The 121,896-nt window shown below is 42.9% G+C and overlaps 1 protein-coding gene across 1 annotated transcript; it reads right to left on the bottom strand.

The window, feature by feature from the left end:
- Window positions 1-3,612: 3,612 nt before the first annotated feature.
- CYSTM1 (cysteine rich transmembrane module containing 1) lies at window positions 3,613-99,848 on the bottom strand. Its single transcript, XM_010591107.3, has 4 exons — window positions 99,698-99,848; window positions 86,325-86,472; window positions 41,292-41,512; window positions 3,613-3,813 (listed from the first exon to the last, which is right to left on the bottom strand). The coding sequence occupies exons 1-4, from the start codon at window positions 99,846-99,848 to the stop codon at window positions 3,704-3,706; spliced, it is 630 nt and encodes a 209-aa protein (XP_010589409.2). The 3' UTR covers window positions 3,613-3,703.
- Between the last annotated feature and the right edge of the window lie 22,048 nt (window positions 99,849-121,896).

Here is a 121,896-nt window from a genome sequence, read left to right as displayed (position 1 = left end):
GACAAAGATTATACTGGACTATAAGACATAAAATGATACTGGTGAGGAGTATGCTTCTCAGCTCAAGTAGACACATGAGACTATGTGGGCAGCTCCCATTTGGAGGTGAGATGAGAAGGCAGAGCGGGACAGGAGTTGGTTGAACGGACACAGGAAATACAGGGTCGAGAGAAGGAGTATGCTGTCACATTGTAAGGAGAGCAACTAGGGACACATAACAATGCGTGAATAAGTTTTTATATGAGAAACTGACTAGAACTGTAAACTTTCAGTTAGAGCACAACTGAAAAAAAAAAAAAAAGGTGGGCAAAAGCCTTGAACAGACATACAGATGTAAGGAGGGCAAACAAGCACAGGAAAAGATCTTCAACATCATTAGCCACTAATACAAATTAAAACCACAATAAGATGCCACTACATACCTATCAGAGCGGCTAAAATAAAAAATCTCGACAATATCAAGCACTAGTGAGGATGCAGAGCAACTGGAACTCTCATACCTTGCTGATGGGAACGCAAACTGGTACGGCCACTCTGCAGTTTATTAAAGATACAATCATTACCCGTTCCTGGGCATTTACCTTACAGAAATAAAAACTTATGTTCCCATAAAAACCTGTACATAAATGTTTGTAACAGCTACATTCATAATTACCAAAAAGTGGAAACAACCTGAGGGTCCTTCAGCAGGTGAAAGAATAAACTACAGTACCTCCGTACAATGGAATACTGCTCAACAATAAAGTACCCACCAGAGCCTTACAGAATACGCCAGCAGCTACACACCAAGAATTTTGCCTACAAGGCAGTATCCCAGGATGACATTCCAGTGCAAAACCCATCCTGCCCAAATCTCCCTTGGTCAAAAGTGCTGGAAGATCCTGAAAGATCAAAGGCTTTCAAATGTCCTCCTCAGGTTCCTGGGGTTCCATAAAAGGTAGGGGGTGGCCTCTCCTTCTCTCAACCACAGCAGTTCCATAACTCCTATTTTCTGTACTGGAACTGCATATAAAGTTTCTTTTGAAAAGATTTATATTAGAAAAATCTGAAAACCATCAGAAATTCTGAAATGGTGATCATGAAGGATCTATACTATTGCTCTGATTCAGAAGAGCCAACCTAGAGCATGGATGGTCACCTGCTTGGCGATCCATGTGCCGGACTCTCCAACAGCCACCCCAGGGAACACGGTCTGCTTGAGGAGCAATACCTCCTCTGTCCAGGCTCAAAGATGCACAGCTAAGTGACATTAGCTTGCCTCCCTTACTTGGTGTCTGACTTTCTGGGACTCAGTGTTTTGTTGCAGGGATTTCTAGTCTTCATGCCTGATCTGGTTCTTTGCATCTCTGAGCTCATCTCTTCCATGTCTGCACAAATGTTTGCCTTCCTCCAGGCTTGAAAGACTCTGTCTTCTTATCCTAGCAAGAACTGGAGTGAGGTCCATCCCTCACTGACAGTGGTCTGCTGGTTAATGCCAACAGATGCTTTTGATTTCTCACCTCATCTGACCTCTCAACATTAGATGCTATTGACCACTCTCCTCTTCTTAATACAACATCTTTCAGTTTTCAGGACACCCTATTCTCCTGGTTTTCCATCTCTGACTCCTTTGCAATTTCATCATCTACAGGTCCATGGTAAAATTCCTTAAAGCTCAGCCCTATGCTGTCACCTGCTCTTTTCCTCCATATTTCCACCAACTTGATTTCATTCATTGCCATAGCTTCAGTTACCACCAGCACACCAATGCTTCCCATATTTGTATCTACTGTCCAGCCTTTCCTCCAAGATTCAGGCATATATATACAACAGCTTACCTGACATCTCCACTTAAATGTCTCAAGGATACCTCAAGACCTCAAACTAACCCAACACATTCGGAGCCCAACATGATGCTCTTCCTTCCAACTAAACATGGCTCCTTTTCCTTGTTCCCAACCTCCGTGAACACCATCACCACGCACCCAGTTCCAGAAGAAGCCTGGGAGTCATCCTGGCGTCTTCCTTTCTTCTTCAATTCCCATATCCAATCCATCTGGTTTTACTTCCAAATATCTCAAATGAATTCCTTTTTCTCCATCATCACCACATGTGCTTGTGCCCACCTCCAACTCATCCTCCACATAGAAGCCAAAGCATCTCTACAAATGCCATTTTGATCATGTCATCCCTTTCCTTAAAATACTTCAATGGCCTCCTCTTGCTCACAAGACAAAGACCAAAATCCCTCATTTGGGCTATGAGGCCCCATCATGCTCGTATGTTTTCATGGAATTACGTATCTTTTTTTCACAGGAAAGTATAAAGTCAATTATTACCTGTGGGATGGGGGTCTGTGTTCTTTGTGTTCTAACACCTAACACACTAGAGCTATTGAGTGCTGAGTAAATGAGTGTCCCTGTAGAACACCGGTGCTCCCCTGGGAAAAGCCCCTCCCCCTCTCTGCACTGGGCATCAGGCAGATTGAAAAACTAACCCCCACAGTTCAAAAAGCCTCAAGGCAATGTTGTGATAAAGACTGGGCTAAATTTCTAATCTGTGACCTCACTGGAGTGAAGAATTTATCTCCATGAGGTAGAAAATACAACATTTTAAAAAGAATCCATTCAGAAGAGTATTAAAACTGTATCTGTGAAGAAACCAAAATTTAAAAACCAACAAAGGACATAATGAGACCTAAGTGAAGAAAGTTATAAGACTTTATTTAAGCATTTTATGACAAAAATAAATGGAGAGATAACCATGCTCATGCTAGGAGGACAATATTGTAGCATACGTCAATCTTTCTCCAGTTACTTTACAAATTACATGACACTCCAGTCAAAACTAAACATGGTTTTCCATAGAAACTGACACACTCACACTAAAATCCAGATTAAATAGTAAAAGACCAAGAAAACGCTAAAGAAGAATAAGGGGTGTGTGTGTACGCATGTGCTGGGTTAGGGGTACTTATCACACTGGATTCCTGATTCTAGCCCATGTTTATATGGGAACTTAGTATATGACAAAAGTCATCACAAATCAGTGAGGAAAGGGTAACCTAACTAACGAATGGTGCTAGAACTATCAAAATGGAAAAACAAACCAGAACCCTATCCCATACTATGATCAAAAATAAATTCCAGGTGGCCTAAAGACCTTATGTGAAAAGCAAACTTTTAGAAAAAAATATAGACTTATCTTTATGACTTTGGAATAGAACATTGTTTTTTAAAGACTAAATGATGCAAAGCATGAGGAAAAGATTGACGGATACATTTACAAACCTCCATACCTACAAAATACACTACAAAAAAACATTAAGAGAAGGTCAGATAGGGAGAGGTTATTTGCAAGCTTATAAAACTGACAAATATTAGTGTGCAGAATATATAAAGATCTTCTGTATATCAGTAAGAGGAAGACAGCCCCAAAGAAAAAAAAAAAGAACTAAAAATATGTACAAGCAATTCACAGAAGAAACCACATCACCGAAACTTTTATATTTTTATGTTCAAGGTCTTTAGTAGTCGGGAAAGGCAAATTAAAATAGTGAGATATCACTTCACACCTATCATAGTTGCTAAAATATAAAAGTCTGCAGATTAGAAAGAAAGAAAAGAAAAGAAATTGTGCAACAGTAATTGTTTATTCCAGTAACAGCAGGTAGAGAGCCTGTAGGGAGCACTTGGAGGCCACGGAGAACCTGGGTCTTGGCTGCTCAATCCAAGCTGTCCAGGAGGCAGCAGCAGCAGAGGGCAGCCCAGCATGCAGCCAAGGCTGCCTCACACCCGGTGTCTTGCGTCTTCCTTTCCCGTTCCATCACGTACACTGGGGTGGAGGGGAGAGGGGGAGTGGGGTGAGGGAGAAAGAGACCCAGTCAGAGGGGACCATTAGCAGAAGCATCCTGGTAGCACTTACCACGATCTATGGAGACTGCTGTCATTGTCTTCCTCCATCTCTAGACTGTTAGCTCCACCAGGGCAGCCACCAAGCCTATCTTGTTCACTGCTATATACCCCTCCAGTGTCTGGCACACATCAGGCACTCACTAAATGTTTCTTGAGCGAGTGAAGACATCTGCCTTGCAGCTGCCAGATAACTGTTTCCTGCCAGCTCTCTATCCCCAAGCTGACTATGAAGCCCAACCCAGCACCTCGTTTGAGGCCCCTCAAAGTGATGCAGTTTGCAGTGGAACCCTTGCCCTGAGCCCCACCCCTGCAGCCTGATGTGGCAGACAGTGGCTGAACGCTCTACACATCTTACTTAATCCTCACACCACCTCTGGGCTATGATCTTCATTTCATAATGCTCATACATTGTTGGCAGGAGTGTAATTGGTAACACCACTTTGAAAGGGAATTTGGCAATAAAAAAAAATGTTGGGGGGGCTCAGAAAATCTCAATGTCCTTCAACTGGAGACCAATTAGCTAAATTAAGGTATATTCATACAATAGAATACTAAACATCCATTAAAAATAACAAGGTAGTTCTTCCATGTTGCTAAGATATTAAGTGAAGAATAAAAGCAAGCATGTAACAGTGTTTCTTTTTATTTTAGTTCTATAATAAAAAAGAACATACACATACACACAAGTCTCTGAAAGAATACAAGAAACTTAAGGGTTAGGGTTTGGGGAGGTTTTCTCTTAACATTTCAAACCCAGGCTTGCCTGATTCCAAAGCCGCACTCAAAGCTGGTGCTCTACAGTCCTTGCCAGAGTCCTGCTGGTAGGAGAGAGGCCTGGCTAGTTTTGGCATACCTTGTCAAGTACTAGCTCAGGTACTGAGGGGAGCAGGCATTGGGCCAACCTGAGCTCCTAGACCCAGTGGCACTGGCCTCTATCCTGAACTGCTCCCCTCAAGTCACTGCTATCTAGACACCCGATCGGCCCAACCCCACCCCAACCCTGTGCTGCCACTGTCATTCTTGTTTCTCCATAGCCTGACCTGGCCTCTTCTGACCGGAGTCCTATCTATCACACATGCTGACTCCCCTCAGACTTTGCCTGTTGGGCAAACCTGGCAAACAGGAGATGTTATCAAATCAAAGAGCTCCAAGACTAGAGAGTGCCCCTACATGGGGACAATTCCCGACGCTGAGCCCTTACGAGTAAAAAACACATAACTCTGCCATGCCAGGTCCCGAACCGCTCATGGCCAAGATTCCTGCTGCACCCTCCTCGCTCTTGAGAAACACTCGCTGCAACACTTCGGATCTTACTACACCAACCCCAGCCTCCTCTTCCACTCCCTTTTGGGTTCTAGGGTGGGTGGTCAAGAGCCCACCTGAACTAAGCCCCTGAGGAAAAGCTTGGTTCTTGGTCGGGACACAAAGGGAGCATAGTCAGCCTCTGCCTATGGATTCCCACCATGCTTCAGGGGCCACACCTCTGTGGCCTTCCAGGCATTAAGTATCTCTCTGACCAGGCCCCTGGCTCCCCGCTCCCTGATCACTCCCAATTAGGGTGAACGTGGCACTCTTCTTTCTCTGCTCACTTCCTTAGCCGAGCCCCTCCACGCTGCTGCTCTCTACCCCTGCCAGCCTATTACCCTATTACCTCAACAGTACCCTCGTAGGGACCTTTAGTGCCTACTCATCTGGCCCTTAAAACGGTCCTACTCCAGCCCTTGGCATTCTCTCCAAGCTAGCAGCACTGTCATGGGGCTCATCCTTGCCTTTGTCCTGGAAATATCCCCTCCACATTTCTGCTCTTCCTCTTGGGCCCTCCAACACCCAATATCACCCTGGATTGCCTCCCCAGCCACGGCACCTGCTCGCTGCTCCCAGACCCAGCCCTCATCATGATTTTCTTCAACGTTATCACACTAAAGCCTGGACAGCCCTGTACACTCACAGGTAGAAAACACATCATGGTCCCATTTTATAGATGAGGAAATTGCTTCAGAGATGATAAACTACACAGTTTGTCCAAAATCAATTGAAAAATAGCATTCAGAGGTCAGTCAGCCAACCCCTCATCCAGCATCCTTCCACTGCTCTACACTCAGCTGCCCATCATATCACTCCACTGCTTTAAAACATCCAGGCTCCCATTTCCTATGGCACCTTCTCCTTGGCCACTTAGACTGTTCAGATTCCACAGATCCCAGGGGTTTGTATCTGGCAATCCCCATGTCCAGCCCTACCGCCAGAGCCTCAGATAACTCAGCGCTTAATCCCCTTGCTTTGCGAGAACTGGATCAGGCCCTCCGAGCCCTATAAGGGAGGCTGTTCCTCTGGACAGCACAGCCCTGACCCAGTCTGCTTCATAGAGCACAACTCCTTCAGGAGACCTTCCAGCACTCTATGGGCAGGCAGGACCAATGCCTCCTCTTCATATGAATCAGGGAGCCCAATCCTAGGCACGTGCATGGTGCAAAGGCAAGTATTTGGCTAACTAATAATCCTAAATGCTAATTCCATGTGGTGAAATTCCTCTGTGCTCTAAGCACCAAAATCTGTATTTGGTGGCTGCAAAATTCTTGCTCTCTGTGGAAAACTGGGTGAGGATACCTTTGCAGTGAGGAGGCAGGAGCCTACTTAGGGCTACGTTCACAGACTAGAGAGACAGGGTTGCCCTGAATTCCCAACAATGCTAAGGGGGGCCACAGTGGGCAAAGTGTGCATCAACAATTCCTTCAGTGAGCAGAGACTGCCTAGCACCGACCAGCCCATGCACACAAAGGAGGTCAGAATTGTAGGAGACAACATACCTATGCCCCAGTCTCCAACACACAAAAACACAACCTACAGTGGGCTGTGTTCTCAGAAAATCTGTTTCTATCTCCCCAGCCTTAGCAAAGTTGGGCCCCAGCTGTTCCAAACATCTCTTCCCAGAAGCCCAAGTTTCAGCAGGAAGCAGTGGGTGAGGTGTGGGTAGGGTAGGTATTGGATTCTCATCACTTTCTGGTGATGGGAAGTTCAGAGAGAATCAGGGAAGGAACCCTCCCTACCTGAAACTATGTGTAAGGGGAGGTCCCCCATCCAGGTCACAATTCCCAAGGGTACCTTGGCCCAATTTAGTGGAAGGCACCACAATTAAGATTTCAGAACAGGGATTTTAATGAGAGATATCACAATGGATTTAAATATAGGCTCATCTATTCATACAGGGTTGCTATGAGTCAGAACCGACTCGACGGCAATGGGTTTGGTTTAGTTTTTGGTATTCACTGGCCATGTAACTTTGGGCAGGTGACGACCACTCATATCTTCAGTTTCTTCTTCTCTAAAAAAGAGGTAATAGCCTGAGCCTCTGCTGTCTCATGTGTAAAGTGGAGATGAGCACTGCCCACCTTGCAGGATTAAAACTGTACAGGGGGGCACGCTGCATGTGAGAGCACCCTGCACGTGAGAGCTGACACTAACAAGGGCATGCAGGACTCTAAAACACCTGCACATCCGGGGGCTCTTCTGGAGGCCTCCTTCCATGGGTCAGCGGCAGCTCCTGGCAGCCTCCCTGCTCAGAGGCCAGGAGACACAGATGAGGACTGCATGGTGCCCTTCGCCACGTGATCTGACCAAGCCCTCCCCTCTACAAGATAGGTAAGCAGGAGCTGTTCCTCTCATTAATTAGATGGGAAGAGCGAGCCTCAGAGACGCCATGCAGTCCACATCAGCACTCTTTCATTGCCAAAGGGCTCTGCTTGTAGAAAAAAAGAGGGAGGGTCTCACACCACCATCCTACAATGTGCACCCCGCCCGGCACCAGGGGTGATGCAGAAAATTATCTTCCTGATAAAGGAGGGAAGGAGTGAGTGGATGGGTGAATGGATGATGGATGGACAGACAGACAGACGGGTGGTGGGTGGGTGGTGGATATGTGTGTGCTGTGACAATATCCCTGTGTACAGACTCACTTGGGCATTCGCTGGGAGAGAGGTCTCGGCTCAAAGCACAGAGATGCTGAGAAAGTTAAACACAGAATCACCGAGTGACCCAGCAATTCCACTCCTGAGTGAGACAGGGAGCAAAGGCCCTGAGATTGGAGGGTGCCTGTTTGAGGAATAGCAAACAGACTGGTGTGGTTAGAGGAGAAGCAAGTGAAAGACAGAGAGGCTATACTATCAGGGAATAGGGGGTTAGGTGCGGAACCTAGGGACTTGCTAAGACAAGGAACAGAGGGGCCCCTAAATCTGCAAACAAAGTAACAAGAAATGGGCCAGGGCACAGAAACAAAGCCATTCCCTAGAACAATGGGGCAGGGTATCTAAAAATAGCCCACAAACTTCTTTAAAGTTGCCTTTCAGAAGCAGTGGAGAAAACTAGCCCCAGGGACATGCACAGAACATCCACCTGTTACTGCTATGTGACCTTCCACCAGCAGCAGTGAGGAGCTTTGCAGCCCCAGCTGGGAAATTGAACCCAGAGAGCAAGAGACTGCACAGGCGCGACACCCCATAATAAATCCTGCTTCGAATCCCAGAGGCCTCCGGGACAGGAGCCATCTTGGAAAGCTGCTGTGCGCACACCTTAGTTAACTTATCCCCGCCTATGTCTATGAATAAACATGAAGCTTTTCCCACCCAAGAACTTCTAAAAACCCAGGCCTGTCTTTTATTCTGTGAGACGAGGGTAAGCATTGCTCTAGGCCCTCCTCGTCTCCCCTTGCAAGCCTCTTCAATAAAGCTTTGCTCGTGTGGAAAACTGTACGTGCCTTACCTGCTCATTCTTGACCAGTGAGAGGCAAGAACCTTATTCTGGTAACATGAGTACGTACCAAAAAACTTAATTTTAAGAGCAGGGACTCAGACAGACACAACTGCACCAATGTTTACAGCAGCACTATCCACAATAGCCAAAATGTGGACATAACTTAAGTGTTCATCAACAGACAATGGTCCATCCACACATGGAATATTCTAAAACCAAAAACCCGTTGCCACTGAGTACATTCCAACTCATTGCCATAAAGAGAAATGAAGTCCTGACACGTGGCAACATGAATGAACCTTGAAAACATTTTGCAGAGTGAAATAAGCCAGACACAAAAGGACAAATATTGTATGATTCCACTTACATGAAATATCTGGAACAGGCAAATGTAAATAGACAAAAGTGCATCTGAGATTACCAGGGTTGGACCAATAAGCAACATCATGAGAAAGGGAGAAAAGACTGAAGTTGTCAAGGATTTCATTTTACTTGGATCCACAATCATCGCCCATGGAAGCAGCAGTCAAGAAATCAAAAGACGCGTTGCATTGGGCAAATCTGCTGCAAAAGACCTCTTTAAAGTGCTGAAAGGCAAAGATGTCACCTTGAAGACTAAGGTGCACCTGACCCAAGCCACAGTGTTTTCAACTGCCTCATATCCATGTAAAGGCTGAAAGGTGAATAAGGGAGACCGAAGAAGAACTGACACCTTTGAATTGTGGTGTTGGAGAAGAATGTTGAATATACAATGGACTGCCAAAAGATCAAACAAATCTGTCTTGGAAGAAGTACAACCAGAATGCTCCTTAGAAGCAAAGATGGCGAGACTATGTCTCGCATATTTTGGATTTATCATCAGGAGGGATGAGTCCCTGGAGAAGGACATCATGCTTGGTAAAATAGAGGATCAGCAAAAAAGAGGAAGACCCTCAATGAGATGGCCTGACACAGTGGCTGCAACAACGAGCTCAAACATAATTGTGAGGATAGTCCAGGACATAGGGTTGTACACAGGGTTGCTGTGAGTCGGATCCAACTTGACCATACCTAATAACAACAACAACGGGTTGGGTGAGCGGAGGTGAGAAGGGGCACAGAGTTTTTTGTTTTGGGGCATGTAAAGCATTTGGTAATGGACAGTGGTGATAGTTGCACATGGTGAATGTAATCAATGCCACCGAATGCTATACTTAAAAGTAGTTAAGACGGCAAATTTCTGTTACATAAATATTTTACCAAAATAAAATTCACAAAAAAAAAGTTCAGTTTTGATCAAAGATTCCATAGAAGAATCCTGATCAAAAGGGGGAAAATGCATAACAGAATTTAAAATCCTCATGGAATCTAGACTTTCTAAAGCCATGGAGGCTGGATGAGCTCCTGAAACAACTGCCCTTAGATAATCTTTAAACCCAAAATATTCCCTGAAGTCTTCTTAAAACCAAATAATTTAGCTTAACAAGTAAAGAAAGTCAGCCTTGAGCATTACAATCTTTTAAGAACCATCTACGTGGGATCAAACTGACAACAGCTACTCAAAACAATTAGATAGGAACCTTGGGGCACAAGAACAATGCAGAAAAGGGGTGAGAATGGTTGCACAACTCAATAATCAATGTCACTGAACTGTACATGTAGAATCTGTTGAATTGGTATACGTTTTGCTATATATATTTTCAGCAACAACAAGACAATAAACAACATTCAGAGAGAGGAAAAAAAAAGGGGGTAATATTAGTCATCTCCACTCCGCAGCATTGCTGGGAAAATTAAGAGACAACGCATGTAAAATGCTTAGCACAGTGCTCAAAACCAAACCAAACCAAACCTACTGCCGTCAAGTCGATTCTGACTCATAGCGACCCCATAGGACAGAGTAGAACTGCCCTGCAGAGTTTCCAAGGAGCACCTGGCGGATTCGAACTGCCGACCTTTTGGTTAGCAGCCATAGCACTTAACCACTATGCTAGCAGGGTTTCCAGCACAGTGCTCAGCACATTATAAAGCATTCAATAAATGTTCACTAACATTATTACTATTATTCAAATGATTATGACCCTTCAGGCAGACCTTTCCCCTGACCAAGTAAAGAGTAAGCCTCTTGTAGACACATGTAGGCCGGTAGAAAGAAGGGGAGCTCACCAGAACACTGCGGAAAAACTTCAGAAATAAAAAAGAGGCCAAGAGGCAGAGTCATCGGCTATTCTAGGAGAAAGGACCTGCAAGTCAGCCAGGCCTTTGCTGCACGAAACAGGTAACAGAGGCCCAGCACAAGGAGGGATGTGCCCAAAGCCACTATGAGAAGAGGGGGAAATGAACAGAGTCAGGCCTCTGTCTCCAGCAGATGCAAGCCCTATGGAGGGAGAACTATCAGAAAAGCTGCTGGAGGGGTGGACTGCCAGGAGCTCAAGGCCCAGCCTACTGACAATCCCCCTCACCCCAACTCATACACACACAAACGCACACACAGTCTCTGTCACTCCTCCTTTGGCCTCAACCAGTCACACGGCATCAGAGCCCAGGTTCAGGGTCAAGGAGATGTGGCCACATCTTTGGGAAGTAGGACTCGGGAAAGTTCAGGCAGGGCCCAGGGCAGAGCAGCTTCCAGGAGTAGGAGAGGGGGGCTCGTATACTGAGCCTGGGCATAGTGTGGGAACAAATGGGACAGGAGCACAGGGGCTGTAGTCCAAGGGCCACAGACAGGCCTGTATCCTGACTGCCAGGCCCATGCCTAGTCGCAGCCCAGCCACTGAAGGCCTGGGCACCCTGGGCCCCGTGGCCACCCCACCAGGGAAATCCCATAGTGGGTTTCACTTGTACCTGCCTAGACAACCTGCCAAGTCCTCGGCCTTCCCCTCATCCTGTACAGGCATCTGTGAGCACAGACGCCAGACCTCCTCCAGGAGCCAATCTGGCTACGTTGTCTCTGAACAACCTCTCCCTTCTTCTCTCCCTGACAAAGGAATGGCTCGCCTGCCCCAGGGCAGAAGGGTGCCCATCATTTCCAAAAATAGCTGCTTGATTCATTAGAGGCCCCTCCTAGGGCTTAGGCCAGAGATCCAGCTCATGGTTGGGTTGCAACATGAGAGGCTCCCCTTCCATGCCCGACACAGGCCTTCTGATCCTCTGAGATGCATCTGATCTGCTGTTTGGCATGCTCTTCCCTTCATCCTCCAGCATCCAGAACAAACCCAAATAAGGCAACCATCCGGGGAATAAAGGAGCAGCTGTGGTACTAAGCATGCACTGGTCTCTCCTCTCTCCTTCCCTCCTTCCTGGCTCAAGTCCCAGGCCAGCTCTGCCCTGACCTGGGCAGTCCCTTTCACCTCTCTGAACCACAGCATCTTCACCTATAAAAAGTGGGAATGATGATGGTGTCTGTAGTGAGGCCCCAAAGAGATGAAAATGCATTGACAACAAAAATATCACTTGACCCTTCCCTCCCTGCTGAGCAGCCACTGCGCACCAGGGCAGTAGGAGAAGGTGACCATCAGCCCTGAGGACAGTTGAGCAGAAAAGCAACAGAAATGCCCTCCTCCTCCTCTGCACTGCCAAGCTGAAGCTACCTACCACTTGGGGGCTCCATGAATCCCCTTCAAGAGGCCTTCATGACCTACTCCAGTCCATCAAGGATCTTTCTGACTCTGAATTCCGGTTACCACACTATAATTACAATCATCCGAAAACAGCCTTAGAAATAGCAAGCAGTCCTTAAGAAGAATATATAGCAGTGAGGTGGAGGTCCAAGGTAAACATTTAGAAAGAAAAGAAAGGTTACAGAACTCAAAACCAAACCTGCTGCCAACGAGTCAATTCTGACTCATAGTGACCCTATAGGACAGGGTAGAATTGCCCATAGGGCTTCCAAGGCTGTAAATCTTTACACAAGCAGACTGCCACATCGTTCTCCCACAGAATGGCTGGTGGGTTTGAACTGCTGACCTTATGGTTAGCAGCCAAGCGCTTAACCACTGCGACACCAGGCCTCCTTTAGGCTACAAAACAGTACATGTTATTTCACAACCAGAAGACAGAGCTTGGGGGGTTAAGAAGAGGAGACCTTCACTCTGTATGCCAGTAATGCTTTCATTTTTACTTTTGTCATCAGAATAGAACAAAGATGACAGGACTGTCTCAGAAATGGCTGGTTTAGTTTCAGTGTTTCTGTATGTCCTAACTAAACTGTTAGTTCCTCAAGTGTGGGTACAATCTTCTCCATGTGCTGCCTCCAACAGGGCCTGAGACACAGAGGAGGGTGGCATGGGGTGGGTGGGAACTCTGAGCAAGTACAGGGTCGGTCAACACACATAGCACCAAAAAGTCTTCTGGCCAAGGAGTCCCAGCCAGGGACCAGTGGCTACAGTGCTCCACTCACAAAGGCCACACGGCCCACAGTCTAGGTCCTCATCATGTCATGGGGCTCACAGTCTTCTGGGATACTGGCGACTGTTCTTAGTGTCCCTGGCTATGCACAAGAAGCTTGATTTGGCTCATGTGTGGACATGGAGAATTCCAAATAAGAAATTAACACAGAGAATAACCACAGTGGCCATCTAGACAAGAGTTTCACCATCAGCCATCTCCACTTCCTAACTGGTCTAGCAAATACAGAGGGACATCAGCTCAATAAGCCTCATGGAGAGGTAGGGAGACCCCATGACAGGACAGCTGAGTCCATCAAAAACCCAGTAACCCCCAGGTGTGTAAACATCCCCAATTACAGATGGCCGAGTACTGGTTCTTAGCTGGTGCAGATAAAACCAATTCCAAATGCCAAAACATTTCAAAAATGATATATTTTACTTTCCTCAGAAAAAATTTACATATAATTATATTAATTCTAAATGCTGTGTATGAATTGGATAAAAGAAAGCAGATTATAAGAGGCAGCAGACAGGAGGGATAAAGCTACCCTGAGTGGAAGACAAGTGGCCCCAATAGCCTCAGTCATCAGCAGGCTCAGGATTTCATGCACCAACATGCAGCCAGATGTGGAGACAAGGCCAAAAGACCAGCCCACTTTGGGTCAGGAAGCAGAAGCCTACACCATTAGGGCAAGCTAGCAGCTGTATTAAGGTGTACGGCCTAGTGCCAATGCCCACCACTGAGTGCGAAGGGTCCCCAAAATCAGAAGGAAGTGGCCAACTGAAGTGCAGCCAATAAAAGGTGATATGTAAAGCTGGAATTATACCATGTTGTGTAAGCCTATCAAATATCAAAAGGAAGTACGATATTACGAGTGACCAGTGGTGGTTATGTTGGAGTCTAAAATTAGATGCTGAGTAGTCTGACTTTTGTTCTGCAAATCCAGCCCTCAGTGGAGAAGGGTGATTCATCAGAAACTGATCCCTCAAAGACTTCTTACTCCTTCTGTTTGAAAACCCCACATTCTTCAATCATCTGCTTATTCATGAGGATTCCAGGCACCTCAACAACCTGGGAAGGAAGACATCAGAGCTTCCCTTCTCAGCAGGCAAAACTCTATACACGGGTGGCTCGGGGGTGTTGTTTCAGCAGCTTCAGTTCTCTTTAGTTTGGTAGCGTGAATCAATCCTGCAGTTGCCTGGGGCCGGCCTGGACTCCAGTCAGCTAGAAGTACGTCATGGTCATCCAAAAAGTAAGTCCACTCTGCCTGCTCGAGTGCCTACCTACCCACCTGCCCTTCTGCCTGAAGACTCTTCCAGACTGCTCGAACTCTATCTCACAGCCAGAAAATGTGCTGAAGGAGAAGGAAGCTGCTGTTGCCGACACTTTGCTCACTCTCCCTCTCACCTCATATGCTCACTTCTCATTTCTCTAACAGCAAACCCTGCAGGGGAATCCAGAAATAAAAGACACCATCCCTGACTCAGGCATCTCACAGACAGTTTGGAAAGAAGAGACAAAAACATCTCTGAGGTGGCACACAATAAAATGCCAAACTGGTGGGACCAATAATAAACACAAGTGGAATTCAGAATCAGGACAGATTCTTTCAAGGAGTTAATGTACGAGGAATGTCAATCTCTACTGCCAGTCTGAACTGCCCCGTCCTCCTTTCTCTTCCCTTACACTGCTACAAGAAAATCTAAGGAAACAACAGCTAATGAGTGGCTCATTAAGAAATGCATGTCATCTTAGATGGGCCCTGGCTACAACAGCCAGCCTTTAGAGCCTTGGCTTCTCCTGACTGGTAGGATCACCATGGGCTGGTGGTGCTGGTGGTTAATGTATAACCTATCATTTCATACCCTGCCAAGCAGCAGGAAAGTTCCTTGGGATCAGGGAATCAAGGAAACAAAGCAAGGAGAGAAAAGGTAGAGAAGGGAATAGAAACAGAAAGTGGCTCGGAGACCACAAACTCCCAATACCAGTGGGCCCCTGAATATAAGACAACTACGGCCATGATTTGGGGAGGTTAAATAGAAATCAGGAAAACAATTACTTTCAGTTCTGGGTTACACAAAAAAGGGATAGGTTACTTTGAGGGGAACTGGTTCTTTACAACTTGCCCAAGGGGGCAGAGATCACTAAGGAGGTAGCTGCTAGGTTTTACCCATTAGTGCCCAGGCACAGGCTGCTCTGTTATCGGCAGTGTTAGCCTGACTCACATCGAGTGCCAGCCCCAGGAGTCTCATTCAAACAGTACTTGTCACATTTTCTAAGAAGGCAAACACTGCCATATCATTTTTTACTGAACACAAAGCGTGTTTTTATCTTAGGTATACAGACCACAACTGGCTTCTACACGTACCAGACTCCTGTGTTACTCATTAACAGCTCCAGCAGATATATTTATGGAAAACATCCCAGGTTGTTTTCTTCCTCCACTGTCAGGCTGGATTTTGCAACAATAAAAATAGTTGTGTTTTCACGTGAGTGCACCTTAGGTAAGAGCCCTGGTATGGGCTGAGTTCTGAGGTCAGGGATAGAACAGGATGACCACTCTCAATGAACATGGTGAGAAGGTGATTCGAGGCAGACTCACTTGTAAGGAGTCTGCCTATCCCTACCGCCTACTCCCTGCAGCATACTGCCCACCATTTCAGAGAAATAAAGGTCATCCTTGTAGATTTGGAAAGAACTGTGTGGGGTGCCTGGGCTCCACCAAGTTATCCGCAGCAATTCCTGACGTTTCATAACACCGACACAAGCCAACATCCATCCAAAAACCAGTGACAAAGGGTCCTGAAAATCACCGTCTTACCCATGAAGACATGCTGTTTGGCAAATATAAGGCCAGAAACTTCTCCAGTGGAGAAAAGGAGACAGAGGGAGTGGCCTGGCCTATAAGACTGTGGCTAAAACTCTGCCAACCTGGGAGACAGGGCCAGAGTTTACGGAAACAACTTCAGCTTCACAAGTTCTGGCCAGCTTGTCACTGATGTCAGGTCAAAAAGTCTCCAATATCAAGACCAACCACCTTTCCACTGAAACACCAGACTCTGCCTGCCTGAAGAAAAGAGACAGACTAGTCCTTGCCATGAAAAACCTAAGGTGGAGGATTAAGTGGAGTTAGCTTTGTAGGTAGAGTGGGTATGTAGGGAGCCTCCGATATGCTAAGAAGGCCTCAAGGCATCTGATTTCTCTCCATCCACTTAGTGGGTTCAGGTGCCCAAAGCAGTGGGTTTATGTTCAGTAACCCAGTTTGGAGAGCCAGGAGACAGAAAGAACAGAAGGAAACTCAGTAAACTCTGAATGCCCAGTACACAGCACACTCAACTTAGGGTATACTTTTGGACACTGTTTGCTGTCATCACTGGCATAGAAGCCCTTCCCCGAATCATAGCACAAGCAGACAATCTCTGGGCCTAGCAGCATGTCCAGAAACACAGTGTGGAGGTAAAGATAGCTGGCGCTGAAGTTGGACACCCTGGGGTCCAGCCTCAGTGCCACCTTTAGGGTGTGACCAGCTTCAGTTTCCTCATCTGTAAAATGGGAATAATAATAGGACCAAAAGATCAGCAGTTTGAACCCACCAGATGCTCCTTGGAAAACCTATAATGCAGTCCTACTCCGTCCTATAGGGTCGCTAAGAGTCAGAATTGACTCGATGGCAAAGAGTTTGGTTTTTTTTTATTCCCTCATTAGGTTCTTCAGGGACTTAATGAGCTAATCCACACAGGCCAGTGCCTAGTATACAGTGCCTAGCAGGTATTCTATATCGGTTAGCTACTATTACTCTCCCAAGACAGAAACTTGATGGACAAAAGGCGGGGCTCCCCAATAGCTGAGATACGTGGAGGCAACATGGGCACTGTATAAACCTAGCAGGGGATCCTATAGGCAATCCCATTTTATACAATGATTTCGAATCTCTGAAGAACGAGAGATAGAGATATAGGGTGAAAGAGGCATCTATTTCCCAAAGGTATTGTCTGAGCCCAGCTCCTTGTGGATGCCAAGCTGCTGGGCAATAACTCTGGAATGCCAGGGCACTGCCTCCTAACGATGCTAACTACCACACAGCCATCCTATTACTGACCCCCACCATATCAGCAGGCCGGAGGTGACTACCACTAAGAGCCCTTCTACCAAATGTCCACCCTCATCTCCCTTCTTCTCTGCCTGAACAGGGAACGGTCCTATTAAGGAAGTCTTTTTGGTCTCTAAGATGACCCCTGGTGACACCCAGCTCCTGATTCTACCTGGACAAAAATGCTAAGGACTCCAATGTCACCCCTGTATTCCCTAACAGAGTGCACTCAACAGACCTGGAACACAGGAGGTACAGAATGAATGAATGATTTGCCTTGTACCCCTTGGCTCGCTTGGAAAAGCTGTTCCTAGCCTGCCTTGTAATCCAGCTACAGAAAAGGACTTATCTGGCTACTGTCTGCAGCAACTATAAAGGACTACTAAGAAAAAACATGAAGACCCTATTAGCCTCAAGTTCTTAGGGAAGGCAGTCACTTCTACTTCTGTCAGGTCAAGCCCTTCTAAAGAGATCTTGGCATAGCCTAAACTTTCCAGAAAGGGGCTGAGGGCAATCCCTGGTCTTGGGGCCATCGCATTATACTGTAAGGATTCAATCTCACTAGGTGATCTTGGAAGTGGGCCATGCAGCAAAGGTCCCAGCTTGGACCAGGGGAGGGTGGGCTCTGCAGTCACAGAATATACCTTCTCCTAAAGGGTCTCTTCAAATCTGAAGCCACAGGGCAACTGGAGGAGCCAGGCTCTCACCCACAGCCCTGAGGAGCGCATGGTTATCCATAGGCTGCCCAAAGGTACTTGGAAAGGGCTTTCTGGGGGGAGGATGGGGAGAAAGAGAGAGGAATATTGATCCTTCATAAACTACGCATGATGCTTATGCCCCCAGAAGCAAAAATCCATTTTTACCCATGAAGAACAACTCAAATACAATCTTGTACTCCCTCTCTAAAATCCCTCAGGCCAACAAGGTCTCCCAGGCTACCAAATGGACTCATTTCAAGGGTAAACAGAAAAGCTCAGAGAGAACCAACACACTGCTAAAAATTCAAACATAATGGAGATTTTTTCCCTAAGGTAAATAAAATTTAAAAGCATCAAAATCATTCCTAAGCCTGTTCCTAATTATGATCTTTAAGCAGAAGTGTACTGGGGAAAGGGTCTGGTGCCTGGGAGCCTAAGAAGCTCTCTACATCAGCACATACACTCCAGGTACAAGCCCCAGAATAAGTGTGTGTGAGGGGGAGGGGGCTCCATTCTCTTCCCAGCTTCGGAAAGCCCCTAAAATCTGAGAGGCTAAGGATGGGTCATGGAATTCCTAAGGAGTGTGCCACTGCTCCAATCAGGATCCCAGCCTGGGCATGTAAGACAGCCTGTGATCAAAGGAGGAAAGGGCCACTAAGCCAAGGAGGAAGAGAAAAGGAGGGGAAGCAGCAATGGTGTCTCAAAACCAAAAGGGCTGTAGCCCTGCTGGCACACAGCAGCAAGCTTCCTGGCTGCAAGCTGATAAGACTTTCCGCAAGAGTTGACAGGAAAGTAAATATTTCCTGGAGGAGGGACCCACTCTCTCTGGGAGCCAAGGCAAGTCTGGAGCAGCAGACTACTCAAACGTTGCCATGATCCACCCACGTGTCAGATGTGTCTCCATCAACCCCTCAGACCCCTTATCTAACCCCTGCCCCCGTCAGGCTCTCAGCTCAGCCTCACAGAGCAGAAGCTGGGTCTTCTTCATCTTTGTAACCCCAAGGTCACAGATACAGGTTCACTAGATTTGAGGGTTATGCTTAATATACCCAGCATAGTCCACCTAAGTAAAATCCAAGTCCCTTAACTTCTCTATGGCTCAGTTTCCTCACTTGAAAAATGGAGACAACACAGCACTAACTTCCCAGGATTGTTACAAAGGTTATATGAGGTAATCTCTGTAAAGCAGTTAGCACGGAGCCTGGCACAAAGTAAACAGATAATAAATATAGCTATCATGTTGCTGTTATCCTATAAACTAAATTAATAAAGGGCTAAAAGGGAAAGCAATCCATATTGCAGGGCTTTACACTGTACTGAGATTTTTAAAAACAAGAATAATTTAGACTGGGGGGAAAATACAACTTGAAGTCAGCAGCGTGAGTTTGACATCTGCAATGGAGACCTCAGTGAAAACTGATCCCCACTCTTGAAATTTGCATATTCTGAAATAAGCAAATACACACAAACCAAAGGTCATTAATGCTTACCAGGGGTGGCAGAGAGGAGGAAAGAGAGAGGCTCTTAGCTTATGTTAATGGAAGTGTCATGTTTTGGATGAGGATAGCGATAATGGGGGACAACGGGAAAAATACAATCAATGGCACTGAGCGGTAAATGTGGAAGCCGTGCTGACGGATGTTTTGGTGTATATTTTTCCACCACAATAAAAGAGAGAGAGAGAGAGAGAAAAGACTTGTATATTCCAAGAGGCCAAGCCAAGTTGCCACTGAGGATATATGGACTCGATGAATTAAAAAAACAACAAAAAACACCAAACAACACTTTTATGTAGCATTATATTAGTTGCAAATACATTCCCTGGACAGAGTCTAATACACTAGTTGAATTTCAAAAAGGGCTGCATCATAAAAAATTAATGTAGACCAAAAGATTTACATCAAAATGTTAATAACTGCTATTCCTGGATGGTAAAATTATGGGTATTATTTACTTTCTATAAGGAAGAGGTATTTCTGTATTTTAAAGTTTTTTTTAAAAAAGAGGCCATGTTTCTCTGTGTAAGGATCTGGGTATAACCCAGGAGCAGAAGCTCTGAAATATTAGCAGAGCTGAACTGAGTAAGGGCTTGGAAGAAACAAGCTCTTCTGGCCCACTGATGATTCTAGACGTGGTCATCACATTTCTGTTATTCTTTGCTGGGCTGAGTCCTTTCATCCAGCGAAAACAGACATCATCCTTGCCATCTTCACTTTCAGCATTTTAGTTAGAATCATTCTGTGCTGTGTCCTACTTTTTATAGCTTCTTAACTCTGGGGAGCCCGTGTAAGCAGAATATAGATTAAAAAAGAGGCACCAAATGCCACCAATGTAGTCAGTGACTTCCATGAAAACCCAAAGGAGGCTTCAGAGAATAAAAAAGCTGTCAGTTTTCAAGAGGTTTCTCCCTAAGTCTCCCCTGTGGCTAACCACACTGACCACTGGGTAGAGAGTTATAGATGCCTATGGGCACCATGCCACACCAGCTGCAGGTCTGGTTAGAGCTGTGCTGCCTTGTGCCCAGGCCCTGGAGGCTGCACCCCTCTGGTGCAGCTGACCCTCCTTATTATTTTGCAGGATATATCCTAGAGAAAGACCCCTGCTACCCTAGGTGTTCCCCCATACTCACAGCCTGCAGCACTGGGCTTGCTCTGCAGAGTGGAGCTGGGCATGGAGAGGCCCCAACACCACTGTCTTGGCACCAATCCTTCTGAGACTGACCCATTCTATTCCACCTACACCTTCCAATTTCCCTAGCTACATTTTACCCAAAGCGGTCTTCTTTTTCTTGCTCACCAAACCAATGTGTGTACCATGTTTTCAAGACTGGTTAAAAGCAGTATTAGAACAGATAAACCAGGCTGCACCTGGGTGGAAGGGGGCTAAGAGGAAGAATGAAGCAAACCAGTCTTGGTAAGCAGAGTAAGACTTTAAAACACCTCCTGTTTCCCCAGGCCAGCCAGGTTTGGCCAACTCAGCCTGCTCCCAGCCAGAAGGCACTGAACGCAGCTCACCATCCAGCTGAGTAAACTGGATCTGCAAAGAGCAGTTGTCTTTTCATACTCCATTACCCTTGAGTGCTGGGTAGGCCTGGTGACCAAGGCTTTTGAAAATGTACTGTTCTGCATAACCAAAACAGAGTGTGCTTCTATCCCTGGGAAGCTGGAAAAACCCAAGGCCATCTTTAGGAGCCTACAGGCCCCCAGCGTCCTCATGGTCAGGCTGTCTTCACATGACTGGCACAGGTCCATGACACCTCGTAGTCACTAGAGGACTGTCATCAAAGTGCTCAGGCTAGCTGAGCAGATCTGTCATGTTAAGGCCTGAAGTCACAAGTATATGGAATGGTAGTTAAAAGTTGTTAAGTTCCCAGTACACTCACTAAAAGCCATTCTCATCTACTTTTGTGGAAAGAAAAGGAAGAAAGTTGCACCAGAGAACACGTCTTACCCACAGATCCCTCCTTCTTTACCACTGCTGACAATAAATGTTATTGCTAATTTTGAAGTATTTTAAGGATATTGCCTAATGGAATGTAAAAGAGCATAGTAGTTAAGAAGACAACTGGAAATCAGACAGACGTGAGTTCAGTGTATGGCTCAGTTAGTTACTATTTGACCTTGGGCAAGTTCTTTCATCTCTCTGAATCTCAGTCTCTTCATCTGTGAAATGGGATAATAATACCACCAGGACTGCTGTATCTGTTAATAAGACAATGTAAAGAGCAGGCAAATTCTAGGTTGTGTATGGTTTTACAACAACAGCAATAATCCAAAAAAAGTGGGGGGAGGTGGCGAAATATAGATGTTGATACTAATTAGACATAACCAATCACCTTATGGGATTAGTTCTCTTGGCTTGGGGGCTTAGGGCCATGGTCTCATGGTACAACCCAGTAAACAGACATAATTCTTAAAGTTTATGTCTTACCTCCCAGTGTGGTGAGTAGTGTCTGGGGGTCTTAAAAGCTTATAAGCAGCCATCTAAGCCACAACTATTGGTCTTTATTTGTCTGAAACAAAAGAGAAAGAAGGAAACCCAAGGATCAGAGACAGGACTAACTGTCTCCATGAACCACTGCCTCCTCTACCTTGAGACCAGAAGAACTAGATGGTACCCTCCTACTACTACTGAGCATTCTGATCAGGATACAATAGATGAATCTTAATAAAATGGGAGAAAAATGTAGAACAGAACTTCAAATTCTTAAAGAACCCAGACTTACCGGACCTGTTGAAGCTGGAGGAGTCCCTGAGACTATTGCCCTGAGTTGCTTTTCAAACCTTGAATTGATGCTACCCCTGAAGTCACTTTAAACTAAGTAACAGTTTAGACCAATGAGTAAAGATTGTCACCCTTGAGTATTACATTAAAAAAAAAAAAAAAATTACTAAGACCAAAAGATCAACAGCCATTTTAAAGCATATATGAGAAGGTTGTGGGCCAGGAAGTTTATGTAAATGGAAGTGAAACAACTAGCACAGAAATAATGAGAATGCTGACACAATGTGAAGAATGTAACCAATATTGCATGATGTCTACACACTGTAGAATGTGAGCAGGGTTTTGCTGTATATATTTTTACCAAAAATAAAATTAAATATTAAAAAAAAAAAAGACAACATAAGCAAAGCACTCTGGTAAGCATCTAACAAACGGTAGCTAAAAGAAAAGCTGGGTTCCTTTGCATGCCAGGAAGTACATCACTCTTACAGGTATCATATCTGCTTGCCAAGCCAGAGATACATGATGATTTATAACTAAAAATCATAGATTATATTTTTGTTGGAAAAAAAACTCAGAGTTCATGCTGAGTTTTAGAATAAACTAACAATTAGAAATACCAACATTTAATTCCTATACACCCATAAAGAAAACGACGAAAAGAAAATCAGGAAAACAATACCATTTATAATAGTCCCTAAAAAAATAAAATACTTAGGAATAAATCTAACGAGGGACGTAAAAGACCTATACAAAGAAAACTACAAAACACTACTGCAAGAAACCAAAAGAGATCTACATAAATGGAAAAACTTACCATGCTCATGGATAGGTAGACTCAACTTTGTGAAAATGTCAGTTCTACCCAGAGCAATCTACAAATACAATGTAATCCCAATCCAAATACCAAAAAACTAATCATTAACTTTATATGGAAAGGGAAGAGGCCCTGGATGAGTAAAGCACTACTGAAGAAGAAGAATAAAGTTGAAGGACTCACACTACCTGACCTCAGAACCTACCATATAGCTACAGTAGTCAAAACAGCCTGGCATTGGTACAATGACAGATACATTGACCAATGCAACAGAACTGAGAACCCAGATGTAAATCCATCTACCTATGGTCACTTGATCTTCAACAAGGGCCCAAAGTCCATCAAATGGGGAAAACTCAGTCTTTTTAACAAATAGTGCTGGCAAAACTGGATGTTCATCTGCAAACAAAAATGAAACAGGACCCATAATTCACACCATACATAAAAGCTAATTCAAAATGTATCAAAGACCTAAATATAAAACCAAAAGCTATGAAGATCAGAGAAGAAAAAATAGAATCAATGCTAGAGACCCTAATACACGGCATTAACAGGCTACAAACCATAACTAACAACATATGAACTCCAGATAAGCTAGATAACTGGGATCTTCTAAAAATTAAACACTTATGCCCATCAAAAGACTTCACCAAAAGAGTAAAAACAGAATCTACAGATTGGGAAAAATTTTTTGGATGTAACAAATCCGACAAAGATCTAATCTCTAAAATCTACAGGAAAATCTAATACCTCTACAACAGAAAGACAATAATCCAATTAAAAAATGGGCAAAAGAAATGACTCCTGTCTGGAGGTGAGAGGAGAAGGCAAGAGGGAGACAGGAGCTGGTTGAGTGGACATGGAAAACACAGGGTAGAGAGGAGGAGTGTGCTGTAGCATTAAAGGGAGAGCAACTACGGCCACATAACAATGTGTGTATGAGTTTTTGTATCAGAAACTGACTTGAATTAGAAACTTCCACTTAAAGCACAATTAAAAAAAAAAGAAATGAGCAAAGTAAAGGAACACTTCACCAAAGATGACGTTCAAGCAACTAATAGACACATGAGGAAATGCTCTGTGATCACCAGCCGTTACAGAAATGCAAGTTAAAACCACAATTAGATACTATCTCCACCCCCTACTCCCACCCCCACCCCCCCACCCTAGCATTACTGGCACAAATCAAAGAAACAGAAAATAACAAATGTTGGAGCGGCTGCAGGGAGACTGGAACTCTTATGCACTGCTGGTGGGAATGCAAAATGGTGTAACCATTCTGGAAAACGATACGGTCCTTCCTCAGAAAGCTATAAATAGAAATAACACATGATCCAGCAATCGCACTCCTAGGAATATATCCTAGAGAAATAAGAGCTGTCACACGAATAGGTATATGCACACTCATGTTCACTGCAGCATTGTTCACAATAGCAAAAAGGTGGAAACAACCTAGATGCCCATCAACAGATGAATGGATAAACTACGGTACATACACACATTGGAGTACTACGCAATGATAAAGAACAATGATGAATCTGCGAAGCATCTCACAACGTGGATGAATCTGGAGGGTATTGTGCTGAGTGAAATAAATCAATCACAAAAGCACAAATATTATATGAGACCACTGTTATAAAAACTCATGAAAAGGTTTACACCCCCAAAAAAGCAATCTTTGATGGTTATCAGGGAAGTGAGGGGTGGAGATGGAAAAAAAAAAAAAAAAGAAATGCCAACATTCATTTGGCTGCCTAGCACTAAGTTACAAAAGGCATTTAACTGGTCATTTGTTGAATAAGTGAGTGGTAGTTCCAAGGGAAAAAGGAAAATGAGGTTATAAAAAATTTTCACTCATGTATAAGAGGGGCTCCATGACACAGTTGAAGCATGTCATGCTCTCTTCTGGTCCTTTACAACTACAGAATTTGGAATAATATCACTTACCCTGAGGGCTATTGTAAGAATGAGAAGCCATGTCCATAAAGCTCCCAGCCCAGAGTCAGGTACCTCAGTCGGTGCCCATACATGGTAGTTACTGACAAGAGCGGGCTCTGGAGTCAGGTTGCTGAGTTTGAATCTCAGCTCCACCACTTCCTAGCACATGTGACCAAGGAATAATAACAAGACTTAACTCAGAGGGTTGTTCTGAGGACTAAATGAGCTAATATATAAAAGTGCCTGGCACACAATACCAAAAACGAAACCCAGTGCTGTCGAGTTGATTCCAACTCATAGCAATCCTATAGGACAGAGTAGAACTGCCCCACAGGATTTCCAAGGAGCGCCTGGCGGATTCGAACTGCCGACCCTTTGGTTAGCAGCCAGAGCACTTAATCACTATGCCACGAGGGTTTCCGGCACACAATAAGTGCTCGATAAATATTAGCTCTATTATTTAGAGCTGGTAATTATTATTTAAGGAGCCCTGGTGGTACAGTGGTTAAAGCATTTGGTTGCTAACCATAAGGTTGGCGGTTTGAACCCACCAGCCGCTCCGCGGGAGAAAGATGTGGCAATCTGCTTCCATAAAGATTTACAGGCTTGGACACCCTATAGGGTCACTATGAGTCAGAAATGACTCGACGGCACTGAGTTTGGTTTTGGATTTATTATTCGTTAACGACAATTACATATTGATTTTTGTTGTATGCCGTTGAGTCGATTCTGACTCATAGCGATCATATATGACAGGAGAACTGCCCCATGGGGTTTCCTAGGATGTAATCTTTATAGCAGCAGATTGCCAGGTCTGTCTCTTGCAGAGCAGCTGGTAGGTTTGAATCACCGACCTTTCCAGTTAGCAGTCAATCACTTAACCATTGTGCCATCAGAGCTCCTTACATATTGATTATTATTTAATAATTAATATTAAAAGACTTGGAACATTTGCCTCAAACTCTTACTGTTTTGGTGGTTTTAATCTACGAATTAGTTTCAAACCACCCATATTCTCCAGCTTCAGACTAGACAGAGGATCAGAAACAAAATCTGTCCAGTCAGGAAAGAAAAAGTTCTTTATAGTTTCAAATTCCCAGAGCCTTCTCCCTGGGCAGGCGACCAAAAAGTCATCTATTTTCCAGCCGATAAAGCTGATTAAGGAAGGCCTTTTTCTCCACTGGGCTCAAAAGCAATGGCCAACTTAAATTTTTAATTATGACACTCCATAGCAGCAGTTCTCAAAGAAGGGCGATTTTGGCCCTCAGGGGACATTTGATAACATCTGGAGACTTATTTGGTTTGTTGTAACTAGGAGATGCTACTGGCATCTAATGGACAGAGCTTAGGGATGTGGCTAAACATTCTGCAATACACAGGACAGTCCCCCACGACAAAGAATTATCCAGCCCCAAATGTCAATGTGCTGAGGCTGAGAAACTTTTTATAGGAAAGTAGCTTATGAAAAGGAAGTGGGGGGAAGAAACAGAATACACAGTGGTATCTATACTACAATGGCAGCCAGGAACAAATGGCACTTTGCATGTAAGTAAAAATTTCATAAGAAATAAGAACATGAAAATTATTTGAGATGATGAGGCAACTGGATTATGAGTAGAAAATTTTTTTAAGTTATTTTTATGAGAGTTGTTACTATGAGGACCAGAAAAGAGTGAGGGGAGGCATTCAGTGGAGGTAAGAATGCCCCAAAGCTATATTGCTTGGTTCTGATTTTTCACAAAGCTGTGACTGCCCGTATTATAGCGTGCTCCAACCCCTGTTACATAATAAATACTCTGTCTTACACCCCTCACAAAAAAATGAATAGGTGAGGGAGGCAAAAGTAGTACAAACAATCCTTTCTGCAAAATCAAGCTCAGAGTTTAATAACTTGAAAAAGCCTTCTTCAGAGTCTCATCCTGTCCTCTTTTCTATACATCTCTAAATTCTTCCTCTTTAATCACTCGGCAAGTAGTTACTGGGGAATCTAGTAGCCAATCAATGCTAGACAAGGTCTCTGCTATCATGGAGCTTTCAGATAGTATAACCGCCCCACAGGGTTTCCAAGGAGCAGATGGTGGATTCAAACTGCCGACCTTTTGGTTAGCAGCTGAATGTTTGACCACTGCACCACCAGGGCTCGTCAGATAGTTGGGGAGACCTTAATTCTATTACCAGAGTCATGACTGTAAGATTGTAAACCAAGATGAAGGACAGAAATCTGACACAGAATGGAGGTGGGGAGCCTACTCAATGGCACTAAAGTGACACATGGGTGAGATGTATAGGATTAATAGGTGTTATTTATACTGAGCCATAAGGAGCCCCCATGGTGCAACCATTAAACACTTGGTTGCTAACCGAAAGGTTGGCAGTTTGAACCTATGCAGCGGCTTCAAGGGAGAAAGACCTGGTGATCTGCTTCTGTAAAGATCAGAGCCAAGGAAACCCAAAGGGGCAGTTCTACTCTGTCTCATGGGGTCGCTATGAGTCAAAAATTGACTCGACGGCACCTAACAACAACAACGTACTGAGCCAAGAGAAGTAAAGAATTTCCCAAGCCATACAGAGGAAATGGGGGCAGTGGTAGCTCAGGGGTACAATTCTTGCCTTCCATGTAGGAGACCTGCGTTTGATTCCCAGCCAGCGCACCTCAAGCTCAGCTACCACCCACCTGTCAGCAGAGATCTGTGTGTTGCTGTGATGTTGACTAGCTTTCAGTGGAGTTTCTAGACTAATATAGATTAGGAAGAAAGGGCTGGTGATCTATTTCTGAAAAATCAGCCAATGAAAACTCTATAGATCACACTGGTCCTGATGCTGCTGTGCATGGGGTCACCCTGAGTTAGCTCGATGGCAGCTAACAACACCACAGAGGAAATTGTATTTGTAAAAACATGTTGGAGGAAGGAGCACAGTAAGACCTTTCCCTCCTTGTGGGCACCTGCACTCTGTCTCCTCCCTTTTCATAGCATGTCCACTTTAAGGTGTATGTGCCCAAGCCCACTTGCCAGGTCAGAAACCACAAGCCTCTCAAGCTTTTGACAGACCAGCTAAAGCCTTAAAGATGCTGGCCCAGGCCCACGTGAGACCTGAGGGCACTTTTCCAAGGTATTCCATGAAAACAATATTTGGACATTAAAAAACAAACCAAACCCGTTGCCATCGAGTCGATTCTGACTCATAGCAACCCTACAGGACAGAGTAGAGCTGCCCCATAGGGTTTCCAAGGAGCATCTGGTAAATTTGAACTGCCAACCTTTTGGTTAGCAGCTGCAGCTCTTGACCACTATGCCACCAGGGTTTCCCCATAGTATATGCTACAAGATGTGGGAGGAAGGAGAAAAAAGGATTGGACAAAGATAAACTGAGGAAAAGATATAGAGGAGTATTTTGCAAGATTCTTGTCATCAAAAAGGCAGAGACCAGGATAAACTAGGAGGTCAAGAAGGAAGGAGTACCAAAGAGCCACGAAGTATACCATGCCATCAAGCATGGACAAAGCTCTGTCTTGGCCAGGTGTGAAGTGAGAAGGCAGCAAGGGAGCAGAGCTCACAGGAGGTGGTGACTTAGCCTGGAGATGGAGCCGTTGAGGCAGTATCATTATGGCATAGTGATTAAGAGCCACGGCTGCTAATCAAGGAGGTCGGCAGTTTGAATCCAACAGGTGCTCCTCGGAAACTGTATGGGGCAGTTCTACTCTGTCCTATAAGGTCTCTATGAGAATCGACTTGATGGCAACGGGTTTGGCTTGGTTTTAATCCTTAGCTTCTTCTTTAATAAAACAAACGTCATAGGGTTGTCATGCCGATTAAATGTTAAGAGATTTACAGTGCTCAGCACCAGCTCTGTCACAGGGCAGTAACACAATATCAGCTCTTGAGGTCCACTCCTAAAGTTCTGTAACGACAAGATAAGGAGGAAAAGAAGCCAAAGGTAAGGCTTGAAGGAGAAATGCCTCACAAGATACCTCATGCAGCCAGAAATACGGGGGGAGTGGGGCACTCAACCATTCAACAAATATTTGAAATAGAGTAGTGAACATAACATACAAAAGTCCCTGACTTCAAGGAGTTTATATTCTAGTGTGAGGAGTAAGGCAGCCAATGAACAAATAAGCATAACATATTAGGTAGAGAAGAGAGGTGGGAAGACTAGAAACAGAGAATGCCAGTGGGAGTGCTCTATTAAATGGGGTGGGTGGGAAATTGGAAGAACTCTGACTAAGAGATGGCTGGGCAAAATTCAAAAGGAAGTGAGAATATAAGTTGTGTACCTTTCTGAGGGAAGGGAAAGGAAGTTGTTGTTGTTGTTGTTAGGTGCCATTTGAGCTGGGTTCTGGGTTTGACTCATAGTGACCCTATGCACAACAGAATGCACCATCCTCACAATTGGTGCTACACTTGAGCCCATTGTTGCAGCCACTGTGTCAACCCATCTCGTTGAAGGTCTTCCTCTTTTTCACTGATTCTCTACTTTACCAAGCATGATGCCCTTCTCCAGGGGCTGATCCCTCCTGATAACATGTCCAAAGTATGCAAGATATTCTCTCACCATCCTTGATTCTAAGGAGTATTCTGGTTGTACTTCTTCCAAGAAAGACTTGTTCGGTCTTTTGGTAGTCCATAGTATATTCAATATTCTTCATCAATACCACAATTCAAAAGTGTCAATTCTTCTTTGGTCTTCCTTATTCATTGTCCAGCTTTTGCATGTATATGAGGCAATTGAAAATACCATGGCTTGGGTCAGGTGCACCATAGTCCTCAAGGTCACATCTTTGCTTTTTAACACTTTAAAGATATCTCTTGCAGCCGATTTGCCCAATGCAATACAAATGATTTCTTGACTGCTGCTTCCATGGGTGTTGATTGTGGATCCAAATAAAATGAAATTCTTGACAACCTTAATCTTTTCTCCGTTTATCATGATGTTGCTTACTGGTCCAGTCGTGAGGGATTTTGTTTTCTTTATGCTGAGGTGTAACCATACTGAAGGCTGTGGTCTTTCATCTTCATCAGAAAGTGCTTCAAGTCCTCTTCATTTTCAGCAAGCAAGGTTGTGTTATCCACATAATGCAGCTTGGTAATGAGTCTTCCTCCAATCCTGATGCCCCGTTCTTCATATAGTCCAGCTTCTCAGATTATTTGCTCAGCATATAGATTGAATAGGTATGGTGAAAGGATACAACCCTGATGCACACCTTTCCTGACTTTAAACCATGCAGTATTCCCCTTGTTCTGTTTGAACAACTGCCTCTTGATCTGTATACAGATTCCTCATGAGCACAATTAAGTATTCCATAATTCCCATTCTTCACAATGTTATCTATAATTTGTTATGATCCACATAGTCAAATGCCTTAGCATAGTCAATAAAACACAGGTAAACATCTTTCTGGTATTCTCTACTTTCAGCCAGGATCCATCTGACATCAGCAATGATATCCCTGGTTCCATGTCCTCTTCTAAATCCGGTTTGAATTTCTGGCAGTTTCCTGTCAATATACTGCTGCAGCTGCTTTTGAATGATCATCAGCAAAATTTTGCTTACATGTGATATTAACGATATTGTTTGATAGTTTCCACATTCAGTTGTATCACCTTTCTTGGGAATGGGCATAAATACAGATCTCTTCCAGTTGGGTGGCCAGATAGCTGTCTTCCAAATTTCTTGGCATAGTTGAGTGAGCACTTCCAGTGCTGCATCCATTTGTTGAAACATCTCAATTCCTGGTGCCTTGGTTTTTGTCAATGCCTTCAGTGCAGCTTGGACTCCTTCTTTCAGTTCCATTGGTTCATGATCATACGTTACCTCCTGAAATGGTAAGGCAGAGGGAATGGCAAATACAATGGCCCTGGAGTGGTGTGCCTGAACAGAGTGATAGTGGATGTTAGGGAGGCAGCAGGTGCCAGCTCATATAGAGCCTTGCTGGCCACTGTAAGGACTCTGGCTTTTACTCTGAGTAACATGGAATGCTATTAGGGTGACAGAGAGAAAACGGACAGCAAGGGGCAGGAGTAGGGAGATAGGTTACGTGGTTATGACTGCAGATGAGAGAAGACTTTGGAGCTGTCCCACAGTAGTCTCAGGCCAGTGGAGATTCTCAGGGTGGATTGGGAGTGACTCTCAGCAACTGGCTTCTGCTCCTCACCTGAGAGCTCCTCATTACCATCCATCCAAAAGCAAAAACTCAGCACATCTGTACAGGCCAAAGCAGTATACTAATTTTTCCTCATTGCCCATCGAGGTGCCATAAACTGTAGATGTATTATTTATTCTTCACCACGGTCCTGCAATCCCCATTTTACAGATAAGGAAATACAGCCCAGAGAACTGAAGAAACTCTACCTAGATTCCTAAGCCAATACGGCTCCTGGCATACCACCATGCGGTATCCTTGTTGGGACATTCTGTCATCTGACACCTGGCAAACAAAGAAGGCACTGAGCTGGACTTCATCTATTTGGAAAGGCTTCCCAGGGCAATGAAAATGTCTGATCTAAGTTTCTGATAAAATAGGGACAAAGGGCTCAAAAAAGCCATGCTGTAATTCCATATTCCAAGCCAATTAGCCAGAGAGGCCAGACTGTTAAATTTCCTTCCTCTTCCATTCTCACATTGACTAATGATAGCAGGGTCAGACACCAACAACAGCATGCAGAAGGAGAAAGATGTCACTCTATCACCTTCCCCAGAATCTCTGACTGTGAAATAAAACCTGGACATCTCATAACTTCTTGCTGGTTGGCCAATGATGGGCCCAGCAAGGCACTCCTGAACACTCTCCTTTACCTTCTTCAAATTATAAAGAAGTACAATGAGGTCACCAGGTAGTTTCCTACTTACAGGTTTAGAAACCCAATTCAAATGCCAACTGGGTTTGTGAACTCCATGGGGCATCCCAAGGACTCTGCTGAAGCAGAATTTATTTTGTTTTACATCAATACGTTGCCAGATATCACATTCCTATCCTGGAAGAACATGTGCAAAACCCTAACACGTGGACTCACAGAAGTTAAATAGCAAGGGCAGGGTCTCAAATGGAAAGGAGAAAGAGGCCCAGACACCTAACATGGATTCACATCACTCTCTAAAATGCTAATATCTCCCATTCATCCAACACATATTTACGGAGCAAAAAAAAAATTTTTTTTTATACCTTGTGCCGAACACTGTGTTCTAGGTACTGTGGAACCAAAACCAAATCCAGTGCCGTTGAGTTGATTCCAACTCATAGCGATCCATAGGAACCAGAGATGAAGAAAAACAAATAAAAACCACAAAACTCTGCCTTCTTGAAGCTTACAACAGGAAGTAGGGCACACTCAAAGATCAAGGAAGTTACATAACCTGCCCAGTCACAGTGTTAATAAGAGGGTTTGAACTCACCTTTATCACCTTACACTTTATCTCTGTCTGCCAGGAAACTGGTGCCCTGCTATAACTACCAGGGTTCCTGGAGAAGGCAGGGAGTGGGGGTGGAGGTGAGGGTGGAGAGTTGGGTACAACAGGCATTGAAAAGGAGTTTTCCTTTGGTAGGTGTGTTGAGAATTTCTGTGGAATTTGAGCTGGGTGGCAGCAGCACGGCAAAATGAGGAAAAGCACTAAGCTTGGAATCGGGAGAGTTCCATCCTAGTCAAAACTTACCAACTGTGGGCAAGTCACTAAACCTTTTTGGGCTTCGGCTTGAATGTCTCTAAAAAGAAAGGATTAGCAGAGAATGTGGAAGGAGGGTATGTATCATTGCTAATGTCAAGTGGATATTGGCTGAGAGTAGAGAATAACAGAAAGAACTTTACCTGTGTTTTACTGACTACGCAAAGGCATTCGACTACATGAATCATAACAAATTATAGGTAACACTGCAAAGAACAGGAATTCCAGAACACTTAATTGTGCTCATGAGGAACCTGTACATGGACCTAGAGGCAATCATTCTAACAGAACAAGGGGATACTGTGTGGTTTAAAATCAGAAAAGGTATGTGTCAGGATTGTATCCTTTCACCATACTTATTCAATAGGTATGCTAAACAAATAATACAAGAAACTGAACTATGTGAAGAACCCAGCATCGGGATTGGAGGAAGACCCATTAAGAACCTGCGATACGCAGATGATACAACCTTCCTTGCTGAAAGTGAAGAGGACTTCACGTACTTACTGATGAATATCAAAGGCTACAGACTTCAGTATGGATTATACCTCAACATAAGAAAAACAAAAATCCTCAGCTGAACCAATAAGCAACATCATGATAAATGGGAAAAAGATTGATGTTGTCAAGGATTTCATTTTACTTAGATCTACAATCAATGCCCATGGAAGCAACAGTCAAAAAATCAAATGATATATTGCATTGTGCAAATCTGCTGCAAAAGACCTCTTTAGAGTGTTAAAAAGCAAAATATGTCACTTTAAGGACTAAGATGTACCTGACCCAAGCCATGCCTGGGTCATATTGCCTCATATGCACGCGAAAGCTGGACAATGAATAAGGAAGACCAGAGAAGAATTGATGCACTTGAAATATGGTGTTGGCAAAGAATACTGAATAGACCATGGACTGTCAAAAGAACAAACACATCTGTCTTTGAAGAAGTACTGCCAGAATGCTCCTTAGAAACAAGGAAAGTAAGACTTTGTCTCACATACTTTGGGCATGTTATCAGCAGGGACCAGTCCCTGGAGAAAGACATCACGCCTGGTAAAGCAGATGATCAGCGAAAAAAAGGAAGACCCTCAACAAGATGGACTGACACAGTGGCTGCAACAAATGGGCTCGAGCATAGCAACAATTGTGAGGATGGCACAGGACTGAGCAGAGTTTTGTTCTGTTGTGCGTAGTCGCTGTGAGTCGGAACCGAATCGGCAGCACCTAACAACAACAAGCCTAACGAAGGCTGGTAAATTGGTTTCAAATCTATTCATAGTGGCTGCCTAAGATTGCTTCAGTAAGAAGTTTCTGAAGCCACATTCACAGGCTTAGCAGGAAAGTGCCATAACTAAGATTAGTTGTGTCTGCCATGAGCTTGGTAGGGTGGTTAACCTGGATGGCCATCTGAGAAGACTCTTGTACCTCTGATGATCTGAGGTATATAAGTGGGAGTCATTTTGAAATTTTGGTGATAGAATTAAAAATTACCTTCTTTCGTGACCTAACCAATTCACAAAAACATTTTTAAAAAGAAAGGTTTCTTATTTTCTGATCTATGAATAGAGATACTGTTTTGCTTGATTTTTTTACTTTAAATGGTCTTGATACTATGGCATATTCGTAAGAACCTAAAAATAAATTTTGTTATTTAGGATGCATCACTGAAACAAGAGTTCACCTGTTGCCACTGGAACTTGTAGTAGTGTTTCCAAAGGTGCTGCTATGACTCCCAGCCCATGTACTGTTTCGCACTGTGACCTTGCCACTCTCCCACAAGGAATGAAGTCTATTTCCCCTTCCTCTGAATTTAGGCTAGCTGGACCTGTGGTGGCTTTGACCAAAAGCATGTGATGGAATTGACATCCTGAGAATTCTGAGCTCAGGCATTAAGAAAGCTGGGCAGACAATTGTATTGTGATTATGTGAGGTCTGGGGAAACCTGGGTGAAAAGTATATGGAATAACTTGCACTATTTTGCAATGTTTTTTAAGTAGGAAATTTTTCAGTTATTAAAAGTTAAATAAAAAGGTTTTGGTTTATTTTTTAAAGGTAGCCTCTACCTTTGTACCCTAACATGGATGAAACCCAGCTACCCTAAGACTGCCATGCTGTGAGGATGCTCAAACTAGTCACATTGAGAGACCGGTGGCAAAGAGAAACCCCATTCACCCAGTCCCCACCTGCCTCAGCCATCCAACTGGGATGCCAGATGTGATTTTTTCTTTTTTTAATTTGAGAGATTTCTTGTTAAAATAAGCCAGGAATACAAGATTCCATTGAAACTGAAATAGCTGAAAGAATATGATTAATTAAATCTTCAAGCAAAATATGAAGGTGGTCAAACAAAGTCAGTATGAGTGGAGACGCCCAAGACTGGTTTGGAATACAGAGAAGGATAATAGTATTTCAGCCTGGGTAACTTTTGGCCCTTTCCAGCAGTTAGTGTGCCATCATGCTCCCATCCTTCTCTCCTTCCTGAAGCATCTACTAAACCAACTGGCTTTTCCTCTATGTTGTAGGTATAAGTGAACCCAGTTGGACATGTACCCCTTTGGACATGACATGAAGCCAAGAGGAAAGTTTATAAATCTCATCTGAGGGTAGAAAATGCACAAACCCAATGCAGGACACTGATTATCATCTATGTTCCAGCCCCAGGGGAAGCCACGTGGAGCAGAGATGAATCTTTCCTGTCCTGCCAAACCCTGACCAAATCACAGAATCATTAGCCATTAAGACCTGGGGTGCTTCAGCCAAAGATTAGACAGGCCCATAAAACAAACAATAATATACATAGCTCAACCATATATATGAGACTAAATGGGCACACCAGCCCAGGGGCAAGGATGAGAAGGTGGAGGGAACAAGAAGGCTGGGTGAATGGAAACGGGAAACCCGATGTCGAGAAAGGGAGTGTTGACACATCACAGGGTTGGCAACCAATGTTACAAAAGAATATGTGTTTTAATTATTTAATGAGAAACTAATTTGTTCTGTAAACCTTCACCTAAAGCACAGTAAAAAAAAATTTTGGTGTGATTTCTTATTTAGCAATAGGTAACAAAACTCAAACCATACATCATACATACATATGTAACCATACGTCAAACTTCCACCAGTGGCAAAAAGCCTTAAATTCTAGTTTGGCAAGATCTGGCTACTCAAACGTGCGTTTTGGATCTAATTCTCAGGCTGAAGTCAGTTTCACACTCTTCCTAAGTGCTTTTGTTTCCCTAGGTTCCTTTTTATACAGTATCCTACTCAAAGAATATTAGAGGGTCTTTTTTTTGGTAGGAGGGTTTCTGCTACCTGTATTGTCTCTTCCCTCAGAGTCCCTTCTGTCTGCCTGTTTTGATCATCATCTTTCACGTTGGAGGCTTTCCTCAGATGTCTGATGTTTCTTTGTTGTTGATTAATATTCAAGGCTGAGGTTCTGACACTTGCGGTCTTATGTCTTGACTAATAGAAATGGTGAAAGCCCCAACAGTTTAACGGTTAGGTGACATTTCCTTGCATGCAAACCTTACATTGATTATTCAAAGGATGATTGCATCATTTCCAATTTATAATTAATACTGCAATAAAAATATTTATTCACAAATCTCTACCTTCGATTCCAAATACTGCCGTAGGATAGCACCCTAGAAGGGTGACTTGAGGATGAAAGAATCATGGATTTTAAGGGTTCCCCCCTTCACATTTTAACATCTGATAGCTTCTTTGGTTTAATAAAAATATAATATTTCCCAATTGTAAAGCAGGATACACAGACCTGCCAGTTTGAACGTGAAAACATTTAGACCCCATTACAAAACATTATAAAGCTCCATCTAGGTTAGTTTCCCATCTCTGGATCTCAGTTTCTCTCTTGTCTACATGTGCTAATTCATCTCTCTTTGGTACTCTGTATCATGTAATTTCTGCTAAGACTTTTTTTAGACGATACAAAAGAAACTAGAAGTGGTCATCTTTGAGGAGATGATCAGAGGGCTGGAAAATCAGAATTTTACTTTTATTTCATATCTTTCTACACCATTTGAATTTTCCAGCTAAGTGAATGTATTACATTTTCAAAATGTCAAAAGCGATGATCTTCATGGTGTGACTACAGGTTTCTTTTTGTTTCTTTCCTTATGCTTTTTCATATTTAAACAAAAGATAACTTGTGATGAAATAAAAGTAATGGTGAAAGCCTAAATTAAGACACTAAGAGCAAGACTGACTGATTTCAGACATTAAGGAAGTAAACTGAACAGAAAATGGGAACTAACTGAATTTGGAAAGAGAAGAGGTGCCTTAAAAGAGGTTTGTACAGAGTGCAGTTAAACCACACGGAATTGGCAAATTCTACTGGAGGTGTGGGGTCGGTAAAGAAAACCTTCCTGGAGGAAGTGATGTTTTGTTTGAGGCTGAGACAGAAGTCAGAATGAGGGGTGGGGACTAAAGGGAGCAGTGTGAACAAAGGTAGGCTAGGCCCCTCATCTATATGTGGACTACTTAGATGATGACACCCTGCACTGCAAGCTGATGCAGTTATTGAATGAAACATCTGGTGGTCTTGGAAGGGGATGGGTGCTTTTGAACACAGAAGAGACATGAATTGTTGAGGCCAAAGTAGGACTGTAGTTGTCTGCAAGGATGGTCACCAGTTCCTCTCAACCTGCATTTATGTGCCCTTCCTCCTATCAAGAGATGGAGTCTATTGTACATGAATGTTCATACCAGCATTATTCATTATAGCCAAAAAGTGGAACAACTCAAATGTCCATAAACTCATGAATGAATGGTGGTATATCCATACAACGAAATCCTGTTCAACAATAAAAAAAGAATGGAGTACTGGTACATGCTACAACACAGGTGAACATACTATGCCAAGTGAAAGAAGCCAGTCACAAAAGACCACGTATTGAATTATTCCATTTATACGAAATGTCCAGAATAGGCAAATCCATAGAGACGGAAAGTAGACTAGTGGTTGTCTAGAGCTGGGGGGGAGGGCACGGGGGGAGGAGAGAGGGAAACTGGAGGAAAATGGTGAGGGGTGATTGCTAAAGGGTATAAGGTTTCTTTTTGTGGTGATGAAAATATTATGGAATTAGTGCTATGGTTATACAACTCTGTGACTACACTGAAAACCACTGACTTGTACACTTCAAAATAGGTGAATCGTATGGTACTTTAACTATATCTCAATAAAGCTGTTACCAAAAAATAAAGGGGGAGGGGAGATGGAGTCTATTTCACCTTCTGTTGAATCTGGCCTGGCCTTATGACTTGTTTTGGACAAGAGAATATGGTGGAAAGTAATGTTGTGCCAATTTTGGGCCTGTCCATTAAAAGCCCGGCAGCTACCACTTTTACCTTTTTGGAAGCCAAGTGCCATGTAAAGAAGCTTCGATTGGACTACCCGATGATGAGAGACTACGTGTAGAGAGAGGCCACACAGATGCAAACCAAGATGCTACTCATGTGAATGAGGCCATCTTAGACATTCCAGCCCCAGCCAAGATGACAGCTGAATTAAGCCACCAAGTGATGAGATCACATAAAGCAGTAGAACCTCTTAATCAAATCTCATAATTGTGAGACATAAATCACTGTTGTTTTAGTACTGAGTTTTGGGGTGATGTGTTATATATAACTGAAAAACAACATCTCTGAACCTCAGAGTCCACACTGTAACATGGGACTGATGCCACCCACCTAGCAGGGTTGTTGTGAGGATTATGTGAGCCTAATGCCAGGCACCATGCTCAAGAAACACTAGTTCTTATTATTATTACTAACCCCCCAGGAGATCCTTGACATAACCTGCCAGGTGCGTTCTCAGGGAAACCTCATTCCCACAAGCATCTGCTGCTTCCAATCACATAGTTTCCAAAAGGCTGTTCTTCTGAGAAAAAAATTAAGTTTTTTTTGTTGTTGTTGTTTTGCTATAATTTCTGAAAAATAAATTCTGAACCATAAACAGGTGACTGAAGAAGTTTCTGCTAAAGGGTTCCTTTTTGAGGTGACTGAAAATGTCATGGAATTAGATAGTGGTATGGTTACACAACGCTGTGACTACCCATCTACCCACCTATCCATTTATTCATCACATCTTTATTCCTTACTAATTACCAAACACCAGTTTAGAACAGCTAAAGAAGATCCTCCCTCCTTTGAAAAAGAAAATTCCCACCCATGGACTACACACTTGAACTTCAGCAGTGAAATGGTATCTGCAGTAGTAGGTAAATCTAAAATCATTCAGCTGGAGAGAGAAGGCTGATTTCTGTAGAGAGCTCACAGTAGCAGGAGAACAGAGGCCCCAAGAATGATTCTGATTGGGGATCTCAGGAGCAATGCAAAGAGCAAGAAATGGGACAGGTCTCTAATGGGGCACATCTCTTAGTGAGCCCACACCCTCAAAGCATCCGAGCCACAGTACCTGGGCCCCAGTAAGTGAACAACTCGACCATCTGACATCACTTGAGTCTTTCAAAATGGGTCTGGGCAGTTAACAATTACAAGCTTATAACAGAGAAAGAAATCCCTGGGCATATCTTTAGGAAAGAATATTAAACGGCTTTCAATTGCATTTGTGAAATCATGGTAAATTGTTAACATTGAACTAAAAGACAGAGCCTTTTGATCCTAAGAAGAATTAAGAAAATCTTTTTCTCAAAAAGGCTGACATCAATACTTAAATTACACCAAAGGTAAGAAAGAGAACCAAATCTGCAGGTATCGTCTGCATGAGGGACAAGGTCTGCCAAGCCTTCTTCCAGTTGCCATCAAGTCAATTCTGACTCGTGGAGATTCCATGTATGTCAGAGTAGAACCATGCTCCATGAGGTTTTCAATGGCTGATTTTTCAGTAGTAGACCACCAGGCCTTTTTTTCAAGGCACCTCTGGGTGGACTCAAACCTCCTTTCAGTTAACAACCGAGCATGTTAACCATTTGCACCACCCAGGGACTCCCTGCCAAGCATAAAGAAGCACTTATTCTAGACAAGCTCAATAAAGTTCCAAACTTATCAAATGCCAGTTACGGAGTCAGTGTAAACAATGTTGTTGTTGTTGTTAGGTGCTGTTGAGTCAGCTCCGACTCATAATGATCTTAAATATAATGTAACATGGCCTGGAAATGGACAGATAGACCATGAGGGCTGTGGGTGGAAGACATACCACCAGGCAGGCATTGGGCTGCATCTATTAGATAACCCAAAAGCTGGGCTGGGTTTTTTTCTTTCTTTTCTTTCTATTACCCAGGAGGCTCCCTTGTGCCCTTCCCAATCAGTAACACTCCTCCCCCAGTCCACCCCCTACTCCATGGCCAGAAGTAACCACTATTCTGATCTCTATCACTATTGTGCCAGTTCTCCAATTTCACATAAATGGGATTATACGGAATGTAGTCTTCTGTGTCTGCCTTCGTTCATTCACCACAGGGCTACCACGTTTTGAAGCAGAAAACTCAGAAGCTGAGATTTTTAGGAAATCCCCCTCTGATGTCACAGACCTGAATTCCATCTACTCTGATTACACTGTTATTCTTCCTGAGCTACTCTGAGCATGTGTTATAAGAATTGTTACAAGAAAACAGAACCTGGGATTGCAAATGTTTTCCTTCAAGATAAATTAAACTTTAAAGGTACTCAAATATTCTATTTCAATCCTAACAGGGCCTCTGACTGGATCCTACAAAAGTATTATCTTTCCCATACTGAGTGCAAAATTCCTCTTAAATGTATTTCTTTAATGGTATCCATCCGTTCTAAAGAATCCTCAAATCCTGAAAGAAAATTAGTCATCAACTCTGTTATTACTTTTGATAAATAAGGAGTTAAACTATAGGAAAATCTCTCAGCAGTGGTCTAAGGCCCTAAATTCAGGTGAATGTGGGCCAGCTCAGTAGAAGAAGGGGGAAATTTACCTGGGTGGTCTTGAGCAAGTCATTACTCTACTCTGAGCCTCCACTGCCTCACCCTAAAATGGGATTAACCCCATAGGTTGTTGCAAGGATTAAACGCTAATGCATATAAAGCCATTAGGAGACCACTTGGCACATAGTAAGCATTCAGTAAGAATTAGCTGTTTTACAAAGATGAAAGCACTGTAAGGGAGCAACTATTCTGCAAACCAAAGGGTTATAAAACAGTCACCAGGACATCTAGCACAGTGCTTCTCAAGCTATTCTATTTCCAATCCTTTACAGGCTGATACTTTTGTAAAACGCAAGATTATTTGCTTGGATGTCACAGCAACATCACATTGCTTCAAAGTTTCTAAATGCTTGCTTTCACCTTCTATACTTATCATAGTCGGATAACAAACAGTTCACAGACTGGCATCTGTCTGCAGACTGAACTTTGAGTAGCACTATTCTAGCACACAGGAGGGACTCAGGAGCCTGCTGAAAACTCAACTCACGAGTTAAATAGAATCATGAAAACATGTTAATAAAGAAAAGCAACTCCATTAGCAGGCGCAGGAAGATGACTTGAGGGTCAACAAGCTGAGAGATAAAATAACCCTAAAAGGCTAAGCCCGAAAAACAAAACTGGCTGCTAGGCCAAAACCCAACGGGTACTTTCCCCTACCAGTGCTCTAGGGGTGGCCCTCAAAAAACATGTTGGCCAGGAAGTCATCAGCCCGAGAGGGGATGAGGGACATGAAGGAAGTAGGCAGAACTGACTTGGATCTGAAGAAGCCACTCTAAGCCATAACCAAGCTTTGGGGACATCAACCACCACATGCAAAGTCCACAGTGTGTTCTCTGCCAAAGAAAACATGCAAATATTTCCTATGGTGATGTGAGACCGCACACATGGGCACCCACATATACACACATACCCAACATTCAGAGTACCTGTGGTTTTAGGAGGCTCCTGAGGTCCACCCTGCCAGCCGTACTGTGGGTATCCTTGGTAGGGGTATCCCTGAGGAGGTGGGTAGGGTCCACCCATAGGTCCTGGAGGGTAGACCTCAGGCCCCATTGGTTGTTGTGGATAAGGTGGGTATGGGGCCGACGGACCAGGGCCCGGATATGGTGGAGGATTCCCTTGGTTCATCAGGGACTGCAAACTGTACCTAAGGGACAAACAGACAAAAATTATTTGCATTTAACCTGTTGAAATCATTAGGAAAAAAACGTCAACCCATGAGATCACTTACAAAATACCTTAAAAGGTGGCTCACATCTCTTGCAAACCTCTAGCTCTGCCCATTTTGTTTCTACCTCACATCGCAGTTGACAATTACGTATCTGCTTATTTTCCTTTTGTCTGCTTTCCCCACTGGACAGTAGGCTGTGACAGCTGGGATGATAACAATTGTGGATCACCACGGTGTCCCTAGAGCCCAGCACAGTGTCTGGCACAAGGCAAGTCCTTCAATCAATGTATTGAAAGAATAACAGGATATTGTTTTTGTAGTACAGTGAATTGCTTTTATATGGCCCTTCTAGCCATGGTCAGCACTGAAGGCACTGGAGAAAAACAAGGCTCCAGGAATTGATGGAATATCAATTAAGATGTTTCAACAAACAGATGCAGCGCTGGAGGTGCTCACTAATTTATGCCAAGAGATCTGGAAGACTGCTACCTGGCCAACTGACTGGAAGAGATCCACATTTATGCCTATTCCCAAGAAAGGTGATCCAACTGAATGCAGAAATTATTAAACAATATCGTTAATATCATAAGCAAGTAAAATTTTGCTGAAGATCATTCAAAAGTGGCTCAGCAGTATACTGACAGGGAACTGCCAGAAATTCAGGTTGATTCAGAAGAGGATGTGGAACCAGGGATATCATTGCTGATGTCAGATGGATCCTGGCTGAAAGCAGAGAATATCAGAAAGATGTTTACCTGTGTTTTATTGTCTATGCAAAGGCACACAACTGTGTGGATCATAACAAATTCTGGATAGCACTGAGAAGAATGGGAATTCCAGAACAACTGTGCTCATGAGGAACCTTTATATAGATGAAGAGGCAGTTGTTTGGACAGAACAAGGGGATACTGTGTGGTCTAAAGTCAGGAAAGGTGTGCATCAGGGTTATCCTTTCACCATATCAAATCATTCTGTATGCTGAGCAAATAATCTGAGAAGCTGGACTGTTTCAAGAAGAACGGGGCATCAGGATTGGAGGAAGGCTTATAAACAACCTGCGTTATGCAGATGACACAACCTTGCTCGCTGAAAGTGAAGAGGACTTGAAGCACTTACTGATTAAGATCCAAGACCACAGCCTTCAGTATGGATTACACCTTAACATAAAGAAAACAAAAATTTTCACAACCAGACCAATGAGCAACATCATGATAAATGGAGAAAAGATTGAAGTTGTCAGGATTTCATTTTACTTGGATCCACAATCAACACCCACGGAAGCAGCAGTCAAGAAATCAAGAGATGCATTGCGTTGGAGAAATCTGCCGCAAAAGATCTCCTTAAAGTATTGAAAAATAAAGATGTTACCTTGAGGACTAAGGTGCGCTGACCCAAGTCATGGTATTTTCATTCGTATCATATGCATGTGAAAGCTGGACAATGAATAAGGAAGACCGAAGAATTGATGCCTTTGAATTGTGGCATTGGAGAAGAGTATTGAATATACCACGGACTGCCAAAAGAATGAACAAATCTGTCTTGGAAGAAGTACAACCAGAATGTTCCTTAAAAACAAGGATGGTGAGACTGCATCTTACATACTTTGGACATGTTATCAGGAGGTAAAAATCCCAGGAGAAGGACATCATGCTTGGTAAAGTAGAGGGTCAGTGAAAAAGAGGAAGACCCTCAAGAAGATAGGTTGACACAGTAGCTGCAACAACAGGCTCAAGCATAATGATTGTGAGCACAGCGCAGAACCGGGCAGTGTTTCATTCTGTAGTACACGGGGTCATTATGAGTTGGAACCAACTCAACAGCACCCAACACCACCACCCATGGTCTTATAGCTCCCACGAAAATGATTGGGTGGGACTATGCAAATAAGATGCATGGAATCCTTGCCAGGGTAGAACTACGCAAATAAGGTATCTGTGGCCCACCAAGGGGACTGGTCAGTTTTGCCATCCTGCTAGGCTTATAAACAGCCCATCTCAGAGGTTGTGGGGGACCTCAATACCATCAAGAAGAAGAGCCAGGAGCTGAGTGTGCCTGTTGGACCCAGGGTCTCTGTGCTGAGAACCCCTAGACCCAGGAGACAGAGAAAGCTGTAACACTGGAGATGGTGAGAGACAAGAAGCTGAGGCAAGCATGGCAGAGTCCAGCAACACAGAAACGGCAGCAGCAGAGCCAGAAGACCAGCACAAGACAGTGCAGTGGGCTTCCTGGTCCATGGAGTGAGGCAGCTACAGTGGGTGCGCCAGCTCATGAGAGAGAAAGAGCTGAGCACTTTTGGGGAAGAAGCTTGCTGGCAGAGTGGGCTGCCTCCAGGCACTTGGCAGCAGAGCTAAAGGGGCTCGCCAACCCACACAGCGAGAGCGTTGAGGTCCTTCAGGCAGGAGACTTCCTGGCAGAGTAGGGTGCCTCTGGCAGTTATCGGTGGGCTATAAAGAGCTATAACACCTGCCCGAGCAGGGCAGAGGCATGCCTGCAGGCACAGCCAAAGAAGAAGCTGTCCTGATTGAAAAGTTGTATCCTGAGTTGTTCCAGTTACTTCCACTTTGATCCTGATCCTGAACGGTAACTTGTTACTTCCCTAATAAAATGCCATAATAGTGACTATGGTCTGTGAGTTCAGTGTGGCCGTTGCAACGAATTACTGAACCAGCAGAGAAGTAGACAGTGCCATGGGGAGGATGGCTGGTGTCAAAATTGGTAAAAAAGTTTGAAGAGCAGAGGTACGTCTGATCTTCACTTCATAGGAATCAGCTTTGGGCTGATGGTAACAGTGATTCTCATTCTGATGCTACTCTTACCATTTTACAGTTTTATTTTTAAAATTCTCTGAAATGCCCGTAAATGTGATTGGATAGCTCCAAAAAGAAGGCAGAATTCTAACAGCACTATGAGTCAGACCAGTGGAAGCTGTCATAGTACTAGAAACCGTCCAAAATATATTGGGGTCTCCGAACAAGCAAGACTGCTAGCAGTGGCCAATCAGTTTGTAACCACTGCTGTACCCTGGACATGGGAGTGATCTGGTTGTTCTCCCCAAACCCCCCCCCACAACAAGTAGTGTGCTCAGTTATCACCGGACAGAGGGCAGAGCTGTCGACAGAGGACACTGAGCATCTCCTCTGATCCTTCAGACTCTGGAGGGCTCACCCAGTAACCACTCTCTTGACTGGGCTTGAAGCTCCTGGAGGGCCAGAAGCATCTTTATTCCTGTTGCCATCATCTCTGTAACCCTCATTAGTGCCTGGCACAATGACTTCCAGATTAAAAGCAAACAAACCATTATTGGGGAACACAGAGTATATACTCTCTGGATGATTCATTTAGACAGTATTATAATACCTGTAAACAGCCCTGGTGGCACAACAGTTAAGCGCTCAGTTGCGAACTGAAAGGTTGGCAGTTCAAATCTACCAAGTGGCTCTGGAAAAAGACCTGAAAATCTGCTCCCATAAAGATTACAGCCTAGGAAACCCTATGGCAAAGTTCTACTCTGTCCATGGGGCCAGTATGAGTCAAAATTGACTCAACAGCACCCAACAACAAAAACCACATGACATCTGTCATGCTGTTGTCTTGTACTGTTACCATCTTATGTATTGATATTTAACTTCTTACCAATTTGAGTGTCTTCCATTTCCAACTAAATAGTAATTTCATAGACAAAGAGTCTATGATCTCAAAATTCAGTAATTTCACTATTCCTTTCATAACATGAAACAATGAATTTATAAGTGACTCTGTATGAAGAACAGAATAACCACAATGTAAGATTCCCTAAAAAAATCTGGATTAAAATAACAATAGTGGACTTTGCCAGCTGTCCACACAACATCCATATCCTCCTTTTCTAATGGTTGTCAGGTTTCCAGTCAGGTATCCAAACATTCTTCCTGCAGTTCCAAGTGCTTCAGGGGAAGAAGCTCATCCTATCCCAGCTCCACAGTGAGCCCAGTGTGATCTAAACCAATCTAAGTCACCGTCTCTTCTTTCCCACCAAGACTGGTTCAAGGAGTCCAGGATGCCAATCACAGATGGCATCTCTTAGCCACTGGGAATGGTTCCAAAAAGTGGCTCCATCAGCTCAAAGCTCAGGTATCTCCTGTCATACTTCCAATCTGTTCTCCATGACCGCCTCCCCCCAACACACACACACAGAGTCTAGGAAGAACATGGCCCATAGAATTCCTGGCAGCCAATCTGCAGCCTTGAGAGGGCACCAACCTTAAAATGAAGTGGACACTGCAAAAAGGCAGAGCAGAAAGAATTCCAGGTTTAACTTTATAACAGTCCATAAATCAAAGACTGAAACCCAACTTAACCTAAACTACCGGTACAGACTTTCCAGTCATTGGAATGAACAGTAATGCAAGCTAATAAACTCTTCTGAGTGACATTCAACCAGACATACATTTATGCAGTGCTGACTTTGTGCCTGGCACTGTGCTAAGCAATAAGGTATAGAAATGAATATGTCTCAAACCCTTACCTTGGGCAATTGACTGAAGAGATAAAATGATAATGATCTTTAGAAAAGGTACTAAACAAACTGCTGGGTAGGAGTAGGGGCTTAAATGCAGTAGGAGGAGGTAGGGGTGGGAAGCGTTCCTTGAAGGAGGTGATTATAAATTGAAACTTTATAATAAGCAATCAGAATGGCTTGATTGCCTTAATTTTGACATCTGCCCTCTGTCCCCCATTTTAGAGACTGTCTTCCTTTTCCAGGGGCCTGCCAGGGTCTCAGAGAAGGCCTAGAATTCTTTCCCTTCTCAGCCATCTGGTGTGTGCCAATGTGTCATCACATCTGACCTGGGAATGGCCTTACCCTTTAGCCTAATGCAATGGCTCACAATGACTAACTGTTATGGATTGAATAATGTCCTAGTCATCTAGTGCTGCTGTAACAGAAATACCACAAGTGGATGGCTTTAACAAAGAGAAATTTATTTCCTCACAGTAAAGTAGGCTAAAGTCTAAATTCAGGGCATCGGCTCCAGGGGAAGACTTTCTTTCTCTGTCAGCTCTGGAGGAAGGTCCTTGTCCTTAATCTTCCCTGGTTGAGGAGTTGCTCAGGCACAGGGACCCTTGGTCCAAAGGACGGGCTCTGCTCCCAGTACTGCTTTCTTGGTGGTATGAGGTCCCTAACTCTCTGCTTGCTTCCCTTTCCTGTTTACCTCTTGAGGGATAAAAGGTGGTGCAGGCCACAATCCAGGGAAATTCCTTTTACATTGGATCAGGAATGTGACCTGGGTATTGGTGTTACAATCCCACCCTAATCTTCCTTAACATAAAATTACAATCTCAAAATGGAAGACAACGACACGATACTGGAAATCATGGCCCAACCAAATTGATACACATTTTTGGGGAGACATAATTCAATCCATGACAAGTAATGTCCACAAAAATACGCATTGTAAATTCTAACCTCTATTTGGGAATGGGTCGTCTGTTATGTTAATGACGCAGGACTAATGTAGAGTATATCTTGAGTCAATCTCTTCTGAGATTTAAAAAAAAGCCTTCCCCGAAAGCCGGTACCCTGAATTGGAACTTCTAGCCTTCGAAATTGTAAGAAAATAAATTTCCATTTGTTGAAGCCACCCATTTGTGGTATTTCTATTATAGCAGCACTAGATAATTAAGAATTTGGTATCCGAAAAGTGGAGTGTTACTCTAACAGATACCTAAAATGTGGAAATGGTTTTAGAATTGGATAAGGAAAGAGGCCAAAAATAGTTTTAAGGTACCTAACAGTAAAAGCCTAGATTGCTTGAAGAGGCTTTTGGCAGAATTATGGATGTCAAAGGCAATTCTAGCAAGAGTTCAGAAGGAAATGAGGAGCCGTAGCGAAAGTCTCTATTTAGTCTTAGAGAACGCACCCCGCGTCAGCAGCAGTGTGCTGCTAGAAATGTGGACATCAAATGTGCTTCCTGTGAGGCTTTAAAGGAAAATGATGAACATATGACTGGACAATGGAGGAAGGGCGATGCTTTTTATGCAGTGGCAAAGAGCTTGTCTAAATTATATTCAGATGTTTGGTGGAAGGTAGAACTTGTAAGTGATAAACTTAGGTATCTGGCTGAGGAGATTTCTAAGCAAGATCTTAAAGGGGCCACGCAGTTTCTCCTTGCTACTTACAGTAAAACGTGAGAGGAAAGAGATGGACTTAAAAATGAATTGTGCAAAATGAAAACAGGAACTTAAAGATGTGGAAAATTCTGTTGTACAAACTAAGCACACGTGTCCTAGAATGTTCACCAAGAATGTTGGTATACAATCTTTTGTTAAAAAAATTAAGTCTGTGACTGATGGATCTAAGCAACTACCATAGCAGAAAACCCATCAGCTTAGACTGAAGGGGACAGAGAAAGAACGAAAGGAAAGAATGCTGTCTACCTCTTGGAATTCTACAGGCAAAAACGGCAAAGGGAGCTACATCTGCTGTCCTCCGAGAAAAGAAAAGAAACATCCCTGGAGCACCTCACAGATCAGCAGAACTGTTGGAAAAAGCATCGGAAGCAGGGCCTTCTTGGTTTCAAAGGGTGAGGGCGCGATCTCATGGATCTCAAAGGGTGGGGTCATAGTCTTCTAGGTTTCAAACAGTCGGATCTTTGCCAACAGAGTTCTGGAGTATGGGGCTGTCATTAAGGTGTGCCAAGAGGATGGGGCTGCCACCCAAAGCTGAAGGGGTAGGTCTGCCACGCCCAAGGGGCAAAAGAATGGGACCTTTTGGGGCTGAGGGGGTGGGTTTGCCACTCAGATAGATTAGGAGAATGCGGCTGCCCAAAGCCTAAGGAGGAGAGTTGCCACCCCAGTGGGCCTGAAAGGCGAAGCTGAAACCCAGGGTCCAGGAGGATCCACTTAAAATCCAGAGGGCATGGCCAACACCCAGAGCCTAGAGGGCAAGGCCATTGCCCAGATGTTCTCAGAGAACAGAGGATTATTTTCAAACCTGGAGAGCTAATGTAATTTGTTCTGCTGGGTTTTGGACTTGCTTGGTGCCTGTTATTCCTTCTTTCCCTCCAATTTCTCCCATTTGTAATGGAAATGTCTACGTTGTACCTGTTCAACCATTGTACTTTATAAGCACATAACTTATGTTTTAGATTTCACAGGTTCACAGATGAAGAGGAATTTTGCACCATGATGGAATGTTTAAAAAAAAAAAAAATGCCTAAAGTCGTACCCCTATTTGATTTAGATGCTTCAGAAGATGAGATTTTGGACTTGGGGTTAATTTAAGACTTGCAATGATGTGATGGGGTGAATGTGTTTTGCATGTGGCAAGGGTGTGAATTTTTGAGTTCCAAAGGGTAGAATGTTATGGATTGAACTGTGTCCCCCAAAAACCTGAGTTGTAAATCTTAACTTCCACGCTTGGGCTTCCACCACTTGTCTGTCAGTCTGTCATATTGTGGTGGCTTGTGTGTTGCTGTGATGCCGGAATTGATTTCAAATACCAGCAGGGTCACTCATGGCGGACAGGTTTCAGTGGAGCTTCCAGACTAAGAAGAAGAACGTGGTGGTCAACTTCCAAAAAAGACTGGCCAGTGAAAACCTTATGGATAGCAGTGGAACACTGTCTGACATAGTGCCGGATGATCAGCCCCTCAGGTTGGAAGGTGCAGTGTAATGGATTGCTTTCCTGTGGTCTTTCTCACCATGGTCTTGTAACTCCCTCCCAAGTGATTGGGTGGGACTATGTAATAGGGTAATTGTGGCCCTGTGATGAGATTGGTCAGTTTTGCCTTAAAATAGAGCCAAATGCATCAGAGGGTGGATTCTATCATCACCAAGAAAGAACAGCCAGAAGCCAGCACATCCTTTGGACTAGGATCTCTGCACTGAGAAGCTCCTGCAACCAGGAGACAAAGAGTTGTAACACTGAAGGCAGCAATAAGCCCCGGCAGAGACCTAGCAGCACGAGACAGCATGGTGAGCTTCCCAGCCCACGAAGTAGGAGCTGAGTGCCTTTGGGCAGAGTCAAGGGCCAGGAAGAGACATGCCGGCAAGCACAGCTGAGAAGAGGCTGTCCTAATAGAAGAACTGTATCCCGAGCGTTACTGAGCCTGAATTGTAATTGTTATTTCCCTAGTAAACTCAATAATCACTGAGTATTGTCTGTGAGTTCTGGGTGGCCATTGAAATGAATTATCAAACCCAGCGGAGTGATAGAGAGTGCTGTGGGAGGGACAGTTGATGCCAGAATTGGTAAAGATGGCGGAGGGAGGAGGCATGTCTGACCTCCGCCTCATAAGAATCAGACTTGGGCTGCTGATCTTGATTCTTCTTTCCCCTTGTGAAGTCAGAGAAGGTCAGACACTGCCCCCATGCCATTTTTACAGAAGGCACTCAAAATACGACTGGGGAAGGGCTGCCTCTGCAAAGTAGAATCAACCTTAATTATGCGGATGGAGTAAAGCTTTCGGGACCTTCATTTACTGATGTGAAACAGCTGCGAACATCCATTAATAACTGGAACATGGAATGTAGAAAGTTTGAATCTAAGAAAATTGGAAGTCATCAAAAATGAAATGCATAAAGACCGATATCCTAGGCATTCGTGAGCTGAAATGGACTGCTTCTGGCCATTTTGAATCAGACAATCTCATGGTCTACTATGCTGGGAATGACAAATTGAAGAGGAATGGCATCACATTAATCATCAAAAAGACCGTTTCAAGATCTATCCTGAAGTACAACGCTGTCAACGACAGGGTAGTATCAATATGCCTACAAAGAAGACCAGTTAACATGACTATTATTCAAATATACACACTAAGCGCTAATGCCAAAGATGAAGAAATTGAAGATTTTTACCAACTTCTGATGTCTGAAATTGATAGACATGCAATCAAGATGTATTGATAATTACTGATGATTGAAATGCGAAAGTTGGAAACAAAGAAGGAGAATTGGTAATTGGAAAATATAGCCTTGGGGACAACAATGCCAGACATTACATGATAGAAATTTGCAAGACCAATGACCTATTCATTGCAAACACCTTTTTCAACACCATAAACAATGACTGTACATGTGGACCTCACCAGGTAGAATACACAGGAATCAAATTGACTCTATCGGGGGAAAGAGACAACAGGGAAGCTCACCATCATCAGTCAGAACAAGGCCAAGGTCCAACTGTGGAACAGACCATCAATTGCTCATATGCAAGTTCAAGCTGAAGCTGAAGAAAGTTAAAAAACAAGTCCACAAAGGCCAAAGTATGACCTTAGGTATATCCCTCCTGAATTTAGAGACCACCTCAAGAATAGATTTGATGCATGAAACACTAATGACTGAAGACCAGATGAGTTGTGAGATGACATCAAGGACATCATACATGAAAGCAAAAGGTCATTAAAAAGATGGGAAAGAAGGAAAATGGATGTCAGAATAGACTCTGAAACTTGCTCTTGAACGTAAAGTGGCTAAAGAGAATGGAAGAAATAATGAAGCAGAAGAGCCAAACAGAAGATTTCAAAGGGCCGCTTGAGAAGACAAAGTAAAATATTATAAGGAAATGTGTAAAGATCTGGAGTTAGAAAAACCAAAAAGGAAGAACACACTCAGCAATTTCCCAAGCTGAAAGAATCGAAAAAAAAAAACCTCAAGCCTTGAGTCATAATATTGAAGGATTCTGTGGGCAAAATATTGAAGGATGCAGGAAGCATCAAAAGAAGATGGAAGGAATATACAGAGTCACTGTACCAAAAATAACTGGTCGATGTTCAACCATGCTCAGGAGATAGCATATGACCAAGAATCGATGGTATTGAAGGAAGAAGTCCAAGCTGCACTGAAGGCACTAGTGAAAAACAAGTCTCCAGGAATTAACAGAATACCAGTTGAGATGTTTCAACAAATAGATGCAACACTGGAAGTACTCACTCATCTATGCCAAGAAATTCGGAAGACAGCTATCTGGCCAACTGACTGGAAAAGATCCGTATTTGTGCCCATTCCAAAGAAAGATGATCCAAGAGAATGAGGATATTATTGATCAGTATCATTAATATCACATAGTCATCTTAGAGGGATAAAAATCTGGATCTACTTTGCTTCCTCTAAGCAGTAAAAAATTCCAGTAAAAGAACATCAAAAATCACAGGAAGAGTACCTGTGCTGAGATCAAAGACCTCAGAGCTGGCATTTGAAAAGCAAGACTTCACCCAGTGGGAATCAATCATTCTTAAGCTCCTACAGCAACAAATCAATGTAAAAAAGATTACCCAACACTGACACAGTCTAGTACAAACCACTTAACATAACCAAAACACAAATGGACTTCGAGTTTAAGGTGAGATGTTTTGGACAACAGATTCTTAGATATGAAACCAAAAGCATGAGCAACAAAAGAAAAAAATTAACACATTAAAGTGAAATTAGGGAAACGTACCCATTTATAATAACATCTAAGAGAATAAAATACTTACGAACAAATTTAACCAGAGAAGTGAAAGACCTGTACAACGGAAATTACAAAACACTGCTGCAAGAGGTGATAGGAGACTTTGGCAGATGGATAGTGGTGACGGTTACACAGCTTGGTGAATATAATTAATGTCACTGAACTGTACTCTTAAAAATGGCTCAAATGGCTAATTTTTTGCTATATGTATTTACCACAATTAAAAGAAAAAATTTTTTTTTTTAATTTAAGATATGACACTGAATTTTTTCATATCTTTTTGTGGGATGAAGGTTTTTCCTTAGAAGTTTAGTCTGGTGAAATGCAACCCCTACTATAAAACCCCAAATCAAACCCGTTGCTGTTGAGTCGATTCTGACTTACAGCAATCCCATGTGTGGAGTGTTAACTGAGGGTCAGATGTAAACAGTGAAAATTCTGGCATTAAAGAAATAAAACTAGAGCTCCAAAAGGCAGAGCTCAAATAGTACAGCAGCCGTGAATCATTAATAGACTGTACTGAACACTGCTATCCTATGATATCATTCAAGACATGCTCAAAGTCACAGGATTAGCAGTCATTCAACCACACAATGAGAAGAGTAGAAACTGTTCTTTGGGAAAGTGATCAGTGGAGATAAGATCACTATAAAAAAACCAAACCTGCTGCCGTCAAGTCAATTCCAACTCATAGAGACCCTATAGGACACAGCAGAACTGCCCCATATGGTTTCCAAGGAGCAGTTGGTGGATTTGAACTGCTGGACTTTTGGTTAGCAGCCAGGCTCTTAGCCACCACACCACCAAGTCTCCAAGATCACTATGTTGTTGTTGTTGCTGGGTGCCGTCGAGTCAGTTCTGACTCACAGTGACCCTATGCACAACAGAACGAAACACTGCCAGGTCCTGTGCCATCCTCACAATTGTTGCTATGCTTGAGCCCATTGTTGCAGCCACTATGTCAATCCATCTCGTTGAGGGACTTCCTCTTTTTCTCTGACCCTCTATTTTACCAAGCATGATGTCCTTCTCCAGGGACTGATTCCTCCTGATAACATGTCCAAAGTATGTGCGATGTAGTCTCACCAACCTTGCTTCTAAGGAGCACGCTGGTTGTACTTCTTCCAAGGCAGATTTGTTCATTCTTTTGACAGTCCATGGTATAGGTATATTTGCAAAGAATATTGAATATAAAAGACCACTATAGAAGACTTTATCTCAGTAGAGACACAAGAAGGAACAATATTTTTCAAAGTCGTTATTACTATTATTTTTCACCTATAAGATACCTGGTAACCTGGCATTATGAACACTGCAAGCAGAACAGGGAAAAATACTTCTCTCAAAAAACTGAACAGACCCAATGGTAAATAAAATTATAGAAACTAATATTTCGGTAGACTCCAAAGAAATGACTCATTCAATCACCCTATGGTAAAGCCCAAAGTTGTCAAGCTCTACCCAAGCCCACAGAACTTCTAATCAACATTTTTAATTTTAAATCTTTCGAAATTTGTTGATAAAAGTTGAACCTCTAACCAGCAGGCATTTTTTTTCCTAGTATACTTTACTATTATACTAGAAAATTAACACAGAGTATTTCTAATAAAATATTCAATTGAACTGAACATAATTCAATGATTTAAACTACTCTTCCTCCCAATTAGTCTTCACAGTTTTATTTGCAGTCCTTGGGACTTTGTGACTTTAGAGGCCCATAGTACCACAGCATTTTTTAAGGTTATTAAGGGCCTAGAGGGCCTGGCCCACTTGGAGTTCGCCTAACATAAGAATCAGCAGGGTGGATTTGGCTTGGGGTGGGACGCCCCTCAAAAACAGTGGACTGCATCAGGACCCAATATTGCCTGCTCTAGACTAGTCCAGCCATGACCCTGGCCCGTGGGGGTGGCTGCTGCATAGACTCACTGGGGCATGCCGGGCTGCCTCAGTAACTCTCAGCCCTTGTCATAGCTGATTATCCACAATCAGCTAGAAAGCTCATACTAGGATGGGTGAGGTGCCAGGCCATGAAAAGCCACTGGAACAAGGAGAGGGGCTAGCTAGAGTCAGCCCCTGGAACTCTGGCTAGAGCTTCATGAAGAAGTCTCTGGGAATCCTTGAGTAATGAAAAGATCTTAATGTCTCTAGAGATTGTTTACTAGTTGCTGCATTTCATAGGCTATAAGCTGTAGACCACTGCTGGCTAGGTATATCCAGTACAGCCTACAAAAGGTCTTTCAGAAATGTCTGAATCTCCGTGCGTGACTCTGTTATTTGATGACTTTCAAAAGTCTTGGGAAACTATTATCTATTCAAATAGTGCTTTTGCCTTATGTCCTCTTTGCTCTCTTCAGGGATTCCAAATAAAAATATATTAAATCTTCTCACTATGTCCTTTGGGCCTCTTACCCTCTCTCCTGTACTTTCATATTTTGTCACTTCTGCTTCATTCTAGGTGATTTCTTTTTTTTAGTTCTCAATATATTAATTCTTTTTAAAATTTTACTTATTTTGCTGTTGTTGAGAGTATACACAGCAAAACACACACCAATTTAACAGTTTCTACATGCACAATTCAGTGACACTGAGTACATTCTTCAAGTTATACAATTCTCACTTCCTTTTCTGGGCAATTCCTTCCCCATTAACATAAACTCAAAATTAACATGCCCCCCAAAGTACAATCTAATCTTTCGAGTTGTTGCCAATTTGATCCCATATAGATAGTTCTTAAGGAGCTCTGATGGCACAGTGGTTAAAGAACCCAGCTGCTAACCAAAAGGTCAGCAGCTTGAACCCACCAGCTGTTCCATGGGAGAAGGATGTGGCAGTCAGCTTCCGTAAAGATTACAACCTTGGAAACCCTATACAGCAATTCTACTCTGTCCTATAGGGTTCCTATCAGTTGGAATGGACTCAATGGCAGTGGGTTTGATTTTCTGGTAAACAGTTCTTAAACAGGCACAATGCTCAAGGCATTTTTTACTAGTTAAGCTAAACTACTGTTTGGTTTTAAGAAGGCTTCAGGAGATATTTTTGGTTTAAGGTTTAAAGATTATCTCGGGGCAACAGCTTCAGGGGTCATCTAGTCTTGGTGGCTCTAGAAGGTCTGCAGTCCATGAGAATTTGATATTCTGTTCTGCATTTTCTACCTTTTGTTCAGGGTTCTTTTATGGAATCTTTGATTAAAATGTTCAGTAATGGTAGCCAGGCACCATTCATTTCTTCTCATCTCATGGCAAAGGAGGTCTAATCAATTTTTTAATGCCTCAGACAAACCTGAATGGACTCATAATGTTAAGTGAAATAAGTTAATCACATAAAGACAAATACTGTATGATCTCACTTTTATAAGATGACAAGAATAGATATATATGCAAAGACCAATGTTCACTGATGGTTACCAGGGACGGGTGGGAGGAGAGGGGGAATTACTCTCTAAATTGTAGATACTTGTTATTTTTGGTGATGGGAAAAGTAGCACGGAATGTGGGTATAATGAACACAGCATGACCAAAGTAAACGATGCCACTAAGAAGTGGACAAGAGAAAAAGATGTTTGTGCTGAAGAATACGACATATATAATCTAGAAGCAATACCAACAATAACCAAAAAATGAGTGCATGGTCACACATGTGTGTGTATTAGCATATATGTGTACAGGTGGGTACAGGTATGTACCTACACATGTACAGACAGAAGTATCTACATGTATGTGTGTGCACACATATATATCTATAGAGGACACAGTTACAGATAATTCTCAGGCATAACCAAACATCTTGTGAGATTGGTTTTCTGGGTTTGAAGGCTTAGGACCTTAGTCTCATTGGACAATTCAGTCAATTGGCATAATATAGTTCACAAAGTTCACATTCCGCATCCTAGTGATGTAACAATCTGGGGTCTTAAAAGCTTGAGAGCAACGATGTAAGATACAACTATTGGTCCCTACTTGTAAGGAACAAAAGAGAAAAAAGGGAACTATTTTCAGAGAAGAAACTAGTGTATAGGGCAAATAGTTTACACAAGCCACGGCCTTATCTACCCCAAGACAAGAACTAGATGGTGCCCAGCTACCACTACCAACTGCTCTGATTAGGGGTTCAGTAGATGGGCCCTGAAAGAAGGGGAGAAAAACGTGGAACAGAATTCAAATTCTTAAAAAGTCTAGACTTACTAGACCAGTTGAGACTTGAGGACTCCTTGAGATTATTGCCCTGAAATACTCTTTACACTCTGAACCTATCAGATTGGCACACAAAATAAATGATATTACCTGTGAGTAGAGTGCTCTGTTAAAAAACCATCTATATGAGACCAAAAAGGTAAATACTTACTCTAAAGCAAAGATGAAAAGATAAGGAAGCAGGGAAACTAGAGTACTGGTGTCTTAGTTATCTAGCGCTGCTATAGCAGAAATATCACAAGTGAATAGCTTTAACAAACAGAAGTGTATTCTCTTACAGTCTACGAGGCTAAAAGTCCAAATTCAGGGTGCCAGCACCAGGGGAAGGCTTTTTCTCTCTGCTGACTCTCGGGGAAGGTCCTTGTCATCAATCTTCCCCTGGTCTAGGAGCTTCTCAGTGTAGGAACCCCAGGTCCAAAGGATGCATTCCTCTCCTGGTTCCTCATTCTTGGTGGTAGGAGGTCCCTCTATCTCTCTGCTTGCTTCTCTCTTTGGTATCTCAAGAGACTGACTCAAAATACAACCTAATCTTATAGATGGAGTTCTGCCTCATTAACACAACTGCCTCTAATTCTGCCTCATTAACATCACAGAGGTAGGATTTACAACACATAGGAAAATCACAACAGATGACAAAATGGCAGACAATCACACAATACTGGGAATCATGGCCTAGCCAAGCTAACACACATTTTTGGGGAACACAACTCAATCCGTAACAACTGGAAATGGAACAACCAGAATGCAATTAAAAAGAATGTTGACACATTGTGGAAAATGTAACTAATGTCACTGAACAATCTGTGTAGAAATTGTGAAATAGGAAACTAATTTGCTGTGTAAACTTTCACCAAAAACACAATCAAATATTATTTAAAAAAAAAAAAAAGTGAATGGATTGACAAGGATTATCAGGTATTTGAAGACCAAAACAAAGCAGGGAAAAGAAAGCAGCTTAGAGGTAACAAAGACAAAGTGAATAAGAAGAAATTAAAAACAAAAACCAAACATCTAGAAAAGAAGGGAGCCATAAAACAAAAGCAGATGCTAAAAAAAAAAAAAAGGAACAGAGAACAATCAGTAGCTCTTGGAAATTAAAAATGTAATCGTAAAAATACTTTCAAGTGTATTCACAAATATGTCACTGCATCTGCCTAAGGGAGAAATAAACGAGGCACTGGAGAGAGATCGTTGTTGTTAGGTGCCATCGAGGTGGTTCCGACTCATAGCGACCCTATGCACAACAGAACGAAACACTGCCCAGTCCCACGCCATCCTTACAGTCGTTGTTATGCTTGAGCTCATTGTTGCAGTCACTGTGTCAATCCACCTCATTGAAGGTCTTCCTCTTTTCCGCTCACCCTGTACTTTGCCAAGCATGACGTCCTTCTGCAGGGACTGATCCTTCCTGACAACACGTCCAAAGTATGTAAGACCCAGTCTCGCCATCCTTGCTTCTAAGGAGCATTCTGGTTGCACTTCTTCCAAGACAGATCTGTTTATTCTTTTGGCAGTCCATGGTATATTCGATATTCTTTGCCAACACCACAATTCAAAGGTGTCAATTCTTCTTCAGTCTTCCTTATTCATTGTCCAGGTTTCACCATGGCTTGGGTCAGGTGCACCTTAGTCTTCAAAGCAACATCTTTGCTTTTTAACATTTTAAATAGGTCCTTTGCAGCAGATTTACCCAATGCAATGCATCGTTTGATTTCTTGACTGCTGCTTCCGTGGCTGTGGATCCAAGTAAAAAGAAATCCTTGACAATCTTTTCTCCATTTATCATGATGTTGTTTATTGGTCCAGTTGTGAGGATTTTTTTTTTCTTTATGTTGAGGTGCAATCCATACTGAAGGCTGTGGTCTCTGATCTTCATTAATAAGTGCTTCAAGTCCTCTTCACTTTCAGCAAGCAAGGTTGTGTCATCTGCATAACACAAGTTGTTAATGAGTCTTCCTTCAATCCTGATGCCCCATTCTTCTTCATATAATTCAGCTTCTCAGATTATTTGTTCAGCATACAGACTAAATAGGTATGGTGAAAGGATACAACTCTGACGCACACCTTTCCTGACTTTAAACCAATCAGTATCCCCATGTTCTGTCGGAACAAATTCTTGATTTATGTAAAGGTTCCCCATGAGCACAATTAAGTGTTCTGGAACTCCCATTCTTTGCAACGTCATCCATAATTTGTTATGGTCCACACAGTCGAATGCCTTTGCGTAGTCAATAAGGAGAGAGGTCAGGAGTATTGTAATAGTGATACTCATACCACAAGAAAGGACACATGACTAGTATGAAAGAAATATTTACCCACCTAACAGCTACCTTTTGGTTGGTGGCAAGATGTCAAGAGATGTGCACATGTCAAGAGATGAGACCTCTGAAACCTACTTGTCATTTGTATTAGCAAAGGATGAAAGACCTTCTGACCCAGCTTAAAAAAAGAATAGGAAGAGGATGTCCAATGAGTAACTACTACGTACTCTTCCTTTATTATCTCATGCAATTCTCTCAAGAACCCTAGAAAATAAGCATTATTATAGCCAGTTAAAGAATAAGAAACAGCAGATTAGATAAAATTTAATTTTTTGATCCACCCATCTATCTGTACATACACAGATACACACACATGTATAAAAGTTCAGTAGATAGGTGTCTTAGTTACCTAGTGCTGCTATAACAGAAATACCACAAGTGGGAGGCTTTAAAAAGCAGAAATCTATTTTCTCACTGTTTAGGAGGTTCTGAGTCTGAATTCAGGGCATAGGCACTAGGGGAAGGCTCTCGCCCCTCTCTCTGTCTACTCTGGGGGAAGTCCTTCTCTTTTTTGAGCCTCTATTCCCAGGTTCCTTGAGGATCATTTGGTGTGCTCTTCCCCTTACCTTGTGCTTGCTTGCTTGCTTGCTTAACCTGCTCTTTTGTATCTCAAAAGAGACTGACCTAAGACACACCCTACACTAATACTGCCAGCAAATGCAAACTGCCAGCAGCATGGGGATGGTGTCCTACCTCCTCTAACTTCACAAAGGGAAAGGAGAATCAAAACCAACAGCCGAAGGCTGATTCCTATGATGCAGAAGTCAGATATGCCTTCTCTTGCCACCATCTTTACCAACTCTGACGCCAACTGTCCCGCCCACAGCACTCTCTACTTCTCTGCTGGATTTGACAATTCACTGCAATGGTAACACAGAACCCACAGTCAACACTCACTAGCAGGCATGCCTTTCCCTGTCACACCTCTCCCTGGTCCTTAGTCTCTGCCAAAAAGCTCTCGGCTTTCTCGTTCTGTGGAGCAGGAAGCCCACCGCACCTGTCCCGTGCTGTCAGGTCTCTGCTGCCGGGTCTCTGCTGTTCCCAGTGCCACAGCTCTCTCTCTGTCTCCTGGATCCTCCCAGCACAGGGATCATGAGTCCAGTGGACTCTCTGGCTCCTCGCTATTCCTCCCTGGTGGTGGTGGGCTCTCCTCTCTGCTCTGGAATTGGCTCTCTTAAGGCAAAACTGACCAATCCCTTTGGTGGGCCATGATTGAGTCCCACTCAATCACTGGGTGGGAGTTACAAGACCATGGCTAGAAAGGCCGTATTAAGTCATTAATTACACCACACTGCCTCATTAACATAACAAGGTAAACCCATTCCTAAATGGATTACAACCACAGGTGTAGGGGTTAGGCTATATCACACATATTTTTTTTTGCGGGGGTGGGGGGGGGTCACAATTCAATCCATAACATTCCACCCTTTGTTGTTGTTGTTAGGTGCCATCAAGTTGGTTTTGACTCATGGCAACCCCTATGTACAACAAAAAGAAACACTGTCCAGTCCCACAACATCCTCACAATCATTGCTATGTTTGAGCACACTGTTGCAGCCATTGTGTCAATCTACCTCGTTGAAGGTCTTCTTTTTGCTGACCCTCTACTTTACCAAGCATGATGGACTTCATTAGGGACTTGTCCCTCCTGATAATATGTTCAAAGTATTTGAGACGAAGTTTCTCCAACCTCCATTCTCAGGAGCTTTCTGGCTGTACTTCTTCCAAGACAGATTTGTTCATTCTTCTGACAGTCCGTAGCATATTCAATATTCTTCACCAACACCATAATTCAAAGGCATCAATTCTTCTTCAGTCTTCCTTATTCACTGCTGAACTTTTACATGCATGTGAGGTGACTGAAAATACCATCGCTTGGGTCAGGCACATCTTAGTCTTCAAGGTGACACCTTTGCTTTTCAATATTTTAAAGAGGTTTTTTGCAGCAGATTTGCCCAATACAACAAATCGTTTGGTTTCTTGACTGCTGCTTCTGTGGGCGTTGATTGTGGATCTAAGTACAATGAAATCCTTGACAATTTCGATCTTTTCTCTGTCATGATGTTGCTTATTGATTCAGTTGTGAGGATTTTTGTTTACTTTATGTTGATGTGTAAACTATACTGAAGGCTGTTGTCTTTGATCTTCATCAGTGCTTCAAGTCCTTTTCACTTTCAACTAACAAGGCTGTGTCATCTGCATATCACAGGTTGTTAATGAGTCTTCCTCCAATCCTGATGCCTCATTCTTCTTCACATAGTCCAGCTTCTTTGGTTATTTGCTCAGCACACAGACTGAATAAGTATGGTATAAGGATAAAACCCTGATGGATACCTTTCCTGAGTTTAAATCACACAGTGTACCCTTGTTCTGTCCAAATGACTGCCTCTTGGCCTATGTACAAGTTCCTCATGATCACAATTAAGTATTCTGGAATTCCCAGTCTTCACAATGTTATTCATAATTTGTTGTGATCCACATAGTCAAATGCCACTGCATAGTCAATAAAACACAGGTAAACATATTTCTGGTATTCTCTGCTTTCAGCCAAGATCCATCTGACATCAGCAATGATATCCCTCATTTCACATCCACTTCTGAATCAGGCTTGAATTTCCAGTAGTTCCCTGTCGATATACTGCTACAACCATTTTTTAATTACCTCCAGCAAAATTTTACTGGTGTAATGTAATTTATTAATGATATTGTTCAATAATTTCCTCATTCTACTGGCTCACCATTCTTTGGAATGGGCACAAGTATGGATCATTTCCAGTCTGTTGGCCAGGCAGCTGTCTTCCAAATTTCTTGGCAAAGACAAGTGAGTGCTTCAAGTGCTGCATTCCTTTGTTGAAACATCTTGATTGTTGCTCTGTCAATTCCTGAAGGCTTGTTTTTCAACAATGCCTTCAGTACAGTTTGGGCTTCTTCCTTGAATACCATCGATTCTTGATCATACACTACCTCCTGAAATGGCTGAACATCGACCAACTGTTTTTGGTATGGTGATACTGTGTATGCCTTCCATCTTCCTTTCATGCTTCCTGCTGCGTTTGATATTTTGCCCATGGAATCCTTCAATATTACGACTTCAGGCTTGAAATTTTTCTTCGGGTTTTTCAACTTGAGAAATGCTGAGCATGTTCTCCTTTTTGGTTTTCTAACTCCAGGTCTTTGCACATTTCACTATAATATTTTGTTTTCTCAAGCTACCCTTTGAAATCTTCTGTTCAGCTCTTTTACTTCATCATTTTTCCATTTTCTTTAGCTACTTTACATTCAAGAGCAAGTTTCAGAGTCTCTTCTGACATTCATTTTAGTCTTTTCCTTCTTTCCTGTCTTTTTAATGACCTTTTGTGTTCTTCATGTTTGATGTCCTTAATGCCATCTCACAGCTTGTCTAGTCTCGGTCATTAGTGTTTAATTCATTTCTTAAGATCATCTCCAAATTCAGGTGGGATATACTCAAGGTCATACTTTGGTTCTTGTGGACTTGTTTTAATTTTCTTCAGCTTCAATTTGAACTTGCATTTGGGCAATTGACGGTCTATTCCCCAGTAAGCCCCTGGCCTTGTTCTGACTGATGGTATTCATCTACTCCATCGTCTCTTTCCACAGATGTAGTCGATTTGATTCTTCTGTATTCTACTTGGTGAGGTTCACATGTATAGTTGCTGTTTATATTGTTGAAAAAAGGTATTTGGAATGAATAGATTGTTGGTCTTGCAAAATTCTATCGTGCAATGTCCGATGTTGTTTCTACCACCAAGGCCATATTTTCCAACTACTGATCCTTCTTTGTTTCCAACTTTCGTGTGCTATCACCAGTAATTATCAATACATCTTGATTGCACGTTTGATCAGTTTCAACTGCAGATGTTGGTAAAAGTCTTCAATTTCCTCATCTTTGGCATTAGTGGTTGGTGCATAAATTTGAATAATAGTTGTGTTAACTAGGCTTCCCTGTAGGCATATAGCTATTATCCTATCACCGACAGGACAGATCTTGAAATGTTCTTTCTGACAATGAATGAATATGATGCCGTTACTCTTTAATATGACTGTCTGATTCCAAGTAGCCACAATACCAGACCATTTCAGCTCACTAATACCTTGGATATCTATCTTCAAGTGTTCCATTTCATTTTTGACAACTTCTAATTTTCCTAGATCTATACTTTGTACATTCCATGTCTGGATTATTAATGGATGTTTGCAGCTGTTTCTTCTCATTTTGAGTCCTGCCACATCAGCAAATGAAAGTCCCCAAAACTTTACCTGCATCATTAAAGTCAACTCTACTTTGAGGAGGCAGCTCTTACCCAGTCATATTCTGAGTGCCTCCAACCTGAGGGGTCCATCTTCCAGCACTACATCAGACAGTGTTCCACTGCTATTCATGAGGTTTTCACTGGCTAATCTTTTTTGGAAGTAGACCACCAGGTCCATCTTCCTAAGTCTGTCTTAGTCTAGAAGCTCTGCTGAAACCTGTCCACTGTGGCTGACCCTGCTAGTATTTGAAATACTGGTGGCATAGCTCCCAGCACCATAGCAACACACAAGCCACCACAGTACAACAAATTGACAGATAAGTGGTGGTCCCCAAAATTCTTGCCCTTCCCACATGCAAAACACATTCACCTGGTTAAAGGTAAACTAAATTTCCCAGAAAGTAAAAAACATACACAAATACACAAGAAAAACAAAAATAGGAAAGAACAAACAACAACAACAAAAAAAAACAGTCTTAATCCAGGAGGTTCATATCCAACTAAGAGGAGTTTCAGGGGACAAAAAGAGAGAGAGAGAAAATGGTGGTGATAAAATCATAGAAACAATTCAAGAAAATTTCCCAGAACTGAGAGTTTTGTTTTACCAACTGAAAGGCTCATCCCAATGAATAAAATAACCCACATCAAAGAACTTCTTTGTGAAACTTCAGAACACCAGAGACAAAGCAAAGATTATTAAAACCTTCCAGAGAGAAAATGATCAGGAACTTCAAAAGCAACACTTGAAACTTGCCATCATAGAACAATGCCTTCAAAATTCTGAGGGAAAGGTGTTTAACCTTTACAGCTAAACTATCAATCAAGTACAAGGATAGACACATTTTTAAAGATGCAAGTTTACAAAAAATAAGGGAGGAAATGCTGATAAATAGATCAACATAACAGAAGGAAGTATCCTAAAACAGAACCATACAGTATAGCCACCTAATTTAAGAGAATGACACCACTGCAATTCAGAATGGAAAAGCTAGTCTTTTCAATAAATAGACCTGGATTCACTGGACAGCCTTGTGGGGGAAAAAAATTAACCTTGATTCCTACTCTCATACACAAAAATTAATTCATAATATGTAGATCATAGGCCTATATATGAAACCACCAACCATCTGTCAATTTGTCATACTGTGGTGGCTTGTGTGTTGCTGTAATGCTGAAAGCTATCTCAAACACCAGAAGGATCATACATGGTGGACAAGTTTCCATAGAGCTTCCAGACTAAGACAGTGTAGGAAGAAAGGCCTGGGAATCTACTTCTGAAAATCAGCCAATGTAAACTTCATAGATCAAAACAGAACACTGACTGATTTGCTTGCTTTGGACACATTATCAGGATGGATCAATTAGTAGAGAAGGACATCATGTTTGGTGAAGCAGAGGACCAGCAAGGGCAAGAGAGACCCTTGGTAAGATAGAGTGACATGAAAGATGCAATGATGGACTCGAACATGCTGGTGATCATGAGGATGATGCAGGACTGGCCAATGTTTCATTTTGTTGTTTGTGAGGTCACCATGATAGAAGATAGCCATTTATCTATCTATGAAAGCTAAAACAATCAAACTTTTAGAAGAAAGCATAGAATATGTTCATGACTTTGGGGTAGGTAAAGATTTCTTGAACATGATACAAAAAACCTTAACATAAAAGGAAGTAAATTGAACTTTGTTAAAAAAAATAAAAATATTCCTCAAAAGGCATCATTAAGAGAGTAACTTAGACGCTTTTAGAAATACATATATGGAGCTTCCATGTCCCAAAGATGCATTATCCTCCCATGTCTTCCACTAACCAGGAAGCTCACCTGAGCCTCATTGTCCAGAGTTTTTATTGGGGTTTCATTTCCTTGGCATAGCTGATTAAATTATTGCTCACATGGTTGAACTCAATCTCCAGCCCCTCTCACTGCCCCGCAGTAGGGCTGATATCACCTGGTGGGTCTTTCTGGAGTAGACAGCCTCTACCCAAGAGTTGCCTCTTTGTCATAATCTAGCAGGTGTAATCTGCAACCCCTCCATAAATAACAAAGACTCCAATCACTGGGAATTCCAAGAGTTTAGAGATTATCTCCCAAGAACAGTCTCCATGTTTATGTTTAAACTCCCTGATTAGTTGGCCTTTGAATAGGATCTTTGTAAATAGATTGTTTATATTCTGTGTCCTCAATTTTTCTTGATTTTCATACCCATAATTTAGCTGTGCTTTGGGTACAGTTTGTTGGGCTAAAAAAGCTTTAGAATTACTGGTTTTGTATTATTGTATCATCTCCAGTTTACAGTTTTCATTAATTATTAGCACTTACAGGTTAGTTTTTTCCATTCACATAGTCCTTTGTTCATTCCATAAATACTTCCTGGAGCACCTACTATGACCCAGCACTAGCGGTTTCTGGCACTACAGCAATAATGGTAAGTTTTTTTAGAGACAGCTACTCACATAATCTCAGGGTACATCTAGGTCAATTGGCATAACATAGTTCATAAAGATAATGTTCCACCTGCATCCTAGTTTGGTAAGTAGCATCTGGGTTCTTAAAACTTACGAGCGGCCTTCGAAGATACAACTAACTATTGGTCTCTTCTCATCTGGAGCAAAGGAGAGTGAAGGAAACCAAAGACTCAAGGAAGCAATTAGTCCACAGGACTAAAGACCCACACAAACCACAGGGTCCTCCAGCCTGAGATCAGAAGAACTAGAATGGTACACAGCTACCACTATCAATCACTCTGACCAGGTATACAGTAGAAGGTCCTGGTTAGAATGGAGAAAAATGTAGAACAAAAATCAAATTCATAAAAAAGACCAGACTGATAGAGGCTGGAGGAACCCCTGAGCCTATCGCCCTAAGATACCCTTTTAACCTGGAACTGAAGCTACTCCCGAAGGTCACCTTTCAACCAAACAATAGATTGACTTATAAAGGAATGTGCTCCTTAGAACAATCAACTAACTATACAAGATCAAACAGACAACATTTGCCCAAAAGCAAGGACGAGAAGGCAAGGAGGGGCGGGGAAAGTGGAGGGATGGAAACGGGGCAAGGCAGGGTGGATATAAGGAGAGTATTGACAATTTGTGGGGATAGCAACCAATATCACGGAAAAATCTGTGTATGAATTGTTGAGTTGGAAGCTAATTTGCTGTGTAAAATTTACCTTAAACACAATAAAATATTAAAAAAAAAAAAAGGAAAAGAGAAACAACTGCTCAGGCTAGTGAAGGAGATAGACATTGATATCAGCAATTACAAAACCAAGTTAAGGTAGAGGAAGCACAGAGAGTTCAAAGTTCTCTACTGAGAGTTCAAAGTAGAGGCAACTAACTGGTCAGGGAAGTCAGAGGAAGTGAGAGGAAAACTAAATTCTCTGGGTAAAGTTAATTGTACATCCCATAAGTCCACCAAAAGACATGTACAAGATGTTCAAAGCAGCTTTATAAAAGCAAAAACTGGAAACTATCCCAGTGTTTATCAACAGCAAAAACCAAACCAAACACACTGCCAATGAGTAGATTCTATCTCATAGCAATCCTGTAGGACAGGGTAGAACCACCCCATAGGGTTTCCAAGGCTGTAATCTTTAGGGAAGCTGATTGGCCACATCTTCCTCCCACAGAGTGGCTGGTGGGTTTGAACCGCCAACCTTTCGGTTAGCAGTCAAACGCTTAACCACTGCACCACAAGGGCTCCTTTTATCAACAGCAGAAGGGATAAATTATGGTATATTTATACAATAGAAAACTACTCAGCAATATAAAAAAAAATCCTCTTACTACACGCAACAACATGAATCAATCCCACGGAAAATGATGAGCAGAAGAACCCAGACTCAACAGACTTAATGCCACATGTTATGGATTGAATCATGTTCCCCAAAAATATGTGTTGTAAATCATAACCTCTATGCCTGAGATGGAAACTCTGGTTGCTTAGTTGTTACAGCTGCTAACCAAAAAGCTGGCAGTTTGAATCCACCAGGCTCTCCTTGGAAACCCTATGAGGCAGTTCTACTCTGTCCTATAGGGTTGCTGAGTTGGAATCGACTCCACGGCAGCGGGTATGCCTGTGATGGGGCCCTGGTGGTACAATGGTTAAGAGCTCAGCTGCTAACCAAAAGGTCAGCAGTTCGAATCTCCTAGTTGCTCCTTGGAAACCCTATGATAAGGCAGTTCTACTCTGTCCTGCAGGGCTACTGTGAGTTGAAATCAACATCATGGCATCAGCACATTTTGCTTTTATACCTGTGGTTATAATCCCATTTGGGAATGTGTTGTCTTTGTTATGTTAATGACACAGGATTAGTGTAGGGTGTGTCTTAAATCAATCTCTTCTGAGATATAAATAAGATTAAACCAGCAAGAGAAAGAGCAGAGATAGCGGAAGAGAGATGCCAAGCCACAGGAAGATGGCCCAGGAACAGAAGCTCAAAGAAACAATAACCTTCCTCCAGAGCCAACAGAGAAAGAAAGGCTTCCCCTGGAGCCAGAACCCTGAATTTGAACTTCCAGCCTCCTAAACTGTGAGAAAATAAATTTCTGTTTGTTAAAAACAGCCATTTGTGGTATTTCTGGTATAGCAGCACTAGGTAACTAAGATTTCATTTATATGAGATTCAAGAAGAGCCAAATCTATGGATATTGACTGGGAAAAGACACAAGCTCGGGAGCCTTCTAAGATGTTGAAAATATTCTATATCTTGAGCTGAGTCATGTTTACATGACAACATATAAATTCATTGAGTTGTATGCTTAAGTGGTACAGTAACAACAGACAGACAAAAGTTGGCTAGAAGGAAAAAAAAATATTAGTGGTTTTCCCTGGGTGTTGGAATTATGGACAGTTTTTGTTTTCCTGTTTATACTCTACTGTATTCCTGAAATTTTCAATAAAGGAACTTATATAATCATAAAAAAATTAAGTCTTCTTAGTGCTTTCTCATATTTTTATACTGCCTACTTTTTTTTTAATGGCTGGAACGTCTCTTTAGGCCTCCTATCTACTTTTGGTATACCAATTTTCCCTCCTATTATTAATCTTCCCCTTCACTGTTTTTTGTGGTGATTTTTGTAGTTGTGATTCTTTTTTCAGAAGACACTTCACTTGGCTAGGTACCAGACTTGGAGTTAAAAAAAAAATTCTCTTGGTTCCATGTAAGATTACCCCACCTTGAAACCCTATTATCTTCAAAGCCTGATGTCAGGCTTATCTTTCTGTCTTTAAATATCCTTCATGGCAACTTAAAAAATTCCTCTTTAAAGTTTAAAAACTTGAAAGCAGATCTAACTCTAAAGACCTCCCTGTCTATTTTTGAACTCCCTGATTAGCTGGCCTTTGAATAGGACCTTTGTAAATAGACTGTTTATATCCTCTGTCCCTCAATTTTTCTTGATTCTCACACCCATAATTTAGCTGTGATTTAGATGCAGTTTGTTGGGCTAAAAAAGCTTTAGAATTACTGGTTTTGTGCTGTTATATCATCTCCGGTTTACAGTTTTCATTAATTTTTAGCATTTACAGGCTAGTTTATTCCATTAACACAGGTCTTTGTTCATTCCATATATACTTCCTGGAACACCTAATATGATTCCCGGCACTACAGCAATAATGGTAAGCTAGAGACAGCTACTCAGGTTAGTGAGGGAGACAGACGTTGTTAACATCAGCAATTATAAAACCAAGCTGAGGTAGAGGAAGCACAGAGTACTGTGGTTCCTCTGGTTGCACAACTCAAGGAATGTAATCAATGTCACTGAATCGGACATGTAGAAACTACTGAATTGGTGTATTCTCAACAATAACAACAGATAAATAATTTTTTTAAAAACCCTACGGGGCAGTTCTATTCTGTCACATGGGGTCTCTATGAGTTGAAAATCTACTCAGCACCTAACAACAACAACACATGTCAGGCCCGGTGCTGGAGATAAGAGAGGAAGAGCTCTAGCCAACTTGCTCTTTTCCCTCAGTAATGTTATTAACAAAAATAATTTTTTTTTTCCATTTGTCTCTTATTGCATCAGATTGTAAAGGCTAGAATTTCTCCAAATTTCAAGGGTATGGTGAGGGTAATCTGGCTACACAGACTAGACGAAATCACTTTGTGGAGTCCAGGGCATGGGGGGAAACTACCTCAAAGAGTTATGAGCAGTTCTACTGAAACCAAAGTACAAGTAGAGGCCCGAATCAGGAGAGTCATGCCACGCATTCACGTGTACAGTGCACAGAGCTAAGAAGCAATGGTCTCAAACCTAAATCCCAAAGCCAAAGTCACAACAACAGGCATTCCAGTGGAACTGTAGACCTTCACCTAGGGAGAACCAACTCCTGACATGGGCCACTTTACATGGGAGCAACAGCAAAGATTTACTTTTTTAAAGATGGTAGTGATGCTCGCAGCAAAGAGTGATGCTCCCAGCAAAGACAATACCAGGAGACCTCTGATAGTACAAAATGGACAAGATCTTTGTTTTTATGACATGCTCACCATTTCTAACTCATTTTGCTGTGTGCCGTCATTTCCTAAGTTTCTTTTCTTTTGGGAGTAGGCTAAAAGGAAACAACTTGCAGTGTTATTCCATTACTATTCCCAAATATTATTAGCAATTCCTACTTCATTCACAGTCTTTTGTTTGCTAGAGTTCTATCAAGCCATGAGCTGTCCTCATATAGTCAGTGAATGGACAAATACTACAGCATGTCTTTTGTATCAAAACTTTTGGTTGTGGTGATTATTGTAATTGCTGTCAGTAAGCTGTACACCTGGATAAAGTTGAATTGGCAAAAGTTGTGTGATAGATATATTTACAACGACAAAAAAAAAGAGTAGCTGCTGAGACTGCTTATGTACAACCAAAAACCTCATGGGATTTGGTTTCTTGGTTTGGAGGTTTAGGGTCATGGTTACATGGGACATCCCAGTTAACTGGCCTAATAACATGTTTACTGCTTCTGTTCTACCTCCTAGTTCACTGCGTAGTGCAGTGCCTGGGGTTTTAAAAGCTTGCAAATGGACATGCAAGGCACAACAATTAGTCTATACTTACCTGGAGCAAGAGAGGAAGAAGGAGCATCAGGAATAGGAGGAAGAAATGGAATGTGTGGCTAACCGCCTCCATGAACAACTGCCTCCCTTACCAGGAGACCACAAGAACTGGATGGTACCCAGCTACCATTACTGAGCATCTTGATCCAAGATTCTATAGAAGAATCCTGATCAAAAGGAGGAAAATGCAGAACGGAATTTCAAATTCTCAGAGACTCTAGACTTCCTGGAGCCATGAAGGTTGGATGAACCCCTGAAACTACTGCCCTGAGATTATCTTTAATATTCCCTGAAGTCTTCTTAGAACCAAACAACAGTTTAGCTTAATTAGTAAAAAATGTCTCCCTTGAGCACTAAGCTCTTTTAAGAACTATCTATTTGGGATCAAACTGACAATAGCAACTTGAAATATTAGATAGGAACCTTAGGGGGCAGTGAATTTATGTTAAGAGGGGAGGAAAAACTCAGAAAAGGAAGGTAAGAGTGGTTGCACAACTTGAGGAATGTAATCAGTGTCACTAAATGGTACTTTCAGATACTGTTGAATTGATATATGTTTTGCTGTGTGCATTCTCAACAACAACAAAATAAGAAAATTTTTTTGGCTGTGGCTTTGGAATACCCGCTCTGTAAGGTACACAATGAGACAGCTCAGAAATGGGACCCTTCAGTGAACAAAGACATCAAGATGTAAATGCAAGGCAAAAGATCAGAGACTATCTTATTTTATTTTCCTTTCTCACAAAGAATATTTGATGTAAAACAACATATTGCTTTTGTGGAAACCCTGGTGGTATAGTGGTTAAAGTGCTACGGCTGCTAACCAAAGGGTCGGCAGTTTGAATCCCCCAGGCACTCCTCAGAAACTCTATGGGGAAGTTCTACTCCGTCCTACAGGGTCGCTATGAGTCGGAATCGACTCGATAGCACTGGCTTTGGTTTTTTGGGTTTATTGTTTTTGTAACTGAGTTACACATGAAACTAAGAAATCAACAATTTCATAACATGGCTAGCTAACGTCATTCAGGAAATTGCTTTACGCTGCCATCCCCAACTTTAAGATAACTCAAAGGATATAAGCATTCTCAACTTATTCTAATATCTTAGATTAGGAACCACAAAGCCTGAAAAGTCATACCCACATTAATGATTCACATTAGTAGTTCAAAATTATTTTTAAAATATGGCTATAGCCAATCAAGCTTGCCTCCCTCTGATATTAAATTTGGCATATACAGTTTAGCATTCTTCTAGCCTTGAAGACTTCTGAGATAATCCAGGGAACCTCCCTTCAAGGACAACATATCTGCTAAAATCATTGCGCATAAAGCATTCTATAAAGAACCTCTGGCTGGATTCAGGACCTACTGCTCTATAAGATACAACATCTACCACATTTATTCAATGTAACTTAAAAAAAAAATCACTGCTATCTGAAAATACCTATCAACAATTAAAATGGCCTACCCTGAGCCACCCAGGCATTGATGCTTCAGTCTTGCCTCATGTTTGGAGCAAACATTCTTTTTACAGAGGGACCATCCTTTTTTCTTATAAACACTTCAATAAAAACACATTTTGGAGTGAAACCCCAAATAAATAAATAAAAACACCCTACTCTGAACTAGCAATTCTACCTTTAGAAATTTATCCTACAGATACCTACTAGCACCCATATACCAAAAAAAAATTTGCCATACACACACAGATATATATTACAGTATTCATTTGCAATAGCAAATAAAACATTCCAAATGTCCATCAATATGTGAGTGGTTCAATGATCCAGCAATCCCACTCCTAGATATATATATACCCTGAAGAAATAAGAGCCATGTCACGAATAGATATATACACACCCATGTTCAATGCAGCATTATTCATAAGAGCAAAAAGCGGAAACAACCTAAGTGCCCATTAATGAATGAATGGACAAACAAACTGTGCTACATACACACCATGTAATACTACTCAAGGATAAAAATGAAGGATCTGTGAAACATCTCAAGACATGGATGAATTTGGAAGACATCATGCTGAGTGAAATATGACAATCACAAAGGGACAAATATTGTATGCAACCACTATTTTAAAAAAAACAAGAAAGGTTTATAACCAGAAGAAAAAAAAAAATCTTTGATGGTTACCAGGGATGGGAGGAGGAGGGAGGGAAAATAAAATTACTAACTAGATAGAACACACATGTTAACGCTGGTGAAGGGAATGGCAATACACAATATGGAGGTAGTTGGCACAACATGACCAAGGCAAAGGAAGATACTGAGAGGAAAGCAAAATTAAAGGGCAGCTACAGTAATTACTATAACATTGACAAACCTGCAACAAAAGTATTAACAAACAAACAAACAATAAGGATACACAGGTAGACAGGTATGCTAAAGAGGTGTGGGAGGGTACAAGGGAGCACATCCACCTGCAGATATAGGTTTGGTTGTGGGTATTTCTACAGACATAGTTGTAGGTGCTGCATGTATACAGATACAGACAATAAAGCATACAAGTACAAGAGGCACAGTCATGGAAACTTCTGAGACATAACCAAACACCTCAAAGGACAAAGCTCCTAGGCTCGAAGGCAAAGGACCACAGACTCAGTGGACACCTACATCAATTGGCACAACACTGTTCATAAAGACAATGTTCTACATCCTGTGTGAAGTCTTAAAACCTTGCGAGTGGCCGTTTAAAATACAATATTGGTCTCTTCCCATCCAGAGGAAAGGAGAGTGTAGAAAACCACAAAGACTCAAGGGAACAATTAGTTCAATGGACTAATGGACCACTCAAACCACAGCCTACATGACCCAGAGACCAGAAGAACTAGGTGCTGCCCAGCTACCACTACCGACCACTCTGACTGGAATTACAACAGAGGGTCCCGAACAGAGCAGCAGAAAAATGTAGAACAAAAAAATCAAATTCACAAAAAAGGCCAGACTTACTGCTCACAGAAACTGGAGGAACCTCCAAGACTATGGCCCTAAGACACCCTTCTGACCTGAAACTGAAGCCATTCTCAGAGACCACCTTTCAGTCAAACAATAGGCAGGGCTATAATACAAATAACACCTGAGAGGAACATGCTCCTAAGAACAATCAATTACACGAGATCAAAAGGACAACATTTCCTCAAAAGCAAAGACAAAAAGGTGAGAAGGGGGAGAAAATCTGGATGAAAAGAAACAGGGAACCCGGGGTGGTAATGGGGAAAGTGCTGACACATTGCAGGGAATGCAACCAATGTCATGGAACGCTTATGTACAAACTATGGAATGGGAAATTACTCTGTGAGCTTTCACCTAAAGCACAATAAAAAATAAAAAGCATTTGAAGAATTTACTATATATATATATAAACCCACCCCATTGCCATGGAGTTGATTCCGACTCATAGCAACCCTACAGGACAGAGTAGAACTGCCCCACAGAGTTTCCAAGGAGTGCCTGGTGGATTCGAACTGCTGACCTTTTGGTTAGCAGCCGTAGTTCTTAACCACTATGCCACCAGGGTTTCCATATATATGAATGATTAAAGATTCTTTACCATCAAGTCAATTCTGACTCATAGCAACCTCCTAGGTTTTCCAAGCTGTAAATCTCTATGGAAGCAGACTGCCACATCTTTCTCCTCCAGAGCTGCTGGGGGTTTCAAACCACCGACCTTTCATTTAGCAGTCGAGCATTTTAACCACTGCACCACCAGGGCTTCATGAATGGTGAAATAAACCAAGGTATTTCCACACCATGGAACTTCTACTGTTGTCGGCTGCTGTGAAGTCAGGCCCCAGACTCATGGCAACCCCATGTACAACAGAACGAAATCGTGCCCGGTCCTGTGCCATCCTCATAATCAGTTGCAGACTGGACTGTTGTGATCTATAGGATTTTCACTGGCTGATTTTCTGCAGTAGATTGCCAGGACTTTCTTCCTAGTCTGTCTTAGTCTGGAAACTTCACTGAAACGTGTTCAGCATCATTGCAAGCAAGCCTCCACTGACAGATGGGTGGTGCCTGCAAATGAGGTGTACTGGCTGGGAATCAAACCCAGGTCTCCCACCGGGAAGGCGAGAATTCTGAATTACCATTGCCCTCATGGAGCTACTATTTTTCCTGTTGCCGTTGGGTCAGTTCTGACTCATAGCAACCCCATGTGTTACAGAGCTGAACTACTCTGTACGGTTTTCTTGTCTGTAAGCTTTATGAAAGCAGAGTGCCAGGCCTTTCTTCCGTGGCACTGCTGGATGGGTTTGAACTACCAACCTTTCATTTAGCAGTCAAACGCAAACCATTTGTGCTACCCAGGGACCTCCAATGAACCCTTAAAAACAATAAGGTAGAACTATATGTGCTGATATGGAAAAGCATCAACATGTATTAAGTTAAAAAATCAAATTGTAACAGTGTATTCTATTACCTCGTTTAGGTTTAAAAATAAAGGTGTATTTCTAGACCTGGGTAGATTACACAGTTACATTAACGAATATAATTATTCATTAAACCGTACATTTATGTTACATATACTTTATATATGCCATACTAAACAAAGAAAGTTAAAACCCCTGCTGATGATCTTTGGGTTAAGTCAACTACATGGCTTTTAGGAGAAAAAATAATTCATTTATTTCCTCATTGAACAGGAAAGCCATGCTTCTCTGTGCTTCCGATAACCATCCAACCACCACTGAGAACAGAATATGTTCCGGTCACCACCAGGAAATATGCAGCTCCAGGGCAGAATCCACAGTGATGATGAACAGTCCTGTGGGTTCCAGGCCAAACTCACCAAGGGCCCCTTCTCCAGCCTTCATTAAGCATAAACGGTCCTCTGCAGAAACCAGAGGACAGCCTGGATGCAGGACTCCCTTCTGCCTTCAGCTTCCAGGAGGGGTATGCCCCTGAAGAGTTCCCAGGAGTACACCTCTGCTTCTTATCTGACAGCTCCTGACAGTGCCAGCAAATCTTGACCACAACTTCCCCCCTCACTGCTGGGAAACGGGCACAACCCGTCCCACCCCAACCACTCAAGTTAGGGACTCTGGTCAGTGCCCCACCAACCCTGTTATCTGAAGCCAGTGGCAAGTGAAGGCTGGCTCCTCCTCAGAAAAAAAAAGTCTGGGCACCTCTGAATTCTATCTTGTCACTGGAACATACAGCATTTTGACTCCGGGAACTTCAAATAGCCAGCCCTCAAAGTGAGAATGGAGAGAAAATGAGGCCCAGCAAGAGAAAGGATCAAAAGAGAGGGCAAAAGTGAATAGAAAGCAAAGGAAAAGGGAAGAAAGCGGTTAACAACACAGAAAATGAGTTGGGGAAATGAAAGGAGAGGTTAGGGCATGGAGAGAGAGAAGGGAAGAACTCTGCCCCCTGCCAAGTTAAGAGGGCACACTAGAAAGGGACAGGTCTGTCCCTCCCAACAGGCCTGACAGGGTCACTTCCCAGGCTGAGTCTCCCACCAGCACGGCTCCTGAAAGACTAGCTCTGCCTGCCTCCTCCCAAAGCATCAGATGAGGCTTTGTGGGAAAGGTGAAATCTTGATGGCTTAGAAAGCAGTCCCCACAGCTCAATGCGCAGGCAATTTAACTAAATGCTCTCCTGGTCCCTGATGAACAGCAAGCCAGCCTCAGTCTGCTCCACCATTAAAGTGCGCTCTCCTGACCCTCTGAGGGAGCAGCAGCTCAGTCAGCACTGCTGGGTGGCTCTTAATGGGCAACAGTGAATTTCACGTCCCCCTGGGAACTACCTACCGCTGATGCCTACCATGGGCGGCACCCTAAGAGACCATACAACCCCAGGGCAGCTTGCCCTTCCCCCTTTCTTTCTCCATTTTCATAGGACTTTTAAAGGAATAGGCTTTATGGACAACAAAGGTTAGAAAAAGCAAATTGCTAGTTGCCAACTTCAGATTTCTGTCATTAGTAACATCCACAAAGAGCTACTCTGCATACGGACGACAAGGGCTCAAAGTAGTTTGGGGTACTGATGAGTAAAAAAATAATAATAACCCCCCCTCAAAAAAATTAAAGTAAGTTTTCCAGGAGGACGCATGCATAGGAAGAACAATAACAGCATCAGTGAAGCCAAGCCCCTGGCAAAGGGCCTAGAATTTAATACAATATAAGGGCTCACCACCATCTTTTGGGCAAACTTCGTATCAAAACACCAGTGGTTTCGCACTGCACTTACTTCTTTTTAGCTCTTAAGATTCGTCTTCACCCTACTGCCTTCATGGAACCATAGAGCCACACAGGGAGTTTCGGAAGGATGGGATTTAAGGGGCCCTGTCTGAAGGTCTGTGCTATAAGGGTCACTATGAGTCGGAATCAACTTGAAGGCACTGGGTTTTTGGTTTTTTGGTTTTTTTTGTCTGAAGGTCATCCCATACTCATAGCAACCCAAAAGGACAAAGTAGAACTGCTCCACAGAGATTCCAAGGAGTGCCTGGTAGATTCTAACTGCTGACTCTTTGGTTAGCTGCCGCAGCTCTTAACCACTATGCCACTAGGGTTTCTATGAGTCAGAATCGACTCGATGGCAATGGGTTTTGTTTTTTTTTTGTTTAGTCTGAAGGTAGTTCTGGGGCAGTTAGTTCTACTCTATTCTACTCTGCCCTATAGCGTTGCTATGAGTCGGAATCGATTCGACGGCATTGGGTTTGGTTTTTTGGGTTTTGGTCTGAAGGCCTGTCTACCTCTACAACCTTCCTACCACTATCTAATGGTGCCTGAAAAACTCACTATTAGTGAGAGTATCTTTAGGTGAAGGCTGTATTTCCCCAAGTGGGGCATAATTTGGGGAACATGCCTGTAGTTATGCCTTTTTTTAACTCACCTCTATTTGTGGCTGTTGAGAGTGGTTTTTAATCTAAGGCAATGATACAGTTTCCCTTTTTAGTAAATTTTAGAGTTTTTTAAAGTGGATCAATTTAAAGAAAAATGTTAATGAAATAATGGTACAGATGGCATACAAATAAGACAAAGATCAAGCAAATAATATACAAATCAAGCCTAAGAAACACCAGTGTTAAGCATCCAGTCCCTCATTTTGGAATTTAACTGCCCCAACAGGATTTCCTTCTATCACCACCACCAGACATTAAAGACTAATCACCATCACCACACGTTGTTGTGTGCCATGGAGTGGATTCCAACTCATAGCAACCCTATAGGACAGAGTACAATTTCCCCATAGGGTTTTCTAGGCTGTAATCTTTAGGAAGCAGACTACCATGTCTTTCTCCACTGGTGAGTTGGAACCACCCAGCTTTCAGTTAGCAACCAAGCACTTAACCACTGTGCCACCAGGACTCCCCTTACATTAAAGACCACCAAAAAATAGTTCAGGAAAGTTAGCAGGGCCAGAAAAAAGCAGAAACTGGGATGAGGTTATCTCTAATATCAGATTATATCTATAGAAATTAGACTGCATTTAAAGAGGGTATTGTTAGAGAGGGAAAATAGGGGTAGAATAGGGCCTGGGGTCCCCAGGAAGCTCGTGGCATCACAAAAGCATTAAGTATTATGCTTAAAGATAAAAACTCATGAGACAGGCACTTTACTACAAATGTCACCCTCTCAACACATTTTATTCCCAGCTGACCTGACCCTACCCAAGGTCCTGATACTGAAAGCTGACAAGTGTGCTCGGCTGCTGAACAAAAAGGTTGGCTGCTCAAGTTCACCCAGAGATGCCTTGTTCTTCTGAACAAAGCCTGGTGATCCACTTCCGAAAGACCAGCCATTGAGAACCCTAAAGAGTACAGTTCTGCTCTGACACACATGGGGTCACTTTGAGTAGGAATTGGCTGGACAGCAACTGGATTAAAGTACTACATGCAGCATTAGACATTTAAAGTGGCAGTTAAATATCATTTTCCAGATCTTCCTCTCCCCAACTCTCTTTGCAGTTCAAATATTCCCCACCTCCACCTTTCTTTGAACACTGACCATGTGTAAATAGTTCTCAGTCATGATGTATATTCTGGCCCAGAATTCTTGGGATTGGCTAAGATTCTTTAGCACAAATCATCAGCGAAGTAATGATAGGCATTCCTGATAAGGCAGTATTACCCAATGAGGAAATTCATCAAGTTCTCCCTCCACCATGACTATGCTTTAACCCTTTAATTGAAAGAGTTCAGAAAAATATAAATCATCCCTTGCTTTTGGCAAAGTCATACCACAGTCTTGCTGCCCAGAGACTGGACTCAAATCGCTTGTTTGCCTTGCTTTAGATCTAAGCACTGGCCCATCCAGTTTCCTAGATCTGGCTTTGAGGCCTAAATCAGTACTAATACTTTTATAAAGTACTAATACTTATATAATACTTACATAAGGTCTCCTAAAAACTACAAAAAGTGTCATCCCAAGTTCACTTCCTTTTGAAGAACACTTTGTATATAGACGCCAAAGTGGAGGAAACGTTTTTGACTGTGAAGCTGGAGAGTCAATGCACATCCACTTCCCTCCCTCCTACGCTGCTGCTTTTTAATTGCTGACTCCATTTTACAGCCACGTCAATTAGTAGCCTTGGCCAAGCATGGGGAATACGGAGGCCTGGAACAGAGCACTCAGCTCTGCCTGAGAAGGATAGGAAAACTCTCCTGTCAGAATTGCCCACATGTAGAGAGAGCTATGCCTGGTCAACAAATGTCAGAAATCTAAGAGATAGATGTCACAGTTCCATGGAGTCCCTGAGCACATCAGCAAGTACCTGAATCTCTACTTGACTAAGCTGCAGGCCTGGCGGACTAACATAGGATAGGGGGAATTTAAACAGATGACTACTGCATTGATCATTCAATTTAGTGAGCATTATTACCCACTTCTTTCTCTAATGAATTTAATAACTAACTTCTTTTAAGGTGGAGACACCTTCCTATAATATTCTTGCTGTTGAAAGGATGCTGGGTCAAAAGCTGTCAGCCCCACTGCCTGCTCTGTCACTGATTTACTTCAGGCATTCTGAAAAGACCAAGTGCAGTTAAAAACCAATTGTCCTCAAACTGACTTACGGCAACCCCATGTGTGTCAGAGTGGAACTATGATCTATAGTGCTTTCGATGGCTGATATTTTGGAAGTAGATCACCAGACGTTTCTTCTGAGGCACCTCTCAGTGGACACAAACCTCTAATCTTTAGGTTAGCAGCCAAGCACATTAACTATTTGTACCACCCAGGGACTAAGCCCAGGTTAACCGAGGCTAAAAGAAATATGGTTTTTATCGGCTAATTTTCAGAAGTAGATGGCCAGGCTTTTCTCCCTAGTCTGTCCTATCTGGAAGCTCTGCTGAAACCTATCCACCATGGGTGACTCTGCTGGTATTTGAAATACTGGTGGCATAGTTTCCAGTATCATAGCAAAGAAATAAAGCCAGAATGTTCCTTAGAAGTGAGGATGGCATAACTGCCTGCTTATTTTGGACACGTCATCAGAAAAGATTAGTCCCTGGAAAAGGATGTCATGCTTGATAAATTAGGTCAGTGAAAATGAGGGAAACCACCAACTGAAATAAAAAGGACCATAACCGAATACTATGAGGAATTATAACAAATTTGAAAACCTAGAAGAAATGGGCAAATTTCTAGAAACACACTACCCACCTTACACAAACTGAGGTGGAAAATCTCAACAGATCCATAACAAAAGAAGAAATTGAAGAGGTCATAAAAAAAAACTCCCAAGAAAAAAAAGCCCTGGCCCAGACAGCTTCACTAGAGAATACTACCAAACATTCTGAGAAGAGCTGACACCAATTCTACTCAAACTATTCCAGAACACAGAAAAAGATGGAATACTCCTGAATTCACTCTATGAAGCCAGTATAACCCTGATACCAAAATCAGGCAAAGATACCACTAAAAAAGAAAATCATAGACCAATATCTCTCATGAATATGGATGTAAATATTCTCAACAAAATCCTAGCCAATGGAATCCAACAGCATATCAGAAAAATAATACATCATGACCAAGTGGGATTATAACAGGTATACAAGGATGGTGCAACATAGAAAATCAATCAACATAATCCACCACATAAATAAAACAAAGGAAAAGAACCACATGATCATTTCAACTGATGCAGAAAAGGCATCTGATAAAATCCAACACTCATTTCTGATAAAAACTCTCAGCAAAATAGGAACAGAAGAGAAATTCCTCAACATAATTAAGGGCATAAATACAAAATCAACAGCCAACACTGGAGAGAGGCTAAAAACATTCCCCTTGAGAACTGGAACCACACAAGGATGCCCTTTATTACCACTCTTATTCAATATTGTAATGGAAGTTCTAGCTAGAGCAGTAAGGCAAGAAAGAGAAATGAAGGGCATCCAAATCAATAAGGAAGAAGTAAAACTATCTCTATTTGCAGACAATATGATCCTATACATAAAAAATCCCAGAGATTCTACAAGAAGGCTACTGGAACTAATAGAAGGACTCAGCAAAGTGATAGGATACAAGATCAACATAAAAAAAATCAGCTGGATTGCTCTATCGTAACAATGAGAACTCCCAAAAGAAAATCAGGAAAAAAATACCATTTACAATAGCCCCCCAAAAGATAAAATACTCAGGAATAAATCTAACCTGGGACATAAAAGATTTATACAAAGAAAACTACAAAACACTATTTCAGGAAACCAAGAGACATACCACATTCATGGATAGGAACACTTAACATTGTGAAAATGTCAATACTACCCAAAGCAATCTATAGATATAATACAATCCCAATCCAAATTCCAACAACATTCTTTAACGAGATGGAAAAACTAATCACCAACTTTATATAGAAAGGAAAGAAGCCCCAGATAAGCAAAGCATTACTGAAGAAGAACAAAGTAGGAGGACTCATATTTCTTGATCTCAGAACCTACTATACAGCCACAGTAGTTAAAACAGCCTGGTACTGATACAATGACAAACACATAGAATGGAACAAAATTGTAAACCCAGAAGTAAATCAGCCATCTATGGGCAGGTGATCTTTAACAAAGTGTCGAAATCCATTAAATGGGAAAGAGATAGTCTCTTTAACAAATGGTGCTGGCAAAACTGGATATCCATTTGCAGAAGAATGAAGCAGGACCCTTACTTCACACCATACACAAAACCTAACTCAGAGTAAAACCTAAAACTATAAAGCTCATAGGAGAAAAAACAGTGGCACACCTAGGGGCCCTAATTTATGGCATAAATAGACTATTAAGCATCACTAAAAATGTACAAAGAGTATATAGTAAACTAGACAACTGGGGCCTCCTAAAAATTAAATACATACGCATATCAAAAGACTTCACCAAAAGACTAAAAAGAGAACTCACAGATTGGGAAAATTTTTTGGCAAAGACATATCCAACAAAGGGCTAATCTCTAAGATTTATAGAAAACTTCAACACCTCAACAATAAAAAGACAAACAATCCAATTAAAAAATGGGCAAAAGACATGAATAGACACTTCACCAAAGAAGACAGTCAGGTGGCTAGAAAACACATGAAGAGATGCTCGTGATCACTAGCCATTACAGAGATGCAAATCAAAACTACAATGGGATACCATTTCACCCCAGTAATAATAGCACTGATCCAAAACACAGAAAACAACAAATGCTAGTATGATTGTGGGGAGACTGAAACTCTCATACACTGATAGGAATGCAAAATGGCACAAACACTGTGCAAAATGGTATGGAGCTTCCTTAAAAAGCCAGAAATAAGACATACCGTATGATCCAGCAATCCCACTCCTAAGAATATATCCTAGAGAAATAAGAACTGTGACATGAACAGACATATGGACATCCATGTTAACTGCAGCATTATTCACAATAGCAAAAAGATGGAAACAACTTAAGTGCCCATCCACAGATGAATGGATAAATGAAATATGGTATATACACACAATGGAATACTACGCAACAATGAAGTATAATGATGAACCTGCAAAACATCTCAAAACATGGATGAATCTGGACGGCATTATGCTGAGTGAAATAAGTCAATCACAAAAGGGCAAATACTGTATGAGACCACTATTATACAAAATCATGAAAAGGTTTACACAAAGAAAGAAACAATTTTTGATGGTTACGAGAGAGGGGAGGGAAGAATACTAACTAGAAAATAGATAAGCGGTAACCTTGGTGAATGGTAACACAGTACACAATATTGGGGAAGTTAGCACAACTTGACCAGGGCAAGGGCATGGAAGCTTCATAGGTACATCCAAACTCCCTAAGAAACTGAATTACTGGGCTGAGGGCTGGGGGCCATGGTCTTAGGGGACATCTAGCTCAACTGGCATAAGATAGTTTATAAAGAAAATGTTCTACATCCTACTTCGGTGAGTAGGGTTTGGAGTCCTAAAAGCTTGTGAGTAGCCATCTAAGATCCTCCACTGGTCCCACTCCGTCTGCAGCAAGGGAGAATGAAGAAAACCAAAGACACGAAGGAAAGATTAGTCTAGAAAACTAATGGACCACAAGTACTACAGCTTCTACCAGACTGAGTCCAGCACAACTAGATGGTGCCCAGTTACCACCACCAACTGCTCTGACAGGGATCACAATATATGGGTCCCAGACAGAGCTGGAGAAAAATGTAGAACAAAATTTAAACTCACCAAAAAAAGACCAGACTTAATGGTCTGACAGAGACTGAAGAAACCCTGAGAGTATGGCCCCGGGACATCCTTTTAACTCAGTACTGAAGTCACTCTTGAGGTTCGCCCTTCAGCCAAAGATCAGACAGGCCCATAAAACAATCAATAATACATTTAGCTCAACCATGTATATGAGACTAAATGGGCATACCACCCCAGGCACAAGGATAAGAAGTCCCAAGAGTACAGGAAAGTTGGATGAATGGAAATGGGGAACTCAAGGTCAAGGTGGGGAGAGTGCTGACAGTCACAGGGTTGGCAACCAATATCACAAAACAATGTGTGTATTAATTGTTCAATGAGAAACTAATTGCTCTGTAAACCTTCAACTAAAGCACACACAAAGCTAGAAATAGAAATACCATATGATTCAGCAATTCCACTCCTAGGTACATAACCCAAAGAAGTAAGAGCTGTGACACTAACAGACATATACACACCCATGTTCACTGAAGCATTATTCATAATAGTAAAAAAACGGAAACAATATAAGTGCTCATCGGTGGTTGAATGGATAAACAAACTGTGGTACATACATCTAATGGAATATTATGCAACGTTAAAGAATAAGATGAATCCGCATAACAGCTCACAACATGGATGAACCTGGAGGGCATTATGCTGAGTGAAATAAGTCATTCACAAAAGGACAAATATTGCATGAGACCACTATTATAAAAAGTGAAGAAAAGGTTTATACACAGAAAGAAACATTTTTTGATGGTTACCAGGGATGGTAGGGGGAGGGAGAGAAAATCAGTAACTAGACAGTAGACAAGTATTAACTCTGGTAAACACAAAACACAAGGGGGACGTCAGCACAACATGACCAAGACAAAGGAAGACACAGAGAGATATGTAAGAGTAATAGAAAATGAGGGAAACCCTCAATGTGCTGAACTGACACATCAGTCTCAACAATGGGCTCAAATATATTAAAGACCATGAAGATGGCACTGCATCGGACAATATAAGATCACCAATAGTTGCAGCCGACTTGATGGCATGGCAACTAACAACACCAGGGGAAATAAAGGGTGGTGAGCAATCTGAGCTGATTTACATACGAAACACAAACATACACTTAGCTTTAGGCCTCTATATCTTGAGTACAGGCTGACTGGTAACCAAGCCCATATACTCCAGGAAAAAAGAGCAAAAATGCCTTAAGAGTTTGAATTGGTCTTTTACTTTAAAATTTAGAATGTTTACCGCCTTCATTTTACTTTGTCTCAAAATATACCATTCAGTCTACTTTGGAGGACCTCAAATATATAAGCCTCTCATTAACTCTCCTTGGTACCTCTGTGAAGGGGTACTATTATCCATTTTCAAGGTCAGGAACATTTCCATGTGGAGAGGAGGGGCTTGCTCAGGGCCTTGGATATCGCAGGCACAGGGATCAGAATGACTCCAAGCCAGTGTCCTGCCAACAACCCAGCCCTGCTCCGAGTTCTCCTCATAGGGGAGGGCATTCTGTTGAAGTGCAGCCCCAGTGTTTATCTTAGTTTGTGTTTAGGGAAACACACTAACATTTTTTTCCTGACAAGGAAGTGGAGGTGGCAGGGGTGAATGAAAGGATTATAGAAAATTTCTGAAAACTCTTGGCCTACTTATCTACCCTGATAGCACATACTGTACTTATTGTGTTTGGAAGGGAGGGAGGGCAGACTGTTCAAACACTGTGAGAGGTTTAAAAAAAAATAGTTAACAAACTTAAAATGTGGCCAAGAAATCTAATATCCAGTGATTCTTGATACTAAGGGGCTCCTGCAAAGACCCTTAAAAACTGCTATAGTAACAAGCCCTACCACTGAACAGGAACAAGGCCATGGGGGCAGGCGGGGCGGGGGGGGGGGTGTGTGTGTGAAGGACATGCACGCTGCTCTGGCCTTTTACACACGTTGCTCACGTCACTTATCTTGGGTCTTTTAGAGAGAATGACTTCGTTGATCTGACTGGGAAGTTGGCCTTCCTCAGGTCCCACACTCTGGACTGGCCCTCCCTCTAGTGCTGTGCTGGTTTCTCCCTTCATGCACAAACCAGCTTCTGCCGCCTTCTGAAGTTCTTGGCAATTCCCTAAACTACCTTTTACTGTCCAGAACTTCTGGAGGTCCAGTTCTGTTTTCTGGAGTCAGTGAAACAAATACAAAACAAATTGGTGAGAAGGTTCAGCATTTCACTTCCTCCCAGAAAACAGAAAATTCCAAGTTCCCATGTAAAATGGGCGGGTGTGCCTTTTTTTTTTTTTTTGTCACAGCATCAGTGAACTTCATGGCTGGGAAAATTTTTGAAAATCACTAAATCATTCCTCTTCATATAATCAAAATATCTTCTTCAGGTTTCTCAGGAAATTAACACGAAACGGCCAATAAACACTTAAGCAGCCTTACATTAAGAAGCCCACAAGCTAAGGGGAACAGGTAGGAAAGGAGAACTCTGGACTGGATTAACAAAGAACATGGGGCCCCTTTTTGAAATGCTTACCCAATGATACATAGTCATGTTTTAGGCCACGATTCTCCTTTAATAACTTCCCCTCCTCCCCCCATTAAATCTCCTACCAATCACTGGAGATTTGGGTTTCACCCTGCGGATATGAGGTGTTTTTGTAAAATACTCTTGAAGGGAATGTGCAGTGGTCATTACAATCTCTGTGCATACTGAGGCGGGGGCAAATCCTCAGCTGGTCATTAAATATAGTCAAAGGAGATTACAAGAAAACGGGTGGCCTTTGTGTGTTTTTCTCTCGCGGTTTTTTTGTTGTTTGTTTTTGTTTTTAATCTGCTAACAATCTCAAGGGTGTACAGCACCTAGTTGCCTAAGCCTCCAGCCCTGTCTGTTATAAATATTTCATAAACAGGCTTCCCGGAATCCCATCAGACCAGAGTTCCGAGCGTCCTCACCTCTCTAGAGACTGTCATACCAGTCTCAGTTTATGTCTACCCCAGTGTTCCCCCCACCCCGATCCAGCTGATGCTTCGATGGCTTCCCACAGCACTGTTTTTACTAACCGGTCCTAGCCTAATTTTCCAAACTTTTTTTTTCCAGTTAGTCACCGAATCATTTCTCCTCTACCTCTAGAGCAAGGTCTCCTTTTCCGGGGGTCCCCTCTTCCCTTCACTCTACTCTTCTAACCCCATGGCTACAAAGAGATTAGTCCCATTCCTCAGGACCCCGCTCAGATTTCACCTCTCTTCAGATACCCAATCCACCGCTCTCAACAGCAGTCGAGATTCCTTCCCCCTCCACAGCACCTTCAATGGAAGCCCGGGGCCACTGAGCGCCCGGCTTTGCTTTTCCCACTTGCAGTCCACCTCCACCCGCTGCTCCCACCCACGGGCTCCACGCCGGCCTCACGCCCCCAGCAGGACCCTGCACAGACCATGTAGTAGGCAGCGCTTCCGAAATCGGAAACCCAAGGTGAAGAATTCCAGAAGCCTCCCGCAGACGTCCCCAGAGACCGGGTGTGGCGAGCCCGACTCGGAGCCCGCCGACTCGCTCCGAGCCAGACTCGCAGAAACATGTAGCCCGGCAGGCGCTTCAACCACAGCCGAGAGGCCGGGCGGGTGGCGCGAGACCGCCTTCAGCCTCCGCCAGCGGCGCAGCGACGAAGTCCGAGGAACAGCCGTGGGGCGCCCGGGTGGGTATCCAACCGGGGCGGCAGCCGCTTCGTCGGCTCCCGGCCCCTCCCCCATTGGGCCCCGGTGCCCGCTGTCGTGGCGCCTAGAGGGGAGTTCTGGGGTGCCCACAGCCCAGGACGGCCCCCGTCCGCGCCTCGCCCCCTCCCTGATCCCAGCTGGACCGGCCCGGGCCCGCCGCGCCTCACCTCTCCTCTCCACGAATGAGCTGGACTGGACACTGGTTCGGTCGGGACTGGACTGCACGGGGCCGCTCGGGACACGCAGCATCTGTCTCCAAGCGAACGAGTAGCAACCGCGCGCCTGACGTCACGGCCGCCCCGAGCGCCGCGCAAGCTCGGAGTCACCTGATCACCCTGGCAACACGCGCAGGGCGGGCCGAGGGGCGGGGTCACAGCACGGGCCCCGCCCCCAGCCTCTTGGCCCAGAGGCGCAGCCGCTGCGGCTCCCTGCCTGTCCGCGCCGCCTCGGCGGGAGGTCGGACTCTGGCCGCCCTGCGCTGGCTTCTGAGCTGGGACCGTATCTGAGACTCCAGCAGATATCCCCTCTAGTTAGATCATCAGCTCTACAATCAATACCGCCTAACCGCTAGCGCTGGAGTCCGAGAGTTAGAACCTGTGTCCCTGCGCTACTCTGCCCAGTGCGTGGCACACGGGGTTCGCTGTGGGCTGCTGCCTCCTGGTGTCTTCTCAGCCTAGACCCAACTAGATTCTGGGGTGTCAGTTTGCTCCCCGAGCTGTACCTGAGAGGACTGGGGCTGAAGCTGATGACTGGACTGCTCTCTGGAAACTTTTCCCCCATAAACCTCAAAGCAAGTGTTGTAGAGAAAAACTTGAATGCTGTTTCAAGTTAAAACGAAGGTTTATTAGGGGTTTAAAACAATTGAAAATGTAGCCAGGGAGTCCGGGGCAGTTTCGTTATAAAAGAATTCTTATGGGGTATAAAAGGAACCGAACTGTACCAAACTAGTTGCCATGGAGTCCACTGTGACTCATAGCGACCCTATAGGACAGACTAGAACTGCTTCATAAGGTTTCCAAGGAGCAGCCGAAGGATCTGAACTGTCAACCTTTTGGTTAGCAGCCGAGCTCTTAAACACTGTGCCATCAGGGCTCATGGGTAGGGCAATTACAGGAAAATCAATTAATATAATAATCACACTCTGATTAGTTAATTAGTTAGTGATTACAGATAGTTTCACAGGATGCTTAGATCATGGTCACAAGATGCCTACATGTATTTTCTTTGTCTGTCTTGCAAAAATATCTTGTTGGCAGCAGCACCCAGACAGCACTCTTCCTATATGTGTTTTGAGGGCTGCTGATGGTCACTTCTTCTGAAGGATTCTACAGGGAAAATATTAAATGACACAGAAACCAACAAAAGATGGAAGGAATACAGAGTCACCATAACAAAAAGAATTGGTTGATGTTCAGGAGGTAGCATATGATTAAGACTAGATGGTATTGAAGAAAGAAGTCCAAACTTTACTGCAGTCATTACTGAAAAACAAGGCTCCAGGAATTGACAGATCACCAACCGAGATGTTTCAACAAACAGATGAAGCACTGGAAGCACTCACTCATCTATGCAAAGAAATTTGGAAGACAGCTACGTGGCCAACCGGCTGGAAGAGATCCATATTTATACCCATTCTGTGCAACTGGACACAGAAATTATTGAACAATATTATTAATATCACACACAAGTAAAATTTTGCTGAAGATCATTCTAGAGAGGTTGCAGCAGTACATTGACAGGAAACTGCCAGAAATTCAAGCCAGATTCAGAAGAGGACATGTAACGAGGGATATCATTGCTGATGTCAGATGGATCCTGGCTGAAAGCAGAGAATATCAGAAAGATACTTACCTGTGTTTTATTGAGTATGCAAAGGCATTCAACTGTGTGAATCATAACAAATTATGGATAACACGTTGCAAAGGATGGAAATTCCAGAACACTTAATTGTGCTCATGTGGAACCTGTACATAGACCAAGAGGCAGTTGTTTGAACAAAACAAGGGGATACTGCGTGGTTTAAAGTCAGGAAAGGTGTGTGTCAGGGTTGTATCCTTTCACCATACTTATTCAATCTGTATGCTGAGCAAATAATCCAAGACACTAGACTCTGTGAAGAAGAACGGGGCATCAGTATTAGAGGGAGACTCATTAACAGCCTGTGTTATGCAGATGACACAGCCTTGCTTGCTGAAAGTAAAGAGAACTTGAAGTACTTACTGATGAAGATCAAAGCCTGTAAGCCTTCAGTATGAATTACACTTCAACATAAGGGCCTTACACTTCAACATGAGGGTCTTATTCTTTTTCACTGACCCTCTACTTTACCAAGCATGATGTCCTTCTTCAGGGACTGACCCTTTGACAACGTGTCCAAAGTATGTAAGATGTAGCCTTGCCATCCTTGCTTCTAAGGAGAATTCTGGCTGTACTTCTTCAAGACAGATTTGTTCGTTCTTTTGGCAGACCATGGTATAGTATTCTTCACCAACACCACAATTCAAAGGCGTCAGTTCTTCTTTGGTCTTCTTTATTCATCGTCCAGCTTTCACATGCATAGAAGGTGATTGAAAACACCATGACTTGGGTCAGATGCACCTTACTCTTCAAGGTGACATCTTTGCTTTCCAACACTTTAAAGAGGTCTTTTGCAGCAGATTTGCCCGATGAAATACGTTGTTTGATTTCTTCACTGCTGCTTCCATGGGTGTTGATTGTGAATCCAAGTACCACCTGTAATGTTTAACCATCCAGCCTGTAATGTTTATTATTTACTTAATAGTTTTATTTAAGTGACATTTTTTAACTTTTATACATTTACTTTTCAAAGGAGCTAACATATATATGGAAAAAAAAGACATCGGTGAAAGGTAGAGAAGAATCATGGCTCCAGACAGAAAGAGGGTCCTCTGCCTAAGTCCCCGGGGGCAGAGACTAGAGGGCAGGAAGATGGTGGGAACAGGGCAGGGGTAGCCAGACCTGGGGTGTTTGATAGATCTGAGAAGAGGAACTTCGGGTGGAGGGGGAATTTGGGCCAGAATAAGGTTTGGGGGACCCAGTGGTTTGGGGAGGGGTTGCTGCAAGGGAAGGCAAGGTGAAGAAAGGCCCAGGAAGGGTGCTAACAGCATCAAGGGAAGGGAAGCTGAGGGACTGCAAAGGCAATGGCCGAGGGGAAGGGGGAGTGGGTGGGGAGAACCCAGCACAGGCCAACGTCTCCTCAGGACCAGGCAGTGGGCAGTGTCCTTTGGAGGTTGGCAGGGGAGAACAACTGCCAGTCAGTCACTGAGGAAGGAAGGTCATCCATGCATACCCTAAAACCATCTCTGGACCATGAGGGGAAAAGAGCTACCCTTTGCAAAGCACTGATGCAGAGGGAAGAGCAGAAACAGGCACACCCGTAACTACACTTAGATAGTGCTCCTCGAGACTATAGAGCCTTTTGGGCTGGGAGGTTTTCCAGGCCTTTTTCTTTTTTTTGTGGAGCGGGGGGAGAGGTAAGCACATGCTCCTGGGCACCAATCTGGGCAGGACAAGATGAGAATGGGGTGGAAGGCAGGGCTAACTGCCTTGGAAGGGAGGGAAACTTAGCATGGCAGCACATCCGGGGGCTGTGCTGGGGGAGAAAAAATGATAGAACACGTTTTCAGTAAGGTCCCTGGCCATTCCCCTTTTACTGAGTTGGTAGGGCAAGGGTGTAACCATCAAAAGAAAAACAGAACATTTCCCACCCCACCTCCACTGCTGAGGAAGGAACACTATCACGTGGGTAAAAACTCAGAGAATGTTGCTGGCATCATCCAAGATCTAGAAATGTGGCCAGTTAGAATGTCTCACATGGCTCTTTTCCAGGATTTTGAACTCATATCCCAGGACTGAGCAGTAGACCAGGTGTAGAAGTTGCTGGAGTTTCACCACATTTCTTCACAACAGCAGTAGGTTTCTATTCCTGGAGATAAAGAAAAATGTCCATGTAGAAGACCCTGGCGATGTATATATCCAGCCACAGAAGCTGCAGGGATTGTCAACACTGTTAATTCAGGTGAACCATCCAAGAACTGTGGAGGCAGCCTGGTGCAGTAGCGGGGAACCTGGGCTCTGAGATTTATCCATTGTGTGAATTGGAGCAAGTTACCTACTGTGATGGTTTAGGTTGTGTATCAACTTGACTGGGCCATGATTCTCAGTGGTTTGGCAGTTGTGTAATGATGTAGTTTGGCAATTATATAATGATATTGTTTGGCAGTTATGTAATGATATAGTCATCCTCCATGATGTGAGCAGCCAATCAGTTGTAAGGAGAGTTTCCTCATGTGTGTGGCCTGCATCAAATATATATATGGACGTTCTGGCAAAGCTCATCGCTTGCTCTGAATCCTGCATCCAGATTGCCATCATCTGATGTCCGGTTTTTGGGACTTGAGCCAGCCACCTGCGTCTTACCTGCTGATATTGGATTCATTGACTTCTGCAGCCCATAAGCCAGTGGCCTGCTGTCTGACCTGCCAATCTTGGGTTCATGAGACCCTGTGGCTACCTGAGTCAGGAGAAGCCTCCAGCCTGACACCTGATCCACAGACTTGGGACTTGCCAGCCTCTACAGCTGTGTGAGCCATTTTCTTGAGATAAATCTCTCTCTCTGTGTCTATACATATATGTATATCCCTGGTGGCGTAGTGGTTAAGTGCTACAGCTGCTAACCAAAGGGTCAGCAGTTCGAATCTGCCAGGCACTCCTTGGAAACTCTATGGGGCAGTTCTACTCTGTCCTGTAGGGCCGCTATGAGTTGGAATCGACTCCACAGCACTGGGTTTTTTGTTTGTTTGTTTATATGTGTGTATATATATATATATGCTTCACTGGTTTTGCTTCTCTAGAGAACTCAGCCTAAGACACCTATCTTCTTTGAGAATCAGTTTTCTTATCTGCAAAATGGAGATAATATCAATTGCATAAGACTAGTCCTTCGGTGGTACAAACAGTTAATATCACTGGCTGCTAACCAGAAGGTGATTACCTAGGTAATCAAGAAACATTCTTTCACCCAATTGTTGAGTGAACAAATGGGATCCAACGAAGATACAATGGTTATAAAAATGGTCCTTAAAATATGAATCTGGATTCCCTTTCTTTACCCTGAAATTAGCCTAATGTTTATTCTAGATAGAGGGATAAGATGTGCACCTAGGGCAAGGGCTCAGTAAATAGTTGCTGAATATGTTTTGATCAAAGATTCTATAGAAGAATCATAATCATAAGGGGGAAAATACAGAAGAGAATTTCAAATTCTCATGGAATCCAGACTTTCTAGAGCCATTGACGCTGGATGAACCCCTGAAACTATTACCCTGAGATAATCTTTAAACCCTAAACCAAAATTATCCCCTGAAATCTTCTTTAAACTAAACAATAATTTAGCTTAATTAGTAATAAGAATGTCTGCCTTGTGCATTGTGTTGTTTTTTCTTTTTTTAAATTTCATCAAGGTAAAATATAACATAAGTTTGCCATTTTAACCATTTTGAAGTATACAATTTAGTGACATTAATTACTTTCACCATGCTGTGCTATCATCACCACTATCCATTTCAAAAAGTTTTATATCACCCCAAACAGAAACTCAGTACCCCTTAAGCAATAACTTTCATTCCCTTTTCCTCCTAGCCTCTGTTAACTACTAATAAACTTTTGTGTCAATACATTTACTTACTTTAGATATTCCATGTGAAATTATACAATATTTGTCCTTTTGTGTCTGACTTATTTCACTCAATAGTGTTTTCAAGGTTCATCCATGTCATAGCATGTATCAGAATTTTCTCTTTACGGTTGAATAATATTCCATTGCATATCTGCACCACATTTTGTTTACCCATTCATCTGTTAATAGACATTTGGCTTGCTCCACCTTTTGACTACCGTGAATAGTTAACAATGAACGCTGGTATACACAGATCTGTTTGAGTTCCTGCTTACAAGTCTCCTGGGTATATACCTAGGAGTGAAATTGCTGGCTCACATGATAATTTAAATTTGAGGAACCACCAAATGGTTTTCTAAAGTGGCTGCACCATTTTACATTTCTGGACATCTGTCTTTTAATCTCCGGAAAGCACCACCAAGGAACAGTGTGGGTTCAATGCCCCTGGGCTTAGTGTGTTTCAGGAGTCTTGTGTCTGGATGGAGTAGGAACAACAGCCAGTGAGGATGAAGATGGCCTCATCACCTGGTGATGTGCTGGGGTGACCCAGGGGGCAGGGGAAGAGTGGAGTCTGTGACCTCAGCGGGTGTCAAGAATATGTTTTAGGTGCAGTATTGGCTGTGTCTTCCTCACCATGGAACATACACTGGAAGGAGCTCTGGAGAGCAGGATCTGGATGTAATTCTGTCTCTACCTGGTGGGTCACATAGCTCTGGGGGATTCTGTTCTCTCATCTATAAAATGGGAACACCAGACTATAGCTCTCTCAGGTCCATTCAAGCTCCCAGAGTCTAGGCCCCCATGGCTCTGTTACTGCTGACCAGCTTTTGCTGCCTAGAAGCTTCCAGGCTTTTGGGAGAGACGAGACTCATTTGTGAAGCAAGAGAACAGTATAAGATGGTGGATAAGCAACTGTGATTGGTCGACATTCAACCATTTCAGGAGGTAGCATATGATCACGAACCAATGGTATTAAAAGAAGTCCAAGCTGCAGTGAAGGCATTGGTGAAAAACAAGGCTCCAGGAATTGATGGAATACCAATTGAAATGTTTCAACAAATGAATGCAGTGCTGGAAACACTCACTCATATATGCCAAGAAATTTGGAAGACAGCTACCTGGCCAACCAGCTGGAAGAGATCCATATCTGTGCTCATTCCAAAGAAAGGTGATCCAACAGAATATGGAAATTATTGAATAATATCATTAATATTATGCACAAGTAAAGTTTTGCTGAAGACAACCCAAAGACATTGTCAGGGAACTGCCGGGAACTGCCACAGTTTCAGGCCAGACTGAGAAAAGAACATAGGATGAAGGACATCATTGCTGATGTCAGATGGATCTTGACTGTAAGCAGAGACTACCAGAAAGATGTTTTCCTCTGTTTTATTGACTCTGCAAAGGCATTTGACTGTGCAGATCATAACAAATTATGGATAATATTGGAGAGAATGGGAATTCCAGAATACTTCATTGTGTCATGAGGAACCTAAACATAGGCCAAGAGGCAGTCAAGAACAGAGCAAGGGGATACTGCATGGTTTAAAATCAGGAAAGGTGTGTGTGAGTGTTGTATACTTTCACCATACTTATTCAGTCTGTATGCTGGACTATACGAAGTAGAACGAGGTATCAGGACTGGGGGAAGACTCATTAACAACCTGCAACATGCAGGTGACACAACCTTACTTGCTGAAAGTGAAGAGGGCTTGAAGCACTTACTGATGAAGATCAAAGACTACAGCCTTCAGCATGAATTACACTTCAATATAAACATAAATCCTCACAACTGGACCAATAAGCAACATCATGAGAAACGGAGAAAAGATTGAAGTTGTCAAGGATTACGTTTTACGGACTTGGATCCACAATCAACACTCATGGATGCAGCAGTCAAGAAATCAAACAACGCATTGCACTGGGAAAATCTTCTGCAAAGTGTTAAAAAGCAAAGATGTCACTTTGAGGACTAAGGTGCTCCTGACTCAAGCCATGGTATTTTCAATCGCGTCATATGATGCGAAAGCTGGACAAAGAATAAGGAAGACTGAAGAATTGATGCCTTTGAATTACGGTGTTGGCAAAGAATATTGAATATACCATGGACTGCCAGAAGAACTAATGAATTTGCCTTGGAAGAAATATAGCCAGAATGCTCCTTAGAAGCAAGTATGATGAGACATCCTCTCACATACTTGTCCAAGTATGTTACCAGAAGGGACCAGTCCCTGGAGAAGGACATTATGCTTGGTAAAGCAGAGTTTGAGTCAGAGAAAAAGAGGAAGACCCTCGATGAGATGAATTGACACAGCAGCTGCAACAATGGGCTCAAACATAGCAATGATTGTGAGGATGGTGCAGGACCAGGCAGTGTTTCGTTCTGTTGTATACAAGGTCGCTGTGAGTCAGAACCGACTCGATAGCACCTAACACCAACAATAACAATCAACTGTAAGGTTGGATGAGACAGACTAGAAGGAGATGTAACCACTTTTCAAAAACAACTTTCAAAAACCTTTAAAGTATTTATGGTAATCTCTGAGTGGTAGGAGAATAGGTGACATTTATTTGTCACACATTTTTGTATTTCCTTTAATCATTATAATAACATGTAATACCTCAATAATCAGAAAACAATTTTTGTTTTTAATCTAAGGAAAAAGCCTTCAACAAAATCAAGGTTTACTGACATAAAGATGTTTGCCTAGCACCATGGTTGTCAAGCTCTAATGGGCATTGGAATCACCTGGAGATCCTATTGAAACACCCCCAGAGTTTCTGATTCTGTAGGTCTGGGGCTGGTATTGAGAATTTGCATCTCTAACAAATTCTCAGGTAGTGCTGATGCTGCTGGTCTGAGGACCACACTTTAAGAACTACGGACTGAGAATTTCATAATCTCTATCTGATAGTTTTATTTTCTGATGTTCTTGGAGTCTTTTGTTGTTGTTGTTTCGTTTTCTGACTTGCTATTCCTTTTCCTTGGAAAGACATTTCAATTACAGTTCCCCAGGCAAACTCCTATGTATCCTTCACAACCCATATCAGGTATTACACCTTCTCTAGGGAGGCATTCCTGGCCTCCCAGAACTCTAATCATGGGAGTTATTATGCCCTTTTCTATCCTATTTCTCTACCTGTATATATTTTGAATGTTGCTGTTCTTAAATTGCACAGTAATTTGTTTCTCTACCTCATCTATTATTCTTATTTTCTTTTTCATTGTTGACAATATATACAGCAGAACATACACGAATTCAACAGTTCCTACATGTTCAATTCAGTGACATTGATTACATTCTTTGAGTTGTGTCACCAAGCATTGTGCTCTTTTAAAGAGCTATCTAAAAAACCAAACCAACATAACGGCCACATGAACCAGGCTCCATCAGCCTGAGACCAGAAGAACTAGATGGTGCCTGGCTACTACAAATAACCGCCCTGACAGAGAAGGCAACAGAGCCCCTGACAGAGTGGAAGAAAAGTGTAGAAGAGAACTCAAATTCACATAAGAAGACCAGACTTAATGGTCTGACTGAGACTGGAGGAACCCCCGAAGCCATGGTTCCCGGATGTTCTGTTAACGCAGAGCTAAAAGCATTCATTCTTGAAGCCCACTCTTCAGACGAGACGGCAGAATCTTCTGGTAGGTACATGGAGTCTACAGCCCAAGTGACAAGGTCGAATCTGGTTCCATCACTTATTGGCCGTGTGATTTGAGCAATAATAAACCTCTCTGTGCATTAGTTTCCTCATCTGAAAATAAGGATAAGGTTGGTGTCTGCCTTATAAAGATGTTTTGAGGATTAACTGAGATAAAGTATATAAAACCTATGCATGGTGCCTCACACATGGTAAATGCTCCAAATCTTTAGCTTTTATTAGTAGTTTTAGTTTTGTTAAGGGCTGAGCAGAAGTGGAGAGATTCAGTGAAAACTCTAGGGGACCACTGAAGGTCCTGGAAGTGGGAATGGGAACAGGATGCAGTGTTTTGTGGAAAATCACTTGGCAGCAGTATTCAGGATGGGTCAGAAGAGAGAGCGGGGCTCGTGGCCAAGGTGCAGCCCAAGGGTGAAGAAGGCTAATCAGGGACTAGAAACAGCCTCTTCTGAAAACAAGAAATCCTGCCCCACTAGCTTGTATGTGTGTAGAAGCTGAAGCCTGGCATGCAGAGGCTCTCAGTAGTCCTATTAAGTGAACATCACTAAATGCTGCATTGAGTCGAACCTCTTTTTTGGAGCTCCTTCACTCAAAGGCAAATGCTAGCAGCATTACCCTGAGTTAAGTACAGAGAGCTTTAAAGCACTGGACAAGTCCACCAAGACCTGAGATCCCCCACTCTGGCTTCTGGCTTGTTTCATCTCCCCCAGGGAAGCAGACAAATGAACACAGGTTAACAGAAAGCCAGTGAATGTGACCAGCACATGCACAAATACTCGGAAAGAATGACTGGATTCTTCTTTTGTGTGGGGGTGTATTAAGGAAATGAAACAACAACAAAAAATTGTGTTTCCCCTACTGTTTCCTAGCTCACTGCTCTGCCTGATTCCAATGGAATTTAAGCTGCAAATTCCATTAGAGAATTCCAAGAGAAAGAGGCAAATTCATCAGTTTGCTTCTTTCTATAGTTCAAAGCTTTAGTTTTCACTTGAGCAATGGTTCTCACAGTTATGTGTCTCTTTTTCTGACCTAGGTTTTCAAATTCTGACTTGCTAGTTAGGACTCTCTCTAGTGCAAGAGACTGAAGTGCTACTCAAATTGGTTTAAGAAAGCAAGGGAAAGAGAATTCATTGGCTCATGAAAACAAAAATCCAAGGATGAATCTGAGCTTCAGGCATAGCTGGATCCAAGCACTCAAACACTGTCACCAGGAATCTCATCTTTCACTCCATCTCTTAGCTCTCTTTCCTCTGCGTGGCTTCATTCTCAGGCAGTATCTCTGAGAGTGTCAAAATTACATTCCCACAGTGAAAAGTACCGGCAGACAAGCAGCTTTCTCATTCTCACAAGTACTAAGAAAGCTCCAGAATGGAATCTTGGTGTTCAGATTGGCATGGGTAACTTATTTTTCTCTGAATGTGTGACTGTGGCCAGGGGATGTGACACCCTGGCTAGTCCTATGCTCTCTTCTGGAGCTGGGAACGAGGTCTGCTTCCCACAAACTCCACATTTAAAAGTGTGGACAGAATGGCTTCCCAAGGAAAATCAAGATTCAGTTACCAGAACTAGGAGAAATGGATACTGGGCAAACAAAATCACAGCTGACCCCTACAGGTCATCGATACGGAAACCACAAGCTTATGAAAGGCGCCTGCAAGTAATGTAATATTCCCCCAGGCTTCCTTGGCGTCAACTCACCTTCCTTTGAATTTCCAGGAAAGTTGCATCCAGTGGGGAGCAAGCTCCACGCACTCAGAGGCTGAGCTGTGTTGAGATCACGGCACAGCGCCTGCCATTGGCTAAGAGCACTCTCCTCTCTGGAAGTATTACTTCTGAGGAAAGTCCTTCAGGGTGCACTTAAGGCTTTAAATGTATTTGTACAGCACCTTGAGTTCTCAAGAAGCATCACATAACTGCATACATTTTTAATTGTGACTTCTTGAAGCACCGATTCCTGAAGTCACCTGGCATTCTGATAGTGATCTTAGAAACCCAGCCCTGGAGAACATATTTTTCTCCCAGGCTGTGACTCAACTGAGTATGGCTATGAAGTCCCCATCAGCTCTGAAGAATCTTTCTGCTTTTTGATATTTTAAAGGATTAAAAAAATCAACACATGTAAATTAGAAATAAATAACTAGCTCGTAAGCCCATTTGCACTGATATTTATAAAATGGGCAAATAATAATTTTAAAAATCACGTAGGAAGAATAATAACTCAAGGAAACTTTAAATCCACATATTCGTTCAATATATTTACTGAGTGCCTACTATGTGCCAGGAACTGCACTAGGCTCTGGAGATATTCTTATATTCTTGTTACTGTTAGTTGCTGCCCAGTCTCTGACCTTATGTATAACAGGAAGAAACGTTGTCTGGTCCTGTGCCATCTTCATGGTCATTAGTATGTTTGAGTCTATTGCTGTGGCCATTGTGTCAATCCATCTCACTGAGGGTTTCCCTTGTTTTCACTGACCCTCTACTTTACCAAATATGATGCCCATTTCTAGCGATTGGTCTTTCCTGATGATGGGTCCATAGTAAGGAAGCTGAAGTCTTGCTACCCTCGCTTCTAAGGAGCATTCTGGTTGTGCTTCTCTTGTGATTTGTTCGTTCTTCTAGCTTTGTTGTTATTGGTTGATATCAAGTCAGCTCTGACTCATAGTGACCTTATGTATAACCGAATAAAATGTTGCATTAAGCAAAACAGATTAAAAAAAAAAAAGAGTCCTTGCCTATATGAAGCTTACATTCTAGTAGGTGTATCCATTTGTATACCATCTCCAAGGCTCCTCTATATCATTGACAAGAAATAGTCATTTACACCAGTAAATATATATGGCAAATCCTCAGTGAGTATTTCCTCTATTCTAAGCCTTTTGCCAGTGCTCTGCAGACATCTCATTATTCTTCCCACCCCCCACCCCCAGGGATTAAAAACAGATCTCAGAGAGATGCAGACACCTGTTCAAGGAAACACAGAAAGATGTGCAGCCAAGACTGGAACTCATCTCTCCATATCTGTCTTTTAACTTGTCTCTTTTCCTTGTGTGTGGATAGGGGTGTGATAGGGAGTGGTGAGTACTGTGGCAAAACTGGAGAACATACTCTATGCGAAGGGAGCAACTATTATTCAGTTCCGATCACAGGAAACTGTGGCCTGGTATAGTCAGGTTTTCGGATTTTTCAAGAGAAGTCAGCAAACAGGATTTTGATGTAAAAATTCTCAATTTCCAAAAACATGGTGAAAGTCAAACAAACTGGACGGGGCATAATTCAGGCCATGGGTCTGCCCCTGTTAGAGGTTACACTGTGTCCAGGAGGGCCTCTGGGAAAGTAGGATTCCAGACAGCAACCCCCAAAACAAAAATGTGAATAGAAAGCTGCAAATACAGTTGTGGTCCTTACACGAAGTGTTTTTCAGGTTGATTATAAAAGGCTAAGGTAGAAAAATGGGGCCCTTGTTTACCAAAAAGCAAATTCCTTAATGAAAGGTAACTGAGAGAGGGCATCTGGAGCATCCCAACCCCCCATCAGGGAGGAGGTTGGCACAGAACCATCTCATGTTGGGCTGACAGGCCACGCTTAACTGAAAAGGAAAATTTAACTTCAGGGAGGGCTTCGTGTTACATCTGAGGCCCTAATAATGATTATTATCCTGTCAGTGCATAAGACGTGGTTCAAAATAATTCTCCTCCTAAAAGTCACATTCTACCCGCTTCCTGGCCCTTCCTTGCCTCCTCCGCCCCGTGGCCTCCCACGCTCTGCAAGCCTTTTCTCTTCTCTACCCCATTTTCCAAGAGGTGGCAGCTACAGGACATAGGGAAGTCTCATCACCAGGGTGGTCTGTAACTGGAATGGAGTTGGCCCCCTGGTGGTGGCAACTCTTCCTCCAGGTCTGGCCTTTGCAGAGGGGAGGGAGCACAGACTAGCTTTCAAGTTTAGAAAACATTTGCACAACCCACAGTCTGAAACTCTTCAAGACAATAGTCTTGCAGCGTGTCAAGGAATTCCCATCCTGCAGGAGCTTAACAAAATCAGAAAGCCTCTGTTTACTATGAGAATTGTTTCAGAAAGGGAAGTGATATCCGGCACGTGAAAAATCCCATTTCTATCCATTCTCAAGATAGTAACTTTGCAGCCATATGCCATGCATATTTCATCACAGCAAAACCCTACTGTTAGTGCACTGGGGGTAGATTCGCCGCTGCCGCTGCCGCTGCCGCTGCCGCTGCCGCTGCCGCTGCCGCTGCCGCTGCCGCTGCCGCTGCCGCTGCCGCTGCCGCTGCCGCTGCCACCTCTTTCTGCTGTTAGGATAAGGCTGAGGCATGTGGTACTGCTGTCAGATTCTTAGAAGATCAGGCGGGGACCCTACAACTTCGTTTGCACCGTGAGCCTCTAAACTCCAGCTCCTCTGGGCCTTGAGAGCTTTCTCTTTGGGAAAGGACGTAGATACCTTCTGAAAGGGATGGCCCAAAGGAAATTTGTACTTCCCGCACCCCCTTGCTTGGAAGGTCATTGAAGATTAAGAGATGAAGTGAATTTTCCCACTCAGGGGGAGGTAGGGCAATGCTGGGGTTAGAAGTGTTTAGAGATCTGCATACCAGCCTTGGTTTCCCTGCTTCCTCGCCTTGTGAACCAGCACAATTTATAGAACTTCTTTGAGCCTCAGTTTTCTCATCTAAAAATGGAAATAATAGTAGAACTGACTACATAGGGCTGTTGTAAGAGTTAATTAGGGGAGATACCGTGAGGTAGGAGCTGTTCCCTTTGCACTGAGCTTGTTTTCCAGTTCACCACAGCCACCACCACTCCCCATCAGGGTACAAGATAAAAGGCAGATAATGAGCCCCAGGCTTGGCTCCACCACTTACTTCCTACGGTTCTTCAAGCAGGTGAGCAGGAGCTATTGTTATATGTGATGATCAAGGCCACTCTATGGCAACTCTTCAGCTCCAGCAGTGAAACACAAGCAGCCGTTGCTTCCACCATACCCAGGGCCTTTAGACGCCACCTTTCCCTGGATCTCTGGGCTGCTTAGCCATAATGCTGGTGAGAGTGTGCCAGTCTTGCCTCCCACCCCATCTTCCTGAAGAGGCTGTGTTGGCAGCTTGGGGGTGGAGTTAGGGCGAGAGTGGTTGGAGTCCACTTGCATCAGAAGGAAGCAGAAGGGCACTTTTTACATGTGCAGATTCCTGGGCTGTACCCCAGACCCACCGTGTCTAAATCACTGGGGCAGGGACCTAGGAATCTGCAGGTGTAGCAAGCCCTTCAAGGGAGTAGATGCACACAAAACTTGGCATTTATGGCCCTCTGGTGTCTCAAACTGTAGATCTTTTCCAAAACCTGCTTCTCTTCATGTGTTCTGGTTAACTGGACCATCATCTGCTAGGAGAGCCAGGCCCCTAAGCCAGAATCCTGGGAGTCCCCTGGGGTCCTGTTGTTGTTGTTAAGTGCCATCAAGTCAGTTCTGACTCATAGTGATCCTATGTACAACAGAGGGAAACACTGCCTGGTTCTGAACCATCCTCAAAATTGTCGTTATGTGAAGCCCACTGTTACAGCCACTGTGTCAATCCATCTCATTGAGGGTCTTCCTCTTTTTCTCTGACCCTTTATTTTACCAAGAATGATATCCTTCCTCAGCGACTGGTCCCTCCTGATAACATGTCCAAAGTATGTGAGATGAAGCCTCCCCATCCTTTCTTCTAATGAGATTCTAGACATTGAAGGCAGTTTGTTCTTTCTTCTGGCAGTCTGTGGTATGTTCAATATTCTTTGCCAACACAATAATTCAAAAATATCAATTCTTCTTTGGTCTTCCTTATTCATTGTCCAGTTTTTGCCTCATATGAGGTGATGGAAAACACAGTGGCTTGGTCAGACACACCTGAGTCCTTAAAGTGACACCTTTGCTTTCCAACACTTTAAAGAGGTCTTTTGCAGCAGATTTGCTCAATGCAATGCGTCCTTTGATTTCTTGACCCAAGTAAAATGAAATCCTTGACAACTTCAGTATTTTCTTTGTTTGTCATGTTGCTTAGTGGTCCAGTTGTGAGGATTTTTGTTTGCCTTGTGTTGAAGTGTAATTTATACTGAAGGCTATATAGTCTTTGACCTTCATCAGTATGTGTTTCAAGTCCTCTTCACTTTCAGCAACCGAGGTTGTGTCATCTGCATATTGCAGGTTGTTAATGAGTCTTCCTCCAATCCTCATGCCCCGTTATTCTTCATACAGTCCAACTTCTTGGATTATTTGCTCAGCATACAGACTGAATAAGTATGGAGAAAGGATACAACCCTGACACATACCTTTCCTGATTTTAAACCATGCAGTATCCCCTTGTTCTTTTCTCACCTGCCTCTTGGCCTAAGTACAGGTTCCTTATGACACAATTAAGTATTCTGGAATTCCCATTCTTTGCAATGTTATCCATAATTTGTTAAGATCCGCACGGTCAAATGCCTTTGCAAAATCAATAAAACAGAGGAAAACATCTTTCTGGTATCATCTGCTTTCACCCAAAATCCATCTGACATCAGCAATGATATTCCTATTTCCAAGTCCACTTCTGCATTCAGCTTGAATTTCTGGCAGTTCCCTGTTGATGTACTGCTGCAGCTGCTTTTGAATGATCTTCAGCAAAGTTTTACTTGTGTAATATTAATGTTATTGTTCTATAATTTCCACATTCTTTTGGATCACCTTTCCTTGGAATGGGCACAAATATGGATCTCTTCCAGTCGGTTGGCCAGGTAGCTGTCTTCCAAATTTCTCGGCGTAGACGAGAGGGCACTTGCAGCACTGCATCCATTTGTTGAAACATCTCAATTGGTTTCTGTCAATTCATAGAGCCTTGTTTTTCACCAATGCCTTCAGTGCAGCTTGGACTTCTACTTTCGGTACCATTGGTTCTTGATCATATGCTACCTCCTGAAATGTTTGAGAGTCCACCAAGCCTTTTTGGTACAGTGACTCTGTGTATTCCTTCTATCTGCTTTTGATGCTTCCTGCATTGTTTAATATTTTCCCTATAGAATCCTTCAATATTGCAACTCAAGGCTTGAATTTTTTCTTTAGTTCTTTCAGCTTGAGAAATGGTGAGCATATTCTTCCTTTTTGGCTTTCTAACTCCAGGTCTTTGCACATGTCATTAAAATATTTTACTTTGTCTTCTAGAGCCACCCTTTGAAACCTTCTGGTCAGCTCTTTTACTTTATCATTTCTTCCTTCTGCTTTAGCTATTCTATGTTCAAGAGCAGGTTCCAGAGTCTCTTCTGACATCCATTTTGGTCTTTTCTTTCTCTTCTGTCTTTTTAATGACCTCTTGCTTTCTGCAAGTGTGATGTCCTTGATGTCATTCCACGACTCATCTGGTCTTCAGTCATTAGGGTTCAATGCGTCAAATCAATTCTTGAGATAGCCTCTAAATTCAGATTCCTGGCAGGCCTCAATCACCTCTCAGCCCATCTCCAGTAGAACCTGCCCTAGTTTGGCCCTTCTCTCTGCCCTGCCACCACATTTAGGTCTTCCCCCATTATCCTTCAGCAGAACAAGCGGTCTCATACTCCCTTTGCCCAATCTGGAGGTCTTGTTCTGAAATGTAAACCTGGCCCTAACAAGACTAAAATTCTTCGAGGATTTCCCACTCCCTGTAGGATCAAGTCTGAGTCCCTGATAAGACATTCAAAGCCTCTCTCTCCAGCCTCAGATCTCCTGGCACTCCCTCTCCCTCTCCCACAGCAAAAACTCTGACTAGATTTAAATGATGCTCAAGCCTCTGAATGTTCCATGGGTCTGCATGCCTCTGGGCTTCTATAGACACAGTGTACTCCACCAAAAATGCCTTTCCCCTCTGGTACTCTTTCAAGACTTGAAATATCACTTCCTCTAGGAAGCCTTCCCAGAGCCCTGGTGGCATAGTGGTTAAGAGCTCAGCAGCTAACCAAAAGATCAGCAGTTTGAATCTACCAGCTGCTCTTTGGAAACTCTATGGGGAAGTTCTACTCTCTCCTGTAGGGTTGCCATGAGTTGGAATTGTCTCAATGGCAATGGGTTTGGTTTTGGTTTGGTTTTAGGAAGCCTTCCAGATGTCCCCAGGTAGGGCTGACTATTTCCTCCTCTATCCCTGAACACTTCTCAATTATGTCATCCATGACCCTGAATTGCCTTTATTTACTTACATGTTTCTGCCCCCACTAGACCATGAGCGATTTGTATTGTATTCATTTCAAATTCCAATCTTTATCAGTGCTGATAAGGTCCTGCAAGATCTGGCTCCACCCTCTTCTTCTCCACCCACTTGTCACCAGTCTCACTGGTCTTCTGACTGTTCCCAACAAGCTCCTTCCTGGTTCTGGGTCTTTGTTCCTGTAATGCCCTTTGCCTGGAATGCCCTCATCTAGATCTTTCCATGGCTGGCTCCACCTTGACATTCATATCTCTGCTCAAATATCACCTCAAGAGTCCTTCCCTGGCCAACGAGTTGAAATTAGTCCCCGTTCCGCATTATGCCTAACATCAATAGCCATTATGGAAATGCACAATATCACATTTTCTTCTCTTTGTAGCACGTATCACAAGCTGTAGTTAATTAGCTTTTAAAATCAGCCTTAAACCAGAAAATCAAACCTGTTGCAGTAGAGTTGATTCCAACTCATAGCAACCCTACAGGACAGGGTAGAACTGCTCCACAAGGTTTCTAAGGCTGCAACATTTACAGAAACAGGCTGTCACATTTTTGTCCCTCAGAGTGGCTAGTGGGTTCAAACCACAGAGCTTTTGGTTAGTAGCCAAGCACTTAACCACTAGACCAAATGCATATAATAGAATGCATTCACATACGATACGCTGTTCCATAAGTTTTGACAAATATATGCATCCATATATCTACCACTCTACTCAAGATATAGAATATTTTCATAACCTGTGAAATTTTCCTGATTCTTCTTTCCAGTCCATATCCTCCAGCCCCAGTTAACCCTATTTTGCTTTCTGTCACCATAGCCTGCCTAGTTTTGCTTTTTCTAGAACTTAATTTAAATGGAAACATGTTGTTGTTGCTGTTAAGTGCCGTCGAGTAGATTCTGACTCATAGCCACCCTACGCACAACAGAACGAAACACTGCCCAGTCCTGAGCCATCCTTACAATCATTGTTGCAGCCACTGTGTCAATCCACCTCATTCAGGGTCTTTCTCTTTTCTGCTGACCCTGTGCTTTACCAAGCATGATGTCCTTCTCCAGGGACTGATCCCTCCTGGCAACATGTCCAAAGTATATAAGAGGCAGTCTCGCCATCCTTGCTTCTAAGGAGCATTCTGGCTGTACTTCTTCTAAGACAGATTTGTTCATTCTTTTGGCAGCCCATGCTATATTCAATATTCTTCGCCAACACCACAATTCAAAGGCATCAATTCTTCTTCACTCTTCCTTATTCATTGTCCAGCTTTCACATGCATATGATGCCATTGAAAATACCATGGCTTGGGTCAGGCACACCTTAGTCTTCAAGGTGACATATTTGCTCTTTGACACTTTAAAGAGGTCCTTTGCAGCAGATTTACCTAATGCAATGTGTCTTTTGATTTCTCGGCTGCTGCTTCCATGGCTGTTGATTGTGGATCCAAGTAAAATGAAATCCTTGACAACTTCAATCTTTTCTCCATTTATCATGATGTTGCTCATTGGTCCAGTTGTGAGGATTTTTGTTTTCTTTATGTTGAGGTGCAATCCATACTGAAGGCTGTGGTCTTTGATCTTTATTAGTAAGTGCTTCAAGTCCTCTTCACTTTCAGCAAGCAAAGTTGTGTCATCTGCATAACGCAGGTTCTTAAATGAGTCTTCCTCCAATCCTGATGCCTCGTTCTTCTTCTTATAGTCCAGCTTCTCATATTATTTGCTCAGCATAGAGATTGAATAGGTATGGTGAAAGAATACAACCCTGACGCACACCTTTCCTGAATTTAAACCAATCAGTATCCCCTTGTTTTGTCCAAACAACTGCCTCTTGATCTATGTAAAGTTTCCTCATGAGCACAACTAAGTCTTCTGAAATTCTCATTCTCCATAATTTATGATCCACACAGTCGAATGCCTTTGCATAGTCAATAAAACATAGGTAAACAGCCTTCTGGTATTCTCTGCTTTCAGCCAGGATCCATCTGACATCAGCAACGATATCCCTGGTTCCACGTCCCCTTCCGAATCTGGCCTGAATTTCTGGTAGTTCCCTGTCAATATACTGCTGCAGCCGTTTTTGAATGATCTTCAGCAAAATTTTGCTTGCGTGTGATATTAATGATATTGTTCTATAATTTCCACATTTGGTTGGATCACTTTTCTTGGGACTAGACATAAATATGGATCTCTTCCAGTCAGTTGGCCAGGAAGCTGTCTTCCATATTTCTTGGCATAGACGAGTGAGCACCTCCAGTGCTGCATCTGTTTGTTGAAACATCTCAATTGATATTCCATCAATTCCTGGAGCCCTGTTTTTTGCCAATGCCTTCAGAGCAGCTTGGACTTCTTCCTTCAGTACCATAGGTTCCTGATCATATGCCACCTCTTGAAATGGTTGAACATCGACTAATTCTTTTTGATATAACGACTCTGTATTCCTTCCATCTTCTTTTGATGCTTCCTGCATCGTTTAATGTTTTCCTCCCATAGAATCCTTCATTATTGCAACTCGAGGCACGAATTTTTTCTTCAGTTCTTTCAGCTTGAGAAATGCCAAGCATGTTCTTCCCTTTTGGTTTTCCATCTCCAGCTGTTTGAACATGTCATTATGATACTTTACTTTGTCTTCTCGAGCTGCCCTTTAAAATCTTTTGTTCAGTTCTTTTACTTCATCAATTCTTCCTTTTGCTTTAGCTGCTCGATGTTCGAGATCAAGTTTCAGAGTCTCCTCTGACATCCATCTTGGTCTTTTCTTTCTTTCTTGTCTTTTCAGTGACCTCTTGCTTTCTTAATGGATGATGTCCTTGATGTCATTCCACAACTCGTCTGGTCTTCGGTCACCAGTGTTCATTGCATCAAATCTATTCTTGAGATGGTCTCTAAATTCAGGTGGGATATACTCAAGGTCATATTTTGGCTCTCGTGGACATGCTCTGATTTTCTTCAGTTCCAGCTTGAACTTGCATATGAGCAATTGATGGTCAGTTCCACAGTCGGCCCCTGGCCTTGTTCTGACTGATGATATCGAGCTTTTCCATCATCTCTTTCCACAGACGTGGTCAGTTTGATTTCTGTGTGTTCCAGCTGGTGAGGTCCATGTGTATAGTCGCCGTTTACATTGGCGAAAGAAAGTATTTGCGATGAAGAAGTCGTTGGTGTTGCAAAATTCTATAATTCGATCTCCAGCATTGTTTCTATCACCAAGGCCGTATATTCCAACTACAGATCCTTCTTCTTTGTTTCCAACTTTTGCATTCCAATCACCAGTAATTATCAATGCATCTTGATTGCGTGTTCAATCAATTTCAGACTGCAGCAGCTGATAAACATTTTCTATTTCTTCATTTTTGGCCCTAGTGGTTGGTGCATAAATTTGAATAATAGTCGTATTAACTGGTCTTCCTTGTAGGCGTATGGATATTATCCTATCACTAACAGTGTTGTACTTCAGGATAAATCTTGAAATGTTCATTTTGACGATGAATGCAACAACATTTCTCTTCAAGTTGTCATTCCCAGCATAGTAGACTATATGATTGCCTGATTCAAAATGGCCAATACCAGTCCATTTCAGCTCATTAATGCCTAGGATTTTGATGTTTATGTGTTCCATTTCATTTTTGACAATTTCCAATTTTCCTAGATTCATACTTTGTACATTCCAGGTTCTGATTATTAATGGATGTTTGCCGCCATTTCTTCTCATTTTGAGTCATGCCACATCAGCAAATGAAGGTCCCAAAAGCTTTACTCCATCCACATCATTAAGGTTGACTCTACTTTGAGGAGGCAGCTCTTCCCTAGTTATCTTTTGAGTGCCTTCCAACCTGGGGGCTCATCTTCCAGCACTATATCAGACAATGTTCCGCTGCTATTCGTAAGGTTTTCACTGGCCAATGCTCTTCAGAAGTACACTGCCAGGTCCTTCTTCCTAGTCTGTCTTAGTCTGGAAGCTCAACTGAAACCTGCCCTCCATGGATGACCCTGCTGGTATCTGATATGCTGGTATCGGTGGCATAGCTTCCAGCATCACAGCAACACGCAAGCCCCCACAGTATGACAAACTGACAGACAAGTAGGGGAAATGGAAACATACAGTACTTATTCTTCTGTCTGGCTTCTTCACTCCGCATAATGTTTTAGAGGTTCATTCATGTTGTAACATATATCAGGATTTTGTTGCTTTTTATTGCTGAGTAGTGCGTAAGCCTTAGTATGAAAATACCGCAATTTATCTAACTCACCTGTTCTAAAAATCCATGTACAAGTCTTTGTGTGGACATACATTTGCATATCTTTTGGGTAAATACCTACAAATGAGATTGCTGGGCATATGGTAAGTTTATGTTTATTTTATAAGAAACTGCCAGAGTGGTTGTTCCATTTTATTCCCCCTTCCAGCAATATGGAAACCCTGGTGGCATAGTGGGTAAGAGCTACGGTTGCTATCCAAAAGGTCAGCAGTTTGAATCCACCAGATGCTCCTTGGAAACCCTATGGGGCAATTCTACTCTGTCCTATAGGGTTGCTATGAGTTGGAATCAACTCGACAGCAATGAGGTTTTTTGTTGTTTGCCAGCAATATATGAGAGTTTCAGTTGTTCCATATCCTTGTCAACATTTGGTATTATCAGTCTTAAATTTTAGCCTTTTTAGCGGGTGCATAGGGATATCTCATTGTGGGCTTAATTTGCATTTTCATAATGGCTAATGATGTTAGGCAACTTTTCCCATGCTTATTGGTTATTTGTACACCTTCATTTTGATGTGTTTGTTAAAATCTCTTGCCAATGTTTTAATTCAGTTGCTTGTCTTCTTCCTATGAGTTATAAGTTTTCTTTTTATGTTCTAGGCTTGTCAAAACAATGTATTGCAAAAGGTTCTCCTAGTCTGTGACGTACATTTACATTTTCGTAATTTCGATGAAGTTCAATCTACCATTTTTTTCCTTTTATGACTAGTTCTTTCTGTGAACTGAGAACTTGCAGCCTACCTCAAGGTCATGAAGATTTTCTCCTATGCTTTCTTCTAGATGTTTTATAGTTTTTGCTGTTTTATTTAGTTCTTTGGTCCATTTTAAGAATGGTGTGAAGCAGGGATTGGGATATTTTGTTTTCCATATGGATCTTCAGTTGTTCCAGCACCATGTGTTGTAAAGTCTATCCCTTCACCTATAGTTATTTAAGTTTCCTTTTCTTTAATTAGTATTTGCCTCTCCCACTAGACTATAAGCTTCATATACACCTTCTAATATAACCTGCAGTCTTCTCCATCCCAGCCACCTCCATGCAGGTAGAGAAAGCAGAAAAAGGACTTGCCTGCAACTCATTTCTTTTGAGACATGATCCCAGGAAATAGGAGTAGGGAGCTGGGGAGAGTGAAACAAGAAAACAAGAAAGCAAGAAAGCCAGTACAATTGTGTGTTAATAAGCTGGTCATTGTTGTGGGCAAATGAGGCTCCAATCCAACAGGAACCTGTGGAGGAGTAGTGTGAAGCACATCTCAGAACTGTCCACCAACGGTCAGACAGTCCAACCCCATTGGTCAGGGATTGCCCCAGGAGAGTTTAACTTCTTCAGAACTCCAGGTTGTAGTGCTTGAGTCCCGAGAGAGAAACCATGGAAAGAAGGCAAGAGCTGGGTAGAGCAGCTAAGCCAAGGTGCTTCCACCTGCTTCTAGCTGGTTGCCACAGCGATGGCTGAGTTTAAAAAAAAAAAAGAGTTAAAGGTTGGCCGAAAAGGATGAAGAGGGGGCAGAAGAGGTTTCCGGTACATGTTTATTGAACAAATACTTACTAAATGCCTCCTGTATGCCAAGCATCGTGTTAAGCACTGAGGATATGGTCATCACAAAGCCAATCCCTATCTTCATGAGGAACATGAACAATAAACAAGTCAATAACTGATATAAAATCAGTCAGAAAAAAGTGCTATGAAGAAAACTAAAACAGGGTAAGAGAATCATGAGGGTGGGTAGAGGAATGGGGCCTCATCAAGACCATCAGAGAAGGCGTCTGGGGAGCTGAAGTTGGACAGGGATCAAATGAAGTGAGGAACCAAACAATGTGGATATGTAAGGCAAGAACATTCCAGGCAGAGGAAGCTGCAAGTGAGGGAGAGACAAGGAGGGCCCTGGGGCTGGAGTAGAGCGAGGGGCAGAGTCATAAGAGATCAGGACAGAGAGCCTGGCAGATCTCAGAAATTGGTTTGGATTCTATTCTAAGTGTGATGAGAAGCCACTGGGAGGGTTTGAGAAGGGTTGTGACATGGTCTTACTTATGTTTTAAGGTTGCATGGGGTACCATTATATGCCTATTAGAGTGGCTTAAAAAAAAAGATACTACTGAGTGCTGGCAGGGATGCAGAGCAACTGGAACTCTCATACATTGCTGGTTGGCATGCACGGCCATGCTTGTAAACAGGTTGGAAGTTTTTCTTGTAAACATATGTTTACCATACAACCCAGTAAGCCCACTACCAGGTAGTTACTTGAGTGAAATGAAACTTTCGTCCACTCAAAAACCTGTACACAAATGTTTCAGTAGCTTTCTTCGTAATCGCCAAACGGTGGAGAAAATTCAAAAGTCCTTCAACCAGTAAACGGCTTAACTGTAGTACATGTATATCAGAAGGCTGCTAACCAATCAGAAGGAATGGACTACTGATACATGCAACAACCTGAAGATACCTAAAGGACTTAAAAAAAAAAAAACAAAAAACCACTGCTGTTGAGTCCGTTCTGATTCATAGTAACCCTATAGGATGGAGTAGAACCGCCTCACAGGGTTTCCAAGGAGCAATTGGTAGATTCAAACTGCCAGTCTTTCCGTTAGCAGCCAAACACTTAACCACTGCACCACCAGGGCTTCAACAGTGAAAAACTCCAATCTCATAAAAGTTATATACTATGTAATTCTATTTACAGAACATTCTGAAAATGACAAAACTATAGAGATGTCAAACAGATTAGTGGTTGTCAGAGGCTGTGGTGAGGGGTGGAGAGTATGAAGTGGAAGTTGGTGCAAATACAAAGGGGTAGCCTGAGAAAGTTTTTTTTATGGTGATGTAATAGTTACTTATCTTGATTGTGGTGGTGGTTACACAAATCTGTACATGAGATAAAAGTGCATAGAACTATAAACACACTCACACAAACGAATGCAGGTTAAAAAATGGTGAGAACTGAGTAAGGCCTGTAGTATAATTATTGGTAATCCACCGATGTCAGTCTCCTGGTTTTGATACTGTACTACAACTGTACATGAGCAGTCCCCTTTGGGAGAATAAGCTGGGTGAAGGCTACATGGTACTTTTTCTATTATTTTCACAACTTCCTGTGAGTCTACAATTATTTCAAAATAAAAAGTTTAAAAATAAAGCTCTAGTCGGTGGGTAAAACCCCCATGTGTCTGTCAGTTTGTCTTACCGTGGGGGCTAGCGTGTTGCTGTGATGCTGGAATCTATGCCACCGGTATTCAGATACCAGCAGGGTCACCCATGGAGGACAGGTTTCAGCTGAGCTTCCAGACTAAGATAAACTAGGAAGAAGGATCTGGCAGTCTACTTCTGAAAAGAATTAGCCAGTGAAAGCCTTATGAATAGCAGCGGAACATTATCTGATATCGTGCTGGAAGATGAGTGCCCCAGGTTGGAAGGCACTGAAAAGATGACTGGGGAAGAGTTGCCTCCTCAAGTAGAGTTGACCTTAACGACATGGATGGAGTAAAGCTTTCAGGACCTTCATTTGCCGATGTGGCACCTCTCAAAATGAGAAAAAACAGCTGCAAACATCAATAATCAGAACCTGAAATGTACGAAGTATGAATCTAGGAAAATTAGAAATCGTCAAAAATGAAATAGAACACATAAACATCGAAATCCTAGGCATTAATGAGCTGAAATGGACTGGTATTGGCCATTTTGAATCAGACAATCGTATAGTCCATTATGCTGGGAATGACAACTTGAAGAGGAATGGTGTTGCATTCATCATCAAAAAGAACATTTCAAGATCTGTCCTGAAGTACAGCACTGTCAGTGATAGGATAATATCCATACGCCTACAAGGAAGACCAGTTAATATGACTATTATTCAAATTTACGCACCAACCACTAAGGTGAAAGAGGAAGAAATTGAAGATTTTTACCAGCTTCTGCAGTCTGAAATTGATCAAACACGCAATCAGGATGTATTGATAATTACCGGTGACTGGAATGTGAAAGTCAGAAACAGAGAAGGATGGGTAGTTGGAAAATACAGCATTAGTGATAGAAACAATACCAGAGATCAAATGATAGGATTTTGCAAGACCAACGACTTCTTTGCAAATACTTTTTCCACCAACATAAAGGGCAATTATACACATGGACCTTGCCAGATGGAATACACATGAATCAAATTGACTACGTCTGTGGAAAGAGACAATGGAAAAGCTCAATATCATCAGTCAGAACAAGGCCAGGGGCTGACTGTGGAATAGACCATCAATTGCTCATATGCAAGTTCAAGCTGAAACTGAAGAAAATCAGAGCAAGTCCACGAGAGCCGAAATATGATCTTGAGTATATGCCACCTGAATTTAGAGACCATCTCAGGAGTAGATTTGATGTGCTGAACGATAATGACCAAAGACCAGATAATTTGTGGAATGACATCAAGGACATCATACATGAGGAAAGCAAGAGGTCATTGAAAAGACAGGAAAGAAAGAAAAGACCAAGATGGATGTCAGAGGAGACTCTGAAACTTGCTCTTGAACATTGAACAGCTAAAGCAAAAGGAAGAAATGATGAAGTAAAAGAACTGAACAGAAGATTTCAAAGGGCAGCTTGAGAAGACAAAGTATCATAATGACGTGCAAACAGCTGGAGGTAGAAAACCAAAAGGGAAGAACACTGGGCATTTTTCAAGCTGAAAGAACTGAAGAAAAAATTCAAGCCTCAAGTTGTAATAGTGAAGGATTCTATGGGGAAAATATTAAATGATACAGGAAGCATCAAAAGAAGACAGAAGGGATACACAGAGTCATTATACCAAAAAGAATTGGTTGTCCCAAACTTTCTGTTGGCCCAGGACAGGAACCATTCCTGAAGACAACTCATCAGACATGGAAGGGACTAGACAACGGGTTGGAGAGAGATGCTGATGAAGAGTGAGCTACTTGTATCAGGTGGACACTTGAGACTGTGTTGGCATCTCTTGTCTGGAGGGGAGATAGGAGGGTAGAGAGGGTGACAGACTGACTTGATTTGTAAACATTCACTTAAAGCTCAATAAAAATTATTAAAAAAAAAAAGAATTGGTTGATGTTCAACCATTTGAAGAGGTAGCATATGATCAGGGACCAATGGTACTGAAGGAAAAAGTCCAAGCTGCACTGAAGGCATTGGCAAAAACAAGACTCCAGGAATTGACGGAATACAATTGAAATGTTTCAACAAATGGATACAGAGCTGGAAGTGCTTACTCGGCTATTCCAAGAAATATGGAAGACAGCTTCCTGGCCAACTGACTGGAATAGATCCATATTTATGCCTATTCCCAAGAAAGGTGATCCAACCGAATGTGGGAATTATCGAACAACATCATTATATCACACACAAGCAAAATTTTGCTGAAGATCATTCAAAAGCGGCTGCAGCAGTATATCTACAAGGAACTGCCAGAAATTCAGGCCAGATTCAAAAAAGGACGTGGAACCAGGGATACCATTGTTGATGTCAGATGGATCCTGGCTGAAAGCAGAGAATACCAGAAGGATGTTTACCTATGTTTTATTGACTATGCAAAGGCATTCAATTCTGTGGATCATAACAAACTATGGATACCATTTTGAAGACTGTAAATTCCAGAACTTAATTGTGCTCATGAAGAACCTGTACATAGATCAAGAGGCAGTTGTTTGGACAGAACAAGGGGATACTGAGTGGTTTAAAGTCAGGAAAGGTGTGGGTCAGGGTTATATCCTTCCACCGTACTTATTCAATCTGTATGTTGAGCAAATAATATGAGAAGCTGGACTATATGAAGAAGAATGGGTCGTTAAGGTTGGAGGAAGACTCATTAACAACCTGCATTATGCAGGTGACACAACCTTGCTTACTGAAAGTGAACAGGACTTGAAGCACTTACTAATGAAGATCAAAGACCACAGCCTTCAGTACGGATTACACCTCAACATAAAGAAAACAAAAATCTTCCCAGCTGGCCCAATAAGCCACATCATGATAAATGGAGAAAAGATTGAAGTTGTCAAGGATTTCATTTTACTTGGATCCACAATCAACACCCATGGAAGCAGCAGTCAAGAAATGAAAAGACACATTGCATTGGGCAAATCTACTGCAAAGGACCTCTTTAAAGTATTGAAAAGCAAAGATGTCAACTTGAAGACTAAGGTGTGCCTGACCCAAGCCATGGCATTTTTGATTGCATCATATGCATGTAAAAGCTGGACAATGAATAAAGAAGGCAGAAGAATTGATGCCTTTGAATTGTTGTGTCGGTGAAGAATACTGACTATACCATGGACTGCCAAAAGAACGAACAAATCTGTCTTAGAAGAAGTACAGCCAGAATGCTCCTTAGAAGCAAGGATGGCGAGACTGCGTCTTACATACTTTGGACATGTTGTCAGGAGGGACCAGTCCCTGGAGAAGGACATCATGCTTGGCAAAGTACGGGGTCAGTGGAAAAGAAGAAGACCCTCAACAAGATGGATTGACACAGTGGCTGCAACAATGGGCTCAAGTATAATGATTGTAAGGATGGCGCAGGACCGGGCAGTTTTTCTTTTTGTTGTGCACAGGGTCGCTATGAGTCAGAACTGACTTCAGGGTACCTAACAACAACCTAGCAGATGGGTAAAAAAGCTATAAAAGACTTTCACTTTCTAATTGGGGAAAATTGAAAATGGATTGGGTATTTACTAGATGATATTTGGGAACTATTGTCAACTTTCTTAGGTATGATGATGGCATGGTTATCATATATCCTCATTCTTAGGTGATGTATGTTGAAGTTTCAGAGGCGAAGTGTGTTGTAGGGTAAAAAACATTACAAGGTTTGGTAAAGCAAAAAAAAAACAAAGCTTTATTTGGCATATATTCAAAAAGGCAAAAGTGGGAAGTGGACAGGCATTTTGCCAGAGCCATGTCTGCCCTATTCTAAGGAAATATTACAGAATAAGCAAGAATGGGAAAATGGACAAGCATGCTGCCACAGCCATGTCTGCCCCAGTCCAAGGAATGTCACAGTGTTGTCAGTATATATTAACATTATAAAATGGGCAAAACCATTGAAAGCTTCACCTTTTCACAGATTGGCTAGAAACTGTGATCTTTTACATTTTGAATTGTCTTTCTTAACTATCTTTGGTACAGGTTGCGGTAACAACAGTCAGGAGGGTCCTCATTGGTCCAACAAATGTTCTATTCGCTAAATGCTAATAGAAAAAGAAGAGTGGAAAGTCTTTTGTGTTCTGGCTTAGGTGAAACGTTCCCTAAAAGATATTTTCCAAGATTATTTTAGCTATTGTCTTTATACCCCAGGGCTCAGTTGATGTGTCCTTTTGAGTCCTCATGAGCCCTTGTGAGCCCAACTCCAGCTGGGTCACATTCTCTATGCTCAAAGACAGGGAATAATGACTCCAATATTACTTCCTAAATCAAGTGTCAACATGTCTACAATTTACTTTCAAATGGTTCAGCAAGTACATAGATGCCTATGTATATTCATACTCTAAAAATATGGCAAAACGCAAACAATTGTTGAATCTATGTGGTAGGTCTGTAAGTGTTCATTGTATCATTCTTTTAACTTACCATGTATTTGAAAACTTGCACAATAAAAAATTGAAAGAAAAAAAGAATAAACCACTGATAATGCACAACGATATGGTCGAACCTCAAAAGCAATATGGTAAATGAAAGAGGCCAGACACAAATGTAAGATTCCATTTATATGATATTTTGGAAAAAGTGAAACTATAGGGACAGAAATAAGATCAGTAGTTGCCAGTGGCTGGGGTTGGGGGAAGGGCGGATTGCTAAAGGGCAAGAGAAAAATTTTGTGAGTGATGGAAATGTTCTATATTTTGATTGTGATATTGGTTACATGACTGCATATGTTTGTCAAAACTCATAGAACTGTATGCTAAAAAAGGTGAATTTTTTTATCGTGCTTTAAGTGAAAGGTTATAAATCAAGTCAGTCTCTCGTACAAAAGTTTAGATACATCTTGCTATGTACTCCTAGCTGCTCTCCCCCTAATGAGACAGCACACTCCTCCTCTCCACCCTGTTTTCCCCATGTCCATTCAACCAGCTCCTGTTTCCCTCTGTCTTCTCATCTTACCTCTAGACAGGAGCTGTACACAGAGTCTCATGTGTTTACTTGAGCCAAGAAGCCCACTCCTCACCAGCGTTATTTTCTGTCTTATATTCCAGTCCAATCCCTGTTTGAAGAGTTGGCTTCAGGAATGGTTCCAGTTTTGGGCTAACAGAGGGTCTGGGGACCATGGCCTCTGGGGTTCCTCTAGTCTCAGTCAGACCATTAAGTCTGGTCTTTTTACAAGAATTTGAAGTCTACATCCCACTGTTCTTCTGCTCCATCAGGGATTTCTGTTGTGTTCCCTGTCAGGGCAGTCACCAGTTGTAGCTGGTCACCATCTAATTCTTCCAGTCTCAGGCTGGTATAGTCTCTGGTTTATGTGGCCCTTTCTGTCTCCAGGGCTCATATTTACCTTGTGTCTTTGGTGTTCTTCATTCTCCTTTGCTCCAGGTGGGTTGAGACCAATTGATTCATCTTAGATGGCTGCTTGCTAGTGTTTAAGACCCCAGACACCCCTCACCAAGTTGGGATGCAGAAGGAAAAAGGTGAATTTTAATGTGTATTAACTATACCTAGAAAAAAATAAAGTACTCTGTGCAGAAGAATCATTTCTAAAAAGTTGTATATGAGGGCAAGGACCTTATCTGTCTTGTTCACTGAGCTTATTATATACTTGGCACCTAATAAGCACTGAATAAACATTAGTTAGTATTCCCAAATAAAACTCCTGTGCTCCAGGGAACGTCTTCGTAGTGCTGCCTGGTAGAGGCAGTATGTGTTCATTGGATGAGTGATTTGGCCTTGCCTCACTCACACATTTCCTGTTGCATCCTCTTGTAGTGCTCTCTGGGTGGAAGGCGCTCTGTGGCCCTAGGAACTGGCTCCTGGCTGCTCCAACAGAGGACCAAACATGTTCCTGTCGTTGACTCAATTCCGACTCATAGCATTTCCAAAGGAGCAGCTAGTGGATTCGAACTGTTGACCTTCTCGTTAGCAGCTGAGCTCTTAACCAATGTGACACCAGGGCTCCTAACAGAGGCCCCCAAAAGAAACCTATTACTATCAAGTCATTTCCAACTCATAATGACCTTATAGTACTATGTAGAACTGCCCCATAGAGTTTCCAAGGAGCACCTGGTGGATTTGAACTGCCAACCTTTTAGGTCAGCAGCCATAGCACTTAACCACTATGCCACCAAGGTTTCCAACAGATTCCCAGGTAAAGTTATTCACCTTTCTCCTAACACTTGCAAACCAAAGCCAAACTTCCTCTTCCATGCTGCTCATTTAAAAAAGGAAAAGAAATTGATAATCTGCTTTGCAAACTTAAAATGCTAAATAAACATAACACTTTGTTTTACAACATCATAATAACTACTATTTATTGAGGGCTTTCTCAGTATCGGGTCCCTTGCAACACGCTTTACAGGCACCTGTGTCGTCCTCACAGCACTGAAATGCAGCAGCTATTGTTAGTAGCCCGTTATGCAGAGGAGGAAGCAGAGGCTCGGAGAGTCCAAGTGCCTAGCCCTTGGCTGCATCCTGGGGTGATCTGCCAGCAGACTGTGTGCTTACCTGCTCCATCACATGGCCTCCCACAGAGCCCCCCATCCCTACAGGCCCTAGCCCCACAGCCTTTGTGTAGAATTATTGTGGGTCTCCGGCAGCACCACAAGGTAAGTCTCTTCTGGCAATGAGTGGCAATGCTCTCTCTGCAGTGGGGTGAGCGATGGTGGCATCTGGGTCAAAAGTGGGAGGGAAAGCAGGGAAAGGGGAGAAAAGAGGGTAGGGCATGCAGAAAACACCAGATACTCCTTCTAGCTTAACACACACACATACAGGCATTAGGGAACACAGATTTTTGTCACAGTCTGTTTTGTTAGGAGGGAGCAGGGAGAGCAGGCTATGAAAGGAGGAAAGGGCATTTATCCAGACCTCAGAATTGGAAAGAGAATTCTGACAATAAAGATGTCAAGAGCAGATACTGTTCCAGGTCTCCATGCAAATTATCTCATAACCTTCTCAGTAACCCTACAACCTAACCACTAATATTATCATTCCCATTTTTCAAATTAGGAAACTGAGAGGCTCAAAGGAGTACACCAAATCATGTATTTTCACATGTACACTCACAGATAAATGTACTGAATGAACTGAGGAAGAACACACATTACACAATTACAATTAATAAATTACAATTAATAAAAATTGTAGTTACCTGAAGAGCAGGAGAGGTGAGCGTGATAAATGTGGGAACTTTAGATTTTTATTGTACTGTTTTTTTTTTTCTTCCTTTTTTTTTTTCACAGTAAGATTGTGTATCCATGTGTGTGTGATTAAAAATTTTAAAGTACGGGTAAAGACTGTGCCCAAAGACCGGATAACTAATTCAACCCGCGCTATAGGGTCGCTGGAAACCTAAGTGGCGTAGTAGTTAACTGCTATGGTTGCTAACCTAGAGGTCAGCGGTTCAAATCCACCAGGTGCTCCGTGGAAACTCTATAGGGCAGTTCTACTCTATTCTATAGGGTCGCTATGAGTCGGAATCGACTCGACGGCAAATGGGTTTGGTTTTTTTTTTTTCTTTCACAGACTGCAAACACCAGCCCTTAACCACCAGGTGCACTGTTTTCAGAGAGAGACCCGGACACCTGCCCCCACACGCCTGATGGGAGCCGGGGAAGGAAAACACGACTTCTGAGAGGCCGCGGCCCCTTCCCCGTCCCCTTTCCTGGCGTTTTCTGGAAGACTATGCCAGCCGCGCCATCTCTGCCTTCGGGGAGGCCGTTGCTCGGTGCCCGGCCCCGGGCCCGCCCACTGTCACGGAGAGGTCTCCGGGCCAATCAGACCCTGGTGATGCCACTCCGGGAGATCAGAGTGGCAGGAAATCAAGGTCAAGGCCCCGGACACAATGGGGCCATTGTCGGTCTCCAGTCAGTTGACTTTCAAGCAGCAGTTCCCCATTCACCCTCGCTCCTTCTCCCCGCCCCCGCCCCCTACCAGGAACTCACACAAACCTAAACCCCCAAAAACCAAACCCCATTGCCATCCAGTCGATTCCACTCATAGCGACCCTACAGGACAGAGTTGAACTGCCCCATAGTTTCCAAGGCTGTAAATCTTTACAGAAGCAGACTGCCACATATTTTTGCTGCAAAGCGCGGCTGGTGGGTTCGAACCGCCCAACTTTGGTTAGCAGCGAGCGCTTAACCACTGCGCCACCAGGACCTACTGTTTAAATATTACCTCGGTTTGAAGGAAACCGTATTTTGGATCCTGGCCGCAGATTGGGAACGCTGCGCCGCCCTTTGCGTTGCATATTACATCCACCAGGTGGCGACAGAGCACCACATTTCTGCGGGTGGGGCGTGCGGCAAGGAGCAGGCTGCTCGCTCAAACGCTGATGAGGGCGTTGGGGCACCCTGCCCTTCCTGTTTAATCCAAAAGAAACAAAAAAACCAAGTCAGATTATATTTTCCCTCACCTTTTTTTCTCTGAGGCCACCGGGACCTGGAATCTCAGGGGCTCTTTCCTCAATAAACGCAAAATTGTTGTGGACTGCCGCACTTTTTCTTGATGGAGAGGAAAACCGAAGGGGACAAGGGAAACCTCTTCACTGGCAAGTCACAGCAGGTGGAACTCTGGCTGCCTCTCTGGTCTGAACTAATCAGTTCGCTGATTAATTGGTTATGTTGGTGTATAAGTGTCATTTCTGACAGGCCTTCCCTGGCCTCCAATCTAATTCGTCCTCCTGGCTCTGCCTCCGAACCAGCTGTGTTTTTCTTTCTTCCTATGTATCACGACTTGTAATTGGATACGACTTTATTTCATTATTTTCCGGTAGAATACACACTTCATGAGAACAGGAACTGGACGTATGGACTGCTCCTGTTTTTGTTCACCAGTGCATTCTTACTGCCTACTACAGTATCTGGTGGATAGTAAGTGTTCAGTAAATCTTTGTCAACATCATAAATGAATGAGTGCCCGTGTTGAGGAATGAGGGTGTGGGAAGGGCTCAAATTCCTGAGCATTCAGCACACAGGAACACAGGCAACATCTGGGCAGGTTCCCACCAGGAAGTCTCCCAAACTATCAAATTAGAGAGGCTTACCCTGGAGGGTTAAGGGTTCCGCTGCTAACCAAAAGTCTGCAGTTCAAATCCACCAGGCGCTCCTTGGAATGAAAACCTTATGGAGCAGTTCTGCTCTGTCCTATAGGGTCGCTGTAAGTTGGGATCTACTTGACACCAACAGGTTTTTGTTTTTGTTTTTTTTACCCTGGAAGTAGAAGAGCTTTGGAGTCAAGATGTCTAGTTCTCGCCTTTGGCTACCTGGCTTTACCTCCACTCCTCATGTGTGGGCAACTCTGCACACATCACTTAATCCTTCTGAGCTTCAGTTTCCTCATTTGTAAAGTGGGGATAAAAATGTCACCTACCTTCTAAAGTCATTGTGAGGGTTCAGAGAGATGTTACATGGAAGGTTCTTGGCACAGGGCCTGGGACACAGTAAGCAGTCAGTGAATATTAGTCATTATTATTATCACTGTGTTGCTCTTGTTGGGGAAGGAACTTTCATCCAGGTGGTAGCCGAGTGCTCAGGGCAGGTGCCAACTGAGGGACGAGGCCTGGGCCTGAGGGGGCAGTTCTGTTGGTACCTCCTGGCTTGACTTCTTCCTTGAACTGGTCCAAGATGCTGAGGCTCTCCTGGTGGCAGGTCTTACCTTCTGGTCAGAGGTCAGATCAGTTGCAACTGCAATCCCCACTGGGTACAGCCTCCTATCACCTCCCAGCCTCCCTGAGACACTGTGCGCACAGGAGGGCCACCAGTTCATTCACTTGCTCAATATGCACATGCCAAGCAGTGTGCCAGGCCCTGGGGCAGCAGTGACCAGAGTCAGCTCATCCCTGCCCTCAAGTAGCCCACAGGCCAGAGAGAAGCCAGATGGTGATCAAAGCAACGCAGAAAGAAGTACATCATGCAACTGTGATAAGTGGGTGGGTCACAGGACGTGGGCTTGGCTTGGGACATTTCCCTGAGGAAGTGGCTTGTAGGAAGAGAAGCTATCCAGGAAAACCCCTCCCTTCAAACAGCCACTCCTGGGGGATGAGGCAGAGACCCAAGGGAACCCCAGGCTCTTTTTGGACCAGGCAAATGGTCAGATGGGGGGAAGGATAAAAATAAACCCACCCCAAGTACGCAGGCTTCTTCTGGGATCCCCTGCCCTGTTCTTGTCATTTGGGGATGTGCCCCACGGCCACAGGCCTGGGGATGGAGGAAGAGACTTTCAGGGAGGTGGCCAGGAGAGGCCTGCCACAAGCTCAGAAAGGCCCAGGAGGTGAGACCCTGGGCAGTGTGGCAGCCCTTGAGGTCTGTTCAGATCCCACCAGGGAGTTTCCCAGCCATTCTGCAAAGTTATATAGGGAGTAAGCCAGTGGTCTGGGAGCCCAAACACACCAGCCACCAACCAGAACCTTGGGGCAGTTGAGATCAGGGACTTGGGGATGTATCCCAGCTCTGCAGCTTGCCAGCCTTGGCAAATTACTTAACCGAAGTCTCAATTTCCTTGCCTACAAAATGGGAGCAATAATAGTAGCACCAACCCTGTCGGGTGGTTTTGGGGATGAAGTGAACTTTGTGAAACATCCCTGACACACAGGGGGCACTTGAGGCACATCAACCAGTTGCTGTTGAGTCAACTCTGACTCATGGTGACCCCACGTGTGTCAGGGTAGAACTATGCTCCTTAGGGGTTTCAATGGCTAATTTTTGGGAAGTAGATCACCAGGCCTTTCTTCCAAGACACCTCTGGGTGGACTTGAACCTCCAACCTTTCTGTTTGCAGTGGAGCATGTTAACCTTTGCA

Source organism: Loxodonta africana, chromosome 2, assembly GCF_030014295.1.
Source record: "Loxodonta africana isolate mLoxAfr1 chromosome 2, mLoxAfr1.hap2, whole genome shotgun sequence".
Lineage (NCBI taxonomy): Eukaryota > Metazoa > Chordata > Mammalia > Proboscidea > Elephantidae > Loxodonta > Loxodonta africana.
This window is presented reverse-complemented; position numbering and strand designations above follow the sequence as displayed.

What these genes read in the sequence shown, in the direction of transcription:
- CYSTM1 (XM_010591107.3), bottom strand. Translation starts at nt 99,848, where the DNA reads ATGCCTCAGCCTTATCCTAACAGCAGAAAGAGGTGGCAGCGGCAGCGG. An exon ending in CTACCCCCAGTGCACTAACA is followed by an intron (nt 86,473 to 99,697) that starts GTAGGGTTTTGC and finishes GGTGACTCCGAG; the next exon opens with CTTGCGCGGCGCTCGGGGCG. An exon ending in GGAGCCTCCTAAAACCACAG is followed by an intron (nt 3,814 to 41,291) that starts GTACTCTGAATG and finishes CCTCCACCCCAG; the next exon opens with TGTACGTGATGGAACGGGAA.